A 144,179-nucleotide genomic window follows, 5' to 3' on the forward strand; every position below is an offset into this window, starting at 1 on the left:
GTGAAATCTAAATCTGCTCAGTGCAATCCCACCATCCTGATGGCGATGGAGTACGGTTAGCCAGAATAGGAGTATGCCGCATTGACAGCGGGAAACCACTTATTCAACAGCCTTAACTCTGTTAACGATGACAAAGGTTCAGCCACCATGCATCTACATATGGCAGTTGGAATTCTGTCAGCTTCATGGAGTACTTGGAACTGCTGCCGTGGAGGGACGATGGAACTCCTGTCAAGATCTAAATAAGACGCATAGATTTGCCAAGACTATGTTATGCTGTATCTGAGTTGCTATCCCTCTAAAGCATACTGGCGTAAGCCTTCTGGCATGCCATCACTACCTTTGGTGAGTAAAAGTGTTCAAAGGGTGTCACTTGATTATTTGATTATTGAATTGGAATGAAACAGATTCTTAAGCCTCACAGTCTCCTTATGCGTTTAGGGCCAGATGTAGGTAGCCATTTGCATGGTGCAAACTGCGAAAATCGCAGTTTGCGCCATGCAAACAGCCTAACGCCATGCTCATTCCCAAATTGCGAGTGGGTACTGACTCGCAATTTGGGAATGCGACTCGCAAATAGGAAGGGGTGTTCTCTTCCTATTTGCGACTCGCATCGCAATTCAGAATTGCTTTGTGACCGCGAATGCAGTCGCAAAGCAACTCGCAGTTCCCACCAGTGTCACACTGGTGGTAACTCATTTGCAAAAGGGAAGGGGTCCCTATGGGACCCCTTCCCCTTTGTGAATGTCGACAAAAATATTTTTTGAGAGCAGACAGTGTTCCTATGGACCACTGCCTACTCTGAAAAACCGAAACCAAATGGTTTCTGTATTTTGTTCATTTTGCAACTCGTTTTCCTTTCAAACGGTTGCAAAATGAAAAAAAAAACTGCTTTATTTAAAAAGTAGTCACAGACATGGAGGTCTGCTGACTTCAGCAGGCCACCATCCCTGTGAGTGCAGGGACTCGCTATGGGGTCGCAAAATGCGACCCACCTCATGAATATTGATGAGGTGGGTCTTTGCGACACCATAGCGAGTTGCAGACGGTGTCTGAGACACCGTTCTGCATCCGGGATTGTGACTCGGAAATTGCGAGTCGGACAGACTCGCAATTTCCGAGTCGCAATCTCGGAGTTTCCTACATGTGGCCGTTAGTGTTTTATCTGTAGACATTAGGATTGCTTAGAAACAGATTCAGCAAAGGTTTGAGTGCTGTAAAAATTCCTTGCAAAGACCCCCCTCCAAGGTTTGCAATTCACTGAGGTGGGCAGACAGAAACACCCAAACCCCACTGATAGATGTAGTACAGTGTGAACGCTTTATGCTTGCCTCTAGGAAACTTGGTATTTAATCCTAGTTTTACTGCTTCGTCAGTTGTATAATCTGTATTGAACGTATACGTAGGTTCCAAAACACAGTGACATTTCTTTAGGGGAAGTAGTATCTGAGTTTCAATGTTGGAACCCCTCACACTATTGAAACCTCTCATGTGCCATATGCTGTGTAATGAGAAAAATGGAACTATGTATCAAACTACATGTTTTATTAATCTCAGCCTTCATTTGTGACAAATCATGTGCTCTTGGGCAATCACTTTTTCAACATATTTCTCTGCTCTCATTTCTTTTAGGTAGGAAGTGCTTAAGTTAAGAATTTGTTGCAAGTATGTGACAAGAAAACAGGCCTGGAAACCCAAAAATAATTTGATTTCACACGAGGCGGAGAAAATATTCAGTCTCATATATCACTCACTAAAATGTAGTGTAGTGAGAAAGTTATATACCTTGAAACAAGGAGTCTTGCACTGTGGTGTTGGTGTTCCTGCTTCACCACATTATTAGATAATTGTCAATTCATGTATTGTCTATGCTTATGTCCCTTTAATTGCCCCAGTGGGATATAAGTAGCCAAGTTACTCCAAGCGTGCTCAGCTCAAAGTTCTCTTGGATCCTAGGTCCCAAATGAGCGGCTTCTGTCTCCCATTCACGATCTAACCTCATGTGCCAATAAGTAAAGACACAGCATTAACTTTTGATTTAAAATGAGAGGGAGCAATATTCATCCTATGGCTGAATTGTACAATGTGAAACTATACAAGCTGGGATCAATTCTGGCCTCCCTCCTTGATTAAATTAAGTGATCTGAGGCATTTCTTTTAACTTGCCTCCTTTTTCTTCAGTATCACATGAGAGCACCTTGAAATAAATGAATGCAGGATACGCGATGCACATAACTTCTCTTGAGTTTGAGTTAAATGGATTTTAATGTTGTTCCATGTACAGTAACAACCTAGGCCACATAAAGGGTGCTCACGACCACTGACTATCATCTTGGTTCACTAATGGCATTATTGCCAGAAATGGAGGGCATGAATATTTTTAAGTTCATGTTTGAAAATGATCACTTCTAATAAACGTCACTCCATGCAATATTATCTGATGTTCTAAAGTGAAAAACATTCCCATTCGAGAAGTACGAGCTTTTAATTTCTGAACGAGACTTTCTCTATTTTTACATGTTTGCTGTACAATATCCTTAAGCATGAAAAAGTGATCAAAAAGAAATAATGTGAAACAATTACACATGTTAGAGAAAATCACTTTTTTGAATTTTGAAGAGACTATCACGTCTGTAGATGTGTACTGCATGATGTCTTTAAACACTAAGGGGGTCCTGAAGATATATATTCCAAGACACTTTCAGTGCTTCTTTACCTTTTCTCTAGTTAACATGCAAATACATGTTTTCAAACTTGTTTAACATCTTTCTGATTGTTAGTGCTCAGTCAAGTTAACAGCAGTCCTGTGCTGCTGATCACCAGGGACCACATCTAAAGCTCAGGAAGGTTGCAAGTGCCCTTGTGCCGTACAATGAGTATTCCTATACAATGTGCACTTTGCCAACTTTTAAAAGCAGTCAGCAGAACTAATTATAATGGGATATTTTGTCCTGCAGCCCTCCTTCCTTTATAAGCTGGGATCCCTTTTATCAGTAAGAAATATTCATTTATATTTAATGACATAAATAATAGCTTAGCACATTAGTAGTATTTGCATTTAAGCACTATTCACCACACCTCAAGAAGTGTATTCCTACTTGTTGATGTTTACTGCACAGCGTAGATACAGCAGTAAGCTCTCATGCAGTCTGCCGCATTCTCTCCTCCCGCTTGCTAATTAGGCAGATTACCCTCATCACTGTTGATAGGACTATTAAAAAGCTCCCATAGAAACAATAGTGCTAATAAAGTAACCTACGGAATGAGTTCTAAAGCCAGTAAAAGAAGGACTAGATCCTCTGGAATGTCAAACTATACTTTATAGATAATGTCCATTTTCCATTTTTTCTCAAATTAATGAGAAGGAGCAAGTGGCAAACTTGCATAAACCAACATTTATAGTTACAGCAGGAGTTAGTGTTAGTGCTCCTAATATTAAGTCCCTGCTTCCTACAAATAATCTGAGTGAGCCTCAGGAAATAGTGTCTGATGGGACATTAGTTGAAGTGGTAACAAATGGCCAAACTTGTGGACTAAGAAAGATATTTGACCACTCTGCTTTATTGGGTAATAAGACAGAGGGTGGTCTTGTGATAAGTTTATACTCTCCCAGATTACAGGCTTCTACCTCCATTAATGCTTGCTGTTTTCTCCCTAAATCAGCACTACAGACAAAAATTTATTTATAGTACTCCTAATGAGTAGTCTCAATACTTTAAGAAAGCTAATCTGTTCTCATTCCCTACGTTTTACCCTGATAATGAAGAGTACCATCCAAGCAACTATGCAATAGTATCTGAAATGCGTCACACACTACATAGAGTACCATCCTCCATATTAAAATGATTGGTGGAGTCAGTAGGTAGAAGTAGAAGTCACAGACCTTATTTCACATCCCACATTGATACTGGAGGTGTTACTTAATCCAAGCAAATGCCTTAACAAGATTTAATAAATCAGCTGAAATCCGGATGTATTACAACCTGCAAAATTAATTACTAGGAGTCAGCCCTAACCTCAGTCAACTTAAAAAAAAAAGGAAAAGTCAGAGAAGAGGAATAATGCTACAGTGAATTCCTCAAGTAAGAGAAATGTATAAAACCAAACTAAAACACATTGCAAAAAACAACCCCTGGAGTATAGGTTTAACTCACTCAGAAAATAATCCTTTGCAACTGATTATCTTGTGAATGTAATTCATGAACTTAAAGTCCAGTCTAGTGAAATTGTTTGCCATAAACAAGGATTTAATCATTTATCTTCCCTTGACTTCCTATCTGAGAAATTGAAATCAGTTTGGTTTACCCAAGAAATGACAAGTGTGGGCTAGTTAGAATTTAGTGAGTGTCCAGCCATCCCAGCAAGGTAGCACAGGTAATACCACTGCCACATTGGAATATGGCTACTCACCATATTTAAGGATCTCTGTCTACCTGGTGGACATCACTTTCAGTTTGCTGAGTGGCTGATGTGTTTCAAGTGGCTACTCAGCAAACATTTTTGCTTTTGAAAAACAAAGTGCAAAAGTACAACAGACAAACTATTAGTGTTCACAGTGTGATATCTTTTCCCCATTTTGTTAGGTGTCATTTTCATTTTCTTCTGGTCAGAACCACCAGATTTTCCCAGTAGTCCCGAGTAGGGAAAACAAACATCAGAACAACTACCCCCAAATAGGGTGAATAGTCTAAGGTATGTAGGTTAATAGCCAATGTATATGATACTGTCAGTTTAAGGTTTCCATCGACGGAAACATAACATCTCTTCTGACTCTAAATAAGTAGGAAACTAGCACTGTCTTTATAGCAGAAAAGGATTTGGCTACATTGTTAAACTTGCTAAATGCTGATCACATTCATTCTGACAGCCCTGGGTTACAGAAAATGCTTGATGGTATAGAGACTGATTTAAATTTTAATCTTATTTCAGAAAGTATACTTTGTAAATAAAGAAGGCAGAATATTATGGGAAAGCAGGTCTGGATGAGATTCCAAATCAAGGGCCTGAAATATAAATCCCAATATTTCCTACAGGATTTATATTTCTGTGAACAGGATTTCCGTCACCTTGGTGACAGAGTAACCCATCCACCAAAATCTAAATCAGGCCCTATGTTATGAAAAGCAATCTGTTTTATGTAAGATTCCCTGTAAACACTCTCTGAATCTTGTTTATCTGATTTATGGAAAGGAAATATTTGGTGCCTTTATATAAAAGGGTTCCATACTTCATCCCCAAATATCATCACTGATCATTCTAATTAACTGTGAATATTCAGTAAGCGTATGTAGAACATCAAATACTGTAGTCCCAGGAGCAGAACATCATTTACCAGGAATAACCTTGATTTAGAAACAATTATGCTGTGTTGGACAACACAGCTTTTGCTGACTCAGTAGTTGACAAATAAACTATGGCCCATATTCAACAAGATTATGCTGCATTGATATACTTTTCAACAGCATTGGTTTTGGTATATATAAAGAATGTGGTGCAAATTGGTTCCCTTGAATATTCCCCCAGGTCTCCTGGCGCAGGGAATTTATGGGGGCAAACCAATGCTTAAAAGCAAAAAATTATTTCTCACTCACTGTTTGTTGTTTAATGTTATTTGAGGGGGGATAATGGGGCATCAAAATTGTTCTTATGCTGCTAGCTTGAGGATACTATTACATTAGACCGTGTTATTTTAATGGCAAAGTCATGTTTGTGGCAACTGTGAATGCCATTGTTACTTCAAAGTATTGTTTAATGACTTTCTTCAATTTTATGATGTCTGTATGATACAATGCCTGCCATAAACAATTCAATAAAAAGAGTATGACAAAAAATGAAAACATTTAAACACCCAAGGGGTACAACGTGGATGCCTTTTGGCATCTAATTCATTTTCTTGCTGTCTCTTGATTTTCCTTCAATTTTTAAGAATTCAAGAAAATCTCCTCCTTAACAGGGATAAGAACTAATTCATGTCCTCTTGTATTTTGCTAACATGATTGAAAATCAAATGTAAATTATTTGCATTTCATACTCCTACATCCAGTATCTCTTACTTTTTCCACTAAGGTGACCTTACAATTATTTTTGTCAAACTTAGGCAGTGGCAACTCACTCCAAACTTTATATTCAATCTCACTATACCAGGTGGATTATCAGATCTCCAATATCTAGCTATAATGAGATTAAATACTGTGTTGAAAAGAATTATTAACACCTATGCATCCACTAGGAATTCCATTAAACCCATGTTTACACCAACCAAGACCTCTTCAAGTGCTGATATATTCTCATTAAAATAAACCTTATTCCAGTACTGAAATCCATGCCAAGTCTTTGTGATTCTGGGATATTGTACAAATATGTGCAAGAAGTTAGCCGTTATTAAGTAACATCAAGGGCAATGATTGTCATTTCATTTGAATATTTGTTAATTTTAAATGGTGTCATAAAAAACGGTCAGTTCTTCAGAAACAATACCCTACTATATTTTACTGCTGAAAAAGCTAAATGATTCAATGTAATTACGTCTGTTCATGGGGATTGTGAGGCTTTCAAGTTTTCTTTAACTCATCTAACTTTTAAGTCTTCCTCCCAGGCAGGTTCTCCAACAGCCTTCGATTGTTGAACTGTTACAAACAATTGAGAGGTTATTTGTATTGTCTTCACTCCAATTGCAGCTTCTATTTTCCCATATAATACAAAAGATAACTAAGTTTAACCTATAATAATTCAGTGAATACCCTTTCTCGGCATGTCATTTACAAAACAAACTTACATACATAATAATGAGTTATTTGATGTCAGGAGTGATGGGAATAAATGGTTAAACTAGATATTGGTTAATGTATGAACATGAGGGAATCCCAAGTATTTCTGAATATCCTACCACATATGTGTAGTATAATGAATCAGTTTTCCTATATTTCTGTTAATTTAAATGAATTTACCTATCTTATATTTACATTTCTGGAAAAAGGATTTGGGACATAAATTGGTGAGTGCTGGGATAGAAATAGTAATCTTGGCAAAATCACCAATTTGCTTAAATTGAACTGGCCAATAATTGAAAAGAGAATACACTGTGTAAGAACTAGCACATGTGTAATCTCAACACATTTAGAATATAAATTAGTTTGCAACATATCTTTCAAATCCTAGATCATATTAATCCCTAAATAACTTAGCTGTGGTTTAACAAAAATGTCCCATTCTTGTTCACAATCGATCATGTTCCAGGGCCGTGTTTCCTGTTCTCTCTTCATTAACCGTATACCAGAAAAACTGAAAAAATTACAAAGGTCTTGCATAATAAGAGAATAGACCATTTTGTCAGATGTTATGATGAGTAACTTGTAAGCATATAATCAAACTTACATATTCAAATTACTTAAAGTGTACGGTAGGATTAATTTATTTATTCTGAGCTTATTAATAAACATTCAATATAAATTTAAAACATAATGGTGACATAGGCCAAAGTTGATGTGTCCCAATATATCCTTAAAATTGACCACTGATGTGCCCATTTATCAAAAGCCTTCTTTTTGGGTTGAAATAGAAAGCTAATGTATTCATGCAATTAATAGGGAAGGATAATTATATTTTTCCAACACAAACCAAAGAAAGTCCAAATTAACCTTACCAAAGGCTTTCTCCACATCAATCAATAGGACTAAATGAGTTTGGGATGTTGCTGACGCCATTTCTACACAAGACAGATGATATACTGCTCCCCTAATTCCTTCCTTAAATGAACCTTTGCTGATCCTCATTAATTTAACTCCCCAATACCCTTTGAAGTCTATTTGCTAGGATTCTTGCTACGATCCTAGTATCATCATTTAAAATAGAGATGTGATGATATGAAGAAGGCAATTTTGCATTGTTTCCTGGTTTTAAAAGTAAATAAATATTTACTGCCTGCTATGATGAAGGAATGTCACTTCCCAGTTGCTTTTCTTCACATAATCTGTGAAGGTTAGGTAACATTTGGAGGGCAAGCAATTTCCATATTTCACTCATTAGATCTTGGGCTTTCAGAATATTTTCCTTTGTGTTGCTATGATATGATTTCTGGATAAGTAAATCATCATATTCTTTTAGAGACACTGTTAGAATATTAATTCCTTTCAAGAATTTAGCACAGATTATGGAATCAAATTCACCAGGAGTGGTGTAAATGTAGGTCATACAGGATGCAAATTCCTTTTATTTCTCTTTTTGATCTTTAGTCTCTTTTACATTCAACAAAATCTGCAATATGTGGTTTTTAATATTGCAACGTCTTGACAGACTTACACTTTTCCACACTTCTGTGATTATATACTTAGTTTCCTCATGGTATTCATTGATGTCCATTCCTTATATTTGTTCCTTTAAAGCCCATTTCTCCTAGGATACCTTCTAGGATGTCATACTTCCTGCAGGTCTCTAGATTTTGTTTCTAGAAGTTGCTGCGCAGGGAGAAGCTCCATTTTCTCTTTGTTAATGTTTTGCTTTGGCCTTATTGTGTACTCTTAAATTAACAGTCTCAGGACTGCTTAAAAGCACTACATATGAAAAATATATGAGTTATTATTGATCCGAAATTTTCTTCTGCCTTTAATTATACGTAATGAATGAATTTGTTATCTAATGACTTTTCAAAAATCAACATCTAGAATAGTGATCTACTGGAAAAAAGTACTTAATCCAGAGGTTTAACAATGTGTGGTCACACCAATGCTAAGAATTTTTACTGATAGAAATGGTCTCATTCAGAAGAACACTTGACATTGAAAAATAATCTAACCTGCAGAATCAATGTTAATGTCTCTAGAAAAAGGTGAAACCATTGTTCACTAATTTCACCTATTTCAATGGATCCTATAGCCCTAAAATTGTATTAAGTCTTGAATGAATTTCAAAGATTTGGATTTCTTTAATTTGTCACTTTTTGTCGCTTTATCGTTGTCTGACAAGTGAGTTTCAATCATCTTCCAGGATCCATGTTGTCAGTAAATTAGCGGTACTAATTTGAATTTCATCACAACATGGAGTGGCAAATGTTTTAGGGCCATGAATACTAGCCACCATATACACTTTGTTTTTAACTTTTAAAATAGCAATAGCCTAGCAGTTAGACGTATGTGTACTGACATTATGGTTCTGAATGTGACTGGAGTCCTCAACTAAGACAGCAACAACCATCCTAGGGTCTTGCTACTCCAATGTTACAACCAGAGATGAACACCAGAAACTTTGTGCTTTCAGAATGTGAGTCTCCTATAAGAGATGATTATCTGGCTCAGATTCATCTAAATAATGAAATGCCACACTTTGCGTTCATTCAGTAGACCATTAACATTACAGGAACACATTATCAGGCCCTTAACCTCTAATAATGGACTGTTTTGTTATAATCATTAAAGAACTATAAGAGGCAGCTGGAGTCTGTTAGAAATGGGGTCTCTAGTTGGCAGTGGTTTGCACCCTGTCCAAGTAGAGACCCTCACTCTAGTCAAGGTATGAGAGCCACACAGCTAAGATAACCCCTACTCGACCCCTTAGTAGCTTTGCACGAGCAGTCAGGCTTATCTCAGAGGCAATGTGTAAAGTACTTGTGTGTATATACACACACACAAACACAGACAGACACACACACACACAACACAGCACAACAGTACTCCACACCAGTTTAGAGAAATAGACAAATTTATCTGAGTAAAACAAGATCACAATTACAAAAATCCATCATACACAAGTAAAGATATAACTTTTTAAAAGTTGAAATGAGTCTTAATCCATAGGAACAAATGATTGTATATTTTTAGCACAAAGTACCTGGGATGCACCAAAAACAAAGAAGACACATTGGTTCCTTACTGCACACAGGGGAGGTGATGTGTCTATTCTTTCCTCGCAGGAAAGGCAATGCGGTGCTTTCTGGACATGCAGCCTCAGTTCCTTACTGCGGTGTGGGGTGGATGAGAAATTGACATCCCAGGGAAGATGCTTGGAAAATCCAGACATGCTGTGTTAAAGGATTCAATGGGAAACAGGCACTGCGTCAGCTCTGCAGCCGCGACACAGGCGCTACATCGATTCTCCAGTCGCATGACAGGTGCTAAATCGATTCTTTAGCCGTGGGACAGGCGCTGCCTCATTTTTTCTGTCCCGGAATGTTGGTGAATGGATGTTCTCCTTCAGGTCACCGGCTTACACTTCCAAGAGCCCAGGGACTGGAGTAGGCAGCACTTAACAAGTCAGGACTCTCAACAGAAGAGCCCAGGCTCCGGCAAACAAAGTTTTTAATTTCCCTGAGACTTCCTAGCAGGAGGCAAGCTAAGTTCAAGCCCTTAGAGAACTTTGGAAAGCAGGATGTAGAATGCAAAGTCCAGTCCTTTCACTTCTGGGATGGAAGCAGCAAGCAGCAGGCCAGCACAATAAAGCAACGGGCAGAGTGGCAGTCCCACCTACGGCATCCAGCTTGTCTTCATGGTAAAATGACCTCAGTCCAGAAGTGTTCTAACTTTGTTGGGTCAGAGGTCTAGTACTTATACCCATTTCGCCCTTTGAAGTAGTCAAACTTCAAAGAAAAGACTTTGCAGTGCACAAGACCCCGCCTTTCCTACCCTGGCCCCCAACACACTTCAGGGGGATGGAGACTGCTTTGTGTAAGACAGGAATAGACATAATCAGGTGCAAGTGTGACAGCTCATCCCATCACTCTAGCTCAGGAAGACACATCAGGATATGTAAGGCACACCTCACCTCTCTTTGTGTGACTGTCTAGAGTGAATTCACAAACAGCCCAACTGTCATCCTGACCCAGATGTGTATTCCACAGACAGGGAGAGGCACATAATGGTTTTGCAAGATAAAGCTCACTTTCTAAAAGTGGCATTTTCAAACTTACAATTTAAAAGCCAACTTCACCAAAAGATGTACTTTTAAATTGAGAGTTCAGAGACCATAAACTCCATATCTCTATTTGCTCCCAATTGGAACTTACTCTTAAAAGATATTTCAAGGAAATCTCCATGTCATACTATGGGAGAGATAGTCGTTGCAATAGAGAAACCCGAATTTACCAATATTTCACAATCAGGACATGTAAAACACACCAGTACATGTCCTTCCTTTTAAATACACTGCACCATGCTCAGGGGGCTGCCTTGGGGTGACATACATGTAGTAAAAGGCAAGGTTTGGGCCTGGCAAGTGGCTGAACTTGCCAGGTCGAAATGGCAGTTTAAAACTGCACACATTGACACTGCAATGGCAGGCCTGAGACATATTTGCAGGGGTACTCGTGTGGGTGGCACAATCAGTGCTGCAGGCCCACTAGTAGCATTTTATTTACAGGCCCTGGGCACACCTGGTGCAATATACTAGGGACTGGTAAACTAAAAATGCCAATCATGGATAAACAAATCACCAATACCATTTAGACAGAGAGCACTTGCACTTAAGCACTGGTCAGCAGTGGTCAAGTGCACAGAGTACTAAAGCCAGCAAAAATGAAATTCAGCACAGGATCAAAAACAGGAGGTCAGAAGCAAAAGGTTTGGGTACAACCCTGCAAAAAGGGCTATTTCTAACAGGGTCCATAATGTCAAGGACCCAGCTACTCACATAGAGCTGAGGAATTGGATTCCATTTACATTTATTTTCCTTTATCCTCATGCTACAACTGCAATCCTTACTACCGTAACTTAAAAAAAAAACATTATTATCAACATTTTTGTAAATTATATTTATTAATCAACAATGCCTATAGCATTTCAACTTTATAACATTTATGAAGAAAAAATGATTATACACATTTATAATTCCTACAAACCTATACATCACACTATCTAAATTAAAAAACTCAATGGTGCAATTCTTGGAGTAACCATTCATCTCAAGGTATTCTTGTACCTTTTTGAAAAAGCAGACATGATTATGTTAACTTTCATGGTGAACAACACTGATTGAAGACTGATTGTAATCCTAACTTTCTCTTTATGATCATATAATTATTTTGATAAAAGATCAATACTGACTTCCACTGCAGGCCCAGATGATCTTTGTGATCAGCTGTATCACTTACAAGGGCCTCTACACCAAGAACCCTGTCTACCTAGCTAACAAACTAACAATAACAGAACATTAATCATGATTTATTTAGTGAAACAAAGCATTACAATCAGGTTTTATCTGTTTGTCTATTTTTTAAACTTAGGACAAGACTAACAAGAGATGGGTGCATTTTTTTAGTCTCTTTTCTAGTGAGGGAAAAGCAGTGTGTCTTTGGCCATTGTGTTCACTGTGCAGTAAGGATTCTTCTTCCGCTCTACCCAGCCAATATTGCGATCTTACTGTCATAGAATGTTAGAGAGTTATTTTCTTGCACTATTCTTTTCAGAGTGTACCCTGGGATTTTGACAACTAAATTGACACTTAATATTTTTCATTTTTACAAAAAGAATATAATGCACAACCATCTGAAAAGAGGTGCATATTAAACCAGAGCAAGGCAAGCCAAGTATTGTGGTTAAGGTGCTAAAAAAACTAAAACAAAAGGTGTAATTGACATTTCTTGCTTTTCAATTTCATCATTTTTGTGATTGTTTGCAAAACGATTTTACTCATTTGGCCCTAACTCACTTACATGACAATGCCATAAGTTTTAAAATGAAAGGTCCTTCTTATCCTCACCTTCCTGGTACTCCTCCCATTCCTGGTTGTCACACCCTTTCTCCACATTGTAAATGTCTCCTCAATCTGGGACACATCACCAAACAGTCTCAAGACAGAAGAGACCTCTGTGGATGAAGCCCACAGTAGATCCAGCTAAACGTACCATATCCTTCCTAAAACTCACCTCCCATTTGTTAAAAAAAAAAATGATTGAGAAGGCAGCCCCACCCCGCAGCAGGAACACATCAGCAGCAAAGCACATTAAGGGGGTCATTACAACCCTGGCGGTCGGTGTTAAAGCGGCGGTAAGACTGCCAACAGGCCGGCGGTAAAACAATTGCCATTATGACCGTGACGGAAACCGGCAACAAAGACAGCCACTTTAACACTCCGACCGCCATGGCGGTACAAACAAACAGCGCGGCGGTCACCGCCAACAGACAGGCGGGAGACAATGTACCACCCACACTATTATGACAGGCCAATCCGCCACCTTTTCCGGGGCGGGTTTACCGCGGATAAAAACACGGCAGAAACAGGAATCCCGAAGGAAAAACGCTCACCTCTGCACACTCCACGAGGACGCCATGGAACCAGAGCTTTCTCATTTTTCCAGCCCTCATCTTCTTGCTCCTCTACTAGGAGCACGAACGTCTGCGGCGAAGACCACACTGAGTACTGCACCTGCGACACAGGGGAGGGGGGAGGGAAAAAACAGGGACACACACACGCAACACCCCCACCCACACCCTCACCCACTCCAACACACACACTAATGTGTATCAATACATCACAGTTACACCCCCAAACCCCCCAGAATAATGCAAAGACAATAGAAAATGAGTGTAACCATTGTAATATATTAAAAGCAAGTAGGCAGAAATAGATATATACACCATGTACATAATATATACCAAGCATAGTAGTCCAGGTAGTGTTCTAAGAAAGTCCGTGGAACACCGGGACCACACGGTATGGGCGAGGCCCACACAAGATCCCCGACCATGACGGAGAGAACACTGCAGGGGCATCAGACAGCAACTAAACAGGCACCTCAGGGGGAGGGAAAGGGGGGCACCTCAGCCGCTTGAGTGCACGATGATAAATCCACGAGGGGGCCACATGCCCACTGTTCAATCCTGGGGAGTGCAAAGCCACAGTCTCTCAAGTCTCTACAGTGGGTGGGGTGCCCACTGCCATATCCTTGTGAGTGCAAAGCCACAGTCTCTCAAGTCTCTACAGTGGGTGGGCTGCCCACTGTTCCATCCTGGGGAGTGCAAAGCCAAAGTCTCTCAAGTCTCTACAGTGGGTGGTTTTCCCACTGTTCAATCCTGGGGAGTGCAAAGCCACAGTCTCTCAAGTCTCTACAGTGGGTGGGCTGCCCACTGTTCCATCCTGGGGAGTGCAAAGCCACAGTCTCTCAAGTCTTTACAGTGGGTGGGCTGCCCACTGTTCCATCCTGGAGAGTGCAAAGCCACAGTCTCTCAAGTCTCTACAGTGGGTGGTTTGCCCACTGTTCAATCCTGGGGAGTGCAAAGCCACAGTCTATTAAGTGGATGCCTTCTCCACTGGTTCTGGAGGGGGCATGGTGCCCAGAGTGCATCATTCACCCCGTGACGGACTCAGTTGCGTCAGTGCCCTTGCCGCTCATGGGTCAGCGGTGCTTGAGACGGTGGTGCCCTGTTCAGCGGTGCTTGAGATGGCGGTGCCCTGTGCAGCGGTGCTTGAGACGCCGGTGCCCTGTGCAGCAGTGCTTGAGACGGCGGTGCCCTGTTCAGCGGTGCTTGGGATGGCGGTGCCCTGTGCAGCAGTGCTTGAGACGGCGGCGCCCTGTTCAGCGGTGCTTGAGATGGCGGTCTCCATTGTAGGGTCTCAGCTGCTGGCTGTCCTTCATGGCCCAACGGGGCTTTTGCTGGCGGTCCTTTATGGCCCAATGGAGCTTTTGCTGGTGGTCCTTCATGGCCCAACGGGGCTTTTGCTGGCGGTCCTTCATGGCCCAACGGGGCTTTTGCTGGCGGTCCTTCATGGCCCAACAGGACTTTTGCTGGCAGTCCTTCATGGCCCAACGGGGCTTTTGCTGGCGGTGGCCTTCTGGGCAGCTGGACTGGTGCTGGCGGTGGCCTCCTGGGCAGCGGAGATGATGGCGGTCTTCTCCGCCGTGCTGCTCTTCGTAGACTTTCCAGGTTTCTTGTGGCCCTTCCCCACCTTGGAAGGTGTCACAGCTGACTCCACACTCCCACCGGGACCCCTGGGAGCGGCTTTTGTGGCTGGAGTCTTCCCCCTCTCCCACCGGGCACTGGCCAACTTCTGATGCTTCACAGGTGGGGGACTGTCTGTGCTGCGGCTCCGTGCCACACTGGCTGCCCTGGTGGCCGGTGCACTCCAGATTCCGGTGACTACAGGCACCACTGGTCCCGGAGATGTTGTGGCTGAGGTGCTAGTTCTGGACCTATGAGATGGACGGGGTGGGGGAGGTGTGGGAAAGAGGTCAAGGGTGGAGAGGAAAAGTTTTTGGGACACACTGGGATGGGTAGCTGGAGGGGGTTTGGGAGTGGAGGAAGAGGTGGTGGTTGTAGGAGGTGTACGTTCGGTGACTTTGGGTGAAGGTGCATGCGCTGGAGGCTGTTGTGAGGTGGAATGGCTGTTGGGTGGGTGTGTGCCTGCGTTTGTGTATCTTGGGAGGGGGCGTCACAGACACACTGGGAGAGGACACAGGGGACGTGTGAATGGTAGTGGGGGTGGTGACTGCACGTGAGTGGGGTGTGGTGGTGGGTGTGCTGGAGAGGGACGTAGTGGCTTTAGAGGTAGTGCATGCCGGTGTGAGTGTAGACGTCACTGGTTGGGAGGAGGGAGACGAGCAGGAGGGGGACACAGTGGAGGCAGTCGATGTTGGTGTGTCTGCATGTGTGTGATGCTTGCGTGAATGCCTGTGGGATGTGTGGTGCTTATGTTTGACTGAACTACCCTTGGGTGTTGACGTGTGTGCATGTTGGTCTGTAGGTGTGCTTGGGATGGGCTGAGGTAGAGGGGATTGGGTCTGGGTGGAGGAAGTTGGAGGGGGGAGGCTAGAGATGGGGACAATGGCTGCCATCAGCGCTGAGGCCGGAGTCTGAAAAGCTCGGTGAAGGGCCGCATGACCAGAATGAATACCCTCCAGGAATGCATTAGTTTGTTGCAACTCCCTCTCTACAACCTGGATGGCATTCAAAATGGTAGACTGCCCAACAGTGAGGGACCTGAGGAGGTCAATGGCCTCCTCAGTGAGGACAGCAGGGGTGACTGGGGCAGGGCCTGGGTGCCTGGGGTGAAGGTGATGCCCACCCTCCTGGGTGAGCGGGCACGGGGCAAACCCTGAGGGGCTGCTGGGAGGGCGGTGCTGGTAGGGGGGGTGGCGGCTGTACCTGTAGATGCAGGGGGCACAGATGTTGCCACCACCACAAGGGAGCTCCCATCAGAGGACGAGTCCGTGTCGCTGGTCTCAGCTCCTGTCCCCGCTGTGGAGCTCCCCTCACCCTCCGTCCCACTGGTGAATTCAGACTCCGTAGTGTCGCCCTCCAAGGCCATGTGGGATGCAGCTCCCTCCTGCTCTGGTGCCACTTCTCCTCTGCCTGATGATGCTAATGCACACAAGAACAGGGAGACCACAAAAAGGGGGGGAAGACAGAAGAGAGACATGTTGAGTGCATGCATTACCGCTACCATTGGCGGGCACGACAGACACAGAAGCCCCCTGCACTACCCCGCGCTCTTGGGCTCCATTGTTCAATTCCTGGGAAATGGCCTACAAGGCTATGGACGACATCTGCACACATAGATGACACAGGGGCATGACTAGGTGTACTTGGCACTCTACAGAGGTGGGCTGGGGTGCCACATGGCCTGCCTTACAGAGGGGCCATGTCTACGGAACTCGCCCTGGCCTAGGGACACCCACAGCCCACCTCCCCCACCCAGACAACTCCACTACACGCAAAGTCAGCAGAATGAGAGTGTACTCACCACTTGTGTCTGCTGTGATGCCCTCAAGCACCCATCCAACTCTGGGTACGCCACCGCCAGGATCCGGAACATCAGGGGGGTCATGGTGCGACGGGCACCCCTCCCACGTTGGGAGGCCATCCCCAGCTGAGCCTCCACCATCTTCTTGCTCCAGCGGCGAATGTCCTCCCATCTTTTATGGCAGTGGGTGCTCCGTCTGTGGTAGACCCCCAGGGTCCGTACGTCCTTGACGATGGTACACCAAATATATTTTTTCTGGTGGGCGCTGACCTACATGAAATGTACAGGGGAAAAAGAGTAGTTATTACCAACTGCACCATCAAAGTGATTGGCCCCCATCCCTACCCTTGCCATGATGCACATGCACTCACCGTCATTTCATGCACGCCTCAATCTCCCCCCCAATCTTTCATCCACCCCACTCCACACAGTCATAGCCCATACAGCATGCTCACAGTGTATTTACCTGTTTGTCTGGAGGACCGTAGAGTAGCGTGTACTGGGGGAGGACCCCATCCACAAGCTTCTCCAACTCCTCTGATGTGAAGGCAGGGGCCCTTTCTCCAGACACTTAAGCCATTGTCTCTTTCAGACCGAGGTCACAGCAGCACTTGCAGTGTGGGTCCTCTCTTGTCGAAGATCAGGTATCGAGTGATTGAACAGATAGAAAATGGCGGTCACGTCTGCGGCGGTACGTACCGTCACTGCCGGCGCACATCATCATTGGCTCCAGGGACCTATAGGGGCCAATGTTAACCAATGCAGCATTGCGCCGCGGTCTTCGACCGCATACCGCGACGGTGTACAACGCCAGCGCAGTTACCTCACATCCCATTGTCCCACTTTAGAGGTCAGGCAGCCGCCATTTCAGGGGCCCACATGGCTTCATTTCCAACTGCGTCACACATACCTAGGCCTAGACTCAACACACATACAAGCCACCTTTTGTGTATGATTGGTGTTCTGTGTAAACTGTGGGTACGTACCTCTGAGTTGTTTGACTCTGTGCTTGCTGTTGTCCTTCATAGGCACCGTCCGCTGGGACATGTGAGGCATCCTACGGTGTACCGACCGTTGGTGGACCTGTCGACAATGGAGGAGCAACATGTCATAATCACATACAGGCTTGACCGTGCCACAATCCAGGAACTGTGTACCCAGTTGGAGCCAGACCTGATGTCAGCAATCCGCCATCCCACAGGTATCCCCCTTCAAGTGCAGGTGCTGTCAGTGCTCCATTTCCTAGCAAGTGGGTCATTTCAAACAACAGTGGCCATAGCATCAGGGATGTCCCAGTCTATGTTTTCGAATGTATTGTCCAGAGTGTTGTCTGCCCTTCTGAAACACATGCGGAGCTACATCGTGTTCCCTCAGGTGGAGGATTTGCCTACAGTGAAAGGTGATTTCTATGCCCTGGGACATATCCCCAACATTATAGGTGCCATTGATGGGACCCACGTGGCTTTGCCCCCCCCCCCCCACAGGAGTGAACAGGTGTACAGAAACCGGAAGAGTTATCATTCTATGAATGTACAGATGGTATGTTTTGCAGACCAGTACATCTCCCATGTGAATGCCAAGTTCCCTGGCTCAGTCCATGACGCCTACATCCTGCGGAATAGCAGCATCCCTTATGTGATGGGGCAACTCCAGAGGCACTGTGTGTGGCTATTAGGTGAGCACTTGGAAGCAAGGCAGTGGGAATGGTTGTCTGGGGTTATGATACAGGTTAGTGTGTGTCTAATACTTGTCCCTCGCCATTTGCAGGTGACTCTGGTTACCCCAACCTGTCATGGCTACTGACCCCAGTGAAGTATCCCAGGACAAGGGCAGAGGAACACTACAATGAGGCCCATGGGCGAACTAGGAGGGTGATCGAGTGGACCTTCGGGCTCCTGAAGGCTAGGTTCCGGTGCCTCCATATGACAGGTGGATCCCTATTCTATTCACCAAAGAAGGTGTGCCAGATCATCGTGGCCTGCTGTATGCTTCATATCTTGGCATTGCGACGACAGGTGCCTTTTCTGCAGGAGGATGGTCCAGATGGCGGTGTTATTGCAGCTGTGGAGCCTGTGGATAGTGAAGACGAGGAAGCAGAGGAAGAAGACATGAACAACAGGGACTCAGTGATCCAGCAATATTTCCAGTGAGACACAGGTAAGAGTACAGACCTGCCTACTACATGTACTTAAACACTACTACCTCTCTACTGTCTGTCGTTTTCACCCAGTGTATGGTCACTGAGTTGTCACTTTCCCTTACGATTTCACAGATGGGGGTCCCACTGTGTGACATCTGCTTTGATTCCTCATGAACTTGAGCTGTGTGACATACGTATGTTGACATTACAATTGAAAGAGCATTTTGTCACTGTAATTGCTAATACACTATTTCGAAATAACAGACAGACTGCAGATTGTTTTGTGTTTTAAGTGTATTTATTTAAGTGCTCAATATTGGAGGGGGTAGTGAAATGGTGAGGGGTGATGGCAGAGGAATGTCCATGGCAGAGTCCAGTCTATTAGTCTCACAGGTGCATTGCCCAAAGGGGCATAGGAAGTGGAGGTTGGGCAGTTTAAGTATGGACAGGGTGACAAAGTGGGACAGTAGGATGACAATCAGGGTGGTCTCATTTCTTGGCGGGGGTCTTGCAATTGTGTTCTGTCTTTGTCCTGGATCTCAGGGACCGTTTGCGGGGTGGTTCTCCCTCTGCAGGGGGTGGGGTGCTGGTGTGGTGGTCCTGTGGCGGGCGTCCTGTCCACTAGCGCCGGTGGAGGTGGTGGGCAGTTCATCGTCCATGCTAGTGTCAGGAGCCCCTTGTAGTGCCACAGTGTCCCTCCTGGTGTTCACGAGTTCCTTCAGCAACCTACGATGGTGCCCAAGGTGGAGCTGATGGTTCTGAGTTCCTCCCTGAAGCCCATATACTGTTCCTCCTGCAGGCGCTGGGTCTCCTGAAACTTGGCCAGTACCGTTGCCATCGTCTCCTGGGAGTGGTGGTAGGCTCCCATGATGGAGGAGAGGGCCTCGTGGAGAGTGGGTTCCCTTGGCCTATCTGCCCCCTGTCGCACAGCAGCCCTCCCAGTTCCCCTGTGTTCCTGGGCCTCCGTCCCCTGGACTGTGCACCCACTACCACTGCCCCCAGGTCCATGCTGTTGTTGGGGTGGTGGTTTATCCTGGGTTCCCTGTAGTGGTGAACACACAGCTGATTTATGTGTCCTGGGGACGGAGGTATGTGCTGTGCTGGTGTTTCCAGAGGGGGGAAGGTCTGTGATGGCCTATGCCAGTGTGAGGGGAACCGTCTGTCCAGAGGTCCCCGACGGGCCGGGCTGGTCATCTAGTTCCAGTTGGACAGAGGTGCTGTCATCACTGTGGGCCTCTTCTGTTGGTGGTGTGGACATGTGTGGACCCTCCTGTCCGGTGACGATGGGTAGGGGTCCTGCAGGGGTATAAAAGGATGGTTATTACATCTGTATGTGTCATGGTGTGCAATGGGTGGGTGAGCATGTACCCCAGTGCTTGCATTCCTGTGTGGCAGCTTGTGTGATGGTGGTTTAGGGGGTTGTATGGGTATGTGCAGTGGGCATGCTTTAGTGATGGGTGTCCATGCTCTGTTGTTGCATGCAGGACTTGGTGTTGGGATGGGTGGTTTGTGATGTTGGGACATATGTGAGAAGTTGGGGTGCTGGGGGTGAGTGTGGGGGTATGTGATAGCATGCAGGTAGGGTGGGGGATGTAATGGTTAAGATTTGACTTACCAGAGTCCATTCCTCCGCCTACTCCTGTGAGACCCTCAGGATGCAGAATCACCAAGACCTGCTCCTCCCATGTTGTTAGTTGTGGGTGAGGAGGTGGGGGTCCGCTGCCAGTCCGCTGAACCGCCTGGTGGTGTCTTGAGACCACGGAACGCACCTTCCCCCGTAGGTCGTTCCACCTCTTCCTGATGTCCTCCCGATTTCTTGGATGCTGTCCTACTGCGTTGACCCTGTCCACTATTCTGCGCCATAGCTCCATCTTCCTTGCTATTGAGGTGTGCTGCATCTGTGATCCGAATAGCTGTGGCTCTACCCAGATGATTTCCTCCACCATGACCTTGAGCTCCTTCTCCGAGAACCTGGGGTGTCTTTGCCGTGCCATGGGGTGGTGTAGGTGATGTGTGGGGTGGATTGTGTGGTGATAAGTGTGCGGATATGTAGTGGTGTGTTGTGTGAGGTGCGTGGAAGTTCTGTGGGTGATGGTACTGTGTGCCTGTGGATGCTGTTGTTCTTGCTGGTGATGTCTCTCTCTGGCCTTCTTTCAAGATTTTTTGTCGTAGGGGTTTGTGGGTGATGTGGGTGTGTGTTTTATATTGTAATGGGTGTGTGGGAGTGGTGTGTGTATGTGTATCAGGTGTGTGTATTTTGAATTGTCCAATGTGGCTGTGTTTTGTAAAGGTGTGTGTATTTTGAGCGCAACGGTGTGTACCGCCAATGGAATACCGCGGTTGAAAGACCGCCGAGTGGATTAGTGTGTCGTGATACTGTGGGCGTATTTCTGTTGGCGTGACGGTGTCGGTTTTGTTTTCGCCAGTTTATCACTGACCTTTGGTGTGGCGGACTTGTGTGGGTGTCTGAATTTTGGCGGATTCCGAAATGTGGGTCATAATAGCTGTGGCGGTTTTCCGCGGCCGCGGCAGTGTGTTGGCGGTCTTCTGCGCGGCAGTAAGTAGCTTTTACAGCCAATGTTGTAATGAGGGCCTATGTCACAACATCCCAATATGTACTACTGAAACAGCTAAGCTCCAAGTAGTTAACATAGCTTCTTCCTCTACAACAAAAACAATCTTGCCACCTGGTTCTGCTCAATCTCTCTGCAGCTATCAACACAAGTGACCATCAAGCTACACACTGAACACTTGCATGGTCTTCACTGGTATAATCCTACAATGCTTCACATACTACCTCACCAACCAACAGCAACTTATTGAGATAAGAACTTCTAGATGCAGGACTATACATATCACCTGTGGTGTCCCCAAGCTTCATGCAGTCATCCATCATTTTCAAACTTTATATTGATCCATTGGGAGCCATCCTTGTAGACAGCAACATTGGGATCCATCTGTATGTTGATTACACAACTTTATCTCAAACTCTTCTCAACCAGTGACATACAGAGACACTTTGTCTGCCCTGAACACATCCTACCCTGGATATTAACACATGACCTAATGCCAAACCAGCATAGACCAAATTCCTCTTGTTTGCCAACAACGCCAAACATTCTCTGTTTCAGTCATGGCCCTTCAGCTTAAACAAATTGAGCTCAGACCCCAACTGACAGAACAGGGCAAATCTTTCAAATTCACCCTTGACTCAAACCTTCCACTCAAAGAACACATTGCAAAGAATACAAGACCAGCCTAATTCCAACTCGCTCTCCTGAAAAAGTGAAACATTTTCTCCCAGGAGAAGATTTCAGAAAAACAGTTCAAGCTCTAATCCTACCTCTCCTAGATAAGGCAATGTCCTACACCCTTGGCAACTAGACACCACCTTCCCTATCTTGTAAGCATCCTCCACGCAGCAGCACAGATCATCAAGGGACTGGAGGAATCCTACCACATCATCATCATGATAAAGAATCTACATTAGATCCAACTACAAGCTTGAATCATCTTCAAGATCAGTTGCATCAACTACAAGGCCCCACATGCCAAGACCCCTGTCTGCATAACTAACAATATCTTGCAGTCAACATCAGACAACTGAGCTTTGACATCACCAGACTAGAGACTAAAGACTGCAGAAAGGCTCAAACTAGAAAACAAGTCTTGATTTGGAATAACATTCTTTCCGACATCACAAAAGGTTCATCCGTCCTACAATTCAGAAGGAAACTAAAAACACACCCCTTCAAGGATCATTAACTCAAATAGGCTGACCACTCTCACTAGCTCTACCACCTCCTCCCCCTTCCCCACATACCCAATAGAGCTTGTTTCTGTACACAACTCCATTGCTAGTCAGTTAGGTTCATATTTAGAAATAGCAACACATATATACATACAAAGGTCCGTACTGGTCATTCTTGTTCTCATTTTAGTTGTCCTGTGCTCCTCCTCCTCGTACTCTATCTCCTGGTATTCTACCAAATCTTGCTCTGGTCATTATTGTTCTGGTCTGCCCCTCCCCTTTATGGTGTTCCTGTTCATGGTTCTTCAGATCTGATCCTACTGACCTTTGTCCTGTATATCTTAGTCCTCCTTATGATCCCTCTTAGTTGTTCTTTTGGTATTCCAGGCCCTCCTCTTCATCCTTGTCTGCCTTCTGGTCCTTCTTTTCTTCTATGTCCTATTGCTCATCATCTTGCTTATCCCACTTTTCCTGACCATTTTTCTTATCCAGGTCCCACTCTTCATTCTCTTGGTCTTTCTTTGTCTGATCCAGTGCTGGTCCTCCTGGCTCTCATGTCCCTAGACCTCCTGGTCTTCTTGGTCCTAATTGTTCTTGCCCTCTTGGTCCTTCCAACCTTGGTGTTCTGGCTCCTTTTTTTGGACTCCTGCAGAGCGGTTCTCTCATCCTGTCCTTGATGTCCTAGCCCTGTACTTCTAGTCCCTTTCTTGGTCATTCTGGTCTTGTTTTCAGCCCTTCTGCTATTGGTAGACCTGAACCTTTTCCTACTGATGCCATTCCTCCTGTTGCTGGATTGAACGGACTTGGTCCTGATGGTTGTGGTCCAGTTGACTCTTGTTCTCATGACCATACCCAGGAGATATTTACACTGGCGTAATTTTGTGTATTTCGCATTAAACTTGTTATGCAAAATTCCCCAAATTACGTCATTATACCACTTTGTGTAATTACACCGCCATTCATGGCAAAATTATGTTGTGGGGACTTAGGAACGTTGCAAACACCAGAATGTGAGTAGCTGTTATTCAGCGCAATTCTATTTTTTGTGTGCTATTTTTGTGTTGTGAAATGTATCTTTACAACAAAAATTGATGCAAGGGTAAATTTTGTGCTAAACTACAGCATTAAATGACAGATTTGCATTTCATGTAATTATATGGTAATTTTGCGTAATTTTCCCAAAACGTCACGTAATTACAAGAAAGAAAAATACACAACTTTCAGATACTACTAATTGTGGGCTTAGCACCCAGGTTCTTGTCCTCCTGTTCCTCTTCTTCTTCCTAGTCCTCCTGATCCTGGTAGTCTTGGACTACCTATGCCTGGTCCTCTTGGTCTTGGTCCCTCTTGTATTCCTGGTCCTAATGATTATCTTGGCACACTTTCTAATTCTGATACTCCTCTGCTTGTTTGTCCTCCTCTCTTTATGGCCCCTCTCTTCCTCCTTCTCTGCCCCCATGTTCACCAGGCACCTCCCCTAAGCCTATTTTCAGTTTTTTTTCCTTTTGTTCTTTGCTGAGAGGGAGCCTTTTGAGAGCAAAAGAACAAGAGCCTGTGAGGTAGCTGTCTCACTACCCCTTTTATCTTTGTTGATTTGAGCAGCTGCAGGATCTGGCCCACTTAAAGAACTGAGATTAAAAAACCTGCTGCAGCACTCTATGTGTATCCAGAGCTTTCAGAATATAATAGCTGTAAATTACCTCTTTTAGTGAAGGTCCTTGTCATCTTTAGCCACAGGTCTCAAGCATCACTGAAAAGCACATAGGTTTAATAGATGGGCTGTAGAGCATAGCTTGTAACATGTAGTTCAAATATTTGTATAATAAAAAAAAAAGCTTTGTTAGTTAATGATTGTGATGCAGAGATACCTGTTTTATCTGTAGTTAACAATGTGCAGTGCTGGTTAAGTACCTCAATGCTTAAGTAAACTGAAAAATATAAGTTTTAAATCTTGGAGGTTTTCTCTTCTGTCATTTTAAGGTTATACAATGGATTCTGTTAAGTAGTAACAAAAATCCCATTAAGTGCAAAAAATCCATTTACATTGCGTGCTCTAAATGGTTATCATTTGTGCACGTACACACAGATTCAGATAAATCGGACATCACACAATATGCATAGACCGGCAATGCCGACATACATACAGAGCTTCAGAAAGGGAAAAATAAGATCTTAATCTATCTTTTTACAACTTTTGAATAGGAGTAGGCAGATTTTTTAATTCTCCATGTTAGTAATTCCATGTTACTCTTGTAATGCGGAATCACTAATAAATTCTGCAGCTCTGTTGGTGAAATTAATCTTCACTGCTTGGTTTTAAAACAGGGCTGGAGGAGAGATTAGTAGACTATGTTTAACAACCACTGCAGATTAAACTTTACTCTGCAGTGATTTTTAAACATAATGGGACAGCTCCCTCTTCTGGATCTGTATAAAAACTCATTGATGGCACTGCTATGCACACCCCTCGGCTCCAGGTGGCCATTAATGGCCCTGGAGAGCCCATCCCTCGGGCCACCTCAGCGGCTATGTCCCAGGGTGCCCACCACTGGGACATAGGGGGTCATTACAACCCTGGCAGATGGTGTTAAAGCGGCGGTAAGACCGCCAACAGGCTGGCGGTCTTTTTTTTAGTATTATGACCATGGCGGTTACAGCCATGGTCATCCGCTGCTTCCCCGTTCCGCCCGCCAGGGCGGAGACGACCGCTGGGATGGAGACCCGGGTCTCCAGCCTGGCCGCCGTGACAATACCGCCGCCGGTATTGTGACCCGGCTTACCGCCATGGATTTCCAGCAGTAGGAACCGCCATGAAATCCATGGCGGTAAGCACTATCAGTGCCAGGGAATTCCTTCCCTGGCACTGATAGGGGTCTCCCCCACCCCCCACCCCCACCCCGACTCCCTCCCCTACACCCCCCACCACCCCTGCCACCCCCCAAAGGTCGCAGGGCCCCCCTCCCCACCCCGACCCCCGACATTACCTTACTCATACACACATACACGCACACACACCGACATACATGCCAACATACACACACACAGTCAGACACGCACACCGACATTCAAACATACACATACACATCCATACAGACATACATACAGCCAGACATGCACACATTTCCAAAACACGCAACACCCCCGCAAGCATACACGCACTCACACACACCCCCTACATACACACACGCACACCCCCATGCACCCACACAACACACAACACCCCCCCACCCCCACCCCCTCCCCTAACGGACGATCGACTTACCTGTTCCGTCGATCCTCCGGGAGGGGACGGGAGCCATGGGGGCAGCTCCGCCAACACCACACCACCAACAGAACACCGCCGCGCAGAATCACAGGACGTGATTGGCTCGGCGGTGTTCTGTTGGCGTGGAGGTGGAGCAACCTCCACTTCCCTGCCGCCCGCAAGTATGGCTGTTGGCGGCTCTCCGTCGGAAAAACGACGGAGGGCAGCCAACGGTCATAATACGCCGAGCGGCAAACCGCCACTACTGGCGGTCTTCCGCACGGCGGTCCCTCGGCGGTCTTCTTAAAAGACCGCCGAGGTTGTAATGACCACCATAGTGGTTTACCTGCCCGCAGCAGCGTGGACTTTGAAACCTGTCCCTCCTTTCTCTTGGCAGAAGTATTTTTAAATCTCCTGCCAAGTGGGAGCAAACACAAAGTCCGTCCCCAGCTGGCGGGAGGTTCAGAAATGCTCCCACTGCTGGGCATGGAAAAAGATCGAAATATTGCTTCTGTCCACAAGAAGCATTATTATTAGCTTCTTCCTGTCGCTGGGAGCAATGCTGGGTTTCGCTTAATGTGGCCTGGGGCTCCCCCCACGGAAGCCAATGAGTATATAGTGGATGCCCTGGCTGAGCACTCGCCTTTTGTTGAGCCAGGTTCTTGTGGATGGGGTCCCCAGGACTGAAATTGGACCAGGGATGGGTCCGTGAGCCTACTTTAAAATGCAGCTGGGCCCCGGAGATGTGGTCCCTGGGGGTGAAATCTGTCAGGGAAGGGGACCTCATGCCCCCTCCCCCGTGACCATACATTGGGGCCCTGGGGGATGGGGTCCCTGAGGCCCAAAATTTGCCCAGAGAGGGGGGGGGCGTTTGCCCTCTTCAAAATTGCCCTGGGGATAGGGTTCCTGGGCCGAAATCTGCTCTGGGAGGGCAGCCGTATGCCCCCTCCCTCAGCAAATATCACCAGGCCCTGAGGGATTGGGTCCCTGGACCAGAAATTATTGGTCCAGGGAGGGGGCTATGTGCCTCCCTCTCCATATAAATTGAGCTCGCCCTGTGGGATGAAGTCCCGGGCTCCAAAATCAGCCTGGGGAGGGAGGAGGGTGCAACCCAGCCCACCCCAATCCTATCCAACCCATTCCAATGCAATCTACCCCAATCCAGTCCAATCCAATACAATCCCCCCAATCTAGTCCAGTCCAATTCAATACAATCCACCCCAATCCAGTCCAATCCATTCCAATCCACCCCACACCAATTCAACCTAACGCACTCCAGTCCAATTCTCCCCACTTCAAGCCAACCCACCCCACTCCAGCCCAATTCACCCCACTTTAATCCAAACCAACCCACTCCAGTTCAATCCACCCCATTCCAATCCAATCCAACCCACCCCAATCCAGTCCAATCCAACCCACTCCAATCCAACACAGCCCACCCCAATCCAATCCAACCCATTTCAATGCACCCCAGCCCACTCCAATCCATTCCACATCAATCAAATCCACCTTAATCTACCCTACTTCAGTCGAATCCAGTCTACCCTAATCCACCATACTCCAATCCAATCCACCCAACTGCAGATCACCTTAAACCACCCCACTCCAATCCACCCACCCCACTACAATTCATCCCATTACAATCACATCCACCGTAGTTCACCCCAATTCAGTCCAATCCAGTCCGCCTTAATCAACCCCGCTCCAATCCAATCCATCCCACCAAATTCCAGTCCAATCCGCCTCACTCGTGTCCAATCCAACACAATCCAACCCACCCCAAAAATCCAATCCACTCCACTTCACTCCAGTCCAATCCACCCCAATCGATCTCCCTCAATTCCAGTTCACTCAAATCCAGCCCACTCCTCTCCAACCCAATCCAAATACCAATCAAATCCATCCCACTCCAAAAAATCAATCCCACTCCAAGAAAACCGCCCCACTCCAGTCCCACCCACTTGACTTCAATTTACCCCACCCCACTCCAATCCAATCCTTTCCGCCTCAATCCAATCCAGTCCACCGTAATCCAAACCAACCCACCTGAATCCAATCCACCTCAATCCAATCCAATCTACCCCACACTAAGCCACCCCTTTCCAATCCACCCCACCACACTCCACTCCAATCCACCCCACTCCAATCTAAACTACCCCACTCCACTTCAATCCAATCCAAAACAATCTGTCTGCTCCAATCGGACCCACACCAGTCTGGCACACACCATTGGACCCCAAACCAATCGCACCCACTCCAGTCTGCCCCGCTCCAATCCAAAACAATATGCCTCACTCCAGTCCAGTCCACTTCATCCCAATCTAATCCACCTAACTCCATCCCAATTCACCCCATTCTAATCCACCACAATCCACTCCACCCCACCCCAATCCAATCCAACCCAATCCAGGCCAATCCAATCTACCCCCCTCCAATCCAATCCACCTCACCCTAATCCAGTACACCATAACCCACCCCATTCAAATCCAAAACAACCTGCCTGCTCCAATCCACTCTAAACTAATCAGACCCACACCAATCGACCCCACACCATTCAGCCCCACTCCAATCCAAAACAATCTGTTTCACTCCAATCCAAAACAATCTGCCCTGCCCTATCCCAATCCAAAACAGTCTGCCCCACTCCAATCCAAAGCAAACTGCCCCACTCTCATCTGCCCGATTTCAATCCAAAGCAATCTGCCCCACTCCAGTCTTCCTCCCTCCAATCCAAAACAATCGGCCCCACTCCAATCTGTCCCATTTCAATCTTCCCACTCCAAACCAAGACAATCTGCCAATTGCAATCCAAAACAATTTACCCCACTCTAAAACAATCTGCTCCAATCCAAAACAATCTGCCTACTCCAATCTGCCCCAGTTCATTCAAAAACAATCTGCCTTACTCCAATCTGCCTGTGATGCTATTTAGATTTATTCATCATTTGACCATCAACTCCATTTTGTGCAAGTTGCTCCATTTTGTGCCCCGCAGCAGTTGCAGGGTAGAGCAGGTATTTTCCTCTACAAAACATGTTTTTCTCTTCACCGGCAAAGAGCCAGACAGTGCTGGAACATATTAGGTGGGATGTGGGCTAGATATTAGTTCACAAGGCTAGGCCTGTTTTTATCAGAGGAATGTACAAATCTGTCTCAGAACAAACATTGGGAGTCTGGCCAGCTTGTATGGGTGTTTTCGACACAGACGAAGTACAGCCAGTGTTTAATTTCATAACAGAGAGGAGGTAGGGGAGTTCCTAGAATCTTCTTCTTGAGGTCATTTAAGGTATATTAGAACATTGGAATGTTGGCATGTCCATTGAAGACAATGGATGGCTGCGGGCTTTTACTGGCCGGTAAAAGCCCTCAGCACCAACATTCCAATGTTCGCTTTGTTCACAGCAACAGCTGTGAACAAAGCCTCACGGAGCCCGAGGGGATTTTAATCCCCTCTGGCTCCGTGAGCAATTTGTTTTATTTCATAGAACATTCTGCCCTGAGTGGCAGAATGTTCTAATAGACTTAGAACCCGCCGTAGCGGGCTCTACCGGCTATTAAAGGCCCTTTCCCTTGTTAAATGCCCTCGCCTTCGGCTCGGGCATTTAACGCGGGAGCGGGCCTTTAATAGCCGGTAGAGCCCGCTACGGCGGGTTCTAAGGCTATAAAAGATGGGGAGACTTGGCGCTAAGACAAGAACTCGCATGTGGGGTGACCACACTGCCCAGGATCTTTGTGATCCCAATCAGGGGTCTCCTGCCTTGGCTGATCAAGAGTTCCCCAGTCTCGCTGGCGAGGATGATGTCAACCCCCATGGTGATGTATTTTAAATCTTGATTATTTAGCTCAAGTACACATGTTCTGTTAACACATTGCACATTTCTTTTTTCAGTCTTGACCACTTGATATATGCATTGATCTTTGTATATACACATGTTCTGTTGCATTTGAGTTATCTTCTTATTCTCATATAACTGTATGACTTTAATTTAATATTTGGGAACTGCCTTAATAAATTCATTATTTAGACTGAGTGCTGAATTATTTGGCATTGTGTCCTCTTAGTTTAAGTGTGAGCAATACACTGCCCCACTTCAATCTGCCTCAGTCCAATTCACCCCACTCCAATCCCAACTAGTGTGCCCCCTATCCAAACTAACCCAAACTAACCTCAACCCAACCCACCCCATTCCATCCCAATTCACACCAATCCAATCCACTGCACTCCAATTCACCACAATTAACCTCACTCCCATCCACCCCATTCCTCACCCCATTCCAATCTACACCACTCTAAGCAAATCCCCCTCATCTCAATCCACTCCACTCCAATTCAACACAATTCATCCCAGTCCAATCCAATTCAATCCAATCCAGTCCACCCCACTCTAATACAACCCAATGCACTCCAGTCCTATCCACACCACTTAAAACCAGTCCAACTTGCTCCAGCCCAATCACCCCATTTCAATCCAACCCACCCCACTCCAGTCCACTCCAACCCATTCCAATCCAACCCAGCCCACTACAGTCCATCACACATTAATTAATTCCACCTTATTTTACCCAACTCCAGTCCAATCCACTCCACCTTAATTCATCACACTCCAATCCACCCCGGTCTAGATCACCTTAATCCACCACACACCAATCCAATCCCCTGCAATGCAATCCACCCAACTCCAATCCAACCATCCCACTACAATCCATCCACACCAATCAAGTCCACCCTCCTTCAGTCCAACCCAGTCCACCTGAATCCACCCAACACTAATCAAATCCACCCCCTCCAACCCACTTTAACCCACCCTACCCCACTCAAATCCAATCCATCCCACACCAATCTGATTCACCCTTTCCAATCCACCCCACCCCATTGCAGTCCAATCTGCTCCACTACAGTCCAGTGCACCCCACTCCAATCCAGTCCACCCCAAACCAATCTAATCCACCCACTCCAATCCAATCCACTGCAATCCAACCCTCTCAATTCCAGTCCACTCAAATCCAGTCCACTCCAGTCCAATGCACCCCAATCCAATTCCACCTCAGTCAAAATCCACCCCAATCAAATCCATCCTACTCTACCCCCTCCAAAAAATCCACCCTGCTCCAAGAAAACCAACCCACTCCAATCCAACCCACTTGACTCCAATGTATCCCACCCCACTCCAAACCAGTCCATCTCAGTCCAATTCAGGCCACCTCAATCCAAACAAATCCACCTCAATCCAATCCACCACAATCCAATCCAATCCAAAGCACCCCACACCATCCACCCCACCCCACTCCAATCCACTCCAATTTAATCCACCTCACCCCAATCAATCTACCTGACTCCGGTGCAACCACCCACTCCAGTCACACTCACCCCACCCTAATCCATCCCACCCCAAACCAATCCACCACACTGCAATCCAATGTACTCCACTCCTGTCCACCCTACTCCAATCCAATCCACCCTACTCAATTCCACAACACTCCATTCCACCCCACCTTACTGCAGTCCAACCCATTCCAGTCCAGCGCTCCTCATCTAATCCACCCCACTCAATCCAATCCACCCCACTCAACTCAGTAACCCCACAAAATACAATACACCACACTCAATCCAGTTCACCCCACTCCAATTCACCTCACCTCACTGCAATCCACCTCATCCAATCCACCTCATCCCACTCTAATGCAATCTACTCTGATCCACCTGACTCTACCCCAATCCAATCCAACCCACCCCAGTATTCCACCCCACTCCAATCGAGGATCTCCAGCCTATAGAACTCCAATCCAGCCAACCCCACTCCACCCCAATTCAACCCACTCTCATATAATAATCCCACTCCAGCCCAATCCCCCATTCCTGTTTATCTCACCCACTCCACCCTACCTCAATTCAGTCCAATGCACCCCAATCCAATCCACCCAGCCCGAACCAACCCAATCCAATCTACCCTCTTCAGTCCACCCACCCCACTACAAATCTACCCAATCCAAAGCACTCCAATCCACTCCACTCCTGCCCACCCCACTCTAATCCAGTCTTTTCAGCCTATAGAACTCCACTCTAACCAACCCCACTCCAGTCCAATTCAACCCACTCTTATACAATATATCCCACTCTAGTCCAATTCCCCCACTCCAGTCCCCCATTCCTGTTCACCTCACCTACTCCAATCCACCCCTCCCCACCCATTCAAATCTATATCATCCCAATCCAACCCACCCTACCCCAATCCAGTCCAATCCACCCTCTCCAGTCCACCCCACCCAAGTCCACCCCACCCCACCATATTTCAGTCCTCCCCACTCCAATCCAATCCACCCTACTGCAATTCACCCCACTCCAATCCACCCTACTGCAATTCACCCCATTTCAATCCACCCCACCCCACCCCAATCCATCCCACTCCACTACAAATCAATCCACTCCATGGCAATCCAATCCACTCCTGTCCACCCCACCCCATCCCACCCCACTCCAATCCAATTTACCCAACATCATTCCACTGCACTCAGGTCCACCCCACCTTAATCCAGTCCATACCACTCCAGTCCAACCACCTCCAGTCCAATCAACCCCATCTAATCTACCTCAATCAATCCAATCCAGCCCACTCAATCAAATCCACCCCACTCACTCAAATTCACCCCACCTCAATGCAATCCACCACATCCAATCCACCCTATTCAATTCACACCATCCAATATACCCCACTCCTCTCTAATCCACCCACTCCACTATAATCCAATCTACTCTATTCTACCTGACTCTACCCCAATCCAATCCAACTCCTCACTCAGCCCACCCTACTCCAATCCAAACCATCCAACCCCGGTGCAATCCAACCAACCCCAGTGCAATCCAATTCACCCCAATCCAAGCAACTGTACCCCAATCCAATCCACCCCAAACCCAATCCAATCCAGTCCACCCCTCTCCAGTTTGCCCCACCCCAATTCAATCCACCCCACCCAATTTCAATCCACCCACTCCAGTCCAATCCATCTCATCCAATACACCCCACTCCAATCCACCCCAATCCACTCAATTCCATCCCACTCCGCTGTAATCAAGTCTTCTCCAATTTACTTGACTCTACCTCAATCAATTTATCCCAGTTCAGTTCATTCCACTCCAATCCAATCTACCCAGCCCCCCTACTCCAATCTAATCCACCCAGCCCACTCCAATCCAGCCCACCCTACGCCAGTCCAATTCAGCCCACTCCCCTACAGTCCTCCCCACCCCACCCCAGTCCAATCCACCCCACCCCAGTACTATCCACCACACTCCAATGAATCCAATCCAATCCACCGCACTCAAGGCCAATCTAATCCACCCCACTCCAATTTACCCCACTTCAAACCACTCCAGTCCGACCCACTCTGCTCAATCCGTACTGCTCAACCCTAATACAATCCACTCCACTGTACTCCTGTCCAATCCATCCCATTAACTCAATCCACTCCAACCAACTCCACCCTATACCACTCCACTCGACAACACTGCAATCTTTGACACTCTCTGCCACTGAACTCTACTTCCCTCCACTGAACTCCACAACACTCTACTCCCCAATCCATTCTACAGCACTCTACTCCTACAAATCCACTCTCCGACACGCTACTCCCCCACTCCACAACACTACACACCACTAACTTTCAGCCATACTGCACGTCAGCCACACTGGTGTACCACATGGCAGAAACACATTGCCCAAGCAATAGCTCTTGTATAGGCAAGACCTATTGGATTTGCCAATGCTTGTTTATTTAGTTGTTATTATCTGGGAGGACACTGCCTTGAGCTTTCTAAAACTCCACTCAGTCACAACCCTACCTCCTCATCCGCTGATTCCCACTGGTGTTCCACAACCATGCATTATTTAAAAAAAAAGAATATTTTTTTCCTTTAAACTAAGAAGCTGCAAAATGCTACTGTGTTGCTCGATTCACTCTTCAGTCACAGCACACTGAGGCCCAGATTTATACATGCTTTGCACTGAATTACACGCTAATTCAGCGTAAACTTAAATCCATATTTATATTTTGACGCTAGGCCTGTGAAACCACTTTGCGTCAGTGAGATGAGAGCTAGGCGTTTCCAGCCAAAAAATGACTATAAGCCGCTAGAGCCATATTTATCCACCTGGGCAAAAATTAGGCACAGGTGGGAGGCAGACCCAAAAAATTATGTTAATTCCGATTTGCGTCAAATTTTAACACCTGGATCAGACCAGACGTTAAAATGGCACCCACGCATCACTACTTAAGGAAAACACACAGAAGCGACATTACCAACGCACAGGACAACATGGAAATGCTACTGCTCCAGCTTGCAAGATGACGCAGAGGACAGCAATAACAACTGCAACCATCACCACCATAATGGGGCCCACAAAGGCAATGCAGAAGGCAGGAAAGGATATTCCAAAACAGGCCAATCCTCCTTGGCCTCAGGGAACAAGACATAATAAGGTCATACAGACTCAACAGGCAAGCCATACTACACCTCCTGCACCACATTGAGCCGCAGATCACAGCCAGCCTGCAGACCCCACATAATATACCAACTGTGACAAAGCTGCTAGCTGTCCTGCACATGCTGGCAAGTGGTTCATTTCAAACAACGGGTGCCCTGGTTGCTGGTGTGTCACAGCCGTCATTCTTGGTGTTCCTGCCAAAGGTGTTAGACGCAATTATCTCTCTGACACCACGCCAGATCAGCTTCCCCAACACCAGCAAATGCAGCACGAGATAAACCAGGGGTTCTACCAATTTGATGTCTTCCGGCATATGCTCAGTGCAATTGGCTGAACCCATGTACGACTTGTTCCACCTACAGCAACAAAGCATTTATACCGGATTCGCAAACACACGCATTCCATAAATGTGAAGGCCATAGTGGACCACCGGGGACTTTTCACAAATATTATGGCCAAGTATTCTGGGAGTGTCCATGACGCCTACATATTCAGGCACAGCAGGATCAACAAACACTTACAAGATGGACAATATGGAAATGGCCTACTTGTGGATGAGTCAACAAACCTAGCAATTTACACACAACACACCAACCCTGTAGGACAAACAAGACATACACCACTCCAAAAACACACGGTCAGGGTAACACAGATGTGCAGGTAACAACACATGTGCATCATGCTGCAGTACAGCACAATCAGTGCACACCACAAACACATACAGCCACAGGTACGTAACACATCCACAACTTGACAAGCACACCATGTGAAGGACAGGTGCAGATATGTACCCTTTGCAAACAGAAGATGTACACAAACCACTACAAGTGCCCACAGGTTGCCTACTATGTATACTTCACACACAGTACACCAAACAAAGAATAGCACAGCAGTGTCAATGGCAAACACCATGCTCATGTAACGTAAGTCATACATGGGCACAGATAACTCAAATCATTCTGTGAAGTCTCTGTCAGAACAAACATCAAATGCCAGACAACTGGTGCCAATTCCTACTTTTGTAAAAAAAAAAAAAAAAAAAAAAAAAAAACACTTCACTAACACAACCAATCCTGCTTTGGTCTCTTCAATCTCCACTACACATACCATAGAAATGTGAGTCAACTGCCAGGGATCATGTTACACATAGGAATCTGACAAGTACTGTTGTGACATCATATGTGATGCATAAGGTTGTACTGCCACCATCACACACAGCACTAACAGCCTCATCACTCATATGTGACAACTGAAGGAGACAATCTAGGGACCACTACATATTTTGTACATCCACGTTGCCAACTTGTTAGTCAATAGGTCACCAGACACAACTACATCATGTCCAAATAGAATGTATGCGAGGGGCCCACACATGAGCTAGTAGATGTCAAAAAATAACAATTAAGTCATGTTGGAACTGAACACTGTCACAACTCAGTGTGAGAGTTGCAATGGCTGCATGGGACATGTGTGACAAGGGGGGACATCATTAGTAACTCTGATCATCATGATTTGCCCAGGTATAACAACCAATGGTAGAAGTTGGGCCTGCACAGAATATCCATGGTAATCTGTCCTGCCATTGCCATGGGGCACAATCCTGACACAGGATATACATGACCTCAGACATTGCACGGACACGTCTGTGGAATGCACATCAACATGGATGAGACCATATGCAGCTAGGGCTGCCGGTCCATCACACTAAACCAACAACCATTGATAATTGTAATGAGTTTAATCAAACTTTTGTGATCAAAACATATTCCTGGTGGAATGTAGGCAGAGTGTGTCATACACACTATGTACCAAAATGTACACGTCAGACAAGTATGCAGGCTTCACACAAGTCTCCATAAACTCAAAATGTACATACGGAGACATTTATTGGGTAATATTTCCTAGGTAGCAATGGTTCACCCATCATCAACAATGCCTGACCTGCGTATGCAACTTTAAATATTATGCTCTGTATGACAACATCACACATCACAGACAAAAACACAATCACAAATCATAACTATTGCATTGTACTGAATGCCAAACATATGCAAATTCACTGTTATCACACATACATACATATGCACGATGTGCAACAATTTGCATGCTGTTGAGTCTGTAACACACATTGGTGGAACAGACCAATCACACCCTTGTCACATTGTTGCATGGACTACCACAGGTGGCCATACCTAAAATGCCACACTATAGCACAGACCATGTCATATGTATGTTGATTCAGGGTGCATCAGGGATAATGCAAAAAGCCACGCAATCAGGAATTGAGTCAACAAATATGACACAAATGCGTCTAAAACATCCGCAAATGCAAAGTAAATGACACATGGGCCAGTAGCATGAATTCCACCTTCGCACTCCTCTCAATGCTGCCCTCAGTGAAATTGACGCATAACCGTCATGCGTCTATATAAAGGACACGCATGCGTTATGCATCTAAAAAAAAAACTATGCGACTGTCAAATGTGTTAAATAAATACACAAATAACTGAAAAACGTGACGCATGGGGACAGGAAGGGATGTAATAGGAAATCCTGTCTACAAGCATGGTACGGTGGGTGTAGTTTCACTTTCTCTTTACAGTATGTGCCTTTCTGACTGTGTGGTTGTGTTTTGGAACTAGTGGTTGTGTCTTGGTTGTGTATTGAAGTTTTTGGTGTCCCTCCTGTCATGTCCTGTCATATATGTTGTGTGCATTTTGATCCAGTAGTTTTGATTTTGTGTGTTTTATGTCTATATTTGTATTTGGACTGTGGGGTGTCTGTCTGGGGTAGTAACGCATTTGGAATAGTTGGGATTAGTTAGTGGGGTTAAGTTTCCATTTATTTTTATTTTGTCTAGGCATTTGGGGTCAACTTTGACCATTGACAACATGTCAGGTAGGGGGAGGCTGACGAGGATGTTGAGGATGAGCTAGGTGGATTTGTGTGGCTGGTATGGCATTACCTACCTATAATGCTAGAGATGGGTGGCTGGGTTATCCAGGGATAACGGACTGAGGCTAGGTGGCTGCGGTGGGGCAAGGTGCTCCACCATCTGAAGAGAGTGTAAAGAAGTGGCAGGAATGAGCACCAGCTCAAGCATTGCAGGGCACATCTGGAGGCCAGGGAGCAGGATCTGATCGATCACCTTTGTGTTGAGATCGGCAGACCTTTTGGTGAGTCACCCATTGGCATACTATTTACTGTTCACTGCTCTTGAATGACAGTTGCAGATGAGTTGGGGTGCTGCATGCAATGCTTGTGTACAGGTTGTATGCAACCAGAATGAAGTGTATCTGCACCAGTCTAGGCCTGGAGTTCATATGTCCAACCATGATACCAATGCAGGTCAGATGTCTGGTGAGTCCTGCACAACCATCATGTAGGCACACATTTCAGAGGCCATGGTGACACCTGTGTCTCGGCATAGTGTCATGTATTAAATGCCAAGGCACATCCAGCCTACCATATTTTCCCTGGATTGTGTCAACAAAGTTGGCCAATACAGGTATAGTGCAACTTTGTCATCATTTAACGCACATGACCCCTGCCATTATGTTAGCAAACAGGGCTTATCCGCCTTAGGGGGCAATGCATATGGGGCATTTGATACCATTAGACAACGTTGCCACATCAGTCATACATTAATCAATGCATGATCACTGCAGACTTAAAATTGATCGACATGCCTATCACCAAGCGCCTCTGGGTGCCTTGCAGGACAAGTTTGCGTACCTGAGTCATACGTCTTGCAAAGTGCCAGGGCTGTGACATGTTTTTTTTACAACTCCCCCGTATAACATGTTGTTCTGTCTTCAATAGATGGGCCACATATGGTTGTTGAAGGGCGTAGCGCTACATGAGTATCTGGCCCAGTGTTAGTGTTCAGATGTGTGGCTCTTACTCACCTGTGTTTGTGTCATCGTGTGATCGTAGTGGTGTGTCTGTTGCACTGTTTTCCACTAGGATAACTAGCTCACTCCTCTCAACTAGTTCACACTGAAATCTGTTGTCTACTCGCAGTGACTGTGATATGGCACTAAGGCCCATTTTTATACTTTTTTTAGCGCCGCATTTGCGTCATTTTTTTACACAAAAGTGGCGCAAACGTACAAAATACAATTGTATTTCGTAAGTTTGCGACGCTTTTGCATCAAAAAGCAGCGCAAATGCAGCACTAAAAAAGTATAAATATGGTTATAAGCATGGTTTGCCATTCATGTCTTACAGATGGCCATGCACCCCAACACAATCAGTAAAGTGGCACAATTTGAGGACCCAGATGTATCCAGTAAGTATGATAACGTGTGTCCTGTGAAGTAATCCAGGGTTTCGTGTGAGTGAGTCATGTGTGTTGAATACAGTGCCAGATGTGATAATCTGTCAAATGATCAGATGTCAAAGTAGGTTGGATGCTGACATTATGGCACATTTAAAGGATCCCCATGCACCACCAGAGGGTCACAACTTGAGAGGCTTGTGGTGCACAAGGGCCAGCATCGTGTACACAATGTGATGACAAGCCACATGTAGGGCCATATGTGACTAAGAATGACCGAGTGCAACGCTGTGAGAATATTGGTAGTGGTGTACTCCATCATTCTCACAAACAGTGATGCACCATATTGAAGCCAATTTGGTGCATCCCTGTATTGTCATGAAGATGGAGGACTGGGCTGGCAATTGTCCCCCAGCATGGCGCTCCGTCTTTTGCACTCAATGTATGTTACACTTATGTGGAATGTAAATGGCTTGCATGCAGGTCAAGGCCAAATGTGTGCTGGCATGGAAATGGGTGTGTAAGGAATAGTAGTGGCAGATCAGGTATTGATGGGTGTCTACACCTGGACACATAAATGTAGATGTGATAGATCTATGGATACCAGCTTCCTAATTGTCAGCCCTCCTAACATATGGTCCACTCCTTGACTCCATGTATGAGTGGGCATGCCTTGGTGGAGGACCAGGACAGTTGAGATGATGGACTGCATGGCCACCCCCTTAGGCTCAGGGGGAGTGAAATACCAAATTAGTAGATAGATGTTATACTCGTAGTGTAGGTGACAGTCATATTGATCAAGCTTGCATGTGTACCTATCAGCTCTGACCCCTTATGGTTACCAAAAGCATCCCATCCTCCCAGTAACATGTCCAAGTTCCTGGTGATGTATGGTTGTAAATAGACACAGATGATGAGGAAGTTTGGGCCTGATCTATGTAACGTTTGCACTGTCTTTGCATTATTCTTTATAATGCAAAAGTGATGCACACTTCCATATGTTTGGTTCATTTTCGCGTTTTGCGTCGCTTTAGTAACAATAATGTGATACTGAGGCAGTGTTGACGGTACATTTATCAAGGCCATTGCCTTTTATGGAATGTGAGTTGGAGTGCATGTGTAATTAGATGTAGCAGTTTAAGCTACTAATCTCTACAGACACCACACAATGCTGACACTGATGGTTGCCTGTCTCCATTTCACAGCTGCCAACATGAGCAATGATGAGCTACGCGCATTTCAAAAGAGGGCAGTGAGGTACTGCCATATCCTAATAGTGGAATCTGGGCCCTGAAAAATGGCTTCCCGCTATCGTGCTGAGAGGGCAACAGGGGAATGGCGGGCATTCCCACAAGGGGTCCCAATAGTGGTAAAGAAAGCACCGCAAACACATAGCTCCTCAGCAGTGCAGGGGGCACATCTGGTGCCACTCCCACAACCTCAGCTGCAACTACTTCAACAGCAACCGTGCAACAGGCCACACCACCTGCTGCCATGGGCACGCAATTGCTGCAGGATCTGAAGAGGGACGTTTCTCTGGTCCAGAAACGTTTGGACAGTTCAGAGAAGGAGGCGGCGCCCATGCTAAGTGCCTAAAGTTCATTAAAAAAAACTGAAGAAGGCCAAACTCTGACTTACATCTGTACTGCCACCTCAAAGTTCTGTCCCCTCCCTTCTTCTTTTCAGTTATTTTTTATTGTGGGATTTAGGGGGTTAGTGTAGGTATGGAGTTTAGTTAGGATAAGTGGATTTTGGGGGTGGGTTATTTACTTATTACGTGTTAATTGGTGGGTGGGAGGTCATGTTGGGGTATCTATGTGTTTAACAAAGCAAAAGAATAATAATATATATATATTTTTTTTTAATATATATCTTTGTTTAGATTTAGTTAGTATATGTGTTGTATTAGTATATGTTGTCCTGCATGTGCCTTGTAACATAAAGGAGGTGGTGGGGCAGTGTTTAGAGCATGGTGTTAAATGTGTTAGTTAAGTTTAGCATAGGGTAGTTAGCTTTTGTTGTTGGTTAAGTATAGTTAGAATAGGTTAGTTTAGGATAGGGTAGGTTTTATTTATTCCTTTAGTTCAGTTTTATACTAAATAAATATGTTTGCTTAGTCCTATACATTTTGTGTTATATGCTAGTGTCTTCCTATGAGTACACAGTGCACATTTTATGTTCGCCTAGGGATTCCGTCCTGCCTTCGAATCCCACTCTTGACATGTGCATCACCTATTGAAAACTGAGCTGTCACATTGGCAGCAACAACACATCTACTGGTCTATGCATCTGCCATCCAGTGTACCCACCACTCAGGTGACTATGTTACCTTTGTATTGGACAGGTAGGCGTGGTGATTCAGCTGTCAGTGTTGGAATGTTGGGAACTGTGGCACATCTGACAACAGCCTACATTTGAACTCTTACCTGCAAAGGTGACCAGTGGCAATCACTAATTAGGTTAGGTACCTCTGTTTCACACCAATGTGTCCTACTGGTACTCCCAGCTGACGATATTGCCTGAGAACTGTTTCACAGCCATTCCTTCCATATGTAGTGAGTGAAGCATACATGTGTTCTTCATTTTTGACATACTCAGTGAATTGGAATTGCTTGTAAGGGATGAGACCAGCATTGACATTTGTCTTGTTGGAACCTTGTGTGTAGGTATGTGCCCCCATATTCCTGCACTCTTGTACTGACACATTCTGTGACTAATGACATGGTTACATGGTTACACACATAGCAATACCTACGTGTAGTAGATGTGTCACAAAACACAATGACATACTATTTGTGTAGGAGGTTTTTATTTACAAGTGTCGTAGTGCAATATTTACAATGTCCAGGTCAGTGACCCCATTTGTGAAATTCATACAATTGTGACACAACACAAGTCTAGGGTTGAGGGACATGTCATGGGACATGCTTAGGTGAAGTTTTGTTAAGTGCGGAGGAACAGAAATTTCCAATTGGTATGTGAGAGACAATGACAGTCCATAGCAGACAGGTCAACAGTGTGTCGGTGAAGAGTGCACATATCCAACTGTGCTAACACTGGCATGATCTCAAGCACAGGACAAAGGAAAACACGGCCCATGTGGCATGGGCTGGTGCTACCGGGAACTCTTACGAGTGAAGATGATCTGTTCCACATCTTCATCCTCCGATGTGAGTGGTGTCTCCTCTGCCCTTGATGGTGGTGGTGGGGAGGTAGAGGGGCCACACACGCACTTCAGTGGTTGGAGATGTGGACTCACAATTCCCGGCAGCTGCCATCTGTGAAACAACATATGGTATTACTGCAGCAAGGAGGAGCTGCTGATTTTTGAGGATAGTAGCAACATCCCGGTGGTAGGCAGCCATGTCTGCCCTCAGGAAGGCCACTTCCCGGTGCACGGAGTCCAACTTGTTCTCAATCATACTGATGCCAGTTTGGGAGGGCAGTTGTTGTGTCCTCTCCCTCATGGCAGCAGCTACGTCCCTCAGACACTGCTGGACTCCATGCAGTGGGGAATGTGTGCCTCCTTTGACTGCAGTATGTTCACTAGCCGTAACAAGGCATGTGCACATACCCTCTAGTGGGGCTGCCACGGTCTCTATCCCGACCCACACCTCCTTGGCCAGCTCCCGCTGGACTCCTACCACTGTCCTCTCAAAGCTGGTCCCTGGGTCCTCAGAGTCCTCAGCTGTGTTGGTTCTGGCAGTTCATACTATTGGGGTGTTGGGTGGGGCATCTGGGATGGCTGATACATTATTTGTCCTCCTTGCGACTGGAGGTGGTGTCTGGAGGGATAACAGGACTTCTTGGAGGGTCTCTTTGCTGATGGTTGTCAGCTGGTCATCCAGGTCATCGGGGTACTCCAAGACAGGCAGATCAGCAGGAAAGCCATCCTCCTCTGCAATGAGATGGTGTAAAACCAATCTTTATGTGTTGTGGCAGTTGACCTGTCACGTCACTGACTTGTTATTGGGGGCTCATTGTCATCTTACTTCCCAAATGTTGTTTCTGTACATTGCCCCAGTGTCACATGAGGGGAAGCTCAGGTGGCGCAATTGGCTGCATCATATCTACTAGGTGTGATGCATATCCTTTTTGTGGCTTGAAACCATCTTGTTATTGAAAACCCTCCCTATGCATCCATTTGCATGGTAGGGCCTTGCAATGGGTGTTGCAGTGGTCAAGCCACAGCAACACACATGGCATTATGCTCCTGTCCCAGTCTTACATGTTTCCTATACACATGTGGGGTACTGAAACCTTGCACCACCCCAGGGATGGCATTGCCAAGACACTATGCTGTTGTTTCCTTTGATAGCTCCTCATGTTGATGTATGTGTATGTGTACTACATTGAACAGCACACATGGACCTAGCATATTTCCATTTCATCTTCCATCTGTGCTGGAAGGTGCTCCTTCCTACACAACTATGATCTCCCCCTCAATGCAGCCATCCTTGCACTATGATGTTAGAGATGCAGCATAGTGACAGTGCAGCTAAATTGACACAGGTGCAGGGGTGTACCCAGGGATGGCCAACATGGGTATTATTTTTGCTGTGTACATCATTTTGTATGACAGTGCCTGATGGTAAATGAGCTTATGGACACAGCCAGTTAACTGGAGTTGAACTTAGGACGGGCCTCGAGCTAGTTTTATGGTGATTCTGTAGGTAGTCCTACTGGTCCCTCATTACAAGTACAGCAGTCCTAAGACCACTTGACTGCCATTGTCTATATTACCACACACAACAGCGCATGTGGAAGTGGCACATGTTATCAATATGGAATGCCTCATGGGCCAATGGCATGGAACTGGTAGGTTTTTAGCAGCTTAAAGACTGGCAATGCCATCTGTCTTGTGTCACCAGCCCAGTATTATGATCAACGCTAACCTCCAGGTATGTTCTCGCATTTCCACCAGCCTTTGCATGGTGGTGAAACCCCCATGCAAAGGTTGGTGGTGATGTGGTGTGGTGTGCCCCTGCACAGCCTATGCACCTGGCATGGGCAGTGCAGGGGGTCCCATGCCCTGCCCCTTTGCCCTTTCCACTGCCTGATTTGCAGAGCTAAGAGCAGCGTGTCCTGTCACACCCAATGCACCCCAAGACTTGCACTGACTCTATTTGATCCATCAAGAATGTTGGGCTAAGTCCCCCACAGAGCTACCATGAGCAGACAGATTTCCACCCGCCATCCCAACATGTGACTCATACTGCCATCCGCAAAGGGTACACTGCACTGGCAGTCTCACCAACACCAGACTTGCCCCTGCACCATCCCCCGCCCATCAATGTGGAATTATACACCATTATGTTCACAGTCATACACCACGTGTTGTATGTGTGTGGCTATTTTCCCATTCCTATGCGTCTCAGGTGGCTGTATCAGAGTAGTTGTGGGCCCAGCCTGTATCTGTTTTGACCTACAGTTTGCTATCTGTGGTACATATTTTCTGTAGTGGCACATTTCTGATCAGCATCAAGATGTGTGGTTCCACACTACACCAGTTTAGTTGCTCTGGGTAGTGGCATGTTTCCAGTGATACAGGACCACCCTGCTATTCCCCCAGCGCCTGCTGTGATTATTTTTCCCTGCACCCAGAAGGCATCCTCACTGTCTGTTGGAGTGGTGGCTGCCTTATGTGGATGTGTTGTTGATGTGCGGGGTGGCGGTGCTACCAGCACATGTCTGCGTACTGTTGGGATGGTTGCAATGAATTGTGTGCTGTTAGATGCAGCACACATGTGTTGGGTAATGAGGCAAGGTGTTACTGCAAGGGGCACCACCATGACGTAACCCCAGGAATGGTATTGGCTGACTTCCTAGTCTCTGATGTCTTGGTCATGTTGGAAGAGTTAATTTGACTATATGCAAGGGATGTTGTGATGACACAACCGGAGGCCCAGTCATTAGACATGCCATCCATCTCATGTGCCGCATATGTACATGTAGATATTTAGCCCTGACGATTGACATATGTCCAGGTTGTGTATGTGTTGTGGTGCATGGCATTACCAAGGCATAGGTACATGTGTAGCTTACATCAGCATGGTGCAATTTGCTTCATGTGCCATGTGTCCCTCTGCGATCCTTTGTCATGCATTGTGTGTGTCCTATGTGCCTCCCCCTTCTTGCACTTGACAATTTAGCATTAATTTCCCCCATGCAACTTACCCTGCATTTGTGGTGTTTCCTGGTAGTCTGCGCTGTCCTGTCCGACGATTCCAGTGACCAGTTCCTCCCGGATAACTGCTGCAACCATCTCCTCCATCTTGTCCAGGTCCTCTTGTTGTGCTGGACTACCACCAGCAGTTTGCAGTGCTGCCTTTTTGTTCCTTGCCATTTTTTCCTTTGTCCTTCACTTGCAATCATGCCAGCGTCTCTTGCACTCAGTTACGGTTCTTCTCACCTGTGCCACACTGCTAATCTTGTCTACTATCTGCTGTCAGATTGCCTCTCTCCTACCAATTGGCAATTTTGAGGTGATGAAGAGTTGTTGTTGAAGCTCTTTCAACTCTCTCACCAGTATTTCATGCTCCCCTGCACTGAAATGACACTTTCTCGTTTTCTTCTCCCTTCCCTGGGACTTGTGTGTGTCCTCCTGGCTGGTTCCTGGTTGAATGGGGTCACCCTGGGGTCTCTCCTGGCTTTCTGGCTCCATTTTGTCTCTCCTTTGCACAGTTTTTTGCATTAGCGCCTGTATTTGATGCTAATGCAGGTAAAAATGGTGCATTTCAGTTTTGCAACATGTTTATGTGTCGTAAAACACGTTAATGTCATTTTTCCGGCATTAACGTCATTTTGACGTTCGGCAAGGCGCAATGGTTAATGTCAAAAAGTTTGACTCTGACCTGTTTTTAGCGCCACTCAGAGTCATAGTATAAATATGACACCCTGGTGGTGTTAAAAAATGGAGCTAACCAGCGCTCAACTTTTTGACACAAAACTGCGTTTGTGCAGTTTTGCATCAAAAACTATAAATCTTGCCCTTCATTTTTCATTTTGAACTTACTGTTCCAACATGCCTGCTGGCCATTTTTGCCCATTTTAATTTTACTGTTCAACATGGGCAACACCCATGTGGGTACGTAAACTTAAAGACATACATTTTCTTGGGGTGTCAATGTAAACAATCATTTGCAAAGCCTATCGAGTGCCACTCATTTTCTAAAGGCAATACCTACTTACTTTTCCAACATTTGTTTTTCATTTGCTGCTTCTCATATATTATCTCGATACGAGCTCCCTTACATGAACATCGCTAATGTATGACATTCATCATGTGATCATGCAACTCTGAAAATGTCTACAGAGAAGCAAAAAGGGATTTTTTTGCAGAATGCTTCCCTACTCTTCGCTTGTATATTTATGTCTACAGAATAATTTTAGCCTGGGTAAAATCTAATGGCCAGATGTATGAAACTTTTTTGCACTCGCAAACGGTGCGAATCGCAAAATTCGTCTGTTTGCGAGTGCAAAAACATGGTCTGTGATGCATGAAAGGCATTCGCAGACCAAAAATTAGAAATCACAAAAATTGCGATTTTTTGCTTTGCGACCTGGTTTTGCGAGTCGCATTTTGCGATTCGGTATTTCCATTAGGAAATTGCGAGGCGCAAAATCCAAGTCGCAAATCGATGCATCAAAAAATCGCAAATTGCGATTTTTCACAGAATGCCATTTTGCACATGCAAAATACCACTAAGTGAAAGCAGGTGGTAACCAGGTGCAACCTATATAAAGAGGCCCAGAATGCCTCAGACTCTTTTCCACAAAGGGCGCACTCTACGTCATGGCAAGGAGGATGAGGATCTTGGCAGGTTCGAGGAGAGACTGGAGGAGACAGGAACGCATTTTCAGAGTGCGCATTACACTTTTTAACCTGACAGAGGAGGAAATATATGAGAGGTATAGGTTGAACTCAGCCATGATACTTGATCTGATAGCTGAGCTACAACCCATACTGCAGCGCAGAACACTAAGGACTCATAGCATACCCACCCATGTGCAGGTATTATGCTTCCTCCACCTACTCGCCTCAGGGAGCTATCAAGGGGTCATAGCAGCAGCTGGAGGGGTCTCACAGAGTACTCTCTCTAGGTTTTTCAATGCATTTATCAATGCCATGCTGAGCCGAATACACCTGTACATCAGATTCCCACATACCCCACAGGATATACAGCAGACAAAAATTGAATTTTACCAGATAGCACAGTTCCCCCACGTCCTAGGTGCCACAGATGGGACACATGTGGCAATCTGTCCACCATCAGCCACAGAGTATGTTTACCGCAACCGGAAATACCAACATTCAATGAATATACAGGTGATATGCAATGCTTCCTACATCATAACTGATCTCGTGGCCAGGTACCCAGGGAGCACACATGATTCGTACATCTTTCGCCATAGTGGCATACACACAAGACTGCTAGCTGGGGAGTTTGGAGAAGGATATCTACTAGGTATTGTCCCTCTGTACAATGGTGCATTGATAGCGTGCTGATGTCAGATGGCTCAGTTACTCATCATACCCTCTGTCCCTTCCAGGAGACAGTGCCTATGCAGTGCGCACCTACTTGATGATGCTCTACCTCAATCCTGCAACACCAGCTAAATGGAGATACAATGCAGCACACAGGGCGACCCGCAACGTGGTGGGGCGAACATTTGGACTGCTGAAGAGTCGCATCCAGTGCCTCCACAAAAGTGGAGGGGCACTACAGTACAGTCCAGAGACCACATGTAGAATAGTGGCTACTTGTGCAATCTTGCACAATATAGCTACCACCAGGGGCATACCTGTAGAAATATGTGAATCTGAATCTGATGAGGATGATGATCCCATACCACCCCTATAGCCAGCAGACAGGACCAGTGCAGCAGAGAGAAGGCAAAGGCGTGCTGACATCACGCACAACCATTTCAGATGTAAGTATGAATGATACAAATCCACTGACAACTGTACCTGTAGTGAAATACATTTATTACCTTAATGTCAGGTAATGTTCGTTCGACGAATTGCAAAAAAAAATATGAAGTGAAAAACTAGAGACAATGAAGGTCATGAGTAATGCACTATTACATCATAGTGAAAACATTACCCCTCTGGCAGCTACAGTTATTTTTTGCGGCCACGCACACCACTCAGGTGCCCACTTGCCTCACTGGCACTTCTATTGTCCGCCTCAGTGGCAGTGCTGTGCCTGGCACTGCGCTCTCTGGTGTCCAATGCTGGTAGAGCTACACTGCTGAGGCTGGAACTGTCCTCTGTGTCCCCCAGTGCAAGCTCACTAGGTGTGGCTGGCCTCTGTCCCATTATGTTATCGATCACATTAGTGATCTGTACCAGTCCGTTCGCAACATCCCTGCTGCTGTGTGCTGCCTCCACTTGTGCAGCCACTGCACGACGTGCAATCAGTGACGTTGCATTTGCCACCCTGTTCACAGAGCGACAGAAGCCCCCAAACATGTTCATAAATCTTCACTCCTGTCTGCGGTGGCTCACCCTCTCATGACGCAGCTCCTGGCATAGTTCATGCACAGCACATGTGAGCTCTCTGGTGTCCTGTGATGCCTGCACCTGTCCCTCATGCAGCAGTTCTATATTAGAATTGAGGCACTCAAGCTGGCGATGCAGGCTCCCCATGTTGCTGTTATGTTGCTGCATCTGTTTTTGTACACCAAGGATCCTTTTGTTTTGTAGGCGCTGCTGCTGCAACATAGCAGCTTCAGCCCACCAAAGAAGGAGGGACCCTCACCTGCCTCATGCTGCTGTGCACCAGAATTTGTCGGCATCCTGCGGGTGCTGTTGTCTGCTGACAACTGGCCTCCTGCATCTGGCTGCACCTGCCTGTTGGTGATGGTGTGATTGGCCCTTCATGCTGCTCATCTGAATCTTGGCTGAGCTCTGGCAGTGGCAGTGCCCTGGGCCACCATCGGACAGGCGCAATGGTGAGAGACCCACTTGTGTTGGAATCAGAGGCTGGATGGGTGTCAGTCTCGCCTACGCTTGCTGATGCTGTGGCTGTTGGGCCTGGCCCACCTGCAACAACAATATGCAGCATGTCAGTTTTGTTTGTTACAATTACGGTCACACATTGGTAATAAAGGTACAGGTACTTCTCTTCACTGTGTTGTGGGTGTTGTGTTCCTCTGGGTGTCGCTCTACTTATTTACATTGTATGGGCTACTTTTAGCAGTGAGTTGTGGACTGCCACTCTCATAATGCATTGTTGTGCTGCTTCTAAGATGTGGACTGGACTACTTCTCACAATGTGTAACATTATTTGCTAATTCCTAAGGGGCTTTTGTGCATACATATATGGGTTTACTATTCAATATTGCACTTACCTTGGCTGGTACTTGGTGTGCTGGAGATGTCTATCTCTGTGACCCCGTCACAGCTTCAGCGAGGAGTGTGGACTCCACTAGGTCCTCTAATGGGGTGGATGGTGCCTCTGTGGGTGGACCACCTCCTGTGCCCCTGGCCTCCTGCAGTCTTCTTGCCACCCTCTCCTTGGCACGTAACCGCAGGTCATACCACCTCTTCTTAATTTCTTCTACGGAGCGCTGTGCCACTCCAACTGTGCAGATATTTGTTTGTATGTCTGCCCAGAGTCTCCTTTTCTCACTCTGAGGCACCTGGAGTGAGCTTTTGCCAAAAAGGCAGTCATGGCTCCTGACCACCTCCTCTGTCAGCACCTCAAGCTCTTGCTCGCTGAATTTGAGCTTCCTCTTTCTCTCTCCCTTCTCCTGTCCTTGGGCTGAGGTGTCCATCCTTGCTCAGGTGTGCTGCCTCCTTCAGAGTGTTTCTCTGTGTGGCTGGGCTGCTCTCTCTCTGGATTCTGGTTTGGGTGCGGCACCTGAAACTGCCTGGGATGACTCACTTCCTACTTGTGATGTCATCAGGCTCCTCCAGGTGTGCTTTCTCGAAATTTCTCGCAATTTGCGTTTTTTTACTGATTGGGTAAAAAATCACAATTTGCGAAAATGCAAATTGCGATTCGGTAAATGGGCCTCGCAAACCACAAATAGTGATTTTTAAGAAATCGCTAATTCCTAATCGCAAATTTGTTACATGGCCAATTGCGACTCGGAAATAGCGATTTGTTAAAAATCGCTATTTGCGATTCGCAAAGCCATTTTTTCATACATATGGCCCTAAATTATTGTACGAACCAAGGATGATGAAACAGTGCCTCAAAGCTTTGACTTCATCCGCAGGGTTTTGCGAGATCACTGTTATATGATTTGGAAAATGCAATCAAATGATTGAATCCTCTACTAGCCAGACCAACTGGGGTAATTCAGGAAATTTTATTAGCACGTGTTTACGTGTATTAATAAGCAAATTAGCTGCATTTGTGCACATTGTATTGCATTGTATTGTGTTGTAATGATATTTATATACCGTTGCACATTCGGAACAATGCTCCAAAGCACACTTAGCAAATGGGTTTCACGGACCACAATATGGAGTCATTGGTTGGTAGAGTATTGAATTCCAATGTGGCCTATGTGGGAAGCATTTGTCTTGGGTCACCACTCATATGTTTGTAATGGTGGGAAGACCACAGAGAGATATATAATACAGGCACTTTTCATTGATATCATTTCTATAATTATTGCTTCTTTTTCTATAGAATCCAACCAAATACAAGCAGTCCTGGCAGATGCACTATATATTCCACCCAGGTCACAGGACAGTTTATTTTTGGGCTTTCGTGGCTTGTATAACATTCCCGAAGCACTGAACATTATTTTTTTCCTTTGCTTTATTTATGGCTTGGCAGTGATGATCCCTGACATAATGCTTACCCCGGCATCCATGGCATGATGGTACAGAAGTCTAGCAACATAGTGTAAATTGTTGGCATATTGTGGGTATTCTTTCTCATGCAACTCCTTTTGCATACAAATTAAGCTATTAGTGGCAGGTTGGAAAAATGTTTGACAGGTTGAGCTACAGAGGCCACTTCCATCTTGTTCTGTTGATGACAATCCGCTTCCCAGGCCATCTAAACACTTCTATCTAGACCCATTTATCCAAGCACATACTTTCAACATACTAATTACCCACCCATGCACTTACTATTCATCTAACCTTTTATTTACTCAACCCTTCATCCGTCCAAGAGTTAATTCATTAATAAAATTGTCTCTCCCTGGCTCTCTCACCCACTCACATTCATCAGTGCACAACATCCCTTACCCTTCGATTCGCCTATGTATTCACTCATTCATCCATTCTTCCAACATTGACTCATGATCTAATTCTAATTCACCTACTTACCCGGTCATACAACCATACACACTAAATGTCCAACTGATAAAGAACCACATTCAATCACACCAAGGTCTGAATGGCCCCTTAAGACTGTCCAGGACCACTATTGCTTTTGATGTTTTAAATCATGCGTCACATTTGAATAATGGTTAAATGAAATCTGAATGCTCATTGAAGAATCTTGCTTGAATACTATAATTAATTTCCCATGCAGTGTCATTAAGTATGAATAATCAGTGAAAAATACTTACCTGCGTTCATCCTCTGAGTAGTTTAATTTTGTGATAAGCAATGCAGACTAACACCAGATCAGACCTGATTCCACTCTCACTCATTTTTTAATTTGAAATGTAAAAGTGACAGCGCCTCTTCAGCGGTCTCTAATTACGCCTTGTAGAGTTCCTGATTAGTCACTTACTCATAGCCCACGGAGTTTCCTGTTTTCCTACTCCTACGCACGTGCATACTTTTCTGTCATGAATGTTAATTGATGTTGGTAACTCGGAAGCGTTGTGCATGCAGGCCCACACCTTGTTTAGCTTTTTCTCAGGGCGACTTTGAACCTGAGCTGCACCGGTAACTAGCAAGTATTTTCTATGCAAGTACATATTTTACTTTGCTTTTCCTCACACGTGACTCAAGACAACTAACACGTTCTTTAACACTGCTTTAAAAAATCCGGATTATTCACAGAAGCACCCCTCGAGATGAACTGTGCAGTTTTTGGTGCTTTAGTGAGAGTTACGTTAATTGTGCACACTCTATTTCTGATGTAAGGGAACATGCGTTGCTGCAAATTGGTGTCTAGATGCCATGTGCTGAACTATTTACTAGAGTGGACAAGTTGTGTTCCTTCGTGGGTCAAACGGGGTGTGCTGCCACTTCACTACCCCTTATCATTGTTCCTGTAAAGGTAATGGTGGTTTGGATATCATTCTGGTATTCTTACCTCAGAGACTGTTGCTTATATTCCCAGATGTATCCACAATAATGAGTTTATCATATGAGCACGTGGTTAGTGAAGTACTGCGGTGAAGTTTGGGCAAGGGGACGAGCTTCCTTTCCCACACATTTACCCGGACTGCTTATTTGGAGTGGGACATCATTCCTCAGCATTCTAAAGGCCAGGAGGAGGGTCAGTGATTACGTGCTCAAAAGCACCTGAGGACTCCCGGACGTGCCTGGACGAATAGGGGGCCAAGAGCGGGCCCATCTGCACCCGTCAGCGTCAGGAAGAGGCTGGGCCACTCCTCCTGGACTAGCTTTTCCCAGGTAAGACCAATGCTTTAAATGGGCCGGTACTCTCGGGTACTGAATACCGGCACTTTTTTATTTTGAGAGGGAGAGTACCGTCACATTGCAAGAAAAACTTGATACTTTCAATTGGAGAGTACCGGCACTTCTCAGAAACAAGCAGGCACTATGACACAGAGTACCTGCACTTTAATTTTTCCTTTTCAAGCACTGGGTAAGACCCTCGTCTGTTGAGCTGATTAACCAATACTTTTGGCTTCAAATCACGTTTTTGACTTTATTGAAGATCATGGGCAAAAGGGAAAATCCAGGGCCGAGTGGAGCGAAGGCTTCCTCATTAGCTCATACCCCCTCCATCCTCCATTACAAGCTGTTTGTCTTCCATAATGGGCGTCATTAACTCTGAAATTAGGTGGGTGGAAGAAAAAATTGATGCTGTTCAACGGCTTTCCGGTTCGCCATCTATTGCCCCCCAGGCACAGGGTGACTTTAGTAAGATGGCAAATTTAGGAAAGGATGCGTCAGAGCGTGTCCGGAAGTCTGAAGGAGTGGCCAATATAGCCAGTAGTTTGAGTAACAGTTTGATTAACAACTCCAATAGGAGGAGTCTGGTGGTGCAGGACATTGGCCAATCAGATGGCTATTGGCTTGGAGCTGGCGATTGACAGAGCCCCCCTAACCCCCCCCACTCGAATGTATCTACTCCTAAAAACTGCAGAAGAATTAAGCAGGTAGCCTGAAAAAGGAAATCCCAGATCAATTTAACAATGGTGGGAGGAAATAGTGGCCCCTCTTCTAACACTAAGCATCAAGAAGAGCTTGTTAATTCCGCTTTCATTATCTCATTTGAGTTCGATAATGAAAACTCACTGCTATGCTTTATTCACTAGGCTGAAACTATTGTTAAAGTCCCTGAGGGAGGAATGATGGTCGAAATCGAGCAGGGTATTGGTAATATCTTGGCATCCCACAGTCTATCTTTGCCTAAGCCACTGGGTGAGGAACCATCAATGAAAAATCATCCTGCATTAACTTCACATTCAAATCTTAGGCCTAATGCCCCCTCCAGTCATGATCTTTCTAGACTGAAGGCAGCCACCAACCATCATTGATTTGTCTAGTAACTCAAGTGTCCAATGGCCCCCTTATCCTTGGTCCCTGAGAGGCCTAATCTCCCTTCTACCACAGGGCATTTACCACCAAAGGAAGGTGGTAGTATAATACTCCCTGCAACAGCAGTATTTACACCCCCCACCAGAGTTCACCCCTTTTGTCATCACTCTTGACCAAGTACTCCCTTTAAATTCAACAAAGGGGGAATCAGGGGTGGATTTGAAACACAAAGTCATGCACTGGTTTAGATTTAACTCGGTGGGGGCAGGTGACTTTTCAACCAAGATCTTGTCAGTTAGGAGGGGGCAATGGGGGTGGCCGTGAACCAAAATCATTGCCAGGGGATTGTGCTGTTGTGAACTTCAGAATACCGGGTTGGTGACAGACTTACTTTCAACCCTGGGCTATTTAGTTGATTCCCCTGGATGAATTAGAGTACTTCCTCTGGATCATTTCTATAAACCTTTATGGCCTGTGAGCAGAGTGGTAATTGATGACCAGCAGAGTAATGTTAAGTTGGATATCTCACCCCAGTCTCTTTTGATTCCACTGCGTAACTAGGATGATGGCTCTCTATATTATGTACTAAAAATAAATACACAGTGCAGAGAGTTCAGTGTATCCCTAGTTGCTTTATGGTAGTGTGGGCGAGCAGTTAGGCTTATCCGAGGGTAGTGCTAAGCATTTGTTGTACTAACAGAGGCAATAAATGACACACACACACTCAAAGAATAAATTCAAGACCAACTTAAAAAAATAACACTTCTTTTTATATATATTTTAAACCCAAGAACTTTGTTATCAGGTAAGTACGTTTTTGAGCATCAATACTTTTCAATGACAAAAATCGACACAGTGCAATTTCAGAGTTCTTCAATGTTAACTTATGTGAGGAAAACACATTCAGCAAACAAGCAACCTTTGACAACTCACAGGACCAATCTAATAGACTTAAGGTGAGTACTGGGCAAGGGTCAGGACCACACTAACAGGTCACTCCAGGCAACACTGGGGTGGCCGGGTGCAGTGGTACAGTACGCGTCGGGTGCCCAATGTATTTCAATTGGGATTGGTCTCAACAGTAGACTCAAGCTCAGTAGAGCTGGGGGATGTCATTGACACCAAGGGTCCACTTCAACTTTGGCCGGCGGCTACGGGTGCAATGGTTGCTTTGGGCATCAGGTTTCTCTCACCTCAGATGCTGCAGTAGAGGGTGCCTGCATGCAGAGGCTGCAGACAACTTTAGGAAGTCCAAGAGGGGTGAAACCACAATGGACTTAGACTCTGGACAGCTGGGGAACCTTGTTGGCACAGGTGGTCTGATTCACCTTGGGTCGTGGATGACAGGTGCAGTGGGGACTTCAGGTTTCAGGTTTTTGTTGTTCCGGGGGCTGCAGAGTCCTTTCCTTGGAGATGGTTGGAGAGCAGGTCAACTGCTCATGGGAGACTTGAGTCTTTTTTGAAGGCAGGCAGTCCTCCCAGGTTTCTTGAGGCTCAGCTGCAGGAGGAGGCGTCTTTTGGGGCAGCGTCTGTTGAGAAGTGCACACAATCTGGCAGGTCAGCTGCTTCTTCTTCTCCTCTTCAGCAGGTGCATCTCTCCTTGTCCTTTTATTCCAAGGTTGTCAGAATCTGAGTTCTAGGGCTCAGGGGTGCCACCTAAATACTCAATTTAGGGGTGTTACTGGGAGTGGCAGGCAACGTGTTGCCCACCTTTAGAGTGACTACACCCTTTCTATGACCACTTCTGCTGGGAAATGGCCATAACCCTAGTGGCCTCATTCCTTCCAAACAAAGATGGAGGAACTTAAAATGTAGTTTATACTTCAGCTTGTCTTAGGGGTGGAACTGGCATGAAGTGGGCACACCTCCTAATCTGCCTAATTTTCCCAATTGTTCTATTGCCAAAAGTGGGGTCAGGACAGGGGAGTCGGTCATTGCTGCCATCTGGAGAGACCTGGGTCACATTACAAAAGCCATTAGGCCTTTGAAGCTTCCTGCCCTGGAATGTTCATCCTGCTTGGGTGGGTTGTTAACACCTGCACCCAGTACATACTTTTGTCTCTGGCCCTCAGGAGCACTGGCTTTCACATAGGGGGTCAGAAATGTGGTCAGGGTGGCTGAACTGGTAAGGACCAGTCAGTGAACACACCAGTAGATGGTAGGTTTTCAGGGGGCACCTCTAAGGTGCCTTCTGGGGGCAGGTATTATTGAATCCAGCACTGGCATCAGTGTGGGCTCACCAATACAAGATGTTTGTTACCAAACATCCCTATCTTCAGTGAAGCCATCATGTAGCTGGGGAACTCGTGGTGACCACTGTCCAGCACATGTATTTAAAATGTCTTACTATGTCTGAGAATCGACAGACAAAGCAAGGGCATATCCTTAATGCACCATGCCTTAGGGCTGGCAGGCTTGCTAGAGGTGTGACTTACATATATTGCATGCAGTGTTAGGGGACATGGCACACAGGTTGTGTGCCATGCCCTGTTTTCACTTTTGTCTGCACCAAGACACAAAGCCTGCAATGGCAGCCTGTCATGTTCTTGGTGAGGGGTCCCTTAGGGTGGCACAATTTGTACTGAAGCGCTTACGGACCCTCTTTAGTACCCTATGCCCTAGGTACCAGTGGTACATTTTATTAGGGATTTACAGTGGGTGCTAAAGGTTTTGCCAGTTGAGAAAAACGACTGTGAAGTTTTGGAGGAAAGATATCTGCACTGGGGACCTGGCTAGCAGGAACCCAGTGCACTTTCAGTCAAAATTACAGCAGAAACAAGGCAAAAAGTGGGGAAGTGACCTTGTCAGAAGAGACACTTTCCTATGTAACTGTTTCTCCACTCTCAGTAATTTGCAAGAAATTGATTGACACCCAATGTCATTCACACAGAATGGTCCTATGACTTCCAGAATTGCAGGTGATCCTTCTCCAAGTAAAACTGTGGTCTCAGCTCAGAAAGTGAAATCCAGACTAATCGTGAGTTTACCATCTTGATTGCCCTGTGCTGGAAAAAAGTTTTAACATATAATTCTGGATCATCGTTGGGGTCAGCTCAAAGTTCTCCAACGACGTCTGGCAGGGTTTCATTGACAGGTCTGATTTGATTTGCTTGCAAGAGACTTGGGCCTTGGAAGACTGTCATATTAATGGCTTTTTTTCTTTTTTCAACCCTGCTTTGCCAGCTGGTTCTTGGAGGGCAAGGGGAGGACTTTTTAGTTTAATTTCTATTAACTTCCCTGGTGTGAAAATCAAATCTGTTGGCTTTTCCCCCTGGTACCACTTACTACTGCTTTCAGGATTGGGCACAGTGAATCTGTTGGTTGTAATTTTTTGTTATAACATGTTCGACTGCCCCTGTACAAATATTGTGGCTATGTTGAATGATAGATGTAATTGCAAGAGTGATTTTTGAAAGTCGTCCATATTGTTTGCCATGGGTGGGCAATTTTAATTGTATGGTTTGTGAACTTAGTGGCTCATGGATTTGTGGCCTGGAAAATAAGGATGGTGAAGTGATGACACACTTTAGATATTCTAACTATGGGGATGCATTGAACAATAATTTAATCTCTAAGAAGTTAGTATTTTTGAGTGATTGTGTCAGGGCCATACCCAAGTCATATCCAACCCTCATTGGAGGGAATAACTCCAGCAATATTGCTTTTATTTTAATTTCAAGTGATTTTATTTTTCTAGTTAATGATTTTAAAATTTCACCTAATTGTGCTAGTGACCATAACCCACTGGTAGCTTCTCTTAAAATTGACTATGTGTCAGTAGAGCCTAGGCAGTTTGCGTCCTTGCTTACTTTTGGCATCAATAAAGGGCGCAGATTGAAATGAGAGCACGTTGACACAAAACAATTTTTGGAAAACGTTTTTGAAAATTATGGTGAAATATATGTGTTTAGCCCCGGATGCTAGTCTATCTTTAATAATTGAGTGCCTTGCCAGAGTTAGTTTAGCGATGTCGTAGGCCTTAACTGTAAAAGATCCTACTTCTTTTTCCCCTCTCATCAGTGGTTTAATGTGGACTGTTCGAAATCACACAAGCAGTTGAAAGTGGCCCTTAACTCTGTACCAAAATATAGGGACACTATTACTATTGCATATAAAGTGTATAACACCATTTTGATGGCTAGGAAGATTTAACTTAAAAACAAGATGTGGCCTGATTTGCTGGATGCTGGCAGTGCGAGGGACACTAGGCAATTTTAGGAGGTTGTGAACTGCCCATTATTTTCTGAAGGGCTGTCATCTAATGTAGATTGTTTAATCCCGGAGATGTCATGGGCCACTTATGTCTTGCAAATTTGGAATTCTTTGATTAATGGTGACAATTATCAGGACAATTGGGATCTCCTTGGGACAGACAGGGAATTGACCCTTCAATTTAGCTAGTCCATCACAGTGAAGGAAGTTGAGGTGGCTATGAGGCACAGAAAGTGTAGGAAAGCTCTGGGGCTTGATGGAGCTCCTTCAGACTTGTTTAGAGATAACCTTGATCTTTGGGCACCCACGCTCACCATTGTTTTCAGAGCTGCTATTATCGGTCCGCTCCCTTCCACATGAAAAGAGGCAATTGTAGTGCCCATCTTCAAAAAAAGGTGATAGTTCCAACTCAGCCTGTTATAGGCCAGTTTTCCTACTGGATTTCACAGTCAAGATCTCGGGTAGGGTTATATTGCCGTGTTTGGAGGGTTGAGCTATCTCAAACAATATTCTCCATGAAGTCCAATATGGTTTCACACAAGGAATGGGTACGTTTGAGCAGTGTCTGAACATATTGCTCATTATTATTAGCTACACCAAGTTCATGAAAAACTGTTTACACCTAGCCACAATGGACCTGTTGTGTGCTTTTGACTCGGTCAAATGGTCCAAAGTATGGGACATGTTGGGCAACCAAGGGGTAGAAGACGCCTTGGTTACAATTTTTCAGCAATTGGACTGGAATACCTCGTATAAGATCCATTTTGGTCACTGGGGAGAATTAAGTCATCTATATCTTGCAATCAAGCTGTTCGACAGAGTTGCATCCTAGCCCTAGGTTTGTTTCTTATTTACATTAATGGTTTAGAAGCTCATTTGCTCCAAATTAAAGTGGATTTTCTGATGGCAGGCACCTGTTTTATCCCAACACTTCTTTATGCGGATGATACCATCCTATTAGCTAGGACTGTGGTGAGCCTTCAGAAAGCTTTGGATGCCTTTGCGAAGTTCATATCATCCTTAGATTTGAAGATTAATGAGCAGAAGTCTTTTGTAATGGTTTGTGGGCCAAAGGAAACTAAATCTAAAACCTTTTTTTGCTGAGGGAGATCCAGTTGTTAAAGTACAGAGTTGCTGTTATTTGCGCACGACCTTTGATCCACAAGATAACTGGAAGTCCTTGGTGGTGCTGAGAGCGAAACAAACCAGCAGAGTGGTGGAAGTGATTTTTTGCTTTGCATTCAAGCTAGGACACAGACCAGTGAGGTAAATGATTACTTTATATATAGTTAAGTGTTTCAGGGGTGTGGCTTAGCTGCCAAAGATGGTGGATGGCATTTGAGGAAGCTTCCAGCCGGCAGGCAGTAAAATCCAGCAGAATCCTGCTGACAAGGGCCTCAACTGCCATTGACGCACTGTTGAGAGGATCCTGCAGAGGGAAGATAACCACAGGAACCAGCTAAAGCTGCCGGGTCCTGCCAAGAGGGTTGCCACACACTGCCAGGCCTACTACCCCGTGACCTCACTGAAACCTGCAGCGCTTGTCTGCCTAGGTGCCCCTACACTGCGATGTGCTAAGTCAGCATGCAGTCGGCACGCAAGCCTGATCTCCTGTCTGCCAGCTTGTGGGTCCTGCGGCACCTGAGAGAGGCAACTCTGGACCAGCTCTGCACCAGTGTGGGGAGAAGTAGCCTCCCCCGTCTCCTGTATTGGACGAGACCTCTACTACTCAGGGTCTGTGCCACAGAGGTGCAGGGAGACGCACACACCTTTGTAGGGAGAGCTGCTAGGATAGACTGAGCTGCCGAACCCCAATGTGCGAGCTGCCCTGTACCTGTGAGCTTGCGGCCCTGCAACTGTGCCTTTCACCCACTTGGCTTAACACCTTCATCAAATGGAGCTGCGGCTGGCCTAATTGGCATATGACAGGCTTGCAGGGTGGAGCGCCTGATCTCTTGACCACAGGGGCTGCAGAGTGCGACTATTTCCTTGGTATCCCCTAGACTCATGTGGATGTCATTGAACTGCCCCTGCCATTGCATCTGGCTCCTGCTGCCGCACCTGAGAATGTGTCCTTCAAGACAATACTGAGGCCCCAGAATGTGTCAAGAAACCAAAGCCTGGGCCAGTAACCCCAGGCCCCAATGTGAAGAACCTACACATGGACTGGTGAGAGCGTGTTTGGTGACTATTGGAGTGTGCAAGCGATCCTGCCTCTTTCTATCCTTTTATTGCAGCCCCAGGGCCCAGTGAGTGCGAGAACGCCCCCCACACTGTAACATAATCTGTGTGGACATGGAGTGGAGGGCTGGAAGAGGCCCCCCCATCATTAAGAGACCCTGGAAGGTCCATGTGTTGCTTTTCCCTCTCTGTGGTGCCAAGGACCAGGGTGGACTTCTTTCAAGGGCTGGCCCATACTCCTGAGAACGTTGATAGGCTAGACTGTGGTGGAGGCTGTGGGCACCGGAAGGCACACAGACCTGTGGTGGGTGAACCTTGATTTGTAGGCACACTTGGGATTTGGCTCTCATCACCTCACCACCCCCACCTTCTTGGAACAGAAAGTGGTGACACTGGAGATGTGACTGCCCCTCGGTACATTCCGGCAGCCTTCCATGGGCAGTGGTGTCGTAGGCCTCGAGAGCGAGGCAGGTCCCAACCCTGGCCCAGTGGCTACATTAGGGAACTCTTCACCAAACAAATTGCTTGTGCTGACCCTACCGCATTTCCCTTTGGGTTGCCTGCCTGCGAAAGTGGTGATATTTACTGCCTGGACCCGCATTAGCTGGCACCCACGCACCACCACTGCCAGTGGACATGGGCAGACAAATACTAACAGTCCCGATCTCCCTCGCCAGTACCCGGTTGTCTGGATAGCATGGTGCCAGATGACCTGCGGCCTGTTCAGTCCCAGGATTCTTCAACCAAACTGGATGCTATCCTGCATGCAATCAAGACTTTGATTACTGCAGAGGAATCCAGAATGGAGGAGCCTCGGGTAGAAAAATGCATGTGGAATCTCTTGAAAACGGTGCAGCAAACTGGAAAATCGAGCAGAGGATGCCGAGAGGAGGGCCAGATAAAACAATATACGAGTTGTTGGTCTGCTGAAGGGGGTTGAGGGCTCCCACTTGGTGGCTGAGTTCCTTGAGAAATGGGTGAAACCCTTTACGTCAGCGGAGTCACTCTCCCCACTTTTCCATGGAGAAGGTGTATCGGGTGCCAGCCTGCCACCCACCACAGAGGGTGCCCTCATTGCGTGGTTGCCAAACTAGTACATTATAAAGACAGGGACACTCTTTTGGAAGTAGCTAGGTAGGCAGTCCCACTCAAGTACAAAAAGTTGCAGATTTTGAATTTCCGCACTTATACCATGCTGACCCAATACTAACGCTCTTCCTTCCTCAGGGTAAAGCTCCATGTTCGAGACCTCCAAATCCAGTACTCCTTGCTTTATCATTCATGAACAATGGACCAACTTTTTCACAGAACCCACTTGGACTTGGGACTTGGTGGAAACTTATTTAGGAGGGGGGCCCTTAACCTCTGGCAGACTGCGTCAATACGTCTTGATGGAGGAGCCATCATCCACATGGCAAAACTGGGGAAGCTCATGGAGTACCCTTGCAACTGGAACTGAGGCAAGGTCAGCAATCAGCCATTGAAGCAGCACTTGTAGTTAATCAATCTTTGCCTCCACTGGAGACAGCTGTAGCTCAGCCATGAGTGAGGAGGGCACGGCATAAGGCACCTCAGGGGGCTGTTGTCCGGACCCTTGGTAATACTACAAACAGTGGACGACCTGTTTTAACATCCCTTCACTGTGGCCTGGCTGTACACTGTTGAGGAAGACGGCCCTGGAGACCGACCACTGAGTCAGCTACTGTTCTTCCTACCGAGAAGGACCTCTGGTCAGAAGCCCCCCACACACCCCTCCCTTTGGTCACAGGGGCGTTACCGCTGCTCTCTACCAGAGGTCATAGATGGACATTTCACCCAACTGAGCCATAGCTTGGATCACCTGCCTGCCGCTCATCGCCCTCCTACACATGGCTGTCATTTACCACCCTCTTGCTGCAGGTACTTGTTTGAGAGAGACTGTTTTGGTGTGTAGCCACCAGCTGCAGACTCTTGTTCCTGTATAAGCTCTTCTATTTGTTTTCCCCACAGCACAGGTGACACACCATCCCCCCCCCATCTGGGGTAGATGCTAGGGATGTGTAGCCCCTTAATGCCACCTCCCCTTGATACACTCACCCAACACCATCCCATGGCATCACGGCAACCACCAGATTCCTACCACCAAATGTGCGTGTAATGCACTTGGCATGCTGCCGTTATTCAGTGTACTGCTACATTAAGCGACAACAGGCACACATTAGCTTCCTACAGGAAACCCATATCACTGGCAGTGAACTCCAGCAACATGATAAGCATTGGAGGGGCAAGATTTATGGTACGACATACTCTACCTACTCATGGGGTACTTAACTCTGGATTCTCCCAGGCACACTCTTTCAAACACACAACACAGTCATTGACAAAGAGGGGAGATATGTTTTTGTGGAGGGTCGATTAGATGGCAACCCCATACTCCTGGGCTGCATCTATGCCCCAAACAGGCTACAAGCAACATTTTGGGCCACCTTCTCCAGAGTTCTAACCCAGTGGGTGGATATCCCCTTGATATAAGGGGGAGACTACAACAATGACCTAGACCTTTTTCTTGACCAGTTCCACCTCCCACTTCCTCAAGACCCTGCACGCCAGCACTCACAGCAATTTCTACCACTGGACTCAACAATGGTTCCTACTCAATGCCTATAGGCAACACCTCCACCTATAGTCCCATTACTCAGTCTCACATGATTTATACATCCACCTGGCCTGTTTCATATACTCCTCAACCATGCTTTTATGACTCACACATATAAACTATTTGGGCTGTGTCCTCTCTGAGCATGCTGCTCATGTAGTAGACATGGTATGGGGGGCTCCACATACCCCAGTCCCACCTGGCGGTTGCCTGTGATACTTTACATGACCCAATATTCTGTGATGCTCAATTGACCAATATCAGTCAGTATTTTACAGAGAACCACGCCACAGCCACTACACCTGCAATCAAGTGGGATTCCTTCAAGGCAGTCCCCAGATTTTTTGTAACCAGAATATAGCTGGGGTAGGTCAAGAACAGACCAGGGATCTTACAGACTCCGAGATGGCACTGGCTGCCCTTGATAATCGTGCCCCCCTGATGATGCTATAGGCCGAGCATTGACCAGCACTAAAGCAAAGCATGCCACCCTGATAAGAGCAACTTCGTTGTTATACTTTCTCAGAATACACTGCCCAACTTCACACCATGGGAGATGAGACTAGCCTCTTATTCACATGGCTCGCCTGCCGAGAGACCCATACACCCCCAATAAGAGGTATAGCCCTGGCTGCAGGTCCTATCTTGTGCTCCTAATCAGAAATACTGCAGTCATTCAGCTCCTACTACTCTGAACTGTGTAGGACACCTCCTGCCCCACTCCCGATTCCTTGCCCCTCTCCCCTTGTCTCCCATCAATGCCATTTGTTAGAAATGGGGTCTCAAGTTGGCAGAGATATACACCCTTGTCCAAGTAGGGACCTCAATCCTAGTCAGGGTAAGTTATGTTTTGTTATGGTGATTTATAGAGTGCATGGCTACCCAAAGGCCTCCCAGCACTGAATACGGATTACCAGAATATAGTATGAAAGTTAAGCTCTAAAAAGTCAGGTTTTAAACAGTCGCCAATAGGAAAGCTTGTGGCTGGTCTGCCGAAGGCTGAGAGGTAGTGAATTCCATAATTTGCTTCCTAAGTAAGCCATAGATCTTCCCCCCATCTGGCCTTTTTTACAATTGGAGGTCTAACTAGTGCAACCAATGAAGATCTAAGCTGCCTAGAAGGTGTATAAAAGGAGGCTAAATGCCTTAACAGAGAAGGACCTCTATTGTATAGGGGCCTGTGAATATAGCACAGAGCTTTGAACTTTATGCGCTGTGCCACAGGAGGCCAGTAAAGAGAGGAGATAGCCTCTTTAGCAGACATATGTCTAGAAAGAGCCGAGCGGTGGTATTCTGAACCACCTGCAGTTTCTTACTACGTACTTTGGAGAGCCGAGGTACAGTGCATTACCATAATGAAGCCGGTAGATAAAAAGGGCCTGAACAATAAGGGGGTCATTACAAACCTGGCGGACGGTGTTAAAATTAAAACGACGGTAAGACCGCAAACAGGCCGGCGGTAAAAAAATGGGAATTATGACCGTGGCGGAAACCGCCAACAAAAACAGCCACTTTAACACTCCGACCGCCACGGTGGTACAGACAAACAGCTTGGCGTTCACCGCCAACAGACAGGCGGAAGACAATGTACCGCCCACAGTATCACAACCTACCACTCTGCCACCTATTCCGGGGCAGATTCACCGTGGATAAAAACACGGCGGAAACAGCCATTTCAAAGGGAAAACGCTCTCCTCTACACACTCCACGAGGAAGGAGGACACCATGGAACCGGAACTCCAAATACTCCCTGCGATAGTCTTCCTGCTCCTATACGACCATCATCAACGCCGGCGCCGAAGACAACGATGAGTACTGCACCTACGACATAGGGGAGGGGGAGGCAAAAGTCAGGGACACACACACGTAACACCCCCACCCCGACCCTCACCCACTACAACACACACACCAATGCTTATCCAAACATTACAGTAACAACCCCCAACCCCCCCGGAAGAATGCAAAGACAAAAGGAAATGAGTTCAAACATTGCAATATATCAAAATGCAGTAACCAAATATATACATATATATATATACACATTCAACAAAATATACCTCACGATTAGTAGTGCAGGTAATGCACCATTCAATGTCCGTGGACCACTGGGCCCAAAATGCATGGGCGAGGCCCACATCAGATACCTGATCAAAACGGAGAGAACACTGCCGGGGCATCAGATAGAAATACAACAGGCACCTCAGGGGGAAGGGAAGGGGGGGGCACCTCAGCCGGATGAGTGCACCATGCCAGATCCACGAGGGGGCTCCATGCCCATTGATGTATCCTGGGGAGTGCAAAGCCACAGTCTCTCAAGTCTCTACAGTGGGTGGTTTGCCCACTGTTCCCACAGTCTCTCAAGTCTCTATAGTGGGTGGGTTGCCCACTGTACCATCCTGGGGAGTGCAAAGCCACAGTCTCTCAAGTCTCTACAGTGGGTGGTTTGCCCACTGTACCATCCTGGGGAGTGCAAACCCACAGTCTCTCAAGTCTCTACAGTGGGTGGTTTGCCCACTGTACCATCCTGGGGAGTGCAAAGCCACAGTCTCTCAAGTGGATAACAGTCTCCACTGGTTCTGGAGGGGGACTGGTGCCCAGAGTAGTTCATCCTGTTAAGGACAGACGGAGTGGATGCATGTCTCCACTGGTTCTGGAGGGGGACTGGTGCCCAGAGTGCATCACTCTCCCCGTGACGGTCCCAGTTCCGTCACTGCCCCTGCCACACATGGGCTAGCAGTGCTTGAGTTGGCGGTCCTTGCCCTGTTCAGTGGTCTTTGCCCTGTTCAGTGGTCTTTGCCCTGTTCAGCGGTGCTTGCCCTGTTCAGCGGTGCTTACCATGGCAGTCCTTCATTGCCCAGCTGGGCTGGGGCTGGCGGTCCTTCATTGGGCAGCTGGGCTGTGGCTGGCGGTGGTCTCCTGGCCAGTGACGATGGGGCTGCCCTCCTGGGCACGGGCTGCCCTTCTGGGCACTGACTCTGGCGGTGGTCTCCTGGACAGTGACGATGGGGCTGCCCTCCTCGGCACTGACTCTGGCGGTGGCCTCCTGGCCAGTGACGATGGGGCTGGCGGTGGCCTCCTGGGCAGTGGGGATGATGGCGGTCTTCTCCGCCGTGCTGCTCTTCCCAGACTTTGGCGATTTCTTCTGCCCCTTCCCCACCTTGGGAGGAGTCACAGCTGAGTGGACACTCCCCCCGGGACCCTTGTGAGCGGCTTTGCTGGCTGGAGCCTTCCCACACTCCTGCCGGGCACTGTCCAACTTCTGGTGCTTCACAGGGGTGGGAAAGAGGTCAAGCTTGGTCAGGAAAAGTTTCTTAGGAACACTGGGATGGGTAGCTGGAGGGGTCTGGGAGTGGAGGAAGAGGAGGTGGTTGTAGGAGGTGTAACTTTTGTGGCTTTGGGTGTAGGTGCATGCGCTGGAGGCTGTTGTGAGGTGGATGTATGTTGGGTGGGTGTGTGCCTGCGTTTGTGTACTTTGGGAGGGGGCGTCACAGACACACTGGGAGAGAACACAGGGGACGTGTAAATGGGAGTGGGGGTGGTGAGTGCAGGTGAGCGGGGTGTGGTGGTGGGTGTGCTGGTGCGGGACCTAGTGGCTGTAGTGGCACTGCATGCAGGTGAGAGTGTAGACGACACTGGGAGGGAGGAGGGAGACAACGAGGAGGGGGACACAGTGGAGGCAGTGGATGTTGCTGTGTCTGTATGTGTGTGATGCTTGCGTGAGTGCCTGTGGGATGTGTGGTGCTTATGTTTGCCTGAGCTTCCCTTGTGTGTTGAGGTGTGTGCAGGCTGGTCTCATGGTGTGCTTGGGATAGGCTGGGGTACAGGGGATTGGGTCTGGGTGGAGGAAGTTGGAGGGGGGAGGCTAGAGACAGGGACAATGGCTGCCATCAGTGCTGAGGCCAGAGTTTGCAGGGTTCGATGAAGGGCAGCCTGACCAGAATGAATGCCCTCCAGGAATGCATTTGTGTGTTGCAATTCCCTTTCTACTCCCTGGATGGCATTCAAAATGGTAGACTGCCCAACAGTGAGGGACCTGAGGAGGTCAATGGCCTCTTCACTGAGGGCAGCAGAGGTGACAGGGGCAGGGGCTGAGGTGCCTGGGGCGAAGGTGATGCCCACCCTCCTGGGTGAGCGGGCACGGGGCGAAGTCTGAGGGGCTGCTGGGAGGGCGGTGATGGTAGGGGGGGTAGCGGCTGTACCTGTAGAAGTGGGGGGCACAGATTTTGGCGCCACCAAAAGGGAGCTCCCATCGGAGGACGAGTCCGTGTCGCTGGTTGCAGATCCTGTGACCGCTGCGAAGCTCCCCTCGCCCTCCGCCCCACTGGTGTATTCCGAGTCCGTGGTGTGGCCCTCCAAGGCCATGTGGGATGCAGCTCCCTCGTGCTCCGGTGCCACAGTACCTCCGCCTGATGATGCTGATGCACACAAGAACTGGGAGACCACAAAAAGGGGGGGGGGGCAGAAGAAAGACAGGTTGAGTGCATGGCTTACCACTACCATTGGCAGACAATACAGACACAGCAGCCCCCTGCACTACGCCGCGCTGTTGGGCTCTACAGATGCAGTTCCTGGGATATGGCCTACATGGCTATGGTGGACATCAGCACACATAGATGACACAGGGGCATGTATACCTGTACTTGGCACTCTACAGAGGTGGGGTGGAGTGCCACATGGCCTGCATTACGGAGGGGCCTAGCCTATGGAACTCGCCCTGGCCTAGGGGAACCCACAGCCCTCCTTCCCCACCCAGACACCTTCACTGCGCGCAAAGTCCGCAGAATGATGTTGTACTCACCCCCTTGTGTCTGCTGTGATGCCCCCAAGTGCCCATCCAACTCAGGGTAGGCCACCACCAGGATCAGGAACATCAGGGGGTCATGGTGCGACGGGCACCCCTCCCACGTTGGGAGGCCATCCCCAGCTGAGCCTCCGCCGTCTTCTTGCTCCAGCGGCGAATGTCCTCCCATCTTTTACGGCAGTGGGTGCTCCGTCTGTGGTGGACCCCCAGGGTCCGGACGTCCTTGGCGATGGCACGCCAAATATCCTTCTTCTGGTGGGCGCTGACCTAAATGACATGTACAGGGGAAGAAGAGAAGTCATTACCAACTGCACCGTCAAAGTGAGTGGCCCACATCCCTACCCTTGCCATGTGGCACATGCATTCACAGTCCTTCATGCACGCAGAACTGTGGCCCCTTCCTTCTTACAACCAGCCCTCTCCACACAGGCATAACCCATACAACTTGCTCCCTGTGTACTTACCTGTCCACGAGCTTCTCCAACTCCTGTGCAGTGAAGGCAGGGGCCCTTTCCCCAGACGCACAAGCCATTGTCTCTTCCAGACCGAGGTCACAGCAGCACTTGCAGTGTAGGTCCTCTCCTGTCGAAGATCAGGTATCGAGTGATTGAACAGAAAGAAAATGGCGGTCAAGTCCGTGGCGGTGCGTATCATCACCGCCGGCGCACTTCGTCATTGGCTCCTGGGACCCACAGGGTCGAATGTTAACCAATGCAGCATTGGGCCGCGGTCTTCGGCCGCTTACGGCGATGGTGTACAACGCCAGCGCAGTTACCTCACATCCCATTGTCCCAGTTTAGAGGTCAGGCAGCCGCCATTTCAGGGGCCCACATGGCTTCATTTTCAACTGCGTCACACATACCTAGGACTAGACTCAACACACATACAGACAACTTTTTGGATTATGTTTCGTGTTCTGTGTAGACTGTGGGTACATACCTCTGAGTTGTTTGACTCTGTGGTCGCTGTTGTCCTTCCTAGGCACCGTCCGCTGGGACATGTGAGAAGATGGCGGAATCCTCCGGTGTACCGACCGCTGGTGGACCTGTTGACAATGGAGGAGCAACATTTAATCATCACCTAGAGGTTTGACCGTGCCACAATCCAGGAACTGTGTACCCAGTTGGAGCCTGACCTGATGTCAGCAATCCGCCATCCCACAGGGATCCCCCCTCAAGTGCAGGTGCTATCAGTGCTCCATTTCCTTGCAAGTGGGTCATTTCAAACAACCGTGGCCATGGCATCAGGGATGTCCCAGCCTATGTTTTCCAACGTGTTGTTCAGAGTGTTGTCTGCCCTGCTGAAACACATGCAGAGCTACATCGTTTTCCCTCAGGTGGAGGATTTGGCTACAGTTAAAGGTGACTTCTATGCCCTTGGACATATCCCTAACATCATAGGTGCCATTGATGGGACACATGTAGCTCTGGTCCCCCCCCCCCCCAGGAGTGAACAGGTGTACAGGAACCGGAAGAGTTATCATTCCATGAATGTACAGTTGGTATGTTTGGCAGACCAGTACATCTCCCAGGTAAATGCTATGTTCCCTGGCTCTGTGCATGACGCCTACATCCTGCGGAATAGCAGCATCCCTTATGTGATGGGTCAACTCCAGAGGCACCGGGTGTGGCTATTAGGGGACTCTGGTTACCCTAACCTGTCATGGCTACTGACCCCAGTGAGGAATCCCAGGACCAGGGCAGAAGAACGGTACAATGAGGCCCATGGGCGGACTAGGAGGGTGATCGAACGCACCTTCGGGCTCCTGAAGGCCAGGTTCAGGTGCCTCCATATGACAGGTGGTTTCACTATTCTACTCACCAAGGAAGGTGAGCCAGATCATCATCGCCTGCTGTATGCTTCACAATCTGGCTTTGCGATGCCAGGTGCCTTTTCAGCAGGAGGATGGTCCAGATGACGGTGTTGTGGCAGTTATGGAGCCTGTGGACAGTGATGAGGAGGAAGCAGACGAAGAAGACATTAACAACAGGGACTCAGTTATCCAGCAATATTTCCAGTGAGACACAGGTTAGAACACATTCCTGCCAACTATAAGTACTTTCACAATTCTACCTCTATCCTGTCTGTCGATTTCAACCAGTATATGGTAACTGAGTTGTACATTTCTATTACGGTTTCACAGGTGTGGTTACCAACGTGTGTCATCTGCTTACATTCCTAATGGACTTGAGATGTGTGACATAGGTATGTTGACATTACATTTGAGAACGGATTTTGTCACTGTCATTGCTAAGACACATTTTCAAAATCACAGACTGACTCCAGATTGTTTTGTGCTTCAAGGGTGTTTATTGAAGTGCTAAATATTGGAGGGGGGTGGTAAAATAGTGAGGGGTGATGGTGGAGGAATGTCCCTGGCAGAGTCCAGTCTATTAGTCTCACAGGTGCACTGCCCATATGGGCATAGGAAGTGGAGCTGGGGCAGTTCCAATATGGACAGAGTTACAAAGTGGGACAGTGGGATGACAATCAGTGTGGTCTCATTTCTTGGCGGGGGTCTTGCCATCATGCTCTGTCCTGTTCCTGGATCTCAGGGGCCGCTTGCGGGGTGGTTCTCCGTCTGCAGGGGGTGGGGTGCTGGTGTGGTGGTCCTGTGGTGGTGCCTCCTGTCCACTAGCGCCGGCGGAGGTGGTGGGCAGTCCTTCGTGCATGCTAGTGTCAGGGGCCCCTTGGAGTGCCACGGTGTCCCTCCTGGTGTTCAGTATCTCCTTTAGCACCCCTACGATGGTGCCCAGGGCGGTGCTGATGGTTCTGAGTTCCTCCCTGAAGCCCAAATACTGTTCCTCCTGCAGGCGCTGGGTCTCCTGAAACTTGGCCAGTACCGTTGCCATCGCCTCCTGGGAGTGGTGGTAGGCTCCCATGATAGAGGAGAGGGCCTCATGGAGAGTGGGTTCCCTAGGCCTGTCTGTCCCCTGTCGCACAGCAGCCCTCCCAGTTCCCCTGTGTTCCTGGGCCTCCGTCCCCTGGACCGTGTGCCCACTACCACTGCCCCCAGGTCCCTGTTGTTGTTGGGGTGGTGGGTTATTCTGGGTTCGCTGTAGTGGTGGACACACAGCTGATTGACGTGCCCTGGGTACGGAGGTATGGGCCCGCTGGGTGGGTGCTGTGCTGGTGTTACCAGAGGGTGGAAGGTCTGTGGTGGCCTGTGACCGGGTGTGGGGAACCGGCTGTCCCGAGGCCCACGATGGTCCGGGCTGGTCATCTGGATCCAGTTGGACAGAGCTGCTGTCATCACTGTGGGCCTCTTCTGTGGGTGGGGTAGAGAGGTCTGGACCCTCCTGTCTGGTGACGTTGGGTAGTGGTCCTGCAGGGGTGTAAAAGCATGATTATTGCATCTGTGTGTGTCATGGTGTGCAATGGGTGGGTGACCGTGTACCCCAGTGCTGGCATTCCTGTGTGGGGGCTTGTGTGATGATGGTTGGGGGGGTGTTATGGGTATGTGCAGTGGGCATGCTTTAGTGAGGGGATTTCCATGCTTTGTTGTGTCATGCAGGGCTTGGTGTTGGGATGGGTGGTTTGTGTTAGTAGTACATATGTGAGGAGTTGGAGTGATAGGGGAGGGGGTGAGGGTGGGGGCTGTGATAGCATGCAGGTAGGGTGGGGTATATGATAGTTAAGATTTGACTTACCAGAGTCCATTCCTCCACCGACTCCTCTGAGGCCCTCAGGATGCATAATGGTCAAGACCTGCTCCTCCCATGTTGTTAGTTGTGGGGGAGGAGGTGGGGGTCCGCTGCTGTACCGCGATGTTGTGTCTGGAGACCACCGAACACACCTTCCCCGTAGGTCGTTCCACCTCTTTCTGATGTTGTCCTGATTTCTTGGGTGCTGTCCCACTGCGTTGATCCTGTCGACTATTCTTCGCCATAGCTCCATCTTCCTTGCAATTGAGGTGTGCTGCACCTGTGATCCAAATAGCTGTGGCTCTACCCGTACGATTTCCTCCACCATGACCCTGAGCTCCTCCTCCGAGAACCTGGGTTGTCTTTGCCGTGCCATGGGGTGGTGTAGGTGATGTGTGGGGTGGTGTATGTGGTGATGAGTGTGGTGATGTGTAGTGGTGTGTGGTGTTTTGTGCATGGATGTTGTGTGGGTGATGGTGTTGTGTGCCTCTGTGTGGTGGGGTTGTCTATGGTGTGCTGTCTCTCTGGCCTTCGTCAAAATGTTTGGTCGTACGGGTTTGTGTGTGATGTGGGTGTGTGTTTTATATAGTATTGATTGTGTGGGAGTGGTGTTTGTATGTGTATAAGGTGTGTGTATTTCGAATTGTCCAATGTGGCGGTGTTTTGGAGATGTGTGTGTATTTTGAGCGCGGCGGTGTGTACCGCCAATGGAATACCGCAGTTGAAAGACCGCCCCGTGGATTCGTGGGTCGTGATAGCATGGGCGTGTTTCTGTTGGCGTGACGGTGGAGGTTTTGTTTTCGCCAGTTTATCACTGACCTTTGGTGTGGCGGACTTGTGTGGGTGTCTGAATTTCGGCAGATTCCGAGATGTGGGTCATAATAGCTGTGGCGGAATTCCGCGGCCGCGGTGGTGTATTGGCGGTCTTCTGCACGGCGGTAAGCGGCTTTTACCACCAATGTTGTAATGACCCCCTAAGTCTTTTAGCTATGAATGGCAAAATTCTGAAGACTTTCCTCAACAATCTAAGCAGACTGAAGCAACTTGCATAGATCTTTTTTACATGGTAAGCCGAGGGTCTAGCCTGGCCCCTAGGCTCTTAATATTCTCTTTAGGGGAGGCAAATTCCTTATGGGGTCCAGGATGGAAGGATGGAACCCCAAGTGGGGACGATGTCCCAATACCATTATTTCAGTTTTATTTTCATTTAACTTGAGTTTGCATTCCAACATCCATCTGGTCATTGCCTGTAGGCAGGACATGAGTGCAGAGCAATTAGTGCCGCAACCAGCTGAGTGTCCTCTGCATACAACACAATTGAAAAATCATAAGGCTTCATGATCTCTGCGAGTGGGGACATATAAATATTGAATAACGTGGGGCTAATGAAAGAACCTTGGGGTACCCCACAGTTGGTAAATAGACGATTCAATAGAAAGGACAGGTCCAGTACTTGGAAGGTCCTCCCCTCCAAAAAGGAGGAGAGCCATCCCAGGGCACTGCCAGTAATTCCGAGCTCTGCCAATCCCAAAAGAAGTATGCCATGATCAACTGTGTCAAAAACTGTGCAAAGGTCAAGAAGAACAATGGCCGTCACACCGCCTTGGTCAAGACTCCTTATAGCCTCCTCAGTGAGTACTAGCAATGCCTACTCTGTGCTATGGAGTGGCCTAAAACCCATTTGGGTGGGATGGAGAATGTCGTTATCTTCATGGAAACCTGAAAGCTGGATATTCACATGCTTTTCTATTATTTTAGACACTGCTGGCAACAGGGAGATAGGCCTATAGTGATTCAAAAGGGCTGCATCAAGATAAGGCTTTTTTAAGTAGAGTCTTAACTATGGCATGTTTCCACTGATCCAGAAAGAGGCTCCCATTAAGGGAGGAGTTCAGAAGATTGGTAAGAACCTGAACTATAACAGAGGCACCCAAAGCAAGAACATGAGGGGGGGCTGGGTCAAGGGGAGAGCCCGATATCAGTTCGGCTAGTAAGCTAGAAACCAATTCTTCAGTAAGGGGAGGGAAGTGTGAAAATAAAATGCCTTGCGGAATGTCCTGACCTGTAGCGTTAGGGGAGTGATATAGGTTTCCAGAAAAAGCCAAATAAATATCTACTATATTTTGTTGGAAGAAAAGTGATAAATTATTACTATGTTCTTGGGAGGCGTCACACACAATCCAAATGATCCTGTGCCCATCCTCTGATAGCTTGGCACTGAGCAGTCAGTCTTAACTTAGAAGGCAATGTGTAAAGTATTTGTGCAATAAATCATATAGTAACTCAGTGAAAACACCACAAATATACACCACACACATATATGATATTTATCTGGTTAAATTAAGGTCAAAATGATAAAGATTCAATAAGCACAGGTTGAGATATCACTTTTGCAAGATTAAATTGAGTCTTAAAACTAAGAAATCAACAGTTGTCTCTTGTTTGCACAAAGTACCTGGTTTGCATCAAAAATAACACGCATGGAGACAGCAGATGAGGAGATGCATGTAAAATTAGGGTGTGTGCCGGATTTTCCAGCGCAGCAAAGACGTTGCGCGTGTCTTTCCACCCTGCAAGGGGCTTTGCGTCTATTCCCGCGCAAAGTCTTGCTTCCCCACTGCGATGTGGGGATCTTTTTGACACCCAGGGACGATGCGCAGAAATCCTGGGCATGCAGATGGAAGTCACAGGCATTGCATCAATACGGTATGGTGAGGCGTGGAATTTTTTGTCCCACAGCAGGTGCTGCATCGATTCTTCACTCGGGAAGTCGTGCTGTTTCGTTTCGGTTCGGCTGTGCGTTGATCCGGTAGGGCTGTGCGGTGAATTTTTAGTTGCAAGGTAGGTGCTACATCGAGTCTTCACTCGGGAAGTCGGGCTGCGTCGTTCTGGTTCAGCTGTGTGGCGATTTCTCGGTTGCACCACGGCTGTGCTTCATTTCTGGCAGGTTGTGAGTTGATTTTCGGCGCACAAGGAGTTTCCCTGAAGAGATTAGGGCCCTCATTACAACCCTGGCGGTCGGTGATAAAGCGGCGGTAAAACTGCCAACAGGTCGGTGGGAAAAAAAAATGGAATTATGACCATGGAGGAAACCACTCACACAGACAGCCACTTTAACATACCGACTTCCCCGGCGGAAGCAACAAGCACCACAGTGGTAACCACCAACAGCCAGGCGGAAGACAATGTACCGCCCACACTATTACAACAGGCCTATCTGCCACCTTTTCTGGGGCGGTACCAATGACATCAAAAGCATGGCGGAAACAGTGTACAGGAGGGAAACGACTCACCCCTGGAGACTTATGGAAGAACCACGCCGCCATGGAGCCCAAGTTCCAGGTGTTCCCCATGGTCGTCTATGTCCTTCACCATGAATACCAATGCCGGCAAAGACGACCACGGTGAGTACTGCCGCCTAGCACACATGGGGGGGGAGAAAAAAGAGAGTGACAAGCACACGCAACACCCCCACCCCCAACACCATACACACAAACAGATGCAGTAACATTACATATCCCCCTTGTACCCCTCAGGAATAATGCAAGGACAAAAGGAGTTGATTAAAGTGAGTGTCATAAGATGAAATACTATAAATACCTCCTTCAAAATCAAAACAGTATATACATATATACAGATGGAGGGACACTGCCCAGTCCACAATGTCCGTGGGCCACAGGGCCACATCACATAGGCCAAGGCCCCACTTGACTCCTGCCACAACACGGAGAGAACACTGCAGGGGCATCAGGTCGAAAATACACAGGCACCTCAGGGGGACGGGGAATTGGGGGGCACTTCAGCCGGAAGATGGAGCAACACCACTGGTCCTGAAAGGGGCAACATGCCCTGTGCGATGTCCTGGGGAGTGCAGGGCCACAGTCTCTGAAGTGGGTGGTCTGCCAACTGCTTGGTCCTGGGGAGTGCAAGGCCACAGTCTCTCAAGTGGATGGCTTCTCCACTGGTTCTGGAGGGGGCATAGTGCCCAGTGTGCTTCATCCTGGCAAGGAGGAGGTGAGTGGATGCCTTCTTCCACTGATTCTGGAGGGGGCTTTTGGGCGAGTGTGCTTCATCCTGGCAAAGATAGGGTGAGTGGATGCCTTCTTCCACTGGTTCTGGAGGGGGCTTTGTGCCCAGTGTGCTTCATCCTGGCAAGGATGGGGTGAGTGGATGGCTTCTTCCACTGGTTCTGGAGAGGGCTTTGTGCCCAGTGTGCTTCATCCTGGCAAGGATGGGGTGAGTGGAAGGCTTCTTCCACTGGTTCTGGGGGTGGGGCTTTGTCCCCAGTGTGCTTCATCCTGGCAAGGAGGGGGTGAGTGGATGCCTTCTTCCACTGGTTCTGGAGGGGACTTTGTGCCTTGTGATGCACTGCTGCAGGCAGTGATGCTGGTGGCGGTGCTGGTGGCGGTAATGCCCGTGGTGGGGGGAGGCTCCAGCCCGTCCCCTGCAGCCTTGGATGGCTGAACTGCCATGGTTGGTGGTGGGGGCTCTGATTCAGTCCCTGCACCAGACCTCATGACCTTCCTGACTGCAGGGGCAGGCCCCTTGCCCTTCCCAGCTTGTGGTGTCTCCCTGCCCTTGTCCCTCACAGCTGGTGGTGCATCCTTGCCCTTCTCAGCTGGTGGTGCCTCCTTGTCCTTCCCTTTGGCAGATGGTGCAGGCACACTATCAGTGGTTATGGCTGTTTCCCTGGAGCCTCTCCCACTACTGTGGCCGTGGACTGGGTGGACTGGGTGGCTGAGGTGCTAGCTTGGGTTCTGACCACCCTGGCCCGAAGTGAAGGACGGGGGGGAGGGGTAGGGAAGACATCAACGGCGGAGAAGAAAAGCTTCTCAGGGACATTTGGGCAGGAAGAGGGTGAAGGTCCGGGAGTAGAGGAAGAGGGATTGGTTGTAGGAGGTGTCAGTCTGCTGTGTTTCGGTGCAGGTGCATGGGCTGGATGCTGTTGTGAGGTGAATGGCTGTTGGGTGTCTGAGTGCTTGCGTTGTTGTCCTTTGGGAAGTGGGGCACAGACACAGTTGGAGAGGACACAGGACATGTGCATGGATGTGGGGGTGGTAACTGCAAGTGAGGGGCATGTAGTGATAGGCGTGCTGGTGATGGAGGTAGTGGATGAGGATGTAGTGCATGCAGGTGGGAGTGGAGATGCTGCTGGGAGGGTGGTGGATGAAGAGGAGGAGGGAGACCCAGTGGAGGCAGTGGATGTTGGTGTGTCTGATTCTGGATGGTGTTTGTGTGAGTGCCTGTGGGATGATGTGTGGTGCTTGTGTTTGCCTGAGCCAGTCCTGTGTGTTGTCTTGGGTGCATGCTGGTCTGTGTGCTTGGGGTAGGTTAGGGGTCAGGGGAATTGGACTGGGTAGAGGAAGTTGGAGGGGAGAGGCTAGAGACAGGGACAATGGCTGCCATCAGGGAGGAGGCCAGAGCCTGGATTGATTTCTTTTGGGCCGCCATGCCGGAGTGAATGCCCTCCAGGAATGCATTTGTTTGTTGCAAATGGCTTGCCAGCCCCTTGATGACATTCACAATGGTTGACTGCCCAACAGAGATGGATCGCAGGAGGTCAATAGCCTCCTCACTCAGGGCAGCAAGGCTAACTGGGCAGGGCCTGAGGTGCCTGGGGCGAAGGAGACGCCCACCCTCCTGGGTGAGTGGGCACGGGAAACTCGCTGAGGGGCTGCTGGGAGGGCAGTGCAGGTGCGGGGGTGGCGGTTGTACCTGTAGTTGGGGTGGGCACAGATGTGTCCGCCACTACCAGGAAGCTCCCACTGGAGGAGGTATCACTGTCAGAACTGCCCCTCCTGTCTCCGTCTTGGCTCCGTCCCACTGGTGCCCTCACCCTCGGTGGATTCGGCCTCCTGGACCATGTGGGATGCAGCGCCCTCCGTCGCCAGTGCCTCTGCTCCTCCGCCAGATGATGCCAATGCACACAAGGACAGGGTGACAAAACAAAAAGGTGGGGGACAAAGGATACACTTGGTCAATGACTGCCCCAACACCACTGTTGGCGTACACAGCACACTCACACAGGGAACAGGCCTACGCACTATGCAATGCAGTACAAGTCACAATGCTAGTCATCAGCCCTAGGACAGGCATGCCGAAGGCTCATAGCAACATACCTGAGATCCACAGACCGCTGCCCAGTAGTGGAGGCCTACTAGCTTGGTTGGAGTACTTTCACATCAGAAGCCTGCCCAACATGGGACCTACCATTCAATGTCCTGTCTGGTCTAGGGGCACCCACAGGCCCATATCCCCACCCAGAGACCACCCCACCACGCGCAATTTGCAGATTTGGAAACTGTACTCACCCCCTTGTGGCTGCTGTGATGGCCTCAAGCGCCCATCCAGCTCCGTATAGGCCACAGCCAGTATGCAGAACATCAGGGGGGTCAGGGTTCGACGGGCATCTCTTCCTCGTTGGGAGGCCATCCCCAGCTGGGCCTCTGGCATCTTCTGTGCCCAGCGTCTCAGGTCCTCCCACTGTTTCCAACAGTGGGTGCTCTGCCTGCCGTAGACCCCAAGGGTCCACACGTCCTTGGCGATGGCACGCCATATACCCTTTTTCTGATGGGCGCTGACCTGCAGAAAAATAAACATGGAAAAAGGTATCAGCCATACCGTCCGGCCTCTTGCACTCATGGCCCACCATATCCCTCACATCCCCTTATGCACAGACATAGCCCACCATACATGCAGCTCGCTGGCCAGGACACTTCCACCCCCCTCACCTTACACAAGGCCCTCACACACAGCACTCCATGCATTCACGCCCCATGCATCATGCTCACAGTGTACTCACCTGTTGGTCTGGAGGCCCATACAGCTTTCGGTACTGGGGTAAGACCCCATCCACCAGTCTCTCCAACTCCGCAGCAGTGAAGGCAGGGACCCTTTCCCCAGTCACTCGAGCCATAGTTGATTCCAGACACAGGTCACAGCAGCACTTGCAGTGTAGGTCCTCTCCTGTTGAAGGTCAGGTAGCAAGTGAGAAAACAGATAGAAAATGGCAGTCACGTCCGTGGCGGTGCATACCGTCACCGCCAGCGTACATCACCATTGGCCACTGTAACCCATAGAGCCCATAGACCACTAATGAGGAGTTGCACGGCGGTACTCGACCGCCTACCGCAACGGCGCACAGCGTCAGCGACATTACCTCATTTCCACCTGTCCATCCACACAGGACAGGCGGATGCCATTTCAAGGGGGGGGGGGGGGGCAGGCCATGGCACCTAACTGCGTCACAGTACACATAGGCACCATTTGGGCCTATCCAACAACATACTGTTCAAGTCACAACATGCAATGCAGTGTTCAGTTTGGAAATGTGGATTACTGACCAGATGCTCATCGTTTTGCCCCCTAGATTGCAACCGCTGCGGATAAATAGGATATGGAGACATCCCCCCGTGTACAGACCCCGGGTGGACTTGGCAACAATGGAGGAGAGGCACATTATCCTCACCTACAGACTTGACAGGGCCACAATTCAAGAGCTGTGTGCCCAATTGGAGCCAGACCTGATATCTGCTATCCATGACCCCACTTGTGCAGGTGCTACCTGGGCTCTATTTCTTGGCAACTGGTTCTTTCCTAGTGACAGTGGGCTTGGCAGCAGGAATGCCACAGCCAATGTTCTCAATAGTGCTAACAAGAGTGTTGTCTGCCATGATGAAACACATGTGCAGCTATATTGTTTTCCCCAAGGTGGAGGATTTGGCCACAATGAAAGCTGACTTCTATGCAACGGGACATATCCCCAACATTATTGGGGCAATTGATGGTACACATATTGCCTTTGTCCTCCCCCCCGGAGAAGTGTACAGGTGTTCAGAAATCAAAAGAGCTTTCACTCGATAAATGTTCAGATAGTGTACTTGGCGGACCAGTACATCTCCCATGTCAATGCAAAGTATCCTGGCTCCGTGCATGATGCCTATATCTTGAGGAATAGCAGCATCCCATATGAGATGGCTCAACTCCAGAGGCACCGGGTGTGGCTAATAGGTGAGCGCATGGTTCCCACCCAGTATACGTTGGTGTTTGGGTATGGGGGTTAGCCCTTAGGGTTAGTGTGTGTCTAACAGGTATCCCTCTATATTTGCAGGTGACTCTGGTTACCCCAACCTCTCATGGCTACTGACCCCAGTGAGGAATCCCAGAACAAGGGCAGAGGAATGTTACAATGAGGCACATGGGTGAACAAGAAGGATTATAGAGAGGCCAGGTTTCGGTGCCTCCATCTAACAGGAGGTTCCCTGTGCTACTCACCCAAGAAGGTCTGCTAGATCATTGTGGCATGTTGTATGTTGCACAACCTTGCCTTACGTCACCAGATGCCTTTTCTGCAGGAGGCTGAGGCTGGAGATGGGCGTGTGGCAGCAGTGGACCCTGTGGACAGTGACGAAGAGGAGGCAGAGGATGAGGATGAGGACAACAGAACATCAATCATACAACAGTACTTCCAGTGACACACAGGTAAGACACTGTAACTTCACCTTCCATTGACAGTTTTGTGTTGGACACTGTCACTGGCAGGCTGCTTTTCCAACTACTATGGCCACTTACTGTACCCTTTGGCATGTCTCTTTTCAGATATCTGTGCCCCACTCAGCCTCCTGGTGTGTTGACTGCAGCCAACTACAGGTCATACCTATGTATACATTACTGTACAGTTGAATTGCAATGTTTACAGCTTGTTAAACGAATACATAGTTCAACCAATTGACAGACCCCATACTTGTATTTTTTACAAGGGTGTTTATTTATGTGCTAATAAGTGGAGGGGGTATTGCAATGAGCTGGGGTGGCGGTGGAGGAGAGTCCAGGGTAAAGTTCCAGTCTATTTGTATCACAGGTGCACTGTCCAAGGAAGTGAAGCAATGGCAGTTCAAGGTGGACAGGGTGACAAAGTGGGACACAAGGGTGACATTCAGGAGTCTTATTTCCTGGCGGGGTCTTGGCAATATTCTCTGGCTTCTGCCTGGATCGCAGGGACCGTTTGTGAGGTGGTTCTCCTTCTGTAGGGGGAGGGGTGCTGATGGCCTGTTGTTCCTGTGGTGGGGCCTCCTGTCCACTAGTGTCAGTGGAGGTGGAAGGCTGTTCATCAGTTTGGCTAGTGTCGGGGGTCCGTTGGTGTGCCACTGACTCCCTCATGGTGTTGGCCATGTCTGCCAGCACCCCTGCAATGGTGACCAAGGTGGTGTGGATGTCCCTCAAGTCCTCCCTGATCCCCAGGTACTCTCCCTCCTACAGCTGCAGGGTCTCCTGCAACTTCGCCAGTATCTGGCCCATCGTCTCCTGGGAATGGTGGTATGCTCCCAGGATGTTGGTGAATGCCTCGTGGAGAGTCGGTTCCCTGGGTCTGCCCTTCCCCTGTTGCACAGCAGTCCTCCCACCTTACCTGTTGTTTTGTACCTCGGTCCCCTGGACAGTGTGCCCACTGCCACTAATCCCAGGTCCCTGATCGTTCTGTGTTTGTGGGGTGGCCTGGGCTCCCTGTAGTGGTGAACACACTGCTGATTGAAGTGTCCTAGGGACAGTGGTATGGGCCCGCTGGGTGGGTGCTGTGCTGGGGTTTCCTGAGGGGGGAGGCTCTGTGGTTGTCTGTGACTGTGCCTGGGTAACCGACTGTCCAGAGGTCCATGATGGGCCAGGTTGGTCATCCTGATCCAGGCGTGCAGAGCTGCTGTCATCACTGTGGGCCTCTTCTGGGGGGGGGGACTGGATGTCGATGGCACCTCCTCTACATTAATGATTTCCTCCACCATGACCCTTAGCACCTCCTCTGAGAACCTGGGGTGTCTTTGTGGTGCCACAGGTATAGTGTGTGTGGTGTGTGTGAGGGTGTGTGGGGCGATGTGTTGGGGTGTGTGCTGTAAGGTTTGTGGATGGTGTATGGGTGATGGTGTTTTGTGGCTCTGGTTCTGTGGGTGCTGTTGGTCTGTCTCTCTCAGTTGGCAATATTTTTTAGCCGTAAGGGGTTGTGGGTAGTGTGGCTGTGTGTTTTATAGTGTTGCGGGTGTGTGGGTGTGGTGTGTGTATGTGTGTCAGATGTGTGTAGTTTGAATTGTCCAATGTGGTGTAGTTTTGTATGTGTGTGTGTATTTTGAGCGCTGCGGTATGTACCGTCAGTGGTTTAGCGCCATTGAATATCCGCTGCAGTGATTTGTGGGTCATAATGCTGTGGGCGTAGTTCTGTTGGCTTAACGGTGTGAGTTTTGGTACAGCCAGTTTGTCACTGACCTTTGGTCTGGCAGACTTGTGTGTGTGTCTGTATAGTGACGGATTGCTATGCGGCGGAGGTATGTTGGCGCAGTCGGCATGGCGATAAGAGGGACTTACTGCCAATGTCATAATGAGGTCCTAAGTCTTTTTGGCCCTGAGACTTCAGAAAACAGTAGGCAAGCTCAATCCAAGCCCTTGGAGAGCACCTCTCTGCAAAGTCAGAGGGTAGTAAAGCAGCTGGGGAACAGCAGGGCAGCAGTCCTTCTCAGCAAAGCAGTCCAGATGGGCCCTTCGGGCAGCCAGGCAGTTCCCCTTGACAGGTTGCAGGTTCAGGTCCAGAAGTGTCTGATTTGATGGGGTCATGGACCCAGTTTATATACCCAAAATGCCTTTGAAGTGGGGAGACTTCAAAGAGTGGTTTTAAAGTGCACAAGTTCCCCTTTCATTACAGGCCTCTGTCGATGTCCCAGTAGGGGGTTTGGCAGTCCATTGTGTGAGGGCAGGCCACTATCCTTTGAAATGTAATTGTCAGGCCCTCCACCCTTCCATCCCAGGAAGACCCATTCAGTATGCAGATGAGTGCAGGTGTGACTGAGTATCCTTTGTTTGTGGTTGTCTGGGTGAATTGCACAGGGAAGCTGTCAGCCCAGCCCTTATGTTGATTGGAGACAGGCTGTAAGGCACAGATGGATTTTAGTGCAGAGAAATGCTTACTTTCCGAAAGTGGCATTTCTAAAATAGTTATATAAAATCCAACCTCACCAATCAGCAGGATTTTCTGTTACCATTCTGGCCATACTAAATATGACCTGGCTACCACTTTCTGATCAGAGTCTACCACTCACACAGTATATGAGGGTAGCCCTGATGCTATCCTATGAAAGGAGCAGGCCTCACAGTAGTGGAAAATAAAATGTAGGAGTTTTCCACTATCAGGACATATAAAACAAACATGTACATGTACTGCCTTTTACCTAAATAGCACCCTGCCCTGTGGGTTACCTAGGGCCTACCTTGGGGGTGACTTATATGTAGAAAAAGGGGAGTTTAAGGCTTGGCAAGTACTTTTAAATGTCAAGTCGAAGTGACAGTGAAACTGCACACACTGGCCTTGCAATGGCAGACCTGAGACATGGTTAAGGGACTAATTATATGGGTGGCACAACTAGTGCTGCAGGCCCACCAGTAACATTCAATTTACAGGCCCTAGGCACATGTAGTGCACTTTACTAGGGACTTACAAGTAAATTAAATATTCCAATTGGGTACGAGCCATGTTTTTAGGGAGAGAGCATGTGCACTGAACCACTGGTTAGCAGTGGTAAAGTATCAAGGGTACTAAAGCCAGCACAAATGAGGTCAGAAAAAGAAGAGAGGAAGGCAAAACTTTGGGGGTGACCCTGCAGAGAGACCATTTCCAACACCATTGAATGTGAAGAACTTGATGAACTGATTATAGTGGCCAATGCGAAAAAGGCAATACATGATCTGGCCCCTAACAAGCTAGGTGGCCTTCCAATAGAATACTATGATTGCTTCTCAGCTCACATCGCCCCCAGGCTGGTCGACTTTTACAACAAAGCACTCACCACTGGAGCACTCCCCACCTCCCTCCAGGAGGCCCTCCTCATTTCCTTCTTGAAACCAGATAGGGACCCCACTCATCTCTCCTTATATCGCCTGATAGCAGTCTTCGCCATGGACTACAAGATACCCGGTAAGGTACTTGCTGAGAAGAACCTACAGGTGCTACCCGCCACTGTGCACCACCATCAAAATTGGTTTGTCCTGGGTCACAGCATGTTCAACAATATCAGGTGGCTCTTCCATGTCATGGACCAGGCATCACTACGCTACCCTCAGACAGTGTGCCTCATATTAGACCTTGAGAAGGCCTTCAATTCCTTATCCTGGGACTACCTCTTCGAAGTCATGTGGGCAGCGGGCCTCGGCAGGTGCCTCCTGGCATACACGTGGCTGCTGTGCACCATCACAATCATCCGGGTACATGTGGGCTGTCTGAATTCATCACCCTTTCCATTGGTCAAGGTACATATCAGGGCTGCTCCTTATCCCCAATCCTTTTTGCAATTGCCCTGGAACCACTGGTTCATGGTCTCCAATCAGACTGCCAACACTGGGGCATCTCCCTAGATGACACTACCCATGTTGTGTTACTATATACAGACCATTTGCTACTATGCCTTAGGGGCGCAGCAGCAGATGTTGGATCAATCTCTGCGACCTTGGGATTTTGAGGAGGCAGCAGGTTTTCAGGTGAATTGTGGGTAGTCGTATGCCTTCCCATTCTGGCAGGATGCCCCTCAACCGGCCATACGCCTGGGTGGTGTGCTGTTAGCATGGACACTGGCAGCAGTTCAATACCTCAGTTTCAGGCTATATAATACTTGGCAGGACTTATTAGAGGGCAACTTACGGCAGGCATTCACCGTCCTGAGGTCCCAAATATGATTTTGGCACCATTTACTGCCCCCCTCTACTTCACAGGCAAGATCACTCTTTCAAAACTGATCATTCTCCATTACCTCTTATATTATTTCATCAACGTACCAGTGTACCCCCACCAGCAGGTTTTCCAGGACGTGGATCAGATAATGGGGCATTTGCTATGGGAAGATAAACGGTGATGGGTGGGCCTTAATAAGCTCCAGCTACAAGTGAGACAGGGCAGACAGGGTGCTCTATCTTTTGCATCCTATTACCTCATGCTGGAGTGTGACTTATAAAATGTATATTAACATGAAACCTTGCAATATAATGTGTAATGAAGCTGCATAGAAAATGTGTTAGCATAGAAAAATAATGTACGTGTTTGAAATGTGTCCACTGGGAGTGGCCACCAATGTATACGATGATTAATGAAACTGACTAATGATGAATTAACAATGTACTAATGTATGACTTTGTATTAGCATTAAGGGTTGTATTAGGGTTTTGCTAAATTACTCCTTAGGCCTTAGTTAGCGAGTGTCTGGGCCTAGCTGCCTGGTCTCAAATTAACTGAGTTTTCGAACGTGCAATGTGCTGCTTTCGTGAAGGACATGAAGCTGTACTTTCCAGAAGCTAGAGATGTGTGTGTAGCTGTAGTAAATGCTTTCTCATGGGACCCGACTTGCTCAAGGAGACATTCTTGCCAAATGCAACAGTGTAATTCGCAACCGGTGCAAGGCCGCCTGGACTAGGAGAAGACAATGGAACTACTGACTGAAGCGTAAAGTGTAACTGTTCTTACCTGACATTCCACCCGTTGAAGACGTCAATCACAGGAGCCAATAGACTGCATGAGAACTGTGTTTTATGGAAAATTCTACTAAGGTGCGTGGAGAATTATTGGACAGAGATAATGATACACCAAAATTGATCCAATAAGGAATTAAGGACTAGTTAGACAGTTTTGATATAACGGCGTGACCCGAGGAGAAAACAAATCATTCTTCGCCATTCTTCATCATCCCTTGCCATTCTGAGAGACTTTGGGGGTCATTACAACCCTGGCGGTCTTTGACCGCCAGGGCTGTTTTGGAGGAAGCACCGCCAACAGGCTGGCGGTGCTTCCAGGGGGGATTACGACCGCAGCGGAAACGCCGCGGTCGCACCACCGGGACCCGCGGTTTCCCGCCACTTTTGTCCCGGCGGGAGTAATCCTCCAGGGCATCGCTGCCCAGGGGATTACGAGTCCCCCTCCCGCCAGCCTTTTCATGGCGGTGAGAACCGCCATGAAAAGGCTGGTGGAAAGGGGAGTCACGGGGCCCCTGCACTGCCCATGCCACTGGCATGGGCAGTGCAGGGGCCCCCTGCCATGGCCCGTGCAGCTTTTCACTGTCTGCTATGCAGACAGTGAAAAGCGCAACGGGTGCAACTGCACCCGTCGCACAGCCGCAACACAGCCGGCTCCATTTGGAGCCGGCTCCTGTGTTGCGGCCGAGATCCCTGCTGGGCCGGTGGGCGGAAACCAGGTTTCCACCCGCCGGCCCAGTGGGGATCTCATAATGGCTGTGGCGCAAGTGCGGCCGCATTGGTGGCCGCCCGGACGTTAAAACCTTGGCAGGTGGGTTCAGCCACCCGCCAAGGTCGTAATGACCCCCTTTGTCTTTAGCCGTCTGATACTTTAAACCATCCTCATCTTACTCTTTGTCCGATATACACTTCTCCTCCTTATGAGGGAAGAGCCTTGTTCCTTATCTATGCCCTACTGAGACTTGCCTGTCCTATCGTTGCTGGTGGCGAATCAACTGATGCTGTTTGCTGGCTCATTCGGATGGGTAACTATCTGATGATAATTGAAATTGTCTGTTTGCCTTTACTTTCTAGGTACCAACTGCTCTTTTGATAGAAGCCATAGTTAGAGGTTTTTCCAAATTTGTGTTTGCCAAATTGTTTTGCATGAAGCCCAACATGCGGATGCTAATTCGAAGTTTGTTAAGGAATGCACTAATATCGGATGCAAATAGACTAATGATTGAATTCTTGCTTTGTTGAATAATGTACTAATGATGCTCTGCTAAAGTTGATTCATAATAACGTCGTGTTTCATTCTAATGTTCATGATCTATGCTTTGATAAAGTTTTGTTCTGATTGCCAAGTTATAGTGGTTTTGATGTGCTTGTTGTTGTTGAAACTAATAAATATGATTATAAATTGTAACTAATAGGGAATAAATATCCTAACACTTGCTAGATTTGTGTGGTTATTCATGGCTGAAAGGTCATGGTGCATCCGTTGTATTGATCTATATTAAATGTTATTGATTAGCTTGATTGACTAGTTATTGTGCATATTGATAGGGTTAGTGACATTTTGATTGTGATGCCAAAAGATATCTCGTTCTGGGAAGTCTCCAAACATGGTCAAAAAGTTCATTGGCCTAGACGTGTCTCCTTGTAAGTTTACTTATCAAGGTTCTGACAAGTTATCACTCGCAGCGCAACTCTGGTGGTTATCCCTATGGTTAGCTGGAAAGAATCTGTACGAGACTAGTACTGGCCCCCTTCACTTACCTATTCTTCACCAGCTACTCTATCCTGCAATAAAGATGCATCACTTCAGGTCCCTACATGTTTGGGTGTCCGGAAGTGCCTCGTCAGCTTCACTTAACTGACTAGACAGGTGCTAGCCCCCTCCAGGGACTACAGGGACTCCTTGGCCACTTTACAGCCAACTAATTGAGTGCATGGCATGATCGCTCCTTGGAAACAGTGGGCGACCTCTTCCAAAATGGCCATCTTATCACATTTGACCAATAATGCCAAGATTATCACATTCCTCCAGGCCAGTTTCTGCTCCAGTGGCAGCTGCTGGTAGAGACCTGGACAATATGGCACACAGTGGACGACGAGCCCCCTACTCATGCCATGATACATACCTTACACATCATGGGGGTATGAAGTCACCTGCTAACATGGTTATACAAAACAAATAGAGAACACACAGGAGCCTCTGTGTAGGAGGCTGGCCTGGCTTGTAGTGGGTATCAAGGGGTACTTACACTCTGTACCAGTTATCCCTTATTAGTGTAGAAGAGGTGTTTCTAGCAGCTTAGGCTGATAGAAGGTAGCTATGGAGAGCAGCTTAGGCTGAACTAGGAGACATGCAAAGCTCCTACTATACCACTGGTGTCATATGCACAATATCATAAGAAAACACAATACACAGATATAATAAAAATAAAGGTACTTTATTTTTATGACTATGCCAAAAGTATCTCAGTGAGTACCCTCAGTATGAGGATAGCAAATATACACAAGATATATGTACACAATACCAAAAATATGCAGTAATAGCAAAAGGAAGTAATGCAAGCAATGTAAAGTTACAGTAGATTGCAATAGGAGCACATAGGTACAGGGGCAACACAAACCATATACTCTAGAAGTGGAATGCGAACCACGAATGGACCCCAAACCTATGTGAGCTTGTAGAGGGTCGCTGGGACTGTAAGAAAACAGTGAGGGTTAGAAAAATAGCCCACCCCAAGACCCTGAAAAGTAGGTGTAAAGTGCACCTATATTCCCCAGAGAGCACAGAAGTCGTGATAGGGGAATTCTGCAAGGAAGACCAACACCAGCAATGCAACCAAAGTGGATTTCCAGACGAGAGTACCTGTGGAACAAGGGGACCAAGTACAAGAGTCGCAACAAAGTCGAGATTGGGCAGATGGCCAGGAAATGCCAGCTGAGGGTGCAAAGAAGCTGCCACTGGATGGTAGAAGCTGTGGATTCTGCAAGAACGAAGAGGACTAGGAACTTCCCCTTTGGAGGATGGATGTCCCACGTCGTGAAGAAGCTTGCAGAGGTGTTCCCACGCAGAAAGACCGCAAACAAGCCTTGCTAGCTGCAAGGGTCACGGTTAGGGTTTTTGGATGCTGCTGTGGCCCAGGAGGGACCAGGATGTCGCCAATTACGTGAGGAGACAGAGGGGGCGCCCAGCAAGACAAGGAGCCCTCACAGAAGCAGGCAGCACCCGCAGAAGTGCCGGAACAGGCACTACGAGGAGGAGTGAACCGGAGCTCACCCGAAGTCACAAAAGAAGGTCCCACGACGCCGGAGGACAACTCAGAAGGTTGTGCACTGCAGGTTAGAGTGTTGGGGACCCAGGCTTGGCTGTGCACAAAGGAAATCCTGGAAGAGTGCACAGTTGCTGAGTTCCAGGGACCACGCTCGGGGACCCAGAGGATCGGTGATGCAGTCTTTTGTTGCCTGCGGTTGCAGGGGGAAGATTCCGTCGACCCACGGGAGATTTCTTCGGAGCTTCTAGTGCAGAGAGGAGGCAGACTACCCCCACAGCATGCACCACCAGGAAAACAGTTGAGAAGGCGGCAGGATCAGCGATACAAGGTTGCAGTAGTGGTCTTTGCTACTTTGTTGCGGTTTTGCAGGCGTCCTGAGCAGTCAGCGGTCGATTCCTTGGCAGAAGGTGAAGAGAGAGATGCAGAGGAACTCTGATGAGCTCTTGCATTCGTTATCTAAAGAATTCCCCAAAGCAGAGACCCTAAATAGCCAGAAAAGGAGGTTTGGCTACCTAGGAAGGAGGATAGGCTAGCAACACAGGTAAGAGCCTATCAGGAGGAGTCTCTGACGTCACCTGCTGGCACTGGCCACTCAGAGCAGTCCAGTGTGCCAGCAGCACCTCTGTTTCCAAGTGGTCACTCCCCTTTCCTTTGTCCAGTTTCGCGCCAGAGCAGGGTTGGGGGATCGCTGAACCGGTGTAGACTGGCTTATGCAGAGATGGGCACCATCTGTGCCCATCAAAGCATTTCCAGAGGCTGGGGGAGGCTACTCCTCCCCAGCCCTGACACCTTTTTCCTAAGGGAGAGGGTGTAACACCCTCTCTCTGAGGAAGTCCTTTGTTCTGCATTCCTGGGCCAAGCCTGGCTGGACCCCAGGAGGGCAGAAACCTGTCTGAGGGGTTGGCAGCAGCAGCAGCTGCAGTGAAACCCCGGGAAAGGTAGTTTGGCAGTACCCGGGTCTGTGCTAGAGACTCGGGGATCATGGAATTGTCTCCCCAATGCCGACAATTCCATGATCTTAGACATGTTACATGGCCATGTTCGGAGTTACCATTGTGACGCTGTACATAGGTAGTGACCTATGTACAGTGCACGTGTGTAATGGTGTCCCCGCACTCACAAAGTCCGGGGAATTTGCCCTGAACAATGTGGGGGCACCTTGGCTAGTGCCAGGGTGCCCACACACTAATTAACTTAGCACCCAACCTTTACCAGGTAAAGGTTAGACATATAGGTGACCTATAAGTTACTTAAGTGCAGTGGTAAATGACGTGGACGTTATTTCACTCAGGCTGCAGTGGCAGGCCTGTGTAAGAATTGTCAGAGCTCCCTATGGGTGGCAAAAGAAATGCTGCAGCCCATAGGGATCTCCTGGAACCCCAATACCCTGCGTACCTCAGTACCATATACTAGGGAATTATAAGGGTGTTCCAGTATGCCAATGTGAATTGGTGAAATTGGTCACTAGCCTGTTAGTGACAATTTGGAAAGTAAAGAGAGAGCATAACCACTGAGGTTCTGGTTAGCAGAGCCTCAGTGAGACAGTAATCACACAGGGAACACATACAGGGCACACTTATGAGCACTGGGGCCCTGGCTGGCTGGGTCCCAGTGACACATACACTAAAACAACATATATACAGTGAAATATGGGGGTAACATGCCAGGCAAGATGGTACTTTCCTACACTCTGTGACACACCTCCAACACATTTGGGAGAAGGATTTGGCATGCCTCCGACATGACATTTAATGGACCAGGGCCCTGGAGTCCCCCCAGAATATATCTCCTAATGCACGATTCAAAAATATTCAGTACATGGTGTTACATAGGGCGTAAATCATACCCTCTCGGTTGAATGGTATGTTCCCCACAGTCAGGCTCACATACCCTAGTGGAAAGGCCCAGTCAGCTGACTTTTGATGAAGCAGAACATGAAGGTTTTGATTTATTAACGCTTAAACGTAGTGCTGAAATAATCATGTGTGACATTAATCGAACTAATTAAGATTGTACGGGGACAAAATGTGCCCTCAGAGTAATTTGCCATCATTTATACGCGTGCTTTATATAACGTGGTGAATTAGAATTGCACTAATCCGACATAATCATAAACGTGTGCTACGATTTGCTTGTTTGAAATGTTTTAGCTTAGCATTACTTTAGCGGAGGCTTTGGCCTAGTTGCCCGGTCTCACGGTTTGGATGTTTGTATTTTTCCACTGTGCTAATAAACGTGTATTTTTGCTTGAAGCTGTACTTTTCCACAGAAACTGTATGTACATCCATCTATTATTCTTTCTCTCAATGCTGTAACATGACTGTTGGTTATTTCTGTACTTGGCACGATGTAAGCTAAACAACTACATTAAAAAACTCAATATAATTGCTTTCGAAAAATAAAAATAAAGCTAAGTGTTTCTATGGGGCAGGAGTTGGGGTGTGGTGATTGCTCTAACAGCTTTTTTTCAATGTCTTTTGACGTTACTGCTGAGTGCTCCGCCCTTATTTTGTCATTCAGAAGTGGCATTAAACTTCATGGGGGGCATTTTGGCTATGGCACCATTGTTATTATGGTTAGAAATCTGGGAAACTCCGGAGCGAGGATTCTCTAAATATATTCTTCAAGCTTGCATAGCCTTGGATAAAGCTGAATCTATACCCTTGCTAGTGTGCCTTAAGTGCTCTTTTAGTAGGTTCGGAGCCTTTTCTGCTTTTCCAGAAACACGGCCTAAAATTCCCGCTCTGCTAGAGACCAGATAAAGTTGCCCTTTTATGACCCGGCGGAGTGCATGCATAGGCAACAAGCTGCTCAGCTTCCTTGTCTGGCAAATTACCATGTTTTAGCATCTGGCTATGAGATGAAATGCTACCTCTTTTACATAGAAAATGCTCAATATACGTTTTATTTAACTTGGATCCGCTTAGGGTTATTGCATTTTCTCTTAGCTGTCCCACAATAAGGGGCGTAGTTTGAGAATCTCCCTTTTTGCTCCAGTGATATGTCAAGGCAAAGCACATTGCACTTTTTGTGTTTTTGTGCACTTTAAAAATCATTGAAAACACGTTTTTTACTTCCCCTCTTGCGCTCACGCAGAGTTAATTTATTTCAGGAAGGTTTTAGATCTTTACAATATCTTGACTCTCCAAAGATTTTCCATGCTGTGATTAGTTTTATCAGCGGGCCACTCAACATCAGGAAAAGATATTGCTAATTGGGTTGTTTTTTTTATTTCTATTTTGGGATCTTTCATTGTCATGGTTTTTTTTAACCAATGTTTTTATTTGCTGGGATTCTAAATGTTTTATCTGTCCTTCTTATGAAATTAACTGTGTGTGTAATGTTTGTGATCTAACCTTTTTAGCTGAATTATATTATATGACTGACTGAGTCTATCCTATTGCCAGTTTGAAACATAGTCAGTGGGATTGTACTACTGATTTTCATCGCCAACAATATTGAGACAGAAGTATTAGGACAGAATACCGAGAGACAAAATATTGTGCATACAGGGAAGTTTACTATTCCTAACTCCACATCTGCGTACCTTGAAGATATAGGTACCACGTTGGTAGCTATGTGGAGTTAGGTATAGAAAATTTAGACTTACTTTCATGTCAATATTTTTTTCAATATTCTGTCCTCGATACTTGGTCCAATCGATATTGTTGTTTCGATATTCAGAGTAAAAGTGCTCGGCATTAGTTACCAGGCAACACAAAACATTAGGTGTTGATGGGTGTGATGGAGTTTAGTGCTTTTCATCAGCAGGTGATTAACATGACTCACTCTATATTTTTCTGAAAAATGCTGAACAGAATAGCGCTGCTTCCCAGCATAGGCGAATTTTAACAGAAGGATGCGTTCATCTGATCAATAATTTATATATAGTCCCTCTGTGTTACCACGAGGTGTTGCTGATTGACAGACTTTGTGAAATAATTTGAATCGTGTTTTAAATTCCATCTTGCATTGAGGTCTCTCCCTATTTTTGCATTCATAGGCACAGGTGTCCCATTCGTTTTGCCTTTGACGAGCTATTAATGCATATAGATATACAAATATATATTTTTATGATTGTTACAAAGATCTTAATAATTGACTATTCTGATAATTTAATAATTCATTTAAGTCAACAATACAGTTGATAATCACTTAACTTTAATATCAGTTTGTTTCAGAAGGGTAAAATGATTTTTCAAAATTCAATTTTTGATGTTGTTGCTCTGTTGCTCCGCTATGGAGAGCTCTACTCATCGGGAATAAGATCCCACTAGGAATGTCACGTGGCCTTCCCAGGAATAGCAGGAAAACTTGCACCTGGTGCAGCTTTACATGGGCACACCTGGCAATGTCTGTGAATTCCAAAATATCATAAATCTACATTCGCACAAAAATATAAATATGGGAGTGCCTTTATGACTTTTTTGTTACTCAGGTCCACAGGCTTCAGCTTATCTGACTATATACCTTATGTCGTTTATAAGGGAATCTTATGGTTTGTGTCATGCATCATCAACATATTTGTAGACTTGATCCAGCTGGCATGAAAACATCAACAACCAAAGAATTGATGAACTATAGAGTGGAGCACTAAAGTGTAACTCCGGTATCTGTGGAGGCACAGTTGTGAATTGCCCAGGTATTTTTCTCCCAGAGGGCGTATTGGTGCAGCAGGCGCAGTGGCACCAGGGCCCAGAGGCCTGAGGGCCCACTGAACCCAGCTTATTGCTGGATTTTATAACTCAAACTGCAGTCAGGAGGCCCCCTATCCTTCATTACTCTGGGGCCCATGACACACTGACTAGCTAAAGTTTGCTCCATGTGCACCCACCAATTATTGGCAGGCATGCATAATTACATCGTATAGCATTAAAATAGTGTATCATAGTCAGTTTGTACTCCTCGCCCCTCTGTCTAAAGGAACATTGACTTTTTTCAGGATAGCCTTGTTGTTATCGTTCGATCTAAAACACAGAAAATGTCATTGTGTTACTTTTGCACATACAGAGCATTTTTGTTCCAAACGAAGATGCTTCTCAGTGAAGCATGTTTTCCCTTTTTATGGGGACTGCGGTATTTGAAAATGCATCTCAAACTCTTTGTTTATGTTGCTATGGCAATACCTACATAATTAATTGTTAAAACCTGGAAGGGCATAGCAGTGCTATGCTGTTGTGGAAACTGAATTGAGAAAGGCGATGAACAGTGATTGGGTCGGAGAAGGGCAAACTAAAGGCCATATTTACAGGAAAATGACTCAGCTTGGCACCGCAAGCCAGTTTGCTGCGCTGCGCCATTAGGAAGGTGCAGGGAGGCATCGTATTTACAGCAATACAACGCATCCCTGTACTTTCTTCTGCACTGGTGCACCACAATTGGCTGCCTAGTGCCAACACAGGCACCCTTGCACCATGGTTAGAACCAAAAGGGCACAGTAGGACCATGCCATTGATAAAACGGACAAGCAAGAACAAAGGAGGAGAACATCTAATATGGATTGGAATTGAAAAAGGTGATGAACTGTGATTGGGGCAGAGAAGACAAAGATGGGCCCATATATACAAGAAAAGGACGCAGTGTGGGGCCGCAAGCCAGCTTGGTCCGCTGTGCCAATGTGAAAGTGCAGTTATGCATCGTATTGCAGTAATATAACATATCCTTGTACTTTCCTCTGCGCTGGCACACTATTGGATGCCTAGCGCCAACGCAGGCACCCTTGCACCCTGGTGCAAGGGTGCTTGTGTTACAGGGATGATTGTTTATCTGCAGGAAGGGACACCTTCCTCCGCATAAACAATCATTAATGGACGGTTCCGCCTTCTATATGTGCTGTAGAAAAAAGAGGTGTGAGACGAGAGAGTAGTAGGGAGACGGCCACAGGATAATATTGCTGTAGGGTTAGAAAGAAAAATAGAGTTGTGTGCATGCTATTTGTATAAGACAGCAAATGAAACTCTGCAGAAGTAGTGCACCTGTCTCAGAGACAGTTTTGAAAGCAGGCAACGGTGACTCAGCTTTTCATAATTTAGAAGTTGAAAACATACTGTTAATGTGGCCAATTGTATAAAATCATTTAAGCAGGAATGATGCTGATGCAGGCTTCCATTTTTATTTGCTAAAATGAGTATCGCTGAGAGGTTCACTTGTACAATGGGGTGGGGCTCATGCCAGACTTGTCCTTTCGAAATGTCTGACTGCCAGTCAGGGGCGAGCTCAGGATCTGTAAGAAGGGTTTCTGTTATCAAAGAATGGTATTGTTGAGAGCATGTTTTAAATGAAGTGATCTTGCCCCCCTCCACTCCCTTGAACCATCTGATAACAAGTGAGACAAATTGGCATTGCATGTGCTTGTTATTCTGTGCTACAGACCTCAGTCTCAATTTGAAATTTAAATCATGTATGAAAATTAGGTATGCATCAAGACATGCGTTCATCACCTCATATCAAACAGATTTTGGGTTCCAAAAAAAAGAGGTGTTAGACAGCAATGCTATCTCTCAGGGTTGCACTGTCTGACTAAATATAACACAGATCAAGTGACTTGTCCAGGATCACATGGGTTATTAGTACGGTGTTAGATTAGAACCTAGTATCATTACCGTCAGCACACATATTCAAGTCCCCAAGAAGTTCTAAAACGTTAAGGATCTCAGAATCTCTTAGTGATTTGTCAAACATCAGGGATGGTTTACCCTTGTGATCGAAATTTATGGCTGCAATGAATGGTGACACATTTCCATTTTACCATGTGAAATAGCAAATAAAGTGTATTACACACAAGGAGGGTACCATTAGCCATGTGGCCTGTTTACATTCCAAGGATTGTCTTTCTAATGCTTACAAGAGCATGCTGCTTTGCAGCGCAGCTCAAATTGACAATATTCACAGATAGTCACTATGAATTTGGTGTAGTGTATAATTTCAGGCAGTTATGGCACCAGCAAGGTTTCATGACCCCGTCTGGATCACCCATTTGAAATGGAGAAAGAATTCATGATTTGTTAACAGCTTTATAGTTACCTGAGAAGATTGCCGTTGTCAAAGGTGTGGCTCTCCAGAGGTGAAATGACTATGTATCGTTGGGTAATGCCTATGCAGACCAAATTGCCAGATATTGTGCACTTCATTGCGTCACCTAAGAAGAGTGGAGTAATTAAAGTGACACCAGTGAGACAAATCAAAATTTCTTGCTGTCAGTGGTTGATACCTGGGATGAAACTTAGAGGTTGCAGGAAGAAGCAATAGAGGAAAAACACAGAGGATGGATAAAAGAAAGTTGTGCCCAAAGAGAGGGAGATGATATCTGGGTTTCAAATGAAAGGAAAGTTGTTTTGCCAGATAGTCTACTGAACTTGATGGCTAGGTATTATCATGTTCAAGTTCATCTCAGGACGGATGCAATGATTCGCACATTCAAACAGACAGATTTAGATTGATTGCAGATGTGGTTTGCACAGATGAGTGGCATGCCAAAAAATGAATGTAGGGAATTGCTCAGTGGTTAGTCTGAGCCATACAGGCAGATCCGGAGGTCCATTTAACAGAATGCAACTTGATTTCCTCAAGATGTCTGTTTGCACTGGATTGAAGTATGTGTTAGTCATTGTGTGTGAGTTTTCCAAGTGGGTGGAAGCTTGTCCAACACGTAGGAATGATAGTCTCACTGAAGCTAAGCTGCTGCTCCGGGAACTAATACCTAGGTATGGATTCCTGACATCTTTGGAATCAGATCGAGGAACTCCCTTTTAATAATGAGATCATAAAGTTGTTGTGTGCAGCACTGAACATTGAGCAAACATTGCACTGCAGTTACAGACCAGAGGCATCTGGTTTGATGGAGCAAATGAATGGAACACTGAAAGCTCGACTGGGAAAGGCTTGTGCCTCTACAGCGTTGAAATGGCCTGATGCATTGCCACTTGTCCTGATGAGCATGAGTAACACCCCTGACAGGAAGACAGGACTGTCTCCTCATAAGTCCTGATGGGTCGTACAATGAGACTACCAGAAGTGCCTGCAAATGCACTTGTGAACCTAACAGATGGCATAGTGCTGGATTAATGCAAAGATCTGGCTGATATGGTTTGTTCTTTGTCTCATCAGGTTGAAACTGCAACAGTTCAAACGACCCAGGAACAGTGTCACAGCTTGAAAGCTGGTGACTGGGTCATAGTGAAAAAACACATGACAAAGACTTGCCTGGAGCCAAGGTGGAAAGGCCTGTTCCAAATCATCGTAGTAACAACAACAGCTGTGTAGTGTGCTGGTCTTCTGAACTGGATACACGCAAGCCACACAAGCAAAGTTCTGTGTCCCCTTCAAAACACAAAGTCTGATCCTGGCAGAGCAAATGCTGATGAAGAGGGTGTTCAACTAGACCAAGCCGTGAGGACGGAATCAGTGGCTGAAGCAGAAAAAGTGCAAGGTGGTGAAGGCACAAGCGGTCTGCATGTAGACAAGGGTGCAGACAAAGGCGTAAGCAGCCTGCAATCAGACAAAAGTGCAGGAGAACTGAGACAAAGTCAAAATCAACTGATTCCTACCAATGCACGTTCAATGCTACCCACTCACCTGAGTTCCAGGTGTTTTGATGGAGCGATGACAAGTCCCTGATCCCTGTGAGGACTAACGTGACCACGATGAAGAGTACATTGCCCTGTCACAGGACCTCAAGGGGAAGGGGGTTTTGGGAAGAGAAAAAGAGAAAATACCAGCTTCTGCTTCGTGGACTGCGGAATCTGGGCTGCAAAAAATCCCTTCATTCATACATTAACCTTGCATCAAGTATTGCAAAAGTATATATTGCATAATGTCAGTAATTGTTAACACATTGGGCATGCGTTTCTATAAGGCAGAACAAGTCTCTTCCTCTTTTTACAATACTTTCAGAGTCTCTGAAGCAATGTCCACACTAAAAAACAATCAACTTGACTAAAGGGCTTCTTTGTGTTCTGTCATCATCTCTTGCCAATAATATTTTTGATAGACTTGCTCTATTCCCAATCTCCTAACTCTAAGGGGATCGCTTGTTACAGGAAATACGTCTTTCCTTAATGTATGTTTAGCGGAATCTTGGATTTCCACCCAAATGATAAGTCACGCTATTTCTTATTGTCATAAACAAATTCATTTAAGCTATTCATCTTTCTTTACCTAGAAAACAAAGTTACTTGCTTGAAAATTTCAGAAGATCCAAAACTGTTTTTTTTTTCACCTTTCTTATTTTCTCTGTTTTATATGAAATACTAGATTATTGGCAGAAGACTGAAGAGGAGAGCCAGGACTCTGCAGGAAGGCGACTTGAGGGCGGGGATCGACGGAATTCGACTGGAGGCTGTCCAGAGGATGAGAAATGCTGGAACTCGACTGGAAGCTGGTCGGTGAATCAGGAACACTGTAACTCAACTGGATACAGGCTAGAGAACAAGGAACTTGACTTGCACTGGAACTTGGCTGGAGGCAGACTGGAGGACAGAGAACTTGACTTGACTGGAAACTCGTGAGCAGAGCAATAGGTACGAAGCAAAGCAAGGACTCAGACTCACAAACATCCTTCAATAATCAAATGTGCACATGTGCCTTTTGGCAGTTGATTGTTTGCTAAGGAAATTAGCAATTATCCTCCTGATTGTGGCACATGTTCAATACAGATCACATTGTGAAGAGCACATATTTTGGCAGTTACAGTTGGAGCTGGTGGAAAGACAGTTGGGTGCTTGTTAAGGAAATGAGCAATTATCCTCCTGATTGTGGCACATGTTCAATGCAGATCACATTGTGAAGAGCACATGTTTTGGCAGTTACAGTTGGAGCTGGTGGAAAGACAGTTGGGTGCTTGTTAAGGAAATGAGCAATTATCCTCCTGATTGTGGCACATGTTCAATGCAGATCACATTGTGAAGAGCACATGTTTTGGCAGTTGCAGTTGAAGCAGGTGGAATACAATGTGCATAATCAACAAGCATTGGTTATAATAAGTTAGACATTTAACAAGCATTGGTTATTGCAAACTTGACATTCAAGGATGTAATGAAAATACTAAAATAAGTCTGAATGTTGGAAGCAACAGCATTGTACTGTAATTGAGCTCTTGGTTGTGCTGATGTACCCACATCAGTGCAGCAAACGTTGTGAAAGCAGTTGCACCGGGAAAAAGAACTGTGAAAGGAGACAAATGGCCTGCAGCTGTACATGAAGTGGTTGTTGATAAACTCCCATGAGTCACAGAGGTAGCTGAAGAGTCAAATCAGAGTGAAGATAAAGATGATGCTGTAAGGAGAATGAAAATAAAAAGAGTGCCAAGTTGCAGATGCTTTTCACATGAATGAATCTATTTTGACACACATGAATGGGAAAACAAGTTTGTGGCCTTTTGTTTTGACTGTGAGAATTCAGTTGAACATTCTAGAACATGAAACTGGATTTGAACTGAGCTTTGAAATGATCTTGCCAATTGATCAACAAAGACATTACACTCTAGAAATAACAATAAGTGATCAACAGACTGTGTTCCATTGAAAACAAACATTTGAACTTATTTTTGACTATTTTATCTAAGTTTTTTAACTTTCAGGAACATCAAGAGCTGCTGTAAATAGTGCAGGAAACTGAAAATACATTTTGTTTTGAGTTAGCTTGATTTTATCTTTTTATATCTTTCTTTTTCCTTCACCTCTGATTCTACAGAAGCCATGAATCCTGTATAGGGCAAACACAGTAGTTGTAATTATATGTGCATTGGTTTGATAATAGTGTGCAGGAGTGTGTGCATTTTATTGATTACAGGACTGAGTGTTTCATTGAAAGGAGAGGTGCGAAGTACAGCAACTCCAATGCTGAGAATGGCAACATCTGAGCAGGATAAGTTTTATAAAGATGAGGAATTTCTTCACTTAGATTGCACAAAGGGAGATTTATCTTCCAATGTATACTATAACTTGCTGTATGAGTATGTGGACATAATGAATGTGTGTGATTGTTATGTATGTACACAAATGCCTTCATCAGTGCAGGCAGGAATCACTTATCACAGTTTACCACTAACTTATGTAATTAGATGTAGTCTATTATTTACATGTTTGTAAAACAAGGAGTACAGCGGTCGGTATTTTTACTCAAATTACAATGTAGTTTTATCTTTTGTTCCCAATAATCAGCATTTTAGGAGTATTGGAAAATCTAGAAACATAGCTATAGGAGGAGGTTTCCTTGAATCTACACTGACTTTTGGTACAGTATATGCTCACTGGACGGAGTTCATTAATCAGGTAGATGACAGAAGAAAAGCAATGAAAGAAAGGAGAGACAAGGGAATAGCTAACAAGAAGAAATCATTTCACAACACACCTGATACTCAGGGACACTTTGCTTTAGATTACCAACATGTACGAAAGCTTTGTATATATAGTAAGCAATCAAAAGATGAAAAAGGTTTATAGGAACTAGTGACTGCAGACATGTGTTTCTATTCAAGAGTATATAGGATTTTATGCTAAATGGCAAGACCCTGCTGTCCCTGGTATTTATTACATCTGGGCTAAGAATGCTTATTATAAACTGCCAAAAGGATGGTATGGTGCATGCTATTTGGGAGTGGTTTTCCTGAAAATTTAGCAAGTTGACAACGTTGACAATCCTGCAGGGATTGAGAGACCTAAAATGAGATTTAAAGGAGCAGCAAGTGCTGCAGAGAATACAGGAGATATTTTTAGAGCTATTATTCTGTCAGTGGGAGTGATCTTGAATGACATAAAGATAAGGAAGTTATCAACTACTATGGATAAGATGTCAACAGATTTTTCAGGTGCAATGCTCCTAATGGACATATAATTGGTTGCTGCAAAGTGGTATGATTCTTCAGAATCCCCTTGCGTTAGATATTCTTTTAGCAAAAGAGAACGGAGTCTGCAGAATTTTGATAACCCAACACTGTTGTAAGTACATACCTAATAACAGCAAGGAGATAAGGAGTTATTTGTTTAATCTGACAAGTCTACAAAATAACTTAAATGACCCAAAAGAGACAAATGTTTTCAAAACTTTAGGTGAATGATTTTCTAAAGTAGGGTCTTGATTTTGTAACTTCCAAAATGGATTTGTGAAGATGATCCTGAAATCTTTGTTGATAGTGACAGTGTGCATTATTATTGCACTTGTTTTTTTTTAAAGCTTACAATTTCTAGAGAAACCAATGAGAAAATAATAAACAGAGGAGGGAAGAAAGGGAATTGGTGAGTATGAGAAACAGATACTAGATGACAAAGAGAGTTGACAATTATCGCAAACCTAGGTCTATGCATTTTTAAACTACAAGGTTTTGACTTATCTCATTGTGAATGAGAATAATTTTTTTTTTTGACAGCATAGATTGCCGTCAGAGGAGGGATTGAGAGCGATACATTTTTATTTATAAATTAGCGGCATGGAAGTAGCATATGGCAGCTAATACATTTTTAGTTTTAAAAGCTTAACAGAGAAAATAATGTAGAAATGAAAATGTGCGTGTTTAAATTGTAGTGGACATTTTTGCCTACCAATAGTATTTTAGCATCACGTTTAACAGGAAGACATGCATTTCTATTTTGAGTGAATTATTAATAAACATTAACGCAAAAAGTATTATTTTCATGTGAAAACAGTAGAAATAAAATGTATTATGAGTATTAATTGAAAATGAATTAAACATACATATTGAAATAAATGGAAAAATAAATACATGTTTAAAATTGCTTTGACATAACATGAATAATGCTTTTATTAAATAATTTGTTTTGCATATTTGATTAAAAATCATGCGGTGTGCAAAGAGTTAATTAATGTGTTAATTGCATTAATGTGCATTTAGGTTTCTTAACTTGACTAGGCCTTAAGATAAATTTTGCAAGCAGTTATGGAAACCTTTACTCTGTCTCATCCCCTCTGACCTGAATTCTTTCTCTAGGCAGAAAATGTAATGTTGAATGTCCTACTGTATTGTAGGCAAGAGACAAATATCAGATGCAATAATGTAACAATATTTGTTCTAGTTGTCAAATGGAGCAGTAGACTACAGCATTCAGGTGAAAGAATATTAGTTTTGTTTATTGAGGATCGTGTGAAAGGAACTGCAAGTAGGAGATTATTAGAAAATGTAATAATTTGGCAGAACCTATTAACTAGAGGAAGATGACTATGCACATTTGCTTAGAAAATTCCTGAATGTAACAGAACTTGGTGCAATCTACAATGATTGAATGCTGAAACTGATGCACAGAGTATGCCCACCTGAAGGACCAATCAAATGGATCTTTGGTTATTTTAATTAGTGAAGAACTTTGGAACTGAGGTCAGTCCCCCTCAGAAGCTTCCAGTAGTCAGTCCATCACCAGCTCTTCTGAGAATAAGTTATATGCTTGCTCAGTCTCCTCTTACACATCTGTTTCCCTGATGCATTATCGCATCATATTCTTAACTGCCCTGTTCTGTTCGGTAGATCAGTACTAATAAGGCCAACTAATGTTGAACTGCTGATCTGTCCTATGTGCAGCTCATGTTGTGCACTGTCCTGATGTTGCTGTTAACTGACGCCGGAAGATGGTGATCGCTCTGTCTTGATGAATCAACATGGTCTGCCGCCCCATGAGGAGATGTAAAACTAAATGTGGTTTCCTATTTCCTTTTTAGCTTAGTCACTTACACCAGCATATTTTTATAGTTAGTTGTCCTAGTTAGATGTTTTCTAAATTATTTTTGTCTTCTTTTATTTTTGCTTTTGCCCGCATGTGTTAGCCCATTCCCACACATGCAAGTCTCAATTCTGGTTAGTATTAGGAATGGCCCAGCTCTGAAATTGATCGTTAAAGCAGTGTTTTGATGATTTACTGATGTAACCATCATCTGCTTTGAAATCTGGTAATAATGTTCATATTGTATTGTTAGTGATTCACATAATTCTTTTTTGTGTGTGTAACAGTATTGATGTTTAGTATATTGAATCTTTCCAAATGTTTTGGTCAGCCTATGGTTTTCAAATATGTTTATAACTTAGTTTTACGCACCACTTATGTGACATTGATATTGGGATTGCAATAAAGCTTTGAAACTGTATTCGGTTTGGAGTTTGATTAAGAGTTAAATTGTTTATGGTGTCCAGAAAATGTTATGGTATAATGTCATTGACTTACAATCGAATATTTCTGACTACTACCTCCGTCACCAAGTCCAAAGATTCAATCAACCTCCATAGGTGAGAAAAGTGATGATGTCTCACCTGCGCGCTGGTGGTTCCTGAACTTGGAATAGGAGAGAAAATATTATTTTCTGGGACTCCGGTGGCACTCCAGCAATTGTGAATAGTCTGTTTTCACAGTTGTGTTGATGCTGTAATCATAGAGTGAGTTATACAGAGATTTCCAAAAGTTGACATGTATCCTGTGTTTTAAAGCTGTCTAGATGGAGCCTGTCTAAAATTATTGGAACAGCACCTGGCTAACTGTATAATCACATACAATGAACACTGTATTTTCAACGGTTTATTTTGAAAAACAAAACAGAAGGTAAAACATTTTTTCAAATGAACTTGCTCTGGCTTAGTGTCAACATTAGTTGAATACAACTATTGAAATAGAAACACAATGTATCTAAAAGAAGTCCTTAAATTATTGAGAATCTCTTTCTGTGGCTCCAGCGTAGATCCTACATCCATTGCCATGCTTCTATATTTAACTTTTGCATTCCTGGATAGGACAGAATGAGGATGTTGAACATTTTGAGGGTGATGTAGAGTTTGACGAACAGGATATTCAATAGCATATGTGATAGAATACCCAGTCCACCAATCCATAATTCTGCTCGCCTCATTTAGAGTTGAACGGATCCCAGGCTTTCCATCAACAGAGCCCCCAGTGGCTCAATCTATGGAAAGCAAAAGCTTCCTCCTATGGCTTGACTGAGCAGGTCCCTTCAGAAGAAGGGGAGTGCACTGCTGGCCCAATTTAGGGTTCACAGTGTAAAGTCCTTTTCTATCTGTACTTCACCACTGGGTAAAACCTGCTAGTGAGGGCCATTAAAAACAAATTATGACCTCCAATACCAGGGAAATACTCCCTCTGCATAGGGGTCACCAGTTATTTTTTCAATAGTAAAGGTATACTTTTGGAGTTTGCTTTTAAACAAAAATAATGTTTGTAAAGGTTTGCTGGATTACCGTCAGAACCACAGTGGCCTTTGGTGTCACATCTACAAGTAGCAAATCGTCTACCCTGAATCTGATTGAGCTGTAATGCTTGTATTTGGGTTTTCTATTCAGACATAGTAGATCTATAATGGTTTGTGGAAATGTGTCCATAATATAGGATTTCGTACATTGCCACGTAACCCATCGCAACATGTATAGTTTGCTGATTTCAGAAAAAGCCTTTCTAATTCAACCTGATGAATGAATGCAGTTCTTGACTGGGAAATGTGCTTTCTCATCTATAGGGAAAAAATACACTTTATACTTCAATGCATTTCAGTCATGATGGGAGAAGCCTAGCGTGCTTTTAAAGGTTTTCTTAATCAAATATTTTAGCAGAGATTCCATAATAGCATAAAACAAAATACAGATGTGAGAAAACACATTGCAAAGTGTATATATTTTTGCAATGTAAACTTTGACTGATAAATATCTGAATACAGGGGAACATTTCTAGAATACAGTAGCAATTCAGTTATGTGTTTTACAAATTGAAGCCACCATGAATGAAAACATTCATAAGTTTACTTGAATGAAAATCAGTGTTAATAATTAGTGCAAAACATTTTTGCCATTTTCTCCGTTAGTAACAACTTCATAAAATGTGCACTAAATGAGGGTAAATGTGGTATATGCACATGAAGATAATAAGTTGTGTCAATCAAGCGTCGGCCCCCGCCAGCAACAGCTTCTGCAGACCTTTTACAACAAAACAATAATAAACTATGTTTATTATAATTTTGTTGTGAAAGGGGCAGGGCATTGGGAATGAGGGGAGTGCACTATGCACTCCCCTCAGTACGCATGTATGTTTGGCCGGCCAAACACAGCTGGGCAGTAGGCTCTCTCCAGCCTGACACTGTGTTGCCCGACTACAGAGAGCAGGCACAGACTCCCAGTCTGCCATGGTGAGCCCCAGCTCTGAGCAGCGTCAGGGTTGGCTGCAGGGCGGACTGTGAGACTGTGCCTCCTGTGGGGAAGAAGGAGCAGCGGTGCCACGACAGAGCGAGGAAGGTAAGTTTTAATTTTTTTAATTATATATTTTTAAAAAACTATATTATCTGTCTTTAACCAAGTTTGTGGTATTTGTTCAACAAAATGACTATTAATGAGTTGGTCTTTGATGGAAGGTACTTTTTTATATGTAATCTTTGGTCCTGTTCCCACGAAGGGTCCAAGATCTGAGTTATTATATAATAGGTACCAATGTCGTTTCAAGATTTTTATAATCTCATTGTGTTTCTTATTGTCTATCATTATCATTCTTATATCTTGATCCTCACACTTATTTTGGTTTGCCAATATAGTTTTTTTTAAATGTTTAAAGTGTAAAGCTTGCCAAATTGGTTAAAATAGAAAAACAATGAATTACACCATGGGACACACCATTAAGATTCATCAGAAAATAACTTATGAGATCACCTATGTGGTATATGTATTGAAATGTGGGTGTGGCTTAAAATATGTAAAGCAAAAAGGGATGGGGGGGGCTAAACAAATAGCGGGAGGTTCAGAAACAAAGTCCTGGTCCTGTGTATATAACTCCCATTAGATACATACATCAAAAAGATAAACACAGTTCCTTCGTAACAGATATGTACCTATAAATCACAGATCTCTGGAAAACAAATTTGTTTGGAGTGAAAGCCCTCACTCACCGTGCGGTGACATGCTTCATCATAGGCCTGTGCTCCACGTCAGGCTGGCACTGCAATGCCTGATGGGCCCCACTGGGGGGCTCTTTGCCGGAGATCTTTAGTGAATGATAGTAAGCCAGTCAAAACGAGTGCTGATCAACGACTGGTGTGAAAAAAACAGTTAAAAATGCCTAGAGGAGCAACATATTTTAATAAGGTCTCTGCCCTCTGACATGGTTAAAAACAGAAGTCGGGGAGGAAATAGGACAATGTCTACACACCCCATAAAAAACAAACATAAATGATCGTAGTAGTCACTAGAACTCTCTATTTAGAGTGTAGTGAAAGTAGATACAGGATCCCCTGTACTACATATATATCTGGGTCGACATGTTTCTCACTGAATAGTCAAAAAATGATGTGATGCGATTCTTCAGGACCTTTAACACCTACCTAATCCTAAAATCTTTGGTAGCCCATATTAGGGAATATGTATAGTTCACAAGGACCTGGAGAATAGGACAAAAAAGCATAAGTTACAAATAAATACCAGACATTCGTGGTGTGCATAGTGTCAACATCAAGCAGACACTCACGCGTGTGAGCTCCCTTACGTGAAGTGCACATCAAGCCAGTGTTATAAGTTACAACGAGGCCAATATGTCACAACGCTTACTCTCCGTATATTAATGGATGGGCCCCATCGGGGAAAGCACCAGGTCTGCGTGGTTCAACTAGTTCTAAGTACGTATAGATGTAGGAAAAAAGATTTACACGAATAGCAAATAACCAAGATATTCAACATCACAAAATTAATAATAATAAAGGACATACCACAGAAAATAGTTCGTCTGAATTAAATGTATATCCCCAGTTAGCAGATACTAGCCAAAGATAAACAGGGATTCAACGAGAGCATGTGTGCTGTGATACAGTCTAGCTTCTAGTTTAAACAAAGAAGAAGACATTATCAGAACCGTTAAATTAAAGTTGTTCAAGATAACAATATCTATTTCTAACCAAAACATCAGCTTGAATTTCGGGCTGCATAGACTACCTGGCGGCCCGAAAGATTATGGTAGATGACAATCTAGGTGGAGAGCTCACTACGGACTCATGAATATCCCAAAGACCCTGGACGTCTCAAAGTTAGAACAGAACATGGTCCGTATAAAGAGGTAGAGAGCATCTTAAAGATAACGCGGCCCTAGAATGGAGTCCGTGTAGAGAGACGCTCGGGTCCCAGTAATAGGTCCCTAATCGCATAAATGGACAGTACTGAAAGGTGCTGCCCCTCAAAACTGACTCTAGCGGTAGAGCGCGTCTTCAAACTGACGCGCCGTGGAACACGGTCCGCGTAGAGAGAGACGCTCGGGTCCGTATAGTCGGGCCCCATAATCCCGTAAAAGGATAGTGCTGAAAGGTGCTGCCCCTCAAGAATAACTCTAGCGACAGAGAGCTTCTTCAAACTAACGTGACCGTAGAACACGGTCCGCGTGAAGAGAGATGCTCGGGCCCCTAATCACATAAAATGGAAAGTACTATAAGGTACTGCCGCTATGAAATAACTCTGGCGGTGTACGTCTAAGGGTTATTGCGGCCGCGGAACGCGGTACGCTTGTAAAAAGCTGATCGGGTCCAAAAAGATAACACCCGTAATAAAGTAAGCTTACAGAAAAACTCTAAAGACCAATGCAAAAAGAGGTAACTGGGGATGTTAACACTTACTTGTGGAGATGCCACGTATAACGGTACCACCTACATGTCCTTAATGCTCCCGGTATGTTGGGAGTTTGTTTGAAGGCAGAGCCTAAATAAAGGAAATACATGAAAACAGACAGAGGACTTTCAGATGGGACTCTTCAGTCAGAGGTATCCACTCAGTAGACATAGAAAAGGGACCACACGTCTATATAAGGTAGTGACTAGTGAGAGAAAGAAGTATCTCACAAAACAAGCCCCATGGAGTGGTACACAAAGAGGATAGCAAAGTCTGTGAAGTTATCCTGGATCATAAAAAATTAAAAAATAGAAAAATAAATATTTTATACTTGAAGATTTGGAACAGTGAAAAAACACAGTAATCCTAAACCTACCATAATCTGAAAGCAAGCATAGTTGTAGGATTTTAGACCAGAAGGAGAACCTCTCAGTAGAAAGGAAATGAGCACTTAAGACGGTTTATCTGTGGATAAAATTTGTCCACAGAATTTCATCATTGAGCCCAATTATGTGTGTTTTTAATCTGTAAACCCATCGTTGCTCCTTCTCAGATAACCTGTTAGTACAGTCATTATTGTCTTTTATGGTTTCCAATATAATCCATCTCAGGTCACTGGGTGTGTGATGATTTTCAATGTAGTGATTCGTCAATTTCATGGAGGATCTTTTACACCTAATAGTGCTTCGATGTTCATTTTTCCGTGTCTTCACCATCCTAGTGGTCATACCTATATATCTCAAACCACAGGGGCAGGTGATCATATATATACAATTTTTCGTGCAGCAGTTGGTGTGGGATTTTAGTTGCCATGTCTTGGGGTTACCTAGGTCCAGTTCCTGCATATTAGTAGTTAGAGTACACACATTACACCGTCCACAAGGGTGATGTCCCCTTTACCGCCAGCCATGGACTGGTATTGGTGGAGATAAAAGGATTTTTTCGTGGTGCCGGTCTAGTGTGAATCACTAGGTCCCTAATGTTCTGTGTCCTCTTAAAAGCAAATAAAGGACGTTCCAGGGATTCCCCAGCACTTTTTAGAATCGCCCAATGTCTCTGCACGATTTTCTTGATCTGATTACTTAAAGGAGTGAACGTTGTCACACAGGTTAGTCTGGATTGTTGAATACGTGAGGTATTCGTTAATAGAGTCTCTCTAGGAATGTTCCTACCTCTTTTAAAAGCCCGTCTGATGTTAGCGGCGGTGTATTTGTGATCTTCCAGTTTATAACATAGAGTCTGTGCCTGTTGATAGAAATCGGCCATTTCAAAGCAATTCCGTCTTATTCTTAAGAATTGCCCAAAAGGAAGGTTACATTTCAAGGCTTTTGGGTGATGACTGTCGTAAAGTAAGAGGCTGTTCCTGTCTGTGGGTTTTGTGAAACACCGAGGAGTGTAGAAAACCATCTTTCAGTGTGATTCGTAAATCAAGGAAATATACCTCTTTGTTAGAAGTGTTAGCGCTAAAGCGAAGGTAAGTATCCAAAGTGTTAACCCAATTGGTAAAAGCTATTGCTTGTTCTGTGTCACCTTTCCAAACCACCAGGATATCATCTATGTACTTTCCCCTTAATCTGATGTTGGCAAAAAAAGGTTGTGTAGGAGTAAGTATATGACGTTGTTCGAAAGTGTACATATACAGACAGGCAAGGCTCGGCGCAAAGGTACTCCCCATGGAAGTACAGTGAATTTGATGGTAAAGTTGTTCTTCAAATTAAAGAAGTTTTCTTTGAGAGCCAGACTAGCACACTGCATAATGAAGCTAATAGGGGTACTGTAAGTCCATGTCATAGATTGAAGTATATCTTCCACCGCAGTGAGGGTTGCCTCCTGTGGTATGTTGGTATATAATGCCTCTACATCGAGGCATATCAACATGTCCGTGGGGCCCCTTTTGTTGATATCTTTCAGTAATACTAGGGTGTCTTTTGAATCTTTGAGAAAAGTAGAAATCTTTTGTACAATAGATTGAAAAAAGAAATCGCAGAATTTCGATAAGGACTCCAACAGAGATCCTATCCCTGACACAATTGGGCGACCAGGGAGAGGTGTGCCCTTGTGAATTTTAGGGAGGCAGTAAAAATAAGGCACCCTGGGGTTCTTTATATATAAGAACTATGCTTCATGTTGGGTGATCCAATCAGCTGTCTCTGCTTCAGTTATCATCCCTCGAATCATTAGTTGTAGACAGGGAGTAGGGTTGGTGGATATACGTTCATAGTGTGTGGTATTACTAAGAAGTCTGAGGCACTCTTGTCTGTAGAACGTTGTGTCGAGTACTACAATCGCGCCCCCTTTATCCACAGGCTTAATGGTTATATCCAAGTTATGGGATAAAGATTGAATAGCTGCTCTTTCCAAACTAGTGATATTCTGAAAAGGGTGTGGGGATGTTAAGTGCTGTACTTCATGACGCACCGCCTTCTCAAAAGTGAGAACCTCAATCGGGACCGAAGTGGCTGGAGGCATAAAAATAGAGGTTTTTTTTTAGATTGGTGTCGCCTCTCGGACCAGATGATAGGCGGTCTTTGAAGAAAAAATGTAGCCTGACCTTCCGGAACAAGGCTGTCATCTCGCAATTCAAATGAAAATAATCTTCTTTAGTGGTTGGTACAAAACCCAGACCTTTCTCAAGAACTGCGGTCTCAGTTGGTGTAAGGGAAGTGTTAGATAAATTAACAACTAGGGTTTCTTTTGTGTGACCACACTGCGGCTCCTGGTGATCATCTGCGGTTCTTCTTGGGCCCAGTGAACGTTTCTGCCTCTTCTTCTGTTTCTGCCTCTGCCCCGGCCTCTTCTTAAAAAAGGATTAAAGTTATACTGTGGCTGGGGTTGAAAGAAAGGCATCGGAACTTGTTGCCATGGAGGTATCTGTTGGTAGGGAAACGGAGGATTAAAATGTGTCGGTGGGACATAACGGTTCTGGTTATGTCTCTGTCCCTCATCACTGCTCCAATCGTCTGAACTAGAGCTGTGGTAAGATGCCCGAGGTTTCCGTTGTGGGACATCTGAAATTATGTAGGCAGCACTATTTGCAAATTAAAAAAACATACATTGGAACACATCAGGGCTGTTAACAATAGTGACTTGAGTTATGCAATGGTGAAACATCACAGACAATGTCAGGGACAACATTGGAAAACCATGCGATATTTAGGGGCACATGTCCCCGAAAATGAAAGTGGGGGCAATAGGACACTGAAATTGCGTCACTTGGAATCTAGGTATATTATTAACTTGAAGACATAGACCCCGTTTGGGTTGAATACCGACGAATAATTATTTGTACATCTGTAAATAAATCTTGTGTAATAAGTAGTTGGGACTCTCTTCTCAAGAGTTTATATTTATTTACATTGAACTCACAAAAGTAGCACTCCAGCCATGTAATTGTAAATACTTATGTTTATTGTAAAAAAATGTTTTTAATTACTGTAGTTATATATAAGGATAACAGTTTTGATGACCCTCACAGTCATAGAAAAATGAATTATATTAGATAGTTGAAAGAATAATACACAAAATTGGTAGGGAACCTGTTTTATCAAAATGTTGATTGTAGGAACTCCGTAAAAAATCAGTTATGCTCACAAAGATACACAAAGTATAATGTATATTGGTCTATAACTTTAAAGAAGGTGTTGATTTGATTGTGGTGTTCATGGCCATTTGTCTTAATAATATATTATATATGTGAGATAGTCTCTGATATTTAAAATATTTTTTATGAAAAAAATATATATACAATTTAAATGAGTTCATATCTAACATATATAATATATATAACAACATCTAAAGTAGACTAAGACATAGGAATTATCAACATATCACACCTTAGGGCTTATATCATCAAAAACAAGACAAGTTTGGTTGCATATTTGTCAGATGTGGAAAAATAATTGAGGGTAAACTAATTTAATAAATCAAGGAACTACAGGTCCCAGAATGCAACATTATAGTAAAATGCAAATGGACTATATAAGTGGGGTTGATTCGACATTGTTTACCTGTGATCAAGACCTGTTTAGGTTGAAACGTGTTGGATGGTGGTTAGCACTGGTTTGTGGAATGAATTAAAGGCTGAGACAAGACCCTCCTGGAGTGGGATTTTAATGGCCCCAGACATGAAGGGAGAGACCCGGGTAGTCTCAGCAGTGACTTCTGTGCCCCACACGTGGCATCCTAGCAACACGCTGTTCTGGCCACAGAGGCCCTATACAGCATTTTGCTCAGAATAAGTGAAAGCTAGTGCTCTCTATATTTGGACCCAGGTAGGCCCCAGCAGCCTCATGCAACCACCATCACTTTCAACCCCTATGTGGCACAACACCCCTCAGTCGGGACCATACCTTAGGAAAGCCACGCTCCTCCTGGAACACGGTGAGAAGGTGCGTCCTGCTGCTCTAGTTGTCGCTTCTTGCCTTTGCTCGCAGCAGTCTCAGGTGGTCTCATTACGGCTCGGGTCCAGTCGGCATCTGTAGCTCTTCTCTCCACTCCCTTGGTTCTGACCACTTCTGGTGTTTCTGCCATCCTTTTGGGTATGTCTGTGACCCAGAAGTTGCTGATATGTCCACTAACCGCTGACAGCTCTTCCGGTGTCCCCCAGGGTACTCTGTCATTTCCCCTGTAACCCTTGGTGCTGCTGCAGAATCGGGGATAGCAGACATCTCTTCAGGCCCTGCAATTGCTTCCCTGGGACAGTGCCCCCCTCCAGGCATGGCTGTTCGGGCCATGAGGACAGTGGTGCTTGTTAGAGGAAATCAGCTGTGGTCTTTCATCGACCCGGGAGATGGTAGGTCTGGAAGGAGGATGGTTGCAGCGCTAAAAACTAATGTAGAATCTGAGGGTTAGTGTCTTTATGCTGTGACAATCAAGTCAAAAGAGTTTGGTCAGTTAGCAGAACACAGGACCTTCCCAGGAGATAGTATTGAAGTGACTCAATAGCCCACTTGATGCAGAAACATTCCTTTTCTGTGGTTGGGTAGTGGGTTTCCCTGGGTAACAGTTTACGGCTGATGTAGACTACCGTGGGAAGGCAGTTTGTTGCATCTGGTTGAGAAAGGATAGCACCCAAAGCTTGATTTGAAGCATCCTTCTGAAGGCCAAAGGGTTCCAAAAAATCTGAACATTTCAACAAAAGATCTGTACATAAGGCAGATTTGAGCCTGTCAAAGCTATTACATTGCTGCAAGGTTAGCTCGGCCAATTTGTTGAGATGCTGGTTCTTTAGGAGTTCAGTTAGTGGGGCAGCTCATTCTGAAAAATCCGGTATGAATCGTTTGTAGTAGCCAACTAAGACCAAGAATAACCTTATGTCTTATTTAGTCGTAGGATACGGTAGCTTTCGGATGGCCATCACCTTATCAACTTGGGATTTGATGGATCCTTCCTCCATGGTATACCCTAGCCATTTTATGGATCTCATAGCCACTTTGTATTTCTCTAGGTTTGTGGTAAGGCCCCCCATCTGAGAGTGGAGAGTACGGATTCTAGATGTTTTAAATTCTGTTCCCAGGCAGGGCTGAACATAACTATATTGTACAAGTAGGCTGCTGCATGCTTTTTATGGAGTTTCAGAACTATCCATTAGGTGGTGGTAAGTGGCCCATGGCTCCATGCAACCCAAAGGGCTTCACTTAAAAATAGTAGAGGCCTAAGGGAGTAGCAAAAGCAGTCATCTCCCTAGCCTACAAAACTGCATGGTGCTGTTAGGTTTGGGCACCAGGACATCAGGGGAGCACCAAGGGCTCTTGGAGGGCTCAATTATGCCTCCTTCCAACATACTGCTGCCTTCCTCTTCAACTGCTCGGAGTCTGGCATCAGGTGTTCAGTAGGTCCTCAGTCGGATTATTTTTCTGGTCTCTGTTTGTATATCATGTTCAGTCAAAGTGGTTCTCCCAGGTATATGGGAGAAAACATTTTTATTTCGAAGTTAAGGTGTTTTGTCTTTCTTACTTGCTGTTAACTTAGATTTTCCCCTATATTAGGTGTATGTTCAACTCTCGTCTTTGCTTGAGGGAGTAAAGTGATTTCAAGTAGCTGTACATCTGTTATTAGGAGGGTGGCTTGGGAAGTGTTCGAGGATCCATCTGCCTCCTCCCATTCTTTTAACAGATTAATATGGTAAATCTGTCCCTTCCCACAAGAATGCAGAACAGCCAGCTTATATGTTACCATCTTATAAGGACCCTGTCATTTCGCTAGGAGTTTATTGTCAGAGGAAGGAAGGAGGATTAGTGCCTTATTCCCTACTCTTAATTGCCTCACTCTGCTTTTCTGATCATACACCCCTTTTGTTTCTCTGGTGGTCTTTCCATCTGCTGTCTGACTTCTTCCCATAGGGTGTGCACCCTTTCTTTGAGGTTACGAATGTACTCAAGGACCCCTTTACCCTCGTCCTTTACCCTTGTCCTCCTCCTCTTCCCACTGCTCTGCTGCCATGTCGAGTAATGTTCTAGGCTGCCTACCAAAGACCAATTCAAAAGGACTGTGTCCAGTAGAGGATTGGGTATGTGTATGGATAGCATACAGGACTAAAGGCAGTTTTTGTTATCCCAATAGTGCCCAGTGTCTGAGATAGATTTTTTTAGTATTGTTTTAATAGCTCTACTATACCACTCCATTAGACCGTCCGTGAGTGGTATACTGAAGTTCTTAGAAGTTTTAAGCCCAGTAGTTGACATATCTATGCCATGAAATGGGACATAAAAGGGGCACCTTGATCGGTCAGGAGTTCTTTGGGAAAACCCACCAAAGAGAAGAACTCGATCATCGCTTGGGCTACCATCTTGGTTGCCATGCTGGTCAATGGTGTAGCTTCCGGGTACCTGAAAGCCTAATCAACAAGGACCAGTATCTATTGGTAGTCCCTGGATGAGGCCACCAAGGGATCAACCTGGTCCACACCCACTTGGGAGAATGGTATATCAATTTTGGGTAGGGGCCTTACTGAGGCTGTCCATACCTGGGGTGTGTTAACTAGCTGGCACTGTGGACATGCATCACAGAACCTCTGTATGTCTGAGAAGACTCCTGGCCAGTAAAACCTTCTTAAGAGATATTCCTCTGTCTTATCCCGACCATAGTGGCCCCCCATGTCTGACTGTGTGCTAGGTGAAGAACCTATGTTAGATATGGGAGAGGAACCACTAATTGTGTGCTTGTTTCACTGTTACATTTAATGTTGTGGTATACTAGACCACTTTCAACAATAAAAAACAGTCCTACCCTTTCTAGGTATTCGGAAATAACCTGGCCCCACGCATGTTGTAATGTTGGGTCTTCCCTCCAACTAGCTTGGAAGCTTCCTGGGTTTTCCTCGACATTGGCCACTGCAGAAAAGAATGGGATTCCATTAGTAGAGGATGGGGGATAGGAACTTCTTCTTATTTTCCATTTTCTCCTTACAACTCAATTTTCTTTTCTCCTTACCTTCCTCAATAGAAACTGTTTGCAAAGGGTCTTTTTCTAACCATGTTTGATCAACTTCACTGGGACCAGCAGATGGGGAAGATACCAATAATCAGTACCTCTGATCATTTCTTTTATTAGGTGGGGAATTCCACCTGTAGGAATGTAGGACCTTTCTAGCGTTGTTACCCCCACTTTTGGACTGTTTGTGAGTATATGTCAGGGTGTTTTTACTGTCTCACTGGGATCCTACTAGCCAGGGCCCAGTGCTCATAGTGAAAACCCTATGTTGTCAGTGTGTTTGTTATGTGTCACTGGGATCCTGCTAGCCAGGACCCCAGTGCTCATAAGTTTGTGGCCTATATGTGTTCCCTGTGTGGTGCCTAACTGTATTACTGAGGTTCTCCTAACCAGAACCTCAGTGTTTAAGCTCTCTCTGCTTTCTAAATTTGTCACTGCAGGCTAGTGACTAAATTTACCAAGTCTCATTGGCACACTGGTACACCCATATAATTCCCTTGTATATGGTACTTAGGTACCCAGGGTATTGGGGTTCCAGGAGATCCCTATGGGCTGCAGCATTTCTTTTGCCACCCATAGGGAGCGCAGACAATTCTTACACAGGCCTGCCACTGAGCCTGAGTGAAATAACGTCCACGTTATTTCACAGCCGTTTTTCACTGCACATAAGTAACTTATAAGTCACCTATATGTCTAACCCTCACTTAGTGAAGGTTGGGTGCCAAGTTACTTAGTGTGTGGGCACCCTGGCATTGGCCAAGGTGCCCCCACATCGTTCAGGGCAAATTCCCCGGACATTGTGAGTGCGGGGACACCATTACACACGTGCACTATACATAGGTCACTACCTATGTATAGCGTCACAATGGTAACTCCGAACATGGCCATGTAAAATGTGTAAGATCATGGAACTGTAACCCCAATACCATTCTGGTATTTGGGGGACAATTTCATGATCCCCCGGGTCTCTAGCACAGAACCCAGGTACTGCCAAACTGCCTTTCCGGGGTTTCCACTGCAGCTGCTGCTGCTGCCAACCCCTCAGACAGGATTCTGCCCTCCTGGGGTCTGGGCAGCCCCGCCCCAGGAAGGCATAACAAAGGATTTCCTCTAGGATAATGTGTTACACCCTCTCCCTTTGGAAATAGGTGTGAAGGGCTGGGGAGGAGTAGCCTCCCCCAGCCTCTGGAAATGCTTTGATGGGCACAGATGGTGCCCATCTCTGCATAAGCCAGTCTACACCGGTTCAGGGATGCCCCAGCCCTGCTCTGGCGCGAAACTGGACAAAGGAAAGGGGAGTGACCACTCCCCTGACCAGTACCTCCCAGGGGAGGTGCCCAGAGATCCTCCAGTGTGTCCCAGACCTCTGCCATCTTGGAAACAGGTGTTGGGGCACACTGGACTGCTCTGAGTGGCCAGTGCCAGCAGGTGATGTCAGAGACCACCCCCTGATAGGCTCTTACCTCTCTTGGTAGCCAATCCTCCTTTCTTGGTAGCCAAAGCTCCTTTTCTGGCTATTTAGGGTCTCTCCTCTGGGGTATTCTTCAGATAACGAATGCAAGAGCTCAACAGAGTTCCTCTGCACTTCCCTCTTCGACCTCTGCCAAGGATCGAAGGCTGACTGCCCCACGACGCCTGCAAAACCACAACAAAGTAGCAAGACGACTGCCAGCAACATTGTAGCGCCTAATCCTGCCGGCTTTCTCGACTGCTTCCTGGTGGTGCATGCTCTGAGGGCTGTCTGCCTTCACCCTGCACTGGAAATCCCGAAGAAATATCCCGTGGGTTGACGGAGTCTTCCCCCTGCTAACGCAGGCACCAAACTTCTGCATCAACCAGTCCTCTGGGTCCCCTCTCATCTCGACAAGTGTGGTCCCTGGAACACAGGAGCTATATCCAAGCGACCCCCACAGTCCAGTGATCCTTCAGTCCAAGTTTGGTGGAGGTAAGTCCTTGCCTTCCCACGCTAGACTGCAAACCTGTGTACTGCGTGATTTGCGGCTGCTCCGACTTCTATGCACTTCTCCAAGAATTCCTTTGTGCACAACCTAGCCTGGGTCCCCAGCACTCCGTCCTGCAGTGCTCAACCCTCTGAGTTGGACTCCGACGTTGTGGGACCCTCCTTTGTGACTCTGAGTTGACTCCGGTTTACAAATCTTCTAGGAGCCTGCTCCGGTACTTCTGCGGGTGCTGCCTGCGTCTGTGGGGGCTTTCTGAGTTGCTGAGTGCCCCCTCTGTGTCCTCCTCCAAGGGGCGACATCCTGGTCCTTCCTGGTCCCCAGCAGCACCCAAAAACCTCTACCATGACCCTTGCAGCTAGCAAGGCTTGTTTGAAGTATTTCTGCATGGAAACACTTCTGCAACATCCAGCACGCCGTGGGACATCTTCCTTCCAAAGGAGAAGTTCCTAGCCATTTCGTTGTTGTGAAATCTTTGGCTTCTTCCACCCAGAGGCAGCCTTCTTGCACCTTCATCCGGGGTTTCCTGGGCTGCTGCCCCCCCTGGACACTATGGCGACTCTTGGACTTGGTCCCCTTGCCTTGCAGGTCCTCACGTCTAGGAATCCGTCTTCAGTGTTTTGCTGGTGCTTGTGGTTCTTGCAGAATCCCCCTATCACAACTATTGTGTCTTTCTGGGGTAGTAGGGTAACTTTACTCCTACTTTCTAGGGTCTTTTGGTGGGGTATTATGGACACCCTTACTGTTTTCTTACAGTTCCAGCGACCCTCTACAAGCTCCCGTAGGTCTGGGGTCCATTTGTGATTTGCATTCCACTTTTGGAGTGTATGGTTTATGTTGCCCCTAGACCTATGTTCACCTATTGCATCCTATTGTGATTCTACATTTTTTGCACTACTTTTCTTACTGGTATTTACCTGTTTTGGGTTTGTGTACATATAACTTGTGTATATTACTTACCTTCTAACTGAGGTTACTCACTGAGATACTTGTGGCATATTGTCATAAAAATAAAGTACCTTTATTTTTAGTAACTCTGAGTATTGTGTTTTCTTATGATATTGTGCTATATGATATAAGTAGTATAGTAAGAGCTTTGCATTTCTCCTAGTTCAGCCTAAGCTGCTTTGCCATAGCTACCTTCTATCAGCCTAAGCTGCTAGAAACACCTCCATCCTACTAATAAGGGATAACTGGACCTGGCACAGGGTGTAAGCACCACAAGGTACCCACTATAAGCCAGGCCAGCTTCCTACACCACCCACCCTTGGTGTCTCCTTATAACCTCTCCAGTCAACCCCTACTTCTGCAACAGGGTACATCTTGGTCTATCCGTGTATGCACATAATCATCACACTTTCTCCCTCTTTCCACTGGTGGGACAATACCAGTTCAGTTCTCACTATGAAGTGTCTACAGCTGGAATACATCAAGAACCTTGTCAGCTAGTCATTTACCTCCATGTCCTTGAGATATTTTGGAGAGCCACCACCTGAATACAGAACTCTTCCCCGGAGGAGACCCATTTCCATGGGCTCAGGAGTATGTACCTTTTGAGGGCAGTTCTGAGCTATATGCCCCAAGTCACCACACTGGAAGCATGGGGGCTTTGCCAAACTGCTTCCCCAGGGGTCGAGGTATGATGCAAACTTATTGGGAGGCTCTAGAAAGAGGTTTGGGTGGGTTAGTAGGCTTCCAGCCTGGAGTAGGTTGTAGGACACCCCTTGTCTGTGACCCCCTAAAATCAGTTGCTTTGTGGTAGGCACAGGCTAAATCGATGGCTAGTGGAACAGTGACATCTGAATGTTGTTGGCTCTAGTTCCGGGTGGGCCCTGGGAGTGCCTCTAATAATTGTTCCAACAGTATCTTTTTCATGACCTCTTCTTTCGTAGATTTGTGGGGTTTAGGCCACCAGATGCCCAAATCCTGTACCATGTAGAATAGTGCTGAGGGTTCTTATGAGAGTCCCACTTTTCTTTCCGGAACTTACTTCCATAGTGCTCGCTATCATAGTCGAGGCATTCGAGAATGGCTTTTTTTCACTTCTGAATGTGGAGTGTCACTCCTGGGATTCACCACTTGATACGCACTTTGAAGCTCCTAAGTAAGCAAAGCGGCCACGTACTGGCTTCATCTTTCTTGAGTCCAGGTGGCTGACCCGTCCAAAATTAGCGAACAAAACATTGGGGTTCTCCCCCAGTTGATACTTCTGAAGTACTGAGCTTGGCATGTTTATCGTGGTCTGGCACTGGCGATGGTTTCAGTTAGTTTTTGAATGGCTGTCTTGTGCACTAGTTGATTGTTTGCAATATTCGTGGCTTGTGATTTTAAGGCATTTTGAAGGTTCTCTCGGTCCTATTGGACCGCCTTGGCCTGGTCCTCCACCACAAACTGCAAATTCCGTTGTCCCTCTGCCAGCTGCTTAATAATGTCATCCAGGGTATCTGTAGATTCTATCCTTTTCCTGTGTGTGTGCTCTAGATCCTCCTGGCTACGCTGGTAGTCACTTAAGAAAAACACTTCACACAGTTCACTCTAGCAATGTTTCCTTTTTTGTACTCTTTTATGTTTGTTAAAAAACGATGATGATGTTGCGTTACACCCCTTCTTTTTGCTTCAAAGCATTCTTTCACTCTGTGTCTTTGTTTTTATAGGTTGTTGCTCGTCATCTTCTGGGTCGTTCTTGGGGGCAGTGGATCTCGGAGAGGAACAAACAAGGACTCAGGTAACAGGTAAGTCTGAGCTATTCTGGGAATGGGGAGAGTTTAGTGTGCCTTGTCATGAGAGGAGGGACCAGGTAGTCTCACCAACAACTTCTGTGCACCACACTTGGAATCGTAGCATCATGCTGTTCCTGACCCTTGAGGTCCTGTACAGTGTTTTCCTCAGAATAAGTGAAAGCTACTGCTCCCTGTGTTTGTCCCCATGTAGGCCCCAGCAGCCACATGCACCCCCTCACTTTCCACCCCTATGTGGCACAACGCCCACTCAGTCTGGACCGTACCTGGGAAACCCATGTTTCTCCTGGAATGTGGTGGGAAGGTGCATCCTGCTGCTCTCATCATCGGTCCTTGCCTTCGCTTATGGCGAGCTCAGGCGGTCTAGTCACAGTTCTGGTCCAATCGGCATCCATCCCTCTCCTCTCCACTCCCTTGGCTCCAACCACTCCTGGTCTTTCTGCTGTCCTTTTGGGTACGTCTGTAACCCGGAAGTTGTGCTCCGTCCATGAACCACTGAAAGCTCTTCCGGTGTCCCCCGGGGTACTCTGTAGTTTCCCCATGACCCTCGGTGCTGCTGCAGAATTAGGGTTAGCAGTCACTTCTCTGCGATACGTACCTACATTGTTTTGCTCACATACAATGTTGACCATGATTGCTATAGACGGTATAGAGAAAATCTGCGCTTTTCTTTCTGACAACACCTACATTTTGTATGAATTTCACAATTAAGTTGTGAGATGAGCTTATTGTTTATATGTCTCTGATTCTTCTAGTGATCAGATCCATGGACCTTAGATCCTCTGAGTGAGGTGGGACTAAGTGGAACCCTTATATGACTTTTCTTATTCAATATTAATTTTCACTCTCAGTGAGGGATTGGTCTTGTAGCAATTGTTCAACCATCCCAGCTCTTTATACTCTGTGTACCTATCAATTAGCCTGAGTCCTTAATGGGGGATTGTTCTCATAGTAGAAATATTCAAGATTAGTTGAGCACATCAATTTATCATAGGTGGACATAAAGTTCCTCGCCGATGTTGAGGCAATTCAGGCTTTTGGTTCTGAGTCTGATAATGTATTTTGATTCTTTGTGTCTCAATGTATGTGTTCAGTCTCTCCCTCTTGGAGATTTTGGCACACTGTCAATTCCATAAGATGATAACATTTTCCAGGTTGCTCCTGCATGCTCCTTCATTATGTGTTTTGCCACTGAATGGTTTGTGTCATTGTTTTCTACTTCTCGAATATGTTTTTAAATTATTTTTCGTACAGGACAGATGGTGCTTCCAATGTATTTCAGGCCACATCTGCATGCCAGGATATAAATTACATATTTCACAATTAATTATCTGGTTATAGCAACTTCCACTCCATTGTAATGTCTGATACATTTTGTGTTTTTGCCAATGGTGTGCACTTTGCATTGGAAGCATTTCTTAAATCCCTTAGCCATACTTTTCCCCATCTGTCATCAAAACAGCTGTGTACCAGTTTGTCCCTTATAAATGGGTCTCTCCTGAAAACAATTGACACTTTTGGTTTCAGGTTTCTTCTGATATCTGAGTCTTCCATCAGTATAGTCCAAAACTTTTGAAAAATCTTTCTGATCGCCATGCGTTCTTTTTTCTATGTCAAAATCACTCTTAGTCCTTGTTCTGTGATCTTATCTTTTGATCTATTCTATTGTTTGTTGGTGAATAAAGTATCCATGCGATTGATGGCATGTGCCCTTTCATATCCTCCTTGAATGTGTTTTTCATTGTATCCTCTTGTACCGAATTTATGCATAGTCATTTGACTGTTCTTTTAGAAATTGGCTGTAGTTGAGCAATTCCTTTTGAGCTTCAAGAACTCCCCATATGGAATGTTGTTTAGTATAAATTGAGGGTGAAAACTGGAGCCATGCAAAGTAGAGTTGGTGGACGTCTCTTTCCAATATAATGTTGTTTGGAGATTGCTATCCTCCACATAAATTGTCATATCTAGGAAATCAACCTTGCTTTTGTCTATTGTATGGGTGCCTCTCAAACCAACTTTATTTGAGTTTAGTATATTTAAAAAATGTTTTGAACTCCATGATGGTACCATTCCAGATTATGAAAAGATGTCACATGGGGACCCCTTCCCTTTTGCGAATGGGTTATCACCCATTTCAAATGGGTGTAAACTGCGATTGGTTTGCGACCCCTTTCGAGGTCACAAAGCAATCTGGCATTGCACTGCGACTCGCAATTAGGAAGTGGACTCCCCTTCCTAATTGCAACTCGCAAACCCATTTTGCGATTCGGTAACCAGGTTACCGAATCGCAAAACGGGTTTTGTGCATTGCATAGTGCAGTTTGCAGGTCGCAAACAGCAAAAATCGCTGTTTGCGACGTGCAAACTGTTACCTACATCTGCCCCTGGTGTTAACTGGGTGTTAAAACATAATTTGATATGTTGAAAACTAAATGTTGTTTCTTTTGGGTCACTTTCCTGATTGCGAAGAGGGTAGGTTCTTCCTACAACCTCTTCTTTTTTGTCTCTTCCCTTTTGTCTTCCACGTCCCCTGCTACTTTCTCTCTGTCTGGTTTGTTGGTCCAGAAAGACCAGTTGTATTTCCTCTGAAAAGTAATTTTGGCAGTGGTCTCAGTGCTTAGTGTGATTTCATTTTCACTTTGATCAGTTTCAGATCTGCTGGTAACTTCAGCTGAGGATGCAGAAGTTTCCCTTTGTCCCTCAGTATCCAGTCCTCTCTGTGCTCTTTGTTTTTTTGTGGATCTCAAAACGCTTTGTAAAAGTAAATATTCTTCCTTGGGCATAGTCAATCTCATCTCTAAGAAATGTTCTCTTTTTTTCTCTTTTTTACATCATCCTCATGTGTATCTAATTTTGTGTCCAAGTCTTGCGAAATGTTTCCACTTCTTAATGTCTGTGGTTAATTTATCCGAGTCTTTCTTAGCATTTTTTATTAAAATCATCAGCATATTTTTGGAACGTTCCATATCATTCGAACCCCACTCTTGTAGCGTTTCTGGAGTTGTGCCAGGATGGGGCATTATAAAAATCCTTAATCAATGGGTAATCCTATCAACCTCTAGATATTTCTGAAATGTGATCACTTCCCAACTTTTATTGCTCTCTTTCGTGCATACTTTTTCTAACTGAAAGAACAGTTCTTTTGCACCAATTTTATCTTGTTTGGAGCTGCCTGGTTGATTCTTTTTAGCTTTAGCAACAGTTTGCACAAAAAATAACTCTGCCTATTTAAGGCATCTTGCGGTTCTTGCTTCCATTATATCTCACACTGGCAGCAATGTTTCATATTCACATGAAATATCTCGGCTTAATATTGTGTAAACAGGAACCCGTTACTTTGTTTTGAATAGAGTCACTTACACCCGGACAAGCAATTGTCTGTTTCTGCCCTTGTGTATTGCCTCACGGCTTCCTGTATGATCTTTCACACTACTGATAATAGAATATGACTTTTCTTATTCAATTAAATTAATATTGAAGGTCAAGGTCAAGAAAAGTCATACAATGGTTCCAATAAGTCGCACCTCACTCTGAGGGTTTACGATAAGAACTATGGATTTGATCACTACAAGCGTCAGGGACATATAAACAATAAATTTGTTTTACAATTTAAGTAGGAAATTCATATATTATTTAGGTTTTGTCAGAAAGAAAAGTGCACATGTTCACTATACCGTCTCATGATCAACATTGTATGTGGATAAAACAATATAGGTACATTACAGTTACCAGAAAGCATTTTGATTTTCAGATGCTATATAAGGTAAAAATTCAAGAGGGACTAACAGCCATGATCAAGACAGTTGTGTCGAAACGCATTGGCTGGATTTTGATGTAACAATAAACATTCCTTAATCTGCTTTTGGAGTGCTACGATAATCTTTTACTCATTAAATCTCTCTCTCTATATATATACACACACACACACACACACACACACACACAAAAGAATATGTAGCAGAGCACCCTTGATTGATTGTTTTGTGAAGGGAGGGACACCCCACTGCTCAAAAACAATCCTTAGAGGCAAGGCCAACACAAACCCTTGATAGAGTATAGTAGTGGTGCTTGGTTCCAGCCTGACGGGGAGGATGTAGGTACTGGAAGTTGGGAATGTAGGATGGTAGTGGAAGTCAAGTTAATGATACTGCCAGGAGTCTGCTCCAGTGTGAGCTAGGCTTAGCAGGTGCTCGCTTGGGCTGATTTAAGACACAATAGTCAACTCGTCTTCATGTCACCCACTCTTACAATGTTTGTAAACTATATCCGGGCTGTAGTATAACTAACCTGCATTCTTCTGTGGCTTTATCTCTTTATGTAGCTCATGTTTCCAATCTCCCATATGTGCAGTATGCAAAGAGGAACCAATTTTACTCACCAAAAGGGGGCAGAGAAGCAAAGGTCATTGATTGGAATGCAACAGATCAAAATGTTATGACTTGAGGATTAGGCTGAGATTACGAAACAAGGGATAGGTTTTCTGATTAAAAAAGTACAATGCTGTGTCTGTCAAAAAAATTTGTTTATAGAGAGTACCACCGCTTGTTTTTTTCATTTTCCTTCTTAAGCATCCAAGGGCAAGCGTGCATCAGTGGTTCCGGCTTCCACCAGTGGCATGACGGGTGTGATTACCACCCCCACCCCCACCACCAGCAACATAGGCGATGGTTCTGCTGCCCCCTCCAAGTCATTTTTATCCCCCACTACTAAAACTAGGCCCTTCTGTCTACTTACTTGTTTATTTCATGTAATGTTTATTATCCCTGCATATTTCTCTGTGTTTTTCTATATTTCCTGGATCCACAGCTGACTTTCTGCTGTCTGCACCTATTTTCTACTCCTTTCCTTAAGCTTCCCGTTGCCCCATCAATTACATGTCTTTTTGTTGTTGTGTAGCACAAGAGGGGGAAAGAATTTTGGTAACAAAAAACGGATCTCACAGGCAGGTTCTAGTAGTACTCCAGTCACCAAAAATGTTGGCTGTTGTTTTGCTCATCAAACAAATCGTCAAAAAGTACAAAGTGCAGAGACAGAGTGGTCATCATGGTCATGGACTTTCAATAGAAAAATATACTGAAAGATAGCTAAACTAACTGTGTGAGGTATTTCTTTTGTATCTGGGGAAAAATAAACACTTAGGTGACTTTATTGTATTTAAAATGGGTGCATTATGTTTTTGTCAGGCACAGGGACCATCACTAGCAGTGCCATAGATGCTGGGATGTCAGTGAAGGTGCAGGTTGAGCCAACGAGGGAGAGGGAGATGTTGTCCAGGTGGTGACAGGGACAAGTGGTAAGTTACCTTGCTTTCTTGTTGACAATGTACTGGTCTGGTTAAGCAAGACACCATATCCCGCCATCACCTCCAGAGGCAAGTCCCTCCTCTTGGCATCTCACCACCTCAAACTGAAGCATGGTGTAACACTAATCTCTGGTGCTGCTGCTAAAATGTGTGCAGGCATTGATTGAATTCATGTGCGCCTACAACGGCACAGTAGCATGAATTAACTAAGTCTGCAATGCACAAACCACAAAACAAAGAGAAGGTCTGTTTCCCAGAGCCCACTCTGTCGCCTACTAGTGCTTCACTTCATCATTCTGTCTTTCTATCTGAGTCTACCTAAAGTAGATTCTTTGACATGTAATGTCTGAGCCACATTTCTCTGCCCAAGTGAAGGTATCTTCCATAATACATTACAAATTGACGGTTCTGATATGTTCCTCCCATCAATCAATGTGATTTTGCAGTTCTTTTTCACATTGATTGAAAACTATTTGAACTGTCAGTCCATAGTACACGATCATTTATTTACACCTGACCCAACCAACCATTCCATAGCTAAACTTCTAGCTAGCCCAACCCCTTACAACTTACCTCACTGTGGACTAATTTATTTCCCTACTGCCAAGTGATGGTATTTAATGATCTGTGTTGGATGCCTAGGAGTAATGTGTGACTAGAGGCCTGCACCTAATTTATATTTTTGCTGATGGGAAACTCTGTGACAGATAAAAAATCCCATGTGCTGCACTATAGTTCATCAAAATCTTCTATGCACTGGCTACTGCAATACCATATGGTGGATGGGATATCCGTTATCCGCCAAGAGTGTCACACCTGTCAGGCTATCATCCTAAGCCTCTAACCTAAGATTGGACTTCAGGTAGTAGAAAGTAGAAAGGAGGAGGGAGTTGGAATAATAAGTTCGCATTTCGTGCCCATAGCTGGGCTGTCCCAAAAAAGTTTAGTAGTTGGAGAAAGGTGTGACAAAGACCAACACTACACAACAACATTATTCATCAGTTTGATGAGCAGCACATCATCATCATCATCATCATCAAATCTGTTGTGGAAAGAAATGAAAGAATGGCAATGAAGTTCATTTAAATGCATTCCAAAGAGTCCTTCAGCCCGAGACCCAAGTTAATATATATCTAAATGTTCTGTCATCTAGGTTTGAAAAATAAAAATGATGGAGGAGTGAACCCACACAGGCCTAAAAATAATGGTTGTTAAAAGAAAAATGATACTGTATATAAATGCCAAATTAGGCGGAGCATTTGCATTCTTCTCGGGATGTCTGTCTTGGATGCTTGGCTGAACCGGAGCTGTAAGGTAAGCATGAGTGTTATGGAGCTTTCACCTTTCATGCAGGATAAGAGAATGCCTATGGATTGTAAAGTAGTAACAATATTGTAGAGTCAAGGAGAAAGACAGAAGGTAAGCCTCAATCTGGCTGATCAATCTCACAACTGTCAACATTTAGTCGAGTGTGTCCATCATGTGAAGATGTGACTGACATATGCATGTCCGTCTCCAACCACAATCACTTAATAGAGGAGTTTGACATTTGAGCCAGCATACTACTCTGTACTTCCCAAATCAACACACCTCTCTCCAGTCCACAGGGCTGAGTAGACCTCTCAGACTCATCATTATGATGGTTTCCCTTTGATGCAGATAACTTCCATCTTTTGGCTGTCAAGGTAGTTCCACACTGAGTCCTGACTCTGAGTAACGAATCAGTCCGACTCCTGACCCAAATGAGATTGAGAGAGATAGACCGGTAGAGCAGTGCTTTTGATGAATAAAAAGAGCAAAAGATGTGAGCATTTATTTTGGGTAGATGTTTATTTGTTACCTAAACTGACTGATCTGGTCTCTGAAGAACCAGAAAAAAAGTATAGCAAGGAGTGGACCATGGAAGTAAATCTTGCTAAGTGTGAAAGGGCCAAACAGTCATGCATCAGCCACTAAACATTTGCAAATCATTGAACTCAAGTTTACAAGTTAGTTAAACACCCTCACTGTCTGCCACCACACAAATCATCATCACTCACACACACAAAATAATATTTCACTCATGGTGCAATATTCAGTTACCTATTCCAATCCAAGCATGGTAGTGCACAATTGCCATATCATATCTCCTTTTCCCATGAAAGCAACACATTGTCAGCCTTATAAATTAATGATCTTACTTGGGCAGCCCTGATAGGGAATGAAAAAAGAAAGTTAGCTATGGGGCGGAAGACAGCATTGTCTTCAATGTCCTTGAAGGGAATGGTGAGGCATCTTCACTGTACACTGATTCAACTCTAATTTGGCCATACAAGTGAGAATGTTTGGGCTGCATAAGTCAGACAAAAGATATATAATGTTCCTCTAGCTAAATACAGTTTTTTGGGCAAAGCAGTTTGATGTGATAATCTGAAAGTTCCATGGTGGCCTACTCAGACAGGGAAGTAGAGTTCATCCTCAAACTCAGGGGGTTCACACAGACGTTGGTCACCTCACACACATGAGTCTGACAAATCCTGCTCATCTTCCTCCTCCTGTGATGTTTCAAGAACAGTGTAAGTGTGTGGTATGAAGTGTTGGTACATTTTCATTGTCAATTTCTCCATGTTTGAGGAGTGAGACTGGTCCTTTGAACTGTGACAACTGCACTAGCTGCAATGAACATGCACTCACCAGACACACTGGCTACTGGATAAGCCAGATACCTTATTACTGCACTCTCCTCCTTGCTGGCTTCCCCTGGGAAATCCTCAAAAAGAAGTAGCATTTGGCTAGGGTTCATTTGTCTACCTCCATGGTCATGCTCTTCCCAGTTGAAGCCCCTCCTCTTTCAAGAACATTGGCCTTGATTATGACCCTGGTGGTTACCAGACCGCCAGATCACGGTGGCAGTTGGACCGCCCCGGTTGTGGCGGTCCGACCGCCACATTATGACTGTGGCAGACCCGCCATTGGTCCAACTGCCAACACCCCAACATCGCCCTGGGGATTACGAGTCCCCATCGCCCCTGAGGGCCCCTGCGCTGCCCATGTATTTGGCAGGGGCAGTGCAGGGGTCCCCATGCATAGCCCCGTTACGCAACCCACTGCCAGATAATACGGGTAGTGGGATGGGTGGCAGGTGTTGCTGCACCTGCTGCACTGCCACATTGCCGCTGGCTCCATTAGGAGCCTGCTGCAATGTTAAGGCCCTGTTCCCTGCTGGGGCGCGGGTGGAAACACTTTCCGCCAGCCGGCCCAATGGGGAACTCAAATTAGGGCTGCTGGGGTTCAGGCCGCCCGTGTGGCCTGATGGTGGGATGAGTTTGGCCGCTCGCCAAACTCATAAAGGGGGGCATAGTCGTTTATTAATCTGTACTGCTCAAACAGACATTGCAACATGTAGAAAGGCGAGTTCCAACCTGTTGGCGCCTGCTGTATTAGAGCTTTAACCAGTACTCTAATAGAACACTGAATGTTCCTTAACTCCCCACAGGCTTTAAAAGAATAACTCAAATGAGAGTAGATTCTTCTGCAGGTGGTCAGTATGTTGCTGACTATATCTTCTTTTTTGAGAAAGTCCTGCACAATCAGGTTGACTCAATGTGCCAATCACAGGACCCCGGAATATTCACCATCTTCCATGACCATGACTATATTACTGCTATTATCTGTGCAGCAAATCCAATTTTCAGACCTTTGGGACACTGCCATTCAAAGACCTTGCTGTTAAAGTCTTCGAAGATGTTTGCCGCTGTATTGTATTTCAGCCACTAGTGTCAATGCCAGAAGAACTGGAGGTAGATGGGTGTATTGACGATGCCGCCTCTGCATTGCGCACTTCGATTTAGGTAGTGGTGGAAGCAGGTCTCAGCAGTGGCCTAACAAATATGGAAGCTGGTGGTGGTGGTGATGGAACCAGTGCCACATCCCTCTCAGCAGACTGAATAGGAGGGGTAATGTTAATGTCCTCTGAGCCAGCTTCCACAATAATGACAGGCTTTTCTTCTACCTCCCCTCCATAATTTTAAGGCTTTCAGAAGCTTTCCTTTTCCCTTGTCTCTTGTGGTGGGTCTCAGACTCAGCCGGGGTCCAATCCATGCCCAGATTATCAGAAGGGGGGCTTGGAGAAGATGGTGGAGTACCCTTTTATTTTCTTGCTGGAGATTGGGAAGCCCATGGTTCAAGGAGAGGTACATCTTGCTTAGCAGGAAGCTCAACCTCCTGTTTTCCTACTTCAGGAAGAACTATTGCTGGCTTTGGCTGTGGCCCTTGTTGTCCACTTTGTTCAGTTTCCTTTGATGATTGGATACTAGTTTGTGTCTGAAACAACTCCAATTCAGACTCCCTGCAAATCGTCATGATTGCATTTGCTACTACACTTAGAGACAGGGCATGGGGCTTAGGTTGGAGTGGTGCCATTGTTGATGTGGCAGCGCTACTCCCAGCTTGCTGTCCAGAGGAGGGTGTAGCAGGCCCACCACATTTCCTGCAAAAGGAAGAGGGTGGCACTCCAGTGATGGCAATCTGCTTCACCTCCTCATTGGCCACCTTCTTGGTAGGAACACCTTTCTTTGTGGCCACCTTCAAGCTCTGTCATTTGGCATATACCTGCAAAAGTGAAAGCAGAAGTATCACGTGTTATGGAAAAGTAACTTTGTGTTGTCCTTCTGTCTGGCAGTACTGTGAGCGATGTCTATTCAGCATCTAAAAACAAACAAACAAATGACCATTTAGTGAAATGTGGCATTTTTGCAGTTTGAATTATTCATAATACAGACAATATAATTTACTGAGGGTATCCCAAATAATCAACAACAATAGTGTATTGACTATTGATTCCAAGCACACCATAACATAATATTTCAAATCAGGATAACAACATACAAATTTAACTGTTTGCTTCATGTATATCTAAGGGGATACACCGGTGGCAGGCGGGGGTATAGGGGAATATGGAATTATCCTTAAAAAAATGAATGCTAGTGTGTGTCTATGGCAGGCGGGGGCAGGAGAAAATTGACTATTCTTAAAATATTAATGGTGGTGTGCGCTTATGGCAGACGGGGGTACAAGGGATAGTGGAATAATCCTGAAAAATTGAATGCTGGTGTGTGCCTATGGCAGGTAGGTAGTGGGGGAATGGAATAATTCTTAAAAAAATAATGCTGGTGTGCAACTTTGGAAGGCGGGGGAATGCAGGGGAAAATGGAATAATCCTTAAAAAAGTAATGCAGGTGTGTGCCTATGGCACGCAGGAGATGTGTAGAAAATTGAATAATTCGTAAAAAATGAATGCTGGTGCCCACCAATGGCTGGCAGGGAGTGCGAGGAAAATGAATAATCATTAAAAATTAATGCTGGTTGCACCTTTAGCAGGTCAGGAGGGTGGTGAAACAGAATACTCCTTAAAAAATGAATGCTGATGTGCGTCTATGGCCAAAAAGAAGAAGACCTATGGCAAGAAGGGGGTGGAGGGAAAATGTTTAAAAACATTATTGCTGGTGTATCGCTAGGGGATACAAGAAATCCATTTGGAGGCAAGGAGGTGCAGGGAAAAATGGAAACAAATGTGTACAATATTATAAACACTGTTTTGGAAGTAGTAGTAAAATTTTATTGTATGATTAATTAAAACCTTTACAAAGGGAGATCTTCCCCAGTAAAAGAAAAGTTATATTAAATAATAAATATCATGTTAATTAAAACAGCACATACATTTAGTACATTAAAATAAAAATGTGCTTTTAAAACTAGAAGAGTACCAAGAGGAGTGAAAGATAATAAGTCACATCATCAGTATATATTTATCTTTTCAAGGAAAACTCAAAAAAAGGCAAATCAAATAACTCATATCATGCATTGAGATGGCTGATGAGGGGGACCTCTGTTATAACTGCTAACCCATGGTCGCTAAAGTGCTGTAGGAAAACCCACCGGTGGGGTGCCTAAATTCAATATGGTGCAAACAGAATGTGGTCTAAGAAAGAGTAAGAAGCTATGCAGTAGTTAATTGTGCCAATCATCAGCGAATGGCTGCTTTCCTATTAAAAAGAGGGAGCAAGTGCAAACCCGGAAATCAAGCAAACAAAGTCTTGTACATTAAAGTGGCCTGTGCAAAAGGGTCTCTGTTTTGGCTACGGTCTGACAGTCACTTATTTGCTCTGTGACAACTATCCGGAGGGTGGTATTAGTGGGAGTAGTCCAAAGGCTTGCCGATCTTGGTACTATCTTTCAACAATTTTCATAGTTGGTAAGTGAACTTTATGAATTTAGCAAGGTCAGTCAGTTCTTTCAATGTAAAGAGCAGATTCTTGGCTTGGGCGCAGGTTCTTATACCGTGGCTTAAGAGGAGAGGTTTAAGTGAATTGCGATGTGCATTCCTCAGTGCCGGGCAACAACTAAGTAGATGGTTAAATGATTCAATCTTATAGCCATAAAGCCTGCCGTTGGTAATGATGGAAAGGGAGTGCCATTTTGGATTCATCTCTTTAATCTTAAGGGCCGTCAACCTTGCAGCCATGATTTGTGACAAGCAGGCTTTCCCAGTCCCACACTTTAAGTATGGCTGTTCAGTCAGCAGATGCAGATGATTGTCATAAGATGCTGCCATGGCTGCTATCACCGGTGTACTGTTCAGTTTGGCCAAGTCTGTTGTCAGGACTGCCTTTTTAGAAGTCGATCACATGAGGAGCAGCATGTGTAGAACTGTCTGATCAATTTGTAAAGACTGAAATGCTGTAGCTAAAAAGTGCACCCAGAGATTCCTTTTTAAGTTGAAAACTGAGCAGATTACTGAATTCAGTGTATTAGGCGACGCCTTGGCTACCCTGTAGGAATATTTTAAGAGGGCGCCCATGTGGGCCCTCTTCAAATTTTTTAGACCTAGTTCTAATCTTAGTAGGCAGCCTCTGATTTTCTGGGGCAACTTGAACACTCTCTTGTAGACTTTAGGTCGAAGTTGGTCCACTAGTTTGATGAGTTGCCCTGGGCAGGCTTCATGGCCATACTTTAGCATTGGCAAAAGAGTGGCCCTAAGCACTCATCGGATGGGAACAGAGGAAGGGCTCTCTATTGCGTTGTTGAGCTGGCATATTCTTGTGGTTATCAGTTCAGCCATGTTTTTAAGAAGACATAAGTGAACTTTAGCACTCCTGTTCAGTGTAAACCACACTCCTAGATAGTTATATTATTTAGCCCCAATAATGTTTAGGGGCCCCATAGTCCAGTAATGGGTCAGATTTTTTAACACTGTTCATACATATACAACCATGATCCTCAAGCACATTATACTGATATTTGAAGGCTATCTGCTTGGCTATCTGCAATTTTTTTTACGATTGTTTTCACCTTTGGTTTATCTGATTTTAGTCAAATCTTTTATACCTGCTTATTTGCACAGTGAAGGGATGGGGAAGCAGCTAATAATGTGTACGTATTTTAAAGGAAATTGGGAGCAGCAAAAAACTATTGTTTGCATGCAGTTTTGAACTTGACAATTTTTCCCTCTTTGGGATAGTGAGAGGTGGCCTTTTGGTAGTGCGCTCTCTAGCTCTTTTGGCACATGTTTTTGATCAGAGACGCTGCATGGATGCAGTACGGCTAGCTGCAATTTTTACAACTGCTTTCCCAATTGTTTTTATCTGATTTTAGTCAAATCTTTTAAACCTGCTTATTTACACAATGAAGGGGGGGAGCAGCTAATAACTTGTGTGTATTTTAAAGGGAAGTGGGAGCAGCTACAAACTATTGTTTGCATGTGGTGTTGAACTCAGCCATTTATACCTCTTTGGGACAGCAAGAGGTGCCATTCTGGCAGTGCGTGCTCTAGCTCTTTATTGGCCACATGTACTTAATCAGAGACGCTGGGCAGACGCCCAGCTGGTGTGCCACTGGGGTGTCAAAGGCACACCTACGGCAAGACCTTCTAGGCCTGTCAGTGCCCCAGAAGCAGCCAGCGGCAGCCACTCTGCTTGTGGCTGCACAGAAAGTCGGTCACATTGTAGCAGTGGGCCAGGTGAAAATAAGGACTCGGATGCTTGGGTGGGTGTGAAACAGTGAATTTATTTACGCTTCTTTAAAGTCCTTTGCTTTTGTCAACAGTATAGGGGTGGTGTGCTCTTTCCCATAGAATGTCTCTTCTCTCTCTTTTTCCAGGTCCCCTCTTGACCGGCGAAGATGTTCTGTTGTACTCCCAGGCGCACCGGAAAGAGGAATGAAAATGAAGGTAAGTCGGGTTTGTATAGGGGTAGCAGTTCGTAGTAGGAGTAGAGAAGAGGGGAGAGAGAGAGAGAGAGAGAAAAAAAAAAAAAAAAAAGGGTGTGTAAAGAGTTATAAAATAAGCGAGTGTGTGAACAGTCACCTTGTTGTGCTTTTTCCAGAAATAGGACTCTTGTCTCAAGTGCTCTTTAGGTGTTCTAAATGTGGGAAGTTTTTATTCTAAATACCCTTTTTCTATTCCTGCTCGTCTCCTCTCTGCCTCCTCCAAGTTCTTCCCTCCCCCTCTCCCCGTACTGTCCCTCCCCTCTCCCCTCTTGCCGTCACTCTCCCCTTTTGAAAATATACTGTCCTTTAAAAAGGACCGTACCTTAGTTAGCCACGTCCCAGGAGGGACGTGGTAGAATGCGCGTGTTTCAACGCTTTTCTCCTCCCGCTGCTGGCTGGTTATTTTCAAGGGAACCACGTTGTTCCCGTTCCTTCTGCCGCCTTCCGTCTCCTTCCTCTCCTCGTCGTCGGCGTTCTGTTCTTCCTCCTCTCTCTGTACGCCGAGTCCGTTGTCCCTTTCAGTCCTTTCGGGAACCCGGATATCCGGGTTCCCGAGGATGTTTCCGGCGTCTCCGTTGCCCGGGGAACAGGGCAAGCCGTCGTTCTCGCCGCGGCCGCAGAGCGTCGTTCGCCACTCTGGGGCGTTTGGAGACGGGTTATCCGATAACCGGCTACACACATGTAATCCATGGTCATGATGCATTGTTCAGTTTGGCCTCTAGGTTTGAATGCACTCCCAACTGTTCTTCTCCAACACTGAAGGATGGTTTTGCTTGCACGCATTGTCACTGGGTACCAAAATCCTCAGTAGAGATAAAGGCATTGGCACTATTCAAATAAAAGAGAAAATAATTTTGTAATTTTCTGCAGCTTTATTGAATGTTCGATATTCGCAGCTTCCTCCCGATTTCTTTAAAGGGATTGCTTGCTGCTAATAAAAGACTTAAAAAATTGTCTCCATCTGATCCGTGCCCACCTTGCTTATTTGCACTAGGGTCATCAAATAATATCCTATTGTAAATAGAGTGTTTAATGCCTCGTTGTCTGCAGGAATTGCTTCCGTGCAATGGATGCAAGCCAAAATCTTGCCCTTGCTTAAAAAGCTTGCGGCTAACCCCAATGTGCAAACAAACTATAGACCAACATCCTTATTACCTGCCCTTTCTAAAGTATTGGAGAAATGTGTAAATCAGCTACTCTCATAATATCTTGAAACTAATGACCTACTGCACCTGAGCAGGTCTGGGTTTAGACCCCATTTTAGCACGGAGACGACACTGATGGAAGTTACTGAGCACATTAGAGGTGCCTTAGACAGTGGAGGGAAGGCCGTCTTGATTATTTTAGACCATCAGCGGCATTCGATATAGTCTCCCATTCAAGGTTGTTAACCCACCTCCAATCGATTTGGATTGGTGAAATGGCCTTGAAATGGCTGGGCAGCTTCTTGGAGGAGAGAAGTCAGGAAGTTTGGATGCCCCCCCTTGTCCTCAAAAGCACATGGCTTGCCAGTGGGTGTGCCTCAAGGCTCTGCTCTGAGCCCCACTTAATTTAATGTCTATCTTACTCAGTGAACCGTGCTAGCTGAGTCTTTAGGAGCTAAGATTATTTCATATGATGATGATACTCAGCTGTTGTTTACCTGTGGAAAGGGAGAGGAGTTTGAGGGAGATGCCGTTAAAAAATGTATTTCATCTGTGTGTCACTGATTGACCACCAATCAATTGTAATACCATGCCAACAAGACTCAAATACAATTTTTTGGCTCTAATACACCAGATTCATGGTAGAACTTTTGACCGAAGGACACCCCACTTCCCAGCTCTGAAGAGGGCATAATTAAGAATCTGGGCGTCAAATCTGATAACTCCCTCTCTTTTCAACCACAAATGATATCTGTGGTAGGTTCATGTTTTGGGATGTTATGCACTTTGAAAAAGTTTTTTCCTTTTACTTTCTGTTTCTGCAAAAAAGGTGGTCATTCAGGTTCTTATAACGCCCAGACATGACTGTGGAAATGCCCTATACGTAGGTCTCCCTGACTACGTACTAAACAAGCTTCAAGTGGTCCAAAGTTTTGTAGCCTGAAGTCTCCTTAACCTCCCCCCAAAATCTCATGGATCCCCACATCTCATGCTCTTCATTGCCTTCAATTAAGAGTAGAATTATTTTTAAAACTCTAGTCCTGATCCATAAAGCCCTTCACTCCACTCGTGCAGGTTTCCTCAGGTACAGGATAAAATGTAATGCTCCCTCCAGAAAACTACGATCAGCCAATGGTCTCCTGGCTAAGACTCCTAAGAACTGCCGGGCGAGAATTGGAGGTTGAACCTTTTCCTAACTCTGGCCCATAGCCTAGAATAAGCTCCCCTTTGAGCTATGTGCAATGGCTGAGATATCTATTTTTAAGAACTAAAACAAAAATCGTGGTTGTTAAAACAAGAGTAACTCTACAGTCGGTTTACTGCATGTAGCTTTGAAAACAGACCTGAGACTCTCCGTCGAGACGAGGCCACTCACCTGAAAAGCAGGATGTCTGCAGGGGTGATGGTATGTCCCCCCAACCTCCTGGAAGACATCTTGCCACTTTCTGATGGACACAGAAACCCCAGCAGGTGTCCCAAAAGGAAAAGGGGAGTGGAAGAGAAAGAGACAAAACACTGCCATGTCTTGCCGGCCCAGCCAGGCACCCTATAACTTCGGGGGACAGGTCTTGTTGACAGAGTTATAGTAGAGTTAGTGCACTCAACTTCCTTGAAACTGAATCTCTCTTTATGATATGGGCACGGGAGTGGTAGAAGAACACCAGGATGCTCCAGCACTTTTCTTGGATAATAATAACTGTTGGCACAATTACTAACACTGCATTACCAAAAACCCAAACTGAGTACCATAACAATAAGTACTGAGACACTAGGGCTGGCTTCACAGAGATTGACTGTTGCACACTACAATTAGAACTGTGGTTGCACTTATCATGCACAAGAAAGACAAACAAGGGCATTAATTATATCACATGTAACTTTCCTGCATGCATAGGGTTAAACTAAAAGGTACAAAAACAATCCAAGAAATACAAATATCCACTCTGGGTTCAAACAGTTAGAGTGGCACAGTTTGGTGTAGTTTCACTCCGTGTGTGAAAAACCCTTCAAAAAGAAAATTCCTCAAACCTGAAACACAGGCATGAATGACACAATTTAAATCCAAGAGTTATGCTATTAGAGAAAGAAAAGTCACGTAAATGCTCTTTTAAAATTGCACTGTCACTTTTTGTAGTACTTGACCTCAAGCAGATTTCCCGAAGCACATTTAGGCAAGTAACTACAATAATAATGTAGAATGTTCAGAAACGCATTTGTCTCTTCAAGATAAACACTCTGCCAAAATACGAAGTCTGAAATACACCAGCTGTTCTAGGAAAGCGCGGCGCTCAAAGAACAAACTCCCTGGAGAATACTAGTCAATTAGCTACAGTCTTTCCCGAAGTGCTGCAGGAATGCTTGGTGTCAGCTGGTACAGGAACGAAGAAAAGAATTGCCTCAAAAGTCCTGAATACGAGGATGACAGCAGGGGCTGGACTGCCAAGTCAGATGCTGAGATCAGGAAGCAAAACAAAGCCAAGCAGGGAGGCATGCTTCACTCTGCTATTTACAGCCAATCAGGAAAGCAGTTGAGATGAGTCACCACACCCAATTAGAAGCACTGCTCAAATTAGCAAACAAGCATTGGTAAAACAAGCATTGATAAAACCAATTGTGTAACACAGCACATTATGTTTACTTAGAAACATGAAGGTTTAACCAAGAACAGAGATATGAGATATGAACAGAGATATGATTTAACCCTAATCCCTGGGGGATGCTGACAGATAATGCAGGAGGCACCTTGGGGATTCCTGACACTCTCCTAGGAGTATCTGTGCACTTTATAGATCCCAAATCAAATCAAATCAGGGAAATAAATAAAAAAATGAAATGGCACAGACCTCTGCTATCAATGTTATTATAAAATAGCTTTCAAAACTGGAAAAAAAGGTATTGATAATACACTAGGTGGCTGGCTGAAAATGACATGGTCAAACTACAACAATAGCAAGTAAGTAGACATGGAGAACAAAGAACCCATGCAGTTCTATGCCAAGAGCAAACTGACTGCATACACAAAATGCCGCAGGCCACATGGTCAAACAACAACAAGCAAAGAGGCAAGGAGACCAAAGAACACATACAAGCCTATGGATGGACACTGGCTACACAAAATGGCTTCTGACCACATGGCATGTAGAAAACAGACAAAATGGTGGCCTATCGCAAACACACATGCACTAGCCAGACAAAGGAGGCATGGTAAACAATGAAGAAACCATTACCATTAACCCCCTCACCTCACTTGTGTGGGTAGACCTTGTGCCCACGACAGGAAACGCCCCAAAACACAACATGGACACATTACATTTTTCCACTGAAAACTGACTCATTTTTGGCAAAGTGCCTAGCTGTGGATTTTGGCCTCTAGCTCAGCAGGCACATAGGGAAACTTAGCAAACCTATACATTTTTTAAACTAAACACCTAGGGAAATCCAGAGTGGGGTGACTTCTGGGGCTCTCCCTCAGGTTCTGTCAACCAGAATACTTTGCAAACCTCAAAATCTGTCTAAAAAACACATTGTCCTCATATTTCAGTGATGCAAAGTTCTGGAATCTAAAGGGAGCAACAGACTCCCTTCCACCCAGCATGCCCCGAATCCTCCCAACAAAAATGGTACCTCACTTGTGTGGGTAGGCCTAGTGCCTGCGACAGGTAATGCACCAAAATACAACATGGACACATCACATTTTTCCAATAAAAAACAGATGCAAGTGCCTAGCTGTGGATTTTGGCCTTTAGCTCAGCCGGCAACTAGGGAAACCTAGCAAACTTATACATTTTAAAAAATAGACACCTAGAGAAATCCTGAATGGGGTGACTTGTGGTGCCCTCACCAGGTTCTGTGACCCAGAATTGTTTGCAAACCTCAAAATTTGTCTAAACAACACATTTTCCCACATTTCTGCAATGCAAAGTTCTGGAATCTGAGGGGAGCCACTAACTTTCTCCCACCCAGCATTCTCCCAAATGTCCCACAAATAATGTTACCTCACTTGTGTGAGTAGGCCTAGTGCCCGAGACAGTAAATGCCCCAAACACAATGTTGGCACATCACATTTTTTCCATGAAAATGGACGTGTTTTTCGCAAAGTGCCTAGATGTAGATTTTAGGGTTGAACTCAGCCGGCACCTAGGAAACATAGCAAACCTATACATTTTAAAAAACTAAACACCTAGGGAAATCCAGAAAGGGGTAACCTATCGGACTCTTAGCAGGTTCTGTCACTCTGAATCCTTCGCAAACCTCAAAATATTTTAAAAAACACATTTTCTTCACCTTTCAGCGATGTAAGGTTTTGGAATCTGACGTGAGCTACAAACTTCTTTCCACCCACCATTCCCCCTAGTCTCCCAATAAAAATGGTACCTCACTTGTGTGGGTAGACCTAGTGCCCACGATAAGAAACGCCCTTCACAGTTTTGCAATGAAAACAGATGCATTTTTTGCAACGTGCCTAGCTGTGGATTTTGGTCTGTAGACCAGCCGGCACCTAGGAAAACCTAGCAAACCTACATAGTTTTTGAAAATTAGACACCAAGGAAAATCTAGAATGGGGTGACTTGTGTGGTGCTCACCAGGTTCTGTCACCCAGAATCCTTTGCAAACCTCAAAATGTTTAAAAAAACACAGTTTCTCACATTTCAGCGATGCAAAGTTCTGGAATCTGAGGGGAGCCACAAACCTCCTTCCACATAGCATTCCCACAAGTCTCCCGATAAAAATGGTATTTCACTTAGGTGACCCATAAAGCTACTTCACTGCATCAACCACTTTATGGTCCATTCACACGTCATTCACGACCAACACACAACACTTTCATACCGCCAGTCACAGGCCCAGTCCAACCAATCACTGCACTCACATCAACTTACCACCGCTAGACAAGGGCCCATCACATTCATACACCACAGGATGGAATAAGTTTGACTACATTTTACCATCTGTCAAGTAACCGCCTCCTTCTTCCTGAACATTACCGAAGGCATGCGTAAGGAACCTTTACTAATGGCTCCCATGGCTGCCCCATGAGACTCAGGGAGACATGTTTTTTGTGCGCCTTTAGCACACTCGCTGTCCTAAATCCAACTCCTTCCAGTTTGTGGATGCAAGTTGGGGTGTTCCAAGTATGCTTTGTGAGGCCTGTGTCTTGAACTGAACTAGCATATCTACCTTTGAAACTAAGGCAGACATGCTGAGGAATTTTCATGAAGTTCTCCAAAGAGAACATCATAAACTATGAAGAAGGGTACTGTTTGGCACACAGGGTAGTTCGTGAGAACGTACCATATGTCCCAGCCAACGTTATGTGCTGTGCTGTGACCGTAATGCACTTATCAAACAGCAAATTGAACACCTACTAAGTTCTGACAAAGGCAAGCAGGTCCATTCGTGTAATTGTTCTTCAGTGCAAGCGTGGCACCAGTCGATCTGAATCCATAGGTGTAGATGATGTGCATATGCATCACCTTTACCATCTGCCTTCTAGCTATGCAGTAGCCCTGGGAAAGCACACCTGCTGTAAACTTTTCTTACCATTCATGCCTCTGTCCTCATCAGAGTCCTGACTAATCCTGAATAATTGCCGAGTGAACCTATAGTAATGCCTTCCGCCATTAGCTACCTGAAGCTCAAGAAAACATGCCTTTCATGCATCATCTGAGCACTTACTGTGCAAAATCCAGCTCCTTCCAGTTTGTGGATGCAAGTTGGGGTGCCCTAGTACGCCTTGCAAAACCTATTCCTCGAACTAAGTGAGCATTTCTACAGTTGAAACTAAGGCAGACATAATGGCGATTGCTACCTAAGGTTTCTAAAGTAAAAAGCCAAACAAATATCCTGTGGGACTCATTCACTAACACTTCTACTTTTCCTTTGAAAGTGAAGCTACAAATTGAGTTTGCACACTTTCAAACAAGTAGATATGTTGTTGAATATGTCCCACAGGACATTTGTTTGACTACAACACTTACTCTGGTTCTTGTTGGCAATTAGGTAGGTCCTTGTGTAACATACATAAGATCCCTAACAAGCATTTCAAAATTCAGTTACGCCTTTAACATTTTGCCACACAGGTTACTCCATGACATTGCCGCATATGTTCTTTCCACTAGTATGTGTTTGGGGACTATAATGCATGTTAATCAAACAGAACACCCACCATGTTCTGATGGCAGATAAAGGTGTCGAGCAGGCCATAAGGAAGTCCATGATTTCCTGAGGTAGATGAACTAAAATTCTGTAGCTGCTTGCATAACAAACCTCGGTACTCATGCACAGCAACTAAAAGGTTTACCCAATGGAAGCTCCACCTCAGTCGATTTCCCAGAACTTTGCTTTAGTGTGGTACAACGTAAAACAAGTATGGAAATAGAGGACTGGCTGAGATGGACACTCAGGACAGTAATAATGACTCTCCTGTCGCTTTCAGCACACTTTACAGGGACAACATGAACATTCCTTTTTGGGTATTGTAGGAATGCGCCCAGCAAAGTGTCGCTCCTGCAGCCTTGCCTCATCCTCCAAAATCATATAAGTGGAGGCTGCTGCTTCTTCTGTAGCAGCAGTGAGGCATTTAATCACAGACAACTGGAAGTCAAGGAAAGACATGAGTCTTTCTGTGGTTGCCAGTCAATAAACAACATATGCATTGTATGTTGCCATCTGGATTAGGTTGGTAAACAGTTTCTTGTACCAAGTGCGAGGTTTACAACGCATTGTATGGTTGAAGAACCTGGTCGTTGTTGTCCACGCCGCCTATGTACTTATTGTAATCAGGTATACAGGTGGGTTTGTTGACTTCAGCCATTTGACCTCAAACCGTGATGGGGAAATGCTCTCATCATGAATTGTAGTGAGCACAAATACATCACGCCTATTCAAGAACTGCAAGCAGTTCGTTGGAATGCAACGCGTTACTTTGGGATTCCTGGAGCTTCTTGCAAACAGGCTCCTGCGGGAATCCTTTCCGGTTACAACGAACTGTACCGCTGGCCCCAGTGCTAGCTTTCTAGAGCTCACTGAACAGCTCTACTCCTATAGAGAAATTTTCCACATAAAGGTTATAACATTTGTGAAGGAGTGACTGGACAAGCTCCCATACAATCTCCCTGTGACCCCTAAACGTGGGAGGGTAAACTACAGGATTTAGCATGTAGTCCTTCCCTGTATACACTCTCAAGCTATACACATAGCTAGAAGAGCTCTCATACAGCATGTACAGCTTGATGCCATAGCAAGCTCTTTTGATCGCAATATACTGCCTGAACAGCAGCTGCCCTTTGTACAGGATCAAGGACTCATTGACTGCTATATTCTATCTAGGAGTACAGATCTCTGGAAACCTGGCAGAAAATGTTCCATGACAGGCCGAATTTTGAACAACCTGTCATGGTGTGGATGGTACCAGGGCAGTGCAGCAGAATTATCATTGAAATGCAGCATACACTGTAATAGCAAACATGATCTCTGCTCATGTACAGTGAGAAGATGGGGGTGATAGCGTGTCAGACCTTAATAAGTAAACTTACAAGTGGACACAAATAGGTCGATAAACCTTTTGACTCATTTAAGATGTTCTGGGCATAGCTCTAGGGCAGAAATCATTTAACCCAATAATCAATAATCATTAGTAATCAATAAAATCAATAATCAATGGAGTCAGTAAATGTCATGCACCATAACCTTTCAGCCATGAATGACCACACCTTTTGTTTTGTGCAAGGTTTAGTAAGTTTATTTCCCTTATAGTAACAATGCTAAAGTCATGTAGATTAATCTCAAAATCAAATGAAACCCATATAAGAACATAACTGGTTGTCCAAAGCGACGAAAGAAACGCAATCTAATCAAAGCTTATATCACAACACATTCTAAGGTTATGGTTCATATCAATAGCAGAATTAGCTGCAACAGAGTAATAACGTACATAGAAATCAGCAAGATAATTCATCAATCATTAGTCCCTGTAATTCATCAGTCATTATGTGAGTGCCCTCATCTAATCTCAGATTAGCATCAGCATGTTGGGCTTCATGCAAACAATTTAGAAACACAAATTTAGAAAAAAACATTTAGCTATGGATCTATCAAAACAGCACAGTTGGTACCTAGAAAGAAAAAGACATAAAATGCATAACAGTCACATTGTCATATCTACCTATCCACGGTGTGGGTCAGCAAACAGAATCAGTCTTCATCCTCAGGTCATCAATCGATCAGCAAAGCATCAGGCCCTCAGTCAGAGAGTATGAGCCCAATGACAAAATCTCAAATCTCTCCTCTAAAGTCCCTTCTCCCAAAGTCACTCTAGATCTGCCTAATTCTCCTCTGTCGCGTTGTTACATCAAAGTTACCTAAACTATCCCCTAATTCCCTATTGGTCAGTTGATCGTACGTTTATACTTTATCCAATAATATATCTAAACCAAATCTATGAATTCTGATATTTCACTCTTCTCATGAAGTTGATTGGTCAACTTTACGATGTCCTGATCATCTGGCTCATCGGGTAACAATATTGTTGCATCTTCAGCTCCAGTCAGTGTCTTCATTGTTCTCGTCCTAGGAAAGTACTTTTCACACACATTACACACGATTTTGTACATTAGCAGGAACATCATATCCTGTTAGTCTGCTCTCAAGAAGAGCTTCTGCTAAGCACTTTTAACAAGACAATGGACATTTCTCAGTTTATTTCACTCTGTCAGCGTTTTTATTAAACTCTAAGAAATACAGCTTCTGCATGAGGCCTGGCAAGACTAGCCCAAGACTCTCGCTAAGTTAAGGCCTACAATTAATAAAGTTAAAGCACACTTCATAACCCTTAATATGACATATTACTACATTAGTCTAATACATTTTCAATATTTCATAAGTATTAATCATCAATTAGTACATTTTGTGTACACTGGCGGCCATTCTTCGAGGTCACATTTTCAAACGTGTGCATTCTGTTTTCTCTACGTCATTCATTTTCTATATAATTAATTATTCAAATTACATAAACACTCATTAATAATTTCTAGTTAAAACATCTGCTTCAGCAATCCCTCCTTTGATGACTAAGGGGGTGATTCTGACCCTGGCGGTCGGTGATAAAGCGGCGGCCAAGCCGCCAACAGGCAGGCGGTCAAAAAAAGGTATTCTGACCCTGGCGGGAACCGCCAATACAGCCCGCCACTTCAACACTCCGACCGCCACGGCGGGACAGACAAACAGCGCGGCGGTCACCGCCAACAGACAGGCGGCAGACAATGTACCGCCCACCCTATCACAACTCACCAATCCGCCACCTTTTCCGGGGCGGGAGCCCCGCCGATAAAAACACGGCGGAAACAGACTACGAACGGGAAAACGCTCACCTATACACACTCCACGAGGAAGGAGGACAGCATGGAGCCCGAATTACACATCCTACCGGCTATTGTCTACCTGCTCATCTACCACGAGTACGAACGCCGGCGCAGACGACAACGGTGAGTACTGCACCTACGACACAGGAGAGGGGGGAGGAGGAAAGCTTACGGGCACACACATATGCGACCCCCCCCCAACTATCTACACACCAATGCAGAGCACCAAGTCACAGTGACACCACCCAATCCCCCCGGAATAATGCAAAGACATAATTAAAGTGAGAAACAACATTTATGTATATAAGAGGTTCTTTGAAGTCATGGTAAAATAGCAATATGAATTGTAAAAAATCAAGTAAGAACATTGCGAAACCGATAAACATAGGCAATAAGTCATGCACAGTCACCTAAATTTCCACTGTCCGTGGGCCAAAGTGTATCAACACATGGGCAAAGCCCACACAGGAGACCTGAGTCCGTTGGAGAGAACACTGCTGGGGCATCAGATGACAAAACTACAGGCACCTCAGGGGGGAAGGAAGGGGGGGCACCTCAGCCACATGAGTCCACGACGCCAGATCCACGAAGGGTCCACCATGCCCACTGTGCCATCCTGGGGAGTGCAAAGCCACAGTCTCACAAGTCTCTACAGTGGGTGGGTTGCCCACTGTGCCATCCTGGGGAGTGCAAAGCCACAGTCTCACAAGTCTCTACAGTGGGTGGATTGCCCACTGTGCCATCCTGGGGAGTGCAAAGCCACAGTCTCACAAGTCTCTACAGTGGGTGGATTGCCCACTGTGCCATCCTGGGGAGTGCAAAGCCACAGTCTCACAAGTCTCTACAGTGGGTGGGTTGCCCACTGTGCCATCCTGGGGAGTGCAAAGCCACAGTCTCACAAGTCTCTACAGTGGGTGGATTGCCCACTGTTACATCCTGGGGAGTGCAAAGCCACAGTCCATCAGGTGGATTACAGAGACCACTGGTCATGGAGGAGGCATGGTGGGCAGAGTGCGTCGTGAAGGCCTGCCCGACACAGAACCGGGACTGCCAATGGGCCAGCGGTGCTTGACAGGAAGGGCCCAGCGGAGTGGTGCTTGAGACGGCGGGGCCCAGCGGAGCGGTGCTTGACAGGAAGGGGCCCAGCGGAGCTGTGCTTGACAGGAAGGGCCCAGCGGAGCGGTGCTTGAGACGGCGGGGCCCAGCGGAGCGGTGCTTGAGACGGCGGGACCCAGCGGAGCGGTGCCTTTCTGCACGGCGGGGCCCTCTTCAGCGGTGTCTTTCTGCACGGCGGGGCCCTCTTCAGCGGTGCCTTTCTGCACGGCGGGGCCCTCTTCAGCGGTGTCTTTCTGCACGGCGGGGCCCTCTTCAGCGGTGTCTTTCTGCACGGCGGGGCCCTCTTCAGCGGTTTCTTTCTGCACGGCGGGGCCCTCTTCAGCGGTGTCTTTCTGCACGGCGGGGCCCTCTTCAGCGGTGCCTTTCTGCACGGCGGGGCCCTCTTCAGCGGTGTCTTTCTGCACGGCGGGGCCCTCTTCAGCGGTGTCTTTCTGCACGGCGGGGCCCTCTTCAGCGGTGTCTCTCTGCACGGCGGGGCCCTCTTCAGCGGTGTCTTTCTGCACGGCGGGGCCCTCTTCAGCGGTGTCTTTCTGCACGGCGGGGCCCTCTTCAGCGGTGTCTTTCTGCACGGCGGGGCCCTCTTCAGTGGTGTCTTTCTGCACGGCGGGGCCCTCTTCAGCGGTGCCTTCCTGCACGGCGGGGCCCTTTTCAGCGGTGTCTTTCTGCACAGCGGGGCCCTCTTCAGCGGTGTCTTTCTGCACGGCGGGCCCTCTTCAGCGGTGTCTTTCTGCACGGCGGGGCCCTCTTCAGCGGTGCCTTTCTGCACGGCGGGCCCTCTTCAGCGGTGCTTGTCCAGTCATCTAAGGGAGCCAGACCTGGCCAGGACTCCCTGCTTAGTCGCCCTCCGACCGTGCAGTTGCTGGA

This window comes from Pleurodeles waltl, chromosome 12, assembly GCF_031143425.1.
Source record: "Pleurodeles waltl isolate 20211129_DDA chromosome 12, aPleWal1.hap1.20221129, whole genome shotgun sequence".
In the NCBI taxonomy this organism is placed as follows: Eukaryota; Metazoa; Chordata; class Amphibia; order Caudata; family Salamandridae; genus Pleurodeles; species Pleurodeles waltl.